At 30.4% G+C, this 144,179-nt stretch overlaps 10 protein-coding genes, 1 long non-coding RNA gene and 1 pseudogene across 18 annotated transcripts in view; 7 read left to right on the top strand and 5 right to left on the bottom strand.

Annotated features, from left to right (window-relative positions):
• The window catches only part of LOC105629167 (Exostosin family protein), a 3,888-nt gene extending 3,132 nt beyond the window's left edge, over positions 1–756 (top strand). Inside the window, exons 6-8 of the mRNA XM_012210702.4 lie at positions 1–5; positions 85–220; positions 299–756. The exon at positions 1–5 is cut by the window's left edge and continues 139 nt beyond it. Coding sequence (XP_012066092.1) covers positions 1–5; positions 85–220; positions 299–528 — 371 coding nt within the window. The 3' untranslated portion in view covers positions 529–756. The remainder of the gene's footprint in view (positions 6–84; positions 221–298) is intronic.
• A 986-nt stretch (positions 757–1,742) lies between these two features.
• On the bottom strand, positions 1,743–5,627 carry LOC105629205 (Pentatricopeptide repeat (PPR-like) superfamily protein). Of its 4 annotated transcripts, none has more exons than XR_016322503.1 (3): positions 3,071–3,211; positions 2,821–2,939; positions 1,743–2,335 (listed from the first exon to the last, which is right to left on the bottom strand). XR_016322503.1 is itself a non-coding variant. In XM_012210749.4 (3 exons), the coding sequence occupies exon 1, from the start codon at positions 5,625–5,627 to the stop codon at positions 3,939–3,941; it is 1,689 nt and encodes a 562-aa protein (XP_012066139.2). In that variant the 3' UTR covers positions 1,743–2,335; positions 2,821–2,939; positions 3,937–3,938. The 4 variants fall into 4 exon arrangements, 2 of the variants coding, with proteins under 2 accessions (XP_012066139.2, XP_020533037.1); XR_005178504.2 differs by having other exon boundaries at positions 2,821–2,931; positions 3,071–3,207; XM_012210749.4 differs by lacking the exon at positions 3,071–3,211 and adding an exon at positions 3,937–5,627.
• Positions 2,074–3,898, top strand: LOC105629168 (thylakoid lumenal protein (Mog1/PsbP/DUF1795-like photosystem II reaction center PsbP family protein)). The gene is made up of 5 exons (XM_012210704.4): positions 2,074–2,353; positions 2,807–2,910; positions 3,089–3,200; positions 3,297–3,524; positions 3,607–3,898. The coding sequence occupies exons 1-5, from the start codon at positions 2,074–2,076 to the stop codon at positions 3,669–3,671; spliced, it is 789 nt and encodes a 262-aa protein (XP_012066094.1). The 3' UTR covers positions 3,672–3,898.
• A 22,628-nt stretch (positions 5,628–28,255) lies between the features above and the next one.
• Positions 28,256–30,574, top strand: SWEET1 (Nodulin MtN3 family protein). Its single transcript, XM_012210706.4, has 6 exons — positions 28,256–28,430; positions 28,530–28,566; positions 28,721–28,816; positions 29,268–29,547; positions 29,879–29,998; positions 30,098–30,574. Exons 1-6 carry the CDS (start codon positions 28,394–28,396, stop codon positions 30,290–30,292), a joined length of 765 nt encoding a protein of 254 aa, XP_012066096.1. The 5' UTR covers positions 28,256–28,393; the 3' UTR covers positions 30,293–30,574.
• Positions 30,575–33,885: 3,311 nt separating this feature from the next.
• LOC149493554 (uncharacterized) lies at positions 33,886–35,856 on the bottom strand. Its single transcript, XR_016322716.1, has 3 exons — positions 35,677–35,856; positions 35,507–35,569; positions 33,886–34,118 (listed from the first exon to the last, which is right to left on the bottom strand). It is a non-coding gene; the product is annotated as an uncharacterized LOC149493554 (long non-coding RNA).
• A 34,614-nt stretch (positions 35,857–70,470) lies between these two features.
• On the top strand, positions 70,471–79,772 carry SEU (SEUSS transcriptional co-regulator). Its single transcript, XM_012210707.4, has 10 exons — positions 70,471–70,948; positions 71,505–72,921; positions 73,004–73,123; positions 73,436–73,484; positions 73,625–73,839; positions 73,928–73,996; positions 74,724–74,821; positions 75,627–75,720; positions 76,586–76,655; positions 78,590–79,772. Exons 2-10 carry the CDS (start codon positions 71,854–71,856, stop codon positions 79,552–79,554), a joined length of 2,748 nt encoding a protein of 915 aa, XP_012066097.1. The 5' UTR covers positions 70,471–70,948; positions 71,505–71,853; the 3' UTR covers positions 79,555–79,772.
• Positions 79,773–80,466: 694 nt separating this feature from the next.
• On the bottom strand, positions 80,467–81,940 carry LOC105629171 (uncharacterized). The gene is made up of 2 exons (XM_012210708.4): positions 81,611–81,940; positions 80,467–80,890 (listed from the first exon to the last, which is right to left on the bottom strand). The coding sequence occupies exons 1-2, from the start codon at positions 81,825–81,827 to the stop codon at positions 80,571–80,573; spliced, it is 537 nt and encodes a 178-aa protein (XP_012066098.1). The 5' UTR covers positions 81,828–81,940; the 3' UTR covers positions 80,467–80,570.
• Positions 81,941–87,360: 5,420 nt separating this feature from the next.
• Positions 87,361–90,586, top strand: LOC105629174 (mitogen-activated protein kinase kinase kinase 3). Its single transcript, XM_012210712.4, has 9 exons — positions 87,361–88,386; positions 88,563–88,814; positions 88,978–89,065; positions 89,158–89,220; positions 89,412–89,572; positions 89,673–89,748; positions 89,829–89,885; positions 89,987–90,097; positions 90,183–90,586. The coding sequence occupies exons 1-9, from the start codon at positions 87,947–87,949 to the stop codon at positions 90,366–90,368; spliced, it is 1,434 nt and encodes a 477-aa protein (XP_012066102.1). The 5' UTR covers positions 87,361–87,946; the 3' UTR covers positions 90,369–90,586.
• On the bottom strand, positions 89,530–93,359 carry LOC105629172 (sequence-specific DNA binding transcription factor). 3 transcript variants are annotated; one of them, XM_012210710.4, is made up of 6 exons: positions 93,114–93,357; positions 92,905–93,034; positions 92,597–92,797; positions 92,135–92,302; positions 91,043–91,492; positions 89,530–90,306 (listed from the first exon to the last, which is right to left on the bottom strand). In XM_012210710.4, exons 1-5 carry the CDS (start codon positions 93,245–93,247, stop codon positions 91,055–91,057), a joined length of 1,071 nt encoding a protein of 356 aa, XP_012066100.1. In that variant the 5' UTR covers positions 93,248–93,357; the 3' UTR covers positions 89,530–90,306; positions 91,043–91,054. The 3 variants fall into 3 exon arrangements, with proteins under 3 accessions (XP_012066100.1, XP_012066099.1, XP_037496050.1); XM_012210709.4 differs by lacking the exon at positions 89,530–90,306 and having other exon boundaries at positions 90,887–91,492; XM_037640122.2 differs by lacking the exons at positions 89,530–90,306; positions 92,597–92,797 and having other exon boundaries at positions 90,887–91,492; positions 93,114–93,359.
• Positions 93,360–93,804: 445 nt separating this feature from the next.
• Positions 93,805–101,043, top strand: LOC105629175 (Polynucleotidyl transferase, ribonuclease H-like superfamily protein). Its single transcript, XM_012210713.4, has 14 exons — positions 93,805–94,016; positions 94,232–94,288; positions 94,363–94,428; positions 95,050–95,183; positions 95,268–95,380; positions 96,604–96,732; positions 96,840–96,910; positions 97,236–97,295; positions 97,939–97,994; positions 98,381–98,441; positions 98,583–98,850; positions 99,302–99,483; positions 99,565–99,860; positions 100,708–101,043. Exons 1-14 carry the CDS (start codon positions 93,906–93,908, stop codon positions 100,829–100,831), a joined length of 1,728 nt encoding a protein of 575 aa, XP_012066103.1. The 5' UTR covers positions 93,805–93,905; the 3' UTR covers positions 100,832–101,043.
• Positions 101,044–102,216: 1,173 nt separating this feature from the next.
• SCL1 (SCARECROW-like 1) lies at positions 102,217–106,283 on the bottom strand. Of its 3 annotated transcripts, XM_012210714.4 has the most exons (4): positions 105,986–106,283; positions 105,607–105,663; positions 104,351–104,402; positions 102,217–104,243 (listed from the first exon to the last, which is right to left on the bottom strand). In XM_012210714.4, the coding sequence occupies exon 4, from the start codon at positions 104,183–104,185 to the stop codon at positions 102,425–102,427; it is 1,761 nt and encodes a 586-aa protein (XP_012066104.1). In that variant the 5' UTR covers positions 104,186–104,243; positions 104,351–104,402; positions 105,607–105,663; positions 105,986–106,283; the 3' UTR covers positions 102,217–102,424. The 3 variants fall into 3 exon arrangements, with proteins under 3 accessions (XP_012066104.1, XP_012066106.1, XP_089582170.1); XM_012210716.4 differs by lacking the exon at positions 105,607–105,663; XM_089726044.1 differs by lacking the exon at positions 105,986–106,283 and having other exon boundaries at positions 105,607–105,967.
• A 21,936-nt stretch (positions 106,284–128,219) lies between these two features.
• LOC149493553 (putative indole-3-pyruvate monooxygenase YUCCA11) lies at positions 128,220–130,116 on the top strand (annotated as a pseudogene).
• Positions 130,117–144,179: the final 14,063 nt, after the last annotated feature.

Here is a 144,179-nt window from a genome sequence, read left to right as displayed (position 1 = left end):
TTGTGGTATATATCTCTATCTGTGTTGCATTCACACACACAAATAAAAGGCTAGTTGAAATGATGTTATATTTTTATTGAACAGGAGTGTGTTCCAGTTATATTATCAGATGAAGCAGAGTTTCCGTTCCAAAATGTGATTGACTACACCCAGTTTTCAATCAAATGGCCATCTACTCGAATAGGTTCTGAACTTTTGTACTACCTAGAATCAATACCAGGTAAATGTCTATGGACTACTTTTATCAATAGCCGAACTGCCTTTCATCATGCAATTGAACTTTGGTCTTGTGTTTCAGATAAAGATATAGAAAGAATGATAGTCAGTGGGAGACAAATTAGGTGTTTATGGGTATACGCCCCAGAATCTGAACTTTGTTCTGCAACACAAGGAATAATGTGGGAGCTTCAGCGAAAAGTAAGGCTATTCCACCAATCAGCTGAGACATTCTGGTTGCACAATCGAACTATTGTGAACAGAAACTTGGTCGAATTCTCTAGTTGGAAGCCTCCCGTGCCTTTACCATAGTTGTCCTTCAAAGACTTCTGCTTACATCTTACCTGTATATCTGGGTATACACTTCCAATTCTTTAATTTTGCTTGTAATCTTTCTATATATTTTGACTATTGCCACTGATTCACAGGTTCTAAAACACTTTCTGCTTACCTTTTTAGGCAATTAAATGTGTGTATAGGCACCCAGTCAGTGTACGCTAGAGAAATTGTTAATGATCATACCAACGAAGTTTTGCTGAATTACATATTTGCTGATTCAGTTTCATGAGCCACTTTTATTGGCTTTGTTGGTTTTAACACTATTTCTCCTGTATGTCGGTCGGCTTATGTGGTATTCGGCCCAATGGGCTATACATGCACAGATAACCAGAAACTTTCTTGAAAATCTCAAAGATAACTAGATAATTGATTAGTATTAATTTTTTAGATTGATTGACTTAAGTTCAAATAAACCAAATAATTCATTTTATGAGTTTTAACTTTTTTATCCAATTATTCACATCTACCCTCTCAATAATTGCTATGAAACTTGTATTTCAAAATTGAATGGATTTTCATGAAATAAGTTCTCAACGGAATGCTTCAGTGGTGAAGGATTGAGATTTTGGCCTCTGGTGGTGATGGATTGAATATATATATATATATATATATATATATATATGTTTTTTTTTTTTTTCTCTCGAAGTTGTTCCTTTGCAACCTTTTCTATGGCCCTTGAAATAAATCTGGATCTGGTTAATGAACCATTCTTAAGGGAATGACCGAAGTTATTTATTTCCCATTATTTTCAGACAGGCCAAAATTCTTAAATCACTCTTATCTCAAAGTTCTTTTTGGCTAGAAAAAAGCTGGTTCCAACTTGTTCGATAAGAAAAAGCTCCTTCAAGTTCATTTGATGAGGAAAAAAACTTCACCATTCGAATTCTTTAGATAAGTTTAACAAGCAAGAGTTCTTCCAAAAAAAAAAAAAAAAAAAAAAGGCTTCATCATTCAAACTCGTTCCATAAGTTCAACAAGGGCTCGAATTTTAGGATAATGCTTGCGAGCTAGCTTGGTTGATAAGCCACAATATTTTTATAATTTTTACTATAAACTGAGTTCAACGAAACTCACTCAGGCTTTGAAACTCTGAATTGAACTCCACCTCGAATGTATGGTTAACGAGACAAGGATCCAGCTCGGTATTCGCTAGGCTCGGGTCCGTTTCCTCCGTTTGAGGCTATAAATTTACTCGGTGCTTTAGATCATTTAAAAGGTGTATCTTGGCATAAAAAACCAAGCCACGTGTAAGGCTACAATTGCAGATTTTTTTAAATAGATTCTAAACTACGCACTGCTATTGTACCACGCCAACAAAATACCAATGCTCAGTCTCTATTAATTTCTAGACAATTCTTTTAGCACCAATTTGTAGCTAGCTCAATTCAATCTTGGCTTTCTAAGAACAAAAAATAAAACGAAAACAAGAATAGCAACTCCATTTTCCTACTCTTTGATCTGGTGGGGATAAAGCGGATACTGATACTCATTTCTCTACCACTGTTTTAAGTGGAGAAGATGGGAACTACCTTATTCCCTATTTGTAGTTTTCCTTGGAGATGTAATCACCAACAAATAGTACCTTCAAGAACCAAAGCAACTGCAGAGCCAAGAGATGGCGGATTTTTTGATGGAGAAAATGAGAAATTGTCTGGCTTTTCCAAGAGGTCAGTTCTGGTTTCTGGGCTTTCTTTGCTTTCTTCTTCAGTTTTGGGATTTCCAAGAGATGGATTAGCAGTTGTGAAACAAGGCCTTTTAGCAGGGAGAATCCCTGGTTTATCTGAACCAGATGAACAAGGTTAGTTTTCATACTTCTATACCTTTATTTGCAATTTTACTATTCTTTTCCCCTGTAATAAAATCGAAGTGCAATTGAAAATACCGTTAAAATATTTTTGTTTTTTTCAAGGGTGTGTTATTGATTGACAGGAAACATAGCTATGATTCTTACTATTCAATAATTCCATTTAATACTCATAAGGCCTAATTGTATGATAATAATTTTATAAGGTGTTTACAACAAAGAATATTTAGTGCATCCAGTGCTTATGCACTTCCTTGTTCAAATTCATGTGGGATCCGTCTTTCATAATTTCTTGTAGATCCCATATAAACATGAGTCCATGGTGCACTATATTCATCTGCGTTGGATGCACTCAATAATCATCGTTTCAAGCAGGCCTCATGGATAGACTGCTAATTGATTATAAAGTGAATAGTTAACTTCATTATCCAAAATATGCTCAGACAGGCTGGAGAACATACCGTAGGCCGGATGATAAATCTGGAGGCCATGGTGTTGGATGGAGTCCAATTATCCCTTACTCCTTTTCAGTGCCTCAAGATTGGGAAGAGGTAATAATCATCTATTCATCTCTGCACAACTGAAAACCGTGTTAAATTATTTAACTTAATTCAAGCTGTTAAAGACTTGAGAGGTTCTCATTTTGTTTCCTCCCAAACCAATTTGGTAATTCAATCAGTAATGGTATTATTGCATATATTGTTATTCTACCATTTGTCCTTATAACAGGTTCCAGTATCCATCGCTGATCTTGGTGGTACAGAGATTGACTTGAGATTTGCCAGCTCCAAGGAGGGACGTCTGTCCGTCATTGTGGCACCTGTTCTTAGATTTGCAGACAGTGAGTTTATTTCCTTTATAGCATTCTCCTATTAGACCAAAACTCAGTAACCTCACTAATCCATATTCATTTGCGGCCGTGTTATAATTCATATAGATCTGGGAGATAATGCAACAATTGAGCGTATTGGACCTCCAGAGAAAGTAATCAGTGCATTTGGACCGGAAGTAATTGGAGACAATGTAGAAGGAAAGGTTATAAGCATGAATGTAGCAGAACATTCTGGAAGAATGTATTACCAGTATGAGCTAGAGCCACCTCATGCACTGATCACTGCAACTGCTGCTGGAAATCGCTTCTACTTGTTCAGTGTAATGGGGAGCGGTAAGGAGATAGAAAAGAACTCTTCTATGAACTTCTAGCATACAATAAGAAGCACTAATTATAGTTCCTATGATTATTGTAGGTCTTCAATGGAAGAGGCACTACAAAGATTTGAAAAGAATAGCAGAATCTTTTCGTGTTGTCTAGTCAAGTTCTTTTGTCAATTGTGAGATAGGCAAAGTAGTTCGCTTTTTTCGTTCTTCCTCCCTGATAATGTAAATTTTTTGCAAGAACAACGCACAGGTAGGAGGAAGCATTTGCAGAAAAATTAGTTCCCATTTAATATCTCTGTTCATTTACAAGAAAATTTGAGAAATGTTCTGTAGATATTAACAATATATATATATATATATATATATAGCCTATTCAAGTTATATACTAAAATATACTTAACCAACATTTTGAACTTTACCTCTAAAGATATTGGTCTCCATTGACAAGCATAACTGAACTGCGTCCAGGAGTCTTTAGAAATCCTTTGTTCTCCATAACCACTCTCATCCTTTCAGCCTTCTCCCAACTATCAGAAGCAGCATATATATTTGAGAGGAGCACATAATGTGGATCATTGTCAGAATCAATGGTGCAATCTTGTCTAGTCACATCATCTATCACCTTTTGCACCATATCCATATCCATATGAACTCGACAAGCACCAAGCAAAGCACCCCAAACTGCATCATTCGGTATCATTGGCATTCTCTTAATCAAAGTATAGGCATCTTGTAGTCTTCCTGCACGCCCAAGAAGATCAACCATGCAGCCATAATGCTTAATTTTTGCTACTAACCCACGCTCTTCTATTTTAGGGAAAATATCTAAACCTTCATCGACAAAACCCCCATGCGCACAAGCTGAAAGAACAGATAGAAATGTTATCTCATCAGGTTTCTCATTTGACTCTTCCATCCTCCTGAAAAATTCAAGAGCTTCTTTGCACTGCCCATGAATGGCAAAACCTGATATCATAGCATTCCAACAGGCATTGTTTTTTATGGTCATTCCTTCAAAGATTAATCTTGCATTAGCTAAATCACCACATTTTGCATACATGTCAACTAATGCATTCATAACAAACTGATTCAGCTTTATCCGTTTATCATACACCATTTGGTGAACATCTTTACCAACATCCAGTAGACCTAGCTGAGCACAAGCAGATAATACACTCACAATTGTTATTTCATCAGGTTCAAAGCCATCAGCTTGCATTTTTCCAAATGCTTCCATGGCTTCCTCACAAAATCCATTTTGTGCATAGCCACAAATCAAAGAGTTCCAATTTACCAAATTCCTATCCGGAATTTTATCAAAAATAGTTTTAGCTTCCTTTACATTACCTATCTTGCAATACCCAGAAATCACTGATGACCATACAAAGAAATTCCTCTCTGGCATTTTTTCAAAAAGTATTCTTGCATCTATCATTTGTCCTTTGCTTGCATAGCCATCAACCATTACAGTCCATGTCACCACATTCTTCAACTGAGATGGTACCTGGTCAAAAAAGCACCTAGCAGTAACCAAATCTCCAGTCCTAGCGAACCCATCAATTATCTCAATCCAAGTCACTGCCGTTTTTGTAGACATTTTCTCAAACAAAACTGACGCAGATTTCATATCTCCATTCCTAACATATCCACCAATCATTGCATTCCACGTTACAGCATTTCTATCAGGCATAAAATCAAACACTTTACGTGAATTATATAGATCCCTGCATTTCGCATACATGTCAATCAATGAAGTTCCAATTAGCAGATCAAAATCCACCCCATTTTTTATGGCCTCACCATGTAAACATTTCCCATATTTTACAACAGAGGTAGAAGCGCAGGCCTTGAGAATCAAAGGGACTAACCCCAATATGTAAGTTCCTTTGTATCGAATTTGCTTATATATAACAAAGGCTTCCTTATGTGATCCTTGAGATAAGTGTTTCCTTATAAGGCAAGACCAAGTGTGCTGGTTTTTATGGTTTTGATGGGTATTACGTTGGTTCTGTTGTTGAGGATAGTGTAGGCTTTTGTTAGTTTCATTTCTCATAATCTCGCTTGTTTTGCAGCCCGTAATTTGGAGGGAATTTGGTGACTTGTGGGACATGTCTCACGAAAACTACCTACTTTTAAATAATCGTTTTGGTACTTATTAAGAAGACGAGTTCTATAAGTAATCATTTGAAGCAATAAAGATGGTGTCGTGGTTTGCGGTGAGATTGTGAGGTTGGGTTTTGATCTCTCTTGTGTTTGTCCAAAATATCCTTTTGGATTTTTATGATATACACGGGGCATTAAGTTAGGACTCTCAAGTGTTTGAGGAAACGCCGAGAGAGTTCCGGTTTTATGGAATTAATAATTGGATTGTGTGTCAAATCACCGATTCACGAGGTTGAATGTGCAATTGGGTTTGTTTGATTAAATGCCCCGGACAACATTGTTATAACGTGTGGCCCATCTTTCGTAATTTCAAATGTTCTGCACTTGATAACTTTCATATACTTTCATACTCAAATGTTTTGAGTATGAGATGCATCTTTCTACGTGCACTTCCGAGACTCTAAGAGAGGGTGTGTTTGGTTAGCGTTTGATAATTATTAACTCTTGAGATGGAGAGGTCAGATTGCACCTGAATGGCTTCTTTTTATACATTTATTTGTCTACAAATATACAAACTTTATTTGCATTTTGTTGATGCTTGATAAGTCATGGAAATAAAGGTATTGGAAGGGTCTGAATCGGTTAATCTGCGATGCAGTAGTTGTTTCGATATGATTTGATATAAAAATTGAAAGATCTAAAAATTGGATCGAACTAGAAAAATCAAAAATGGCAAAATCGATATGGACTGGGTTGAGTGTTGCACGGTGCTGTTTTTACCACAAAAAAAAAAAAAAAAAAAAAAAACTACAACCCCAAAAGGAGGTTGTTGCACAAAATTTATATTACTGCATAAATAATAACATCACCACGTTTATAATTGATGTCCGACAAGTTTCACCAGGCGTTGTTGTCGTAGATACTGAAGGATGGGCTGAATTTGTTGTAGCTTTGTTTAGGAAGATCTTTGTGGAGAGCAGTGTTTTGAAATGGTGAAGATAGAGGTTTACTAAACTGGAAAATTTAACCGGATTCAATATAGTTCAACCGGTTTTATATATAATATTTTAAAATATATTTATTAAATAAATTGAAAGTATAGGATAAAAAAACTTTGATATCAAATAAAAAAAAAACATTCTCAAATTTGGCTTTTATAAAAATAATAAAAAAGTTAGTAAATAATTTTAAACAAAAATAATAAAATATGACTAAATTTAATTTAATAAAAAAGCAATTAATATAATATTATTTTTCACATTTGCTTTTTTTTTTTTCAGAATTAAAAAAATAAATTATTATGTGTGTTAGTCATTGATTCGTCGGCTGGGGCCACCGGTCAATTGTTGACATCCTCAACCCATGATAGCAAGAGCCCCGCCCTGAGGAAACCTAAAAGTGGGCTAAGTTCCTCGAGAGTCAATATTTAAACATCATAGATAACAAAATGTGATCATGCAAAGCATTTACTATCAGGCCACCACACCAAGTGGTATTTCGCTTTAAAGTTGAAAATTTTAATTATTTTGATTAATATAATACAAATTTGGTTTTAGAAATAAAGATGTCCTAAAACTAAGAAAATCAATGAGCCCAATTGCTAATAGGTCCAATTTTTTTAAAAAGACACAATTTGAGAAAAAATCCAAATTTTGAATCGATCCAGTTCAACAGTTTTTGGTCGATTTACATTTGATTTTTATCGGTTTATGCCGGTTTTTAAAGCTATCTATTTTTCTATATAATTCAGATTGGACCTTTATCTGATCCCGATTAAACAGGTCGAATCGGCCAATCCATTTCGATTTTTTTTTTCAAAGCAATGGTCAAAAGTTTTGAGTTTTTGTTCATGATATTTGATCGCTGGATAGGGTGGCCGGTGCCCGGTGATAGAGATTGGACAAAGGAATGGAGATGTATTTGTTAAAATCAATGATTTTTTCCACGTTGAAGCGTGTGGACAGAGGTGTAGCCAGAAAATTGATCAAGGGGCCCAAATTAAAAAATATTATTAAAGCAAATAAAACACGTGTAAAACTCTCTTGAAAAATTTTAAGTTTTTTTTATTGCTAATACAATAATAAAAGTTAAAGATCCTTAATTATAAAAAAAATTCCAATTTACATAAAACTTGTCATTTTATACACGAAAAACATTCACATTGGCTTTACAATCTGTTCTGTTGCTGAGAATATTTTGAAGGGTAAAGAGAAAAGACTCTAAAATTTTTAATATATTTTTATCCACTATGTCCCTAAACTTTCATTTGTCAATTTTAAATCCTTCAATTTTAATTTGGAAAATAGTTAGCCTTTTCTTAACAGACTTAACAGCATTAACGAAAAAAAAAAAAAAAAAGAGGTCCAAATATGAGCTAACACGTGAAATTTTTTTAAAGAAATGGAAAACTTAATTTTGACATGTAGAATAATAAATAAATAAATAAATAAATAATTAGATGCAAATTATACAAGAAATTTTATATTGCAAAAGTTTAATTAATAAATTTTATACTTCTTCATTCTTAATTTTTTAAAAAGAAACAAAGATGAGTGAACAATTGAAGTATTTAATAATTTATCACAAAAATAGCTATTTAGTTGGCTATTTATTGTATCTTTGTTTCTTTAAAAAAAAAATTAGAAATGCTGGAATCTAAAATTTATTAAATAAATTTTTGCAACACGTTTCTACATAATTTTGTACTTATTTATTCTTATCTTTCCTTTTTTTTTTATTTTATATGTAAAAATTCGAATTTTTACTTTTTAAAAAAATACAATTTCACATGTTAGCTTATAATGGGTCGATTTTTTTTCCTTTAACTATCATTAAGTCCCTGTTAAAAAGATTAACTTTTTACCAAAATTAAAGTTAAAAGAGTTATTTCAGAAAAAAAAAAAGGTTAAAAGACTTAAAATTGATTAATAAAAATTTAAAGGCACAATAAGCAAAACTCTACAAGTTCAAGGGCCAATTTATATATTTTGCCAAAAAAATTAGATATTTATTTTTTTTTTTAGCTTCAAGGAGGCCCATTGCACCCCTTGGCCCTAAGCTACATCCGTCCCTGCGTGTGGGAGAAGGGTCGCACCGCCGTGGAAGGAGGCGTTAATTTTGTGTGGCTGGGAATGAAGCCGATGGCGCTGATGATTTTCAAGCAGTGTTTGCTGGGAAATGTTCAAGTCAGAAGGTCCAAATTTGTTTTGGTTTTTGTAGCCTTTGTTTGTATCATCATGCTATAAAAGTAGGGCTACGTGCCTTTCACTCGACCCCTTGGCCTCTCTCTTTTGTATAATTAACATAAATAATCCATAATCCATTTATTTGCACAAATTTTTTTTATTTAATGGTCTGATTATTATTATTATTATTATATAAAATTTATTATTATTATTATTATTAATACTTGATGATGAATGTAAAATATTTTTTTTTCTATAAAATTTTTTCTTGACTATTTTTCAATTTTTTACAAATTAAAATAAAAAATCTTATTAAATCAAATTGATCCAATTCATTTGTGATTCAGTCGTCATATATCGGTCCTATGTTCGGTCCGATTTAAAAACATTAGCTAAACACAATAGCTATTAACCGCTATTTAATTATCCACGAGTCCACAACATCTATCGATAATTTGAAATCGGTGAACTAAACAGGCCTTCAGACTTCATAATGCCGTGATAGACATGTTTGCAAAATGTGGATGCGTAAAAAGTGCAAAAACAGTTTTCAATCGAATGACCAGGAGATGATAATTTAATGGACAATCATAACTCTGGATTCAAAGATCATCCACTTGGAGCCAAACGCTGTCGCTTGGGCCATGTTTCTAGACAGTGACCGAGCTAGGAATCAAAATTAGGTGGCGAAAAGAAATTTCAAAAGTTCAGCGGAGGCGAAATTGAAAAAAAATGCTATTTTAGGGGTAAAAATAAGAAAAGTTTAATATTTTACGGGTGTTTCTTTTTTAAAAAATTTTTGTTGGGGGGCCGGAGTCCACCTCTAGACTCCCCTAGCTCCGTCAGTGTTATTAGGTTCTCGAAAGATTCATGGGAATACTAAGCTGTTATATTTGGTAATCGAACAATTACGGATCAGAGGCCTTCAAAACCTGTCTATCCAATCCAATATTCATCTCAAATATGAACGCATCAAGCTTTTGCATGGCAATGAGACTGCAGGGAATAAAAACTTTGTTTGGTCCAGAAAACAAGCGTTGTTTTCGTTTCTTTCTCTTTATTTTTTGTTGCTACCCGTTCTATTTCTGCAGTTAGCATTATAAACAAAGGGTCAAAAGACAGAGCTTTGTCTTCTCTAACTTCCTCAACGTTTTTTCTGTTACATGAATGCTTGAGCACAATAATATAGATAGATACATACATTCAGTCATTTTCACATTTTGAAGTTCTGCTCTTACGGCAATGACTTGCAATTATGACAGTATTCTTTTTCTTTTTGTTTTTTATGCAGGGGGATCATAACATATATACGCAGCTAATATATACTTGGTATACGTGGACGAAAAGGATGATATAGCACGACTGATCAAAATCTTTCAGCATCAGATCTTCTGAAGGAAAGTGATGGCCTAGTAAGCATTTTATTGCTGTCCAATCCTACTCAGTAATACAGGAAAAACATGGTTTAGGTGAAATTTGCAAATGGCAAATAATCTGTTGCCAGGTTTTCATTTCAACTAACATAAACAGAAGCATATAAACTTTTTCACAAAGTGGATTCCTTGGTCTATAGTTCTTGGTAGTTTTTTTTGACTTTCCTTCTATGTTTTGGGTTCTGTGTCTGATAGGAAGCATTATAATCAACACATAATTGGAATTTTTCATTACTAATAATAAAGATAGAAGTAAACTGTGCCATTATTGTTGAAAATGTTGTTTTGTGGTTGATGGATAAGATGCTTAACTAATCAACAATGGTGTCCACATGAATTAATGGGTTCTGGTAATAATCCGAATCATCCTGTTTGTATGGGAAGAAAATAACTGAAATTAATAACTAGATTAGAAAGGAAATGCATAAACAATAACATGTTTTCTTTTCATTTGTAGCTTTTTGCTCTATGGTCACCAAAGTGAAAATTAGATGCTCAAAATATGATGGGTTTGGGTCAAGCTGATAGTTCATTGCCAGTAGTGCTTTCTGCTTCTGCAAAATATAAACATCGGTCTGCGCATGGGTTTATTCAACCATGATATTATTATTTGTTTAATTACAAAAGTTCACTTGAGATTAATTTGCCTTGATATAGACTTTGGTTCCTATTCTTCTGAGATTAGCACTTTTAGTCCTTCTAAAATATATTATTACCATCAAGAATTTATAGGAGCAAAGTGCAATAGATTTTAACATGAAAAGATTAAAGTGCAATCTAATTAAAAAGTTTACGGACCAAACTTGGACAACAATTATTTAAGAATTAAATTGTCGGATTATGAACAAATTTGAAGGACTAAAATTATAAATTCTGGAACAATAAGGACCAAAGTGCATTTTTGGGATGAAACCTTTTGTTCATATGAGAGTTTATGATAGAGGAGATAGATACTAGCAAGAAAAAGAGTATTCAACCATTAGGCTATACATTAGCCCAACAGCTTCAACTATTGATCTCTGGTTTGTGATGTTTAAGGCAATGTTTTTTACTTTTGACTGCTTTTAGATGAAGGGAAATTTCGACAGGCATGCAACCATATAAACGACTAGAACCACTAGATACTACTGAACAGAAAGAAGAAAGCACTTAGAAGAATACGGTATTTTTGGTCTCAAAACCTTTTCGTGAGGTCAACCAGTACAAGATTACAAGCTGCACATTTGGTATGCAATTGCCAAAGAATAATGGAAGAGGTGTTGTGAGATTACAGCAAGTACTTTCTAAGCATTTGCAAATTGGAATATAGTGATAGATGTTACAATATGATTTGTTTGCTATTACTTTTACGTAGTGGAAGTACGTGTAATTGTCCAATTGAGGTCCCAATTTATTAGCTAAATACAGTGAAAAGATTCTTAATGCTTTTACATGTCTTTTGATGATTTTTCATCCCTAGTTCTTTTGTTTTTCTCTTGGAGATTAAATCAATCAATTAATCATACTTGAACAATCCATTATGAAACTTAATTCCTCTTTATCTCTGATAAAAGATTTTCCTTTGTTGCGAATCTCTTAAATTCTTAATTCCGACATAAATAATTTCTTTATCTAGGAAGTAATTTAAGAGTTTATTTGACATTGAGTTGAAACAGTTTTTTATTTTTTGATATTAATCACATATCCATAATCCACTTAGTTAATACTAAATCGTACTCGCGCCGGATAAAGTTAAAATGTTTTCTTAGAAAAACACTAGCCTTGTAGACGTCATTTAATTCTTGAAACTTTTATGACTAGAACATATGAAATTTACGGTATTAAAAAAACTTCTAATTCTAATCAAATATTGTCAATGTAATATTTTTCTCTACAATATCTTAAGGAACAAGTACCAAACAAACTTTCACTGTATTGTGTGAAAATCGACTGTTGATATATCGAAGCTGCAGATTTTCTACAGGTCAATGACAATGACAAAGACACAGTAGTTAACTACTTGTAATGATATGATATGATGCTTGCTCGGTTACTTGTATCTGATTCTCATTATCTAACTTCTGTTCAAATAAAAAAATGTTTATATTATTAATTAAATTTTGTTACGGAATTTCTTACTGACAATGAGATTAGAAGAAGTCAGAAAGGTACCCAATGTCGGTCCTGTAGAAAAGCATAAATTCTAATACAGGTTGAAACCTTTTCTTTCTTTTTTTTACAGGTCGCTATCTGCAACATTATTGGGGCATGAAGGTGGGATTTTGAAGATCCAACAAGAGCATTTCTTTTGGAACTAAAAACAGTGAATGAGTACTTGTTATGGAAAGAAAGGTTTAACACTCAAAAAAAGAGTTGGTTTTCTTGCATAAATTCTTGAACTTGACATGTGATTAGAAATCATACCAGCATGCCTCACTTTCGGTGACAAAGAAATGTGGAACAAAAAGGAAAAGAGAAGTTCTATTGTAGTTGAAGGTTGGCAAGTTTGTCTCAAAGTTTTTTAGCTTTTCTGTTATCAATTTATATTCTTTGCCAAACTGGAATAGTTGTGTTATCTAGAATTCACATGTGTTGTTCCAAGAAAAAATAATAATAATAATAATGATTCAATACGTGTAATGTGCAAAAGATTTTGTTCATCGAGCATGTATAATACAATTCACTAACGATATTAAGTATTATAAATATGCATATAGATCAGAACCAAATCAGAAGAATTGTTTATATATTTTTAAATAATAAAACTAAAATAAAAAAATGATATTAAATCTTTCCACTTGAAGATGATGTTCGTCTTGACAAATGATGTAAACATTCACAATAGCAATTAGTCTTTTAATTGATTTGAAAAAAAAAATAATTTCTCTGCATCTTCTATATCTAGATTGTTTTCTAAAAATTTATAGGATATGCCGTATACAAAAGAGTTCGTGTCACTATATATTAATAATATTAATGGAAGAACATGCTTCATTTATTGAAAATTCACGTATTCAAATTAAGATATGATTTTGTAAATCAAAAAACGAAATATCATTTATCATTATTTAATAACGAAAAACACCAATTATAGAAACAAAATAACAATAAAAATAAATAAATCTTTTGTAAGAAAAAAAAAAGGTCAGTATTACAAGAATCAATTTTGGTTGTCACATTCTTATTAATATAAGTAGAATCAGACAATAGCGAGAGTAATATGCAAATTGTAGGTTTCTTCTTATTTAAGCATTTTAAATTGATTCTATAGATTTTTAATGATGCTTATCTGCTTGAGAATTATTTTTTGAACGGACCACCAAAATTACGTAGAAGAATTGGAAGAATTTAGCAAATTTAGATTTAAAAAAAAAAAAAAAAAGAAATTGAAATTACATGTCATTTAGATACTAAAATCCCTAAATAGTGTCAATTAACCGTCCATACAATTTAAATTAAACTCATGTCATTTTAATATTTGCAATGTAATCTCGTAATACCAATAAATTTCTAATTCCATAAAAATTGAAATTCAAATCGCAATTTTCAAATTTCACCTTATACTTACAATTTTATCTTACAATGCCAATTCTAATTACCACATACAGACATTAATGTAATTGCACATCCTACTGGGATGCTACAACCCCTATATAGTACCAAATTGATTATATTATATGTTAGAAATTAGAATTGTTATGTTTTATTCTTTGTCTCTGCGTCATATATTGTTTGTAATATAAATACTGAAGATACTATTGTATATATGAGCATTACACAAATAATAAAATTACCCTTTTTAAGTTTTTGCTCTCGATTGCTCTGATATCTCTAGCATTTCCATCTTCATGGTGTCAGAGCTGTACAATTACAATTCTTTTTTTGTTTTCTATTAATCCCACCATTGAATCTTCATTTTTCTAACTTAATTCCCTTTTTGAGACTTCCGCATCGATTAAATACTCAATCTACAAAGGACATATAAGGGCGGCGAACTAGCTAGCTCATTGATTAATACTAATCTTTTAGCATTAGTTAATCTAAGCTCAAATAAGCATATATCATCTATTTTCACATCATGAGATCTTATCTCTACCCTTTTCATTTCTAATATTTCTTTATGAATGATACTAGTTTTCGTTCACGGACTAAAGCGATGAGAATTATTTTAGGAACTAAGTCCAAATTAGAGTTTATAGATGCGAAAATTAAAGTACTTGAAAACATTTAGATAAAATTTGAACAATGACAATTTTATGGTAACTTGGTGGATCTTGAATACAACTTCTAAAGATTTGGTAAAAGCATTTCTGTATACTACTGCTGCACATTAATTATACCAAATCATGTTGTTTCTACTGCAATTTCATCACATAATTCCAATGAACTTTTAATTCCAAAAAAAAAAAAAAAATTGAAATTTAGACCTTAATTTTAATTCAAATTTTACCTTCTACTTGCAATTTTATCTACCTTTCAATTACCTTCCAGCATTTTTCCCTCCAAAATTGTTTGAGGGTGATAAAGTACTTTAACCACGACACTAAGTGGTTTTGGTGGTAATGATTCAAATCATTATTGATCCAAATGGCATCACCTTTTAAATAATTAAAATAATACGTTGCAAATTAATTGTTTTAGTAGTTGTCAAATGTTTTAATAGCATGTAACTGTTAACTGTTTGAGTAGCTTTTCATGAAACATTAAAAGCTAAACGTTATATAAGTTAATTTTTTTACAAAACGTTACTCTAACTTCTAAATGCTATTACCGAACAACTTTTTAAGTAGCGTTTAGTATTTTGACTGGAGTCGTTGCCCAATACAATCAATAGGTTGAATCAAGTAACTGAAAATTAAAAAGGAAATTTCCTGCAAATAATAGTGCATGGAGTGGCACGTTGATGTGCTAAAATCTGAGTCTGCAACAACTGTTGGTGAGAGCAAGGAACTAATACAATTGTCGCCAACTTATAGCGGTTTTCAGCAAATGTTGTATAGATTATAATATTGCTCGATCTTGTCATGTGCAATGGAGTTCTAATTTGTAACTGAAAAGTTAGACATTTGTCATTTATACGAAATATATAACTTACATATGAGTACCCGAAAAGTCAGTCTATTCAATGATTCTTTAATTTTATAGGATCTGGACACATTCATAATTTGTATTATTTTCAATTAAAATTATGTCCAGAGTATATGTATGTTACGATGGTCAAGAGCTTCAACCTATTCGTCATCTTTATCTGTAAATGAGCTTTCTATTTCTAGGGTTTTTTCCAATTCAATTAGTGATTAGGTGAGAGGGAGAGGATAAAAGAGTACTTAAATATTTAAATCTTTCACGTTCTCTGTTTTTTCAATCAACGTGACACTCGACATCGCATGCTGACTGATGCCGAGTCAGCAACACGCAAATTAGAATGTGAGATCGAGTCATCCTATAGTGAATTTTAACAGTTCACATATACGGATTTCATATACAATATTTGCAACTAATTATAATTGTTATCAATTCAAAGAAAAACATAGTTATTATGCTTTTTTTTCTTCAAAAAATTCTTTCCTATAATAAAGATATTCTCATCCAAGCACTTGACTTTATAATATGTTGCTTGCCAAAAATAATATATTAATTAGAGGCATAATTACTTGATGATTGGAAGGGCCATTGTTTTCAAAAATAAAATATAAAGGACGATACATTCTACCATAACATAGAATTAAAAATTCTACATAGTCACATGAAACATATCTAACTACTATTTTTTTTTTTTTTTTAAATGTAATTACAACTATTAAATGACTTTTCTTCTGTTTTGATATATATTGGAAATCTTGAACTTTAATCTTTATTCCACCTAAATTAAATATCTTATTGTGTAGTTTAAGCCAGCTTTCATTTGATTTGTAATTTGTAAGTCAAAACTTTAAAGAGGATATATGAAACCAAAAGAAATTCTTATAATCCTAACCATAATTCCCCTTCTAGATTGATCAAACAGTAATATTCTTTTACAAACCAATAATTATTTTTATTTTTACAAACCAAAAACATAATCCTTTTGTTTGAAAAGCAAGCTTATATCTCTTATCAAAATGTGGACAATTTGCACACCGTTACATTTGAATCCTTCGACTGGGCATTCAATGTGATAGAAACTGTTGGATAATAGAAATTTCCTTTATATATTTTTACAGAAACTGTTGGATTTGTGTATCACATGAGCTTTAAATTCGAAGAAGAAAAACAATCACAATATGCCATATTTGTGTGTGTAATCTAACCTAATCTATTAGTTAGAATATGTCTCTATATACAAAAAACAATCACTTTCCAAACAGGAGTAAAAGCATATTTGGCTACGTGTTTGAAACTTTCATATCCATGCAAAGGTAACCTATTTCATAGGGAACCAATTAAACCTTGGCTAAGAACAAATAACTTGTTAATTAAAATAATCAAAGAAGAAGAGTAAACCTCATAAGTTCTAGATGGTTGAAAATTTTATTTGTCTAAATTCGGTCTATGAAAAGTAATTTGTTCAATTGAAACGGAATAGAAAGGAAATCAAATTAATTATATTTTATATATTTTTAAAATATAGATATGCTTTTTTTAATAGATAAAAAATATATCTCATCAAGTTAAAATAATAAATCTCTATAGAAATAAATTAGAAATCGTACTCTAGTTTTTCACACATATACAATAATTATATATTAGGTGGACAATGTTAATATCTCTGTAAAATAGATTTAGCTATTTATAGATTAACAACATTATCGGCAAACGTTATTAGACCCTAATTATCAAAATGTTGCCTAATTATCAAACCGAATCGATCATATTGAAGAACCAAGTAAATTTAATCGAAAAGCCAATTTAATAAAAGAAAAATAAACTGGAAATAATTTTAAAAAAATTATATTTTCATTAATTCGATTATAAATCAAATCTAGATAAGTCTATTAGTTTATTATATTCCACTAGAGAATGCAAGAACAAGAATCATATTAGATAGTGTTTGGTCGTATCCTCTCTATTGACCCTATAAATGCTTTAGCACTTTATATATGTGTGGCTTGGCCTTGCTGTTAGATACCCATATGATATGACACACAATCCCTTTTCTTCAGGGCAATTCACATTCATCTCCATTTCTCAATTATCCATTTCATGCAAATTAATTACAGTACGTCCCTACCTAGTCTAAATCTGGCCCCCATGAAATGGATGTTTTAAATGGATGTTTCTATTGTTGTTGTGATTTTACGTATCTTAAGTGAAATAAATGACAAAAATTTAAAATTATTTTTTACGTTTCATCCAAATTTAGTTTTTGAGAGAAAATTAGAATTAAATCATTCTAATTAAGCATATGACACCTAATAAACCAAAATTCAACCTAATCAAACATAAATAATTAAGCCAACTTAGAGTTGAAAGTTCCAAATATGGCATGCAATCATGCATGGAATTTCTACTTGAAAGGAACTATAGTTATAGTAGCTTAATTTACATATAGTAGCTTAATTAATAGAAGTTAAAAAATGAATTCCAAAGTAGTAATAATAATAAAATAACTTAAAATCTTATAAATAAGTAACTATTGAAGCTTAATTTTACTATATAAATTTTTTCTTTTATACTACAGGTATTTCCATCCCACTGAACTAAAACTAAATCATTCTCGCACCTAGTCGGCCCATTAAGAAATAAATGATAAAAGGAGAAGAATGTCGAATCACTCATCATTATAAAATTTGATATCATATCAAAATTCATACTCCTGTAAATACATGGATTTATAAATCATCATTAAAAGAAAAGGTGAAGTAGGTAGTGCTATTAATTGAAGTATATCTGTTTTGATAGTGTTGAAGACACTTGTTTTGTGGCTGAAATTCCTGCTAATTTTAACTGGGATCCAACAGTACTTCTATTAATAGTGGCCACTCGAAATTAATATAAACAACTAAACATTCTAAAATAGTGCTATAATTAATACTATATATATATAAACCCCACATGATTCACATGATCTTCAACATTTCACTTAAACCCAATTTGTCAAATGAACCATTCTTGATTATAAATTGAAACAAAACAATAGTGTTAGCTAGTTATAGCTAGCTAGATTACTTAGTAAAATTTAAAATTTTTTCTGTGTAAATTAGTGTAATTTTTTTTTTTAATTTTGCCCTTTTAATTCAAAAAAATTATTTTTGATTCCTATATATAACTTTCAGTCCTAGCTCTATTACCGAATATATTATTATTGATTGGTTAAAATTGAACGTTTGAGTATCGTTGTGGTTTGATACAAGTCAAAAGATGTGTCAGAAAACTTCTAGTTGGTCGAATTTTGTAGTTTAGTACAAAAAATATTATGGAGGACCATGCCTAATTGACATTCACACATATTACATCACGTATATATCTGCTGGATAACAGTACATTTTTTGTGGTTTCTGTTGAAACCAAATTTCAAGCATCACTTCACTTGGCAGAAAACTTCCTACTTATATATTGCATATATTGCATGAAAAAATTGTAGCTTTTACAACGAGAGAAACGACAATGAAAAGTTTTCCTGTCATTTCACAGACTATTGTGGAAAAGATTCCTTCAGATTTTAAACAACAGAAAAGATAAATGTGTTCATGGGGAAGCCAGCTGACATCATAACGTGGTACAAACAATTGACTTGCACTTTAATTGGATGGAAGTGTTTTTTCGAAGAACGAAAACAATTGTAGGAAATATTTAGGGAAATGTATTTTTATTTATTTAGGAAAAGGAGAGGAAAATATTCAAGAAAATTTTCTTATATTTCCCTTATTCTTTACTTTGATTCACATGTTTTAAATTTTTCTAATTTGAAAAGAAAGTGAGAATTTTATTCATTTTTATTAAATTACCTAAATGCCTTAATTAATTGAAATTTTAACCCTTTTTTAAATATTTTATTATTTAAGTGAGGACATAATAGTGAATTTCAATAATAATATTTTCTTTGTTCTAAAATTTTTTACTTTACAAACGAAAAAAAATAACTTTATTTTCTTTCTTTCATTATATCCAAACACAATATTGTAAAATAACTATGGAAAGAAAGTTAACATTTTATTATTATTTTTCTTCCTCCAAGATTTTTTTTTTTTTTTCCTTTCCTTTCCAAACAAATGCTTAGTGTCACAGGAGCGTACAATAATTAGAGTTGTAAAATTCGTAGACTCATGGGACAATTGATTTTATGTGTATAACATAAAGCATAGGCACTCTTGAATCACCAATAAGGTAAAACTCAAATTGTAGAACAAATAGATAGATGCATTAGAATTCAATTTTGGCATATTCGAAACTCGGTACGGAGGATCTACAAGGCACGACTAAATCACCAACTTAACAGCTTCACTCAAAATCCCTAGTATCCGCCAAAAGGAGAGAGACAAATGCATAAAAATTTCAAAAACTTTTAATTAAACGCAATTATTACAAGTAGCCTTTTTCAAGAGTAATGATCCGTTTGATTTAGTTCTTCAGAACAGCTAATAGCTATAGCAATTGTTAATAGCTGATAGCAACAATTAGTAGATTGATAGTGGCGTTTGATAAAATTTTGATAGCAATTGTTGTTAAAATATAAATGATCATTGAGAATATACTTGTTTTTTTATATATTATGGTGAATAATATATATTTTTAAAAAAATGTTTAAGACAAATTTTTATTTTTATCTTAATATGTTATAAAAAAATACTTATTAAATTTTTTTTATGTAATATTTAATAGAAATTTTTTTTTTAAATGACTATAATAAAATTAATGATTAAAAAATACTAATTTTTAAAATATAATTTTATTATTAACTATTTTTACAAGGTTAATAGAGTTCAAATATAATATACATACAAATCAACTACAAAATGGAATTGATGAAATTAATAACTGCTTGGGATTTTCATCAGCTATGCTTATTAAAATTTTTACCAAATGCCATACAAAGTAGCTCTTAGATATGAGTCAGTTATCAATTATATGAATCAATTAAACCAAACATCCTCTAAGCCAAAACACTGACTAGAAATAAGAATCATACTAAATAAGAAAATATAGGATCTTTCAAATAAATAAACTTTCTAATTAAAAGAATTTCTAAAATCTTCCTAATTAATAAAAATCCTATACAATAAATAGTCTACTGTCCTTATATGAAAACTCTATATAAGGAAATTACACAAAATAATATTATAAGCTCTTAGCTATTTTTTAAATGTTAAAATAAGTAACATATAGTGAAACACTCTTTCGATATCTAAAAGATACTATAAATATTATATTACCGAATAATCTAATTAATAACGGAAGTGTTTAACTAACACAACCCATTACAGGGTATAAGTAAACTTAAATTTCTCTTCCAAGAATTTTAGCTTCCTCACAGAATGCATTTGACGTGGGAGTTGTTAAATTATTTGCATCCTCTTATTAATTTCACTAGTAAAAAAAAATAAAAATACATTGAACATAATTTTTTAAAAAAAAAAGAATATATATATATATATATATATATATGCATGCAAGATGTAACATATACAAGGTGCATTGCATCGTCCTTTTACACTTACACCTCAGTCTATTTATATTCTAAAATTGTCATGTAAACGTAAGAGAAGAGTGCATTGTATATACCAGAAATATGAATTTAATAGTACAGGTATGGCAGGTATTTGGTATTACTTATTAGTACACGTGTCCAAAGCAAAACAACTAAATATCTGTAAAAGTTAATAAAGCAAAACAACCAAAATATTTGTAAAAGGTTAATAAAGGTTTACATTTTTCCTGCTTAATCCATAGGAGACTTTACAAGTTCATGTGATGTCTCATTCATGTTTGGTACATTAGAAGCCTCTAAGTACTGAACTTGAAATTGAAATTCTTAAACTATATTTTAATTTAAGAACAAAGAAAAATTGATGAGATATAGTAAATTTAAATAAAATAAAAGAATCTCTTTTTCTTGGATTTTCAGGGAATGTTTTCAAGAATTGTTTGATCTTTTGATGGCTTTATGCTTCCGTGTTCTTCTATTATTCCTAACAAAACATTTCTCATTCTTCTTTTTTTTTTTTTTTGTCTTCTTGTGCTAATCCTATTAATAATTGTTTCTTACCCCCTCCTTTTGCCTAATTTTCTCAATTATTGTTGCTTAATTCTCTCAAATTTTTTTAATTTATTGCAATAATACCTCCATTTATGACATAATCGAAATCTCTTAAAGATGCTAATGTTTTTCTTTTAATTATTATTAAAAAAAATAGAATGTAAAGATGAGAGTTAATCATACACATTTAATCTATTAGGTTCATAAAAAAATTTTAAAAACCAAATAAATCATATATTTTTTAATACTTGAATTGAATTAAATTAACCAAACTGAAATAGAATAATTAGATTCATTTGGTTCGGTTCATTTTTGCATTTTTTTATTGTACTTTTAATATTTGGCCCCAAGTATAATAACATAACATTTAGAATTTACTTGAATTTTGTAAAATTACAAGTCTTACGTATATAAAAAAAAAATCTACTAGTGAATTAAAAATTAATCATATAATATGTGTTTCGTTATTTTGATACCATTTATATTTTTACTGTTCATATATAAATTGTAAGAAACTAAATTGACTCGATGCTTATATACATAATTCTTATATACTTTAGTTGGGCATAAAGCCAATATGTCAAACATCTCCAGCTAGCTTGAGCATCCAATATGGTACTCGATTGTCTCTATTGTTTTATTTTGATAATGCACAGTCTCTCTCCGTGTTTGCATAGTGAGTATTTCGTCTATTGTTTTATATAAATTGTCTATTTTATATCTCTTGGAGATATATTTATAACCTTTTTTTTTTTTTTTTTAAACAGTGGAAGTCTTCAGTGCTATTATTTGTTTTTGATTTGTATTTCTTGCAGTCCACTCGATATCATTAAAACACGTTAGCTCTTTTTAACTCCTTCATAACATCATAAAGCAATAATTTTACTCTTTGGAGTAAGTCAGAACATAATTGGCATTTTGAATCCTCAATTTTTTTTTTTTAACCTTGCAGTCAATACAATATTTACATGTCGATTTACCTATTTAAATCCGTTTACCTAATTTATGCATACCGAAACTAAATTTTCTTAACGAATGAAACTAATTTATATATATATATATATATAAGTTGCTTAGCATTGAATGTGGCGGCATCTTAGCAGCCGGCACAAATTGCATAACTTCACCCGCAGAGACACTGAGAAAGTGGCTGGAAAAATGCCCCACTGCCAGGCTGAAGCTTGGAATAAACATATACAAATATCTATATCATGAAACCTGAATATGCAAAAAATTGATATTATCTCCATCCACTATATATATATATATATATACCTAACTGAATCTTTATTTTTAATGTAATTTTAAATACATTTTATATTATTATCAATAATATTTAAAAATAATTTATCAATTCAATCTTGAATTTGAGATCACTTGATTGAGTTTTTATTAAGGTTTTTTCGTCTTACCTTGATCACTGATGTGGTGAAGCAAAGGATTAAAAGTCAAAAATTTAATTGGACTACAACGGGGTTGAATTGTAACTTAATTACATATATACCAAATATTATATAAAAAATTAAAATTAGTAAGCTTTACTAAAATTTATATGTGTGAATAAAATTGGTCTGAAATTAACATAATTTATTAAAATAAACTTATTTGTATATTATAATTATAATTTTTATTGACTCGCAAATTTCTAATTGGTTATTTTTGTCAAATTCAGTCGGATTAATGATTGAACCAGCTAGGTAAACTAAATCTCAATAGGTTTGAATTAAAACAAATTTTAGAGTTCAATTAGTCCATCTTTACTATCAATTCTCAAATTTATCGGTCGAATTAATCAGGCCAAGCCAAGTTTTAAAATACTGATTTTACTTTATCATCGATAAAGATTTTTAATAATAATTGAATCAAGTCAAAGTAAACTTGATCTAGTGTTTTCAATATTTGTTCCAATTGAAATGAAATATGAAAACTATAAAACTTAAAAGATATCAAATAAATTAAACTCAAAATTTGTAACTAAATTTCGATACATGCACATTTTCTTTCTTCTATTGTGAACTGTGTACTATTTTTGCTTGGTAAGGTTAAGTTTAAACTTGCAGTTATAATGTTTCTAAAAGAGGTAAAAGTAGATTAAACTTTTGGAAATTAGGTCTTAATTATGGTCTATTGAGCACTCAAAGCTTAATAAGGTCAGCAACCACTTGTAGTTAGTATAACAGAATATCATAATAAAATCAACAAAAATGGTATGAATAGAAAAGACTTAAATCGCTTAAACAAGACCTAAAGTGTTCGATTCTAATGAAAAAGAAAATTTCTGATTAAAAGCACTTTCTCTTTATAAATTTGATGCGATCCGAGTGAAATTAAACTCAGCCTAATAGGCCAAGAACAACTAAAAAAAATCAAATTATTTAAGAAAAATATTATGAAAAATATATCTTTAAGAAAAGTATAATTATAGTATATGTCTATTTTCTTTATTTAAAGAAAATTTCTTTTTAGATATTTTTTATATATTAAAAATGCAATTTAAGTTACGCTAATTGGAAAGTGCGGGAAGTGTGCCAAAACGAAAAGATTGGTTTGCCTTTGGACTAGTTCTGCTATAACCATTGTCTAGCATGAGAAAATAGAAAAGTGTCAGGTAATATTTTGATTAGCATTTAATACTCTCTAAATTCAAAACAAGTAGTGGAGCAGTTGCATTTAGCTTTAAATTTGAAGTTTTAGGCTCTATTTATTACATATGAGTAAGGAAATTATTAAAATAGGCAGAAATTTTTTCCTTAACGTGAGAACCAATTAAATTCAGCTAGATTATTAAAATTTAAGGCCAAAAGTTTCAATATTTTAGAGCTTATTTTAAAGAAAGTATTCGCTATTTAAATTCAAGTACACTAAAATGGAATATTTGAATTTTTTGGATGTTTCAAGGAAGACCACTTGTCTGCCTTCTTTTAAAGTTTGGGGGCAACAAATACAATTAACGCTTTTATTGAGGCTCCCTTCCATTTTAGCTGGCTTCACAACTAACTATTATCAAGGGCATTTTAGATAAAATGCTAAATCACTTAAAAAGCCTGAATTTTCATGTTTTTGGCAAATTTAGCTATTAAAAGTATTGGTCAAATTTTGAAAAGTTCAAGCTCTTTTTATTAATTATTGCAAAAGAAAGAAAACAACGAGTTTTTATTTATGAAATAAATTTATTACATGGTTATTAATTATTGAATATAAAAAATGAAAAGTTTTATAATTTGGATTATTAGGTGGTTGGGCTGTTATGTATTTATATAAATAGATAAATAGATATAGATATAGATAATTTAATTTAAATTATTTTATCAAGTAATTGCAGTTCAAAAATTGAATGGGTCCACCCATTGTACACAAAATCAAAGGTCAACTTAATATCTCTTTCAAAAGCTAGAATTTAAAAGTTCTCTTTTCTTCTTCCATGCACAGCCACCGATGAGCTCTTATCGGTGGTCACCTCTTTCTTTTTTTTGTTCCCTTTTTTGCAAATAATTCTCAGATCTGTTTACATATCTGGGTTATTGTCGCCTAAATATTGGGATTGATTGTTATTCATGTTTTGAAATTTTGTTCTCATATCTAGTTCTGAGTTATTGTTATCACCATTATTGTAATTTTATCTAGCATCTTTTATTATTTGGATAGTTATGCAGAAAGAAGTACGTATCTATCTCCACTAGAAGGAAGAAATTTGAAGATAATCATATCATACTTGTAGAAAGACCATGGAGTCGAACAATGGCCATGAATAGCCACCAAGTAGAGCAAGCGATCGCTTATAGCACAAATATTATACTCTGTCAACTCAATCAGATACTTCAAATCAAAATTGTGTTTTTTTATTCTTTGTAAAGTGATTTATTATTAGACTTTCTATATAAAAATATAGAAACATATTCATCCGTATCTCATATCTATATACAGTTTCCAATTAATGAAATTTCTAGTATGATTTTCTAAAAACAAAAAAAATGAAAGGGTCCATTACATAAAATGGAATTTTAATTCTCCCTTCCATCGTTGATTAACATAAGTATGAAAATACAAATAATAAAAGAATATATAAAAAAATATAAATTCCAGTTGAAATAGGCAAAAAATATTTTTTTTTTCAAAAAACCATATATGTCCCTATATTTTTTACAGAATATTAAACAATGTCTTTGTCATTTTGGTTTTTCGGTCTCTTCGTGATTTCTCGTTACAGTATTTCTCTTATTTCTATAACCAAACAAAGTACTGAAATCAAAATTTCTATTGGACTTCATCCCATTTCATGTTTCGTTCCCTGTTTGATTCTATTATATGTACTAAAAATAGCCTGCATTGATTAAATTAGCAGTAAATTTTCTTTTTAATACTCCCTCCATTTTTTTATTCAAAAAAAAAAAAAAAAAAAAGAAAAAAACTCAAAGATTAAGAAAGTCGGTTGATCCAATTTCTTTCCCCTAATTTTGTTATTTTGTAATTTAATTATCCTCTATTCTTTTTAAATCTTATTATGTATATGAGTACTGCATTTACTAAATTTATCATATAAATTTTTTTTTTATATATTCGACATTTTTTAAATAGTGATAAAAATTAATATCTTGACAAAAAAAAAACACCTATGATTAAAGATTTATGAAGTTTTTTTCTTTTTTCATTCAGATAATTTTATGATTTGAGTAATTATTTGAACTTATAATATCAATATTTATGTTGATTTTTTTAATTTAGTTAAGAAGGCGAGTTTATTGTTTTTATTTTATTAGTATAGAATTTTTTTTATCATTTTTATAAATTAATAGAAAAAGTTGAATGAGTACTTTCTGTTATCGTAGTCAAAGAATAAGAAAAACGGTAAATGATAGATATTATTTTTTTTCATCATATTAATTTATTTATATTTTTTAATCAAATTTAATTTGTAATATTTATTAATATTAATCCGCATAATGCGTAGAAATACGACTAGTTAGACTAATAGTTAGAGTGTGAGAAAGTAAGTAGATCTAGTTAGGCCCCACATGCTGATCATTCCCTTAAAACAATTGCAGTGGGAAAATGAGATGATTAGAAATCAGAAATTTCTCTTTAAACAAACTTTCACTGTATTCTCACCAATACAAACGTCAGTTTCAAAAGTGTGATCAGTTTTCACATTGCGTTTAGGATTTCATGTTTCTTTCCTTTTCTTTTGGGAAAGTTACAGCTCGTCCCTATGTTTTGCTTCTATTACACTGTAAAGTCATTTTATCTAATTTTTATTTTTTATTTTTTTGTTAAGTCGAGAAAAAAATATAGAGATCAAAAGAGAAATATTAAAATATTATATCAAAAAAATTACAGTACAGTCCTTATAATTTGAAAAATACTCCGTCTCTGTATTTTTAAAAATAAAAGGGGTATTTTCGTCATCTTATAGTCTGACGGAAGTAAACTATAAAGATATTTTAGTCTATTTCCTAAAAGACAGAGATAGACTAGTCATATTTTGTAAACCACAAATATCTTACTGTAATTTTTACTTATTAAAGATGGAATTAAATCACTTAGTCCTTGTTTGGATTCACAGTAACAACTAAGCATTAATTCTAAAATTAGATGGGATTAGCTATATGATTGTTTTCTTTTCACTCCGCTCCGTTTATAACTAACCACCTATTGCTTAGTTTGATGAAATATAAAATCCATGAATTTCGCATTTCATCATTTTGTTAGAAAATATAATACATGAAATTGAACGATATTTTTTAAAAATAAAATTAAAAGGTTTAAATTTCAATATTAATAAAAATGATGGAATTGAAAAAGTCTCCTTCTATGAAAGAAGATTTCTCTCTTCTAAAATGATAGACCAATTGAAACTATGATAGAATGTATTAGTTTCATTATGACTTAATTTTTTCAAAAGCAAATAAAGGAATCTAAAACATCCACATGTTGTTTAAATTTCATCGCTTGTAACAAAAGAACGTGATGGTTACATACAAAATTTGTTTCGTCACAATTTTTGATTACTAATTTGTCGAAATATTGTGGTTGCATTTATCATTTTAATTTTGATTTTTTCGACTTCTTTTTGTAGGTAAGTACAGATGGAAACGAATCAATCAGTCATACCTGTAATTGAGTCTTTTTTAGTATCAATTTCATCAATAAAAATGATCTTTTCACTTTATTTCAAAACTACTTTTGAACCAATGGATTTTATTTTCAATCAAATGATAAAATGTGAAATTCTGTAAATTTCACGGTCATAAATGGAGGACTTCACATTTCATGAATATTGAGAAATCTACAGATTTTGCTTTCTATCATTTCAAATCACAATGCATCAACATCCTCAACAAAATTAACATTATTTATTATTACTATTGTTATTATTACTAGACACTAATTTGAAGGTAAAAAAAAAAAAAACATATTTTTCTTATCCAGATCAAATAAATTTCAAGGCTAGGAGTATATAGGTTTCTTTTTATTGGAGGAACTTAGATATTTAGATAAAATCTTTAACTGTTGATATCTCTAAGGTTTGAATCATTAATTTTAGAGGTAAAATTTATTTGAATTACAGTTTACTCCTTATCAATCACATGTAGATGTATAAGTTTCCTTATTTACGCTTTCTTAGTAATGATATAGATAAAATTTTAGGGTATGGATAAATATTTAATTCAAACATGTTATTACACCTTATTTCCTAAGCACTGCCCTTTCATGTCAGTTGGTACACAGTTCAAACACAGTAACCAAATTGATGAATTACCAAGCAGATAAGAACGAACTGAAAACCCCAAAAATTACTGCAAGGCGGTTATACGAATCAACCTTCCTCCTCTATATAAATCCCATTGCCTCTCATTTCCATTCACTCCTCACACACACTTACCCATCACTATTGCTTCTCTTGCTCTGAAATTCTCTGATTCTAATCCATTAATACTAGTTCTTTCAAAGATTTCTTCTTTTTTCTCTTTGCTTTTTTAATCAAGTTTTAATCTTCACGAAAATGGTGAATGTTCTGCACTTCTTGTTTGGGGTTTTTGGTGGGTTTTCTTGAATTTTCCTCTTCTTGTTGTTGATTTTCCATTTCTTGGTTCCATTCTAATGGCTTCTCTGTCGTTTTGTTCTTTTTTTTTTTGCAGGAAATGCTACTGCTTTATTCCTCTTTTTGTCTCCAACGTAATTATATATCTCTCTCCCCTGCTCTGTTTCTTGTTCTTGTTCTTCTATTCTTGATTATCTTGTTCTTAAATTTCTTGATTTTATTTATTCTTGAAAATGCTTATTTCTATTTAAATTATTGGCTAAATTATGGATTACAATTTGTTGATAGGATTACTTTCAAGAGAATAATAAAGAGTAAATCAACAGAGCAATTTTCAGGCGTCCCATATGTGATGACTTTGCTCAACTGTCTCCTTTCTGCCTGGTATACATCTTGTTGCTTCAACCACTTTTTTTACTATTTCTAAGTTTTATACTTTTTCTTTCAAGCTTGCTCTTTTTTAGTTTTTTACTTTCCTTCAAAAAGTTTGCTCTTAAAGCTTTTCTTGATTGTCTTTTCACTTTGTTGATGATTTTTATCCTGTAAAGGTAATCAATTGCAACTATGGCCTCTTTTTATCTCGTGTTATTGGGGCAATTTTTAGCTTCTTTTTGCTAATTTTTTCCCATCAATTTTAATTTCACTCACATGCAATTTCTTGGTTCAATTCCTGAACATTTTATTATTTTTTACCCACATTTCTTTTTGTATCCTGTTCTGTTCTTGGGATCATTGTATTCAGTCTAATCATGAGTAATTTCTACTCAGTTTCAATTAGACCCACATGTTTTATGTTTTTGAGTAACTACTGATTTGAAAATTTTCTTCTGTATAGGTATGGCCTGCCATTTGTCTCCAAGAACAATATTTTGGTGTCAACAATTAACGGGACAGGATCTGTAATTGAAAGCATATACGTGTTAGTTTTCATTTTATATGCAACAAGGAAGGAGAAGGGTAAAATCTTAGGCCTCCTTACACTTGTGCTCACCATTTTTGCTACTGTGGCCTTCGTGTCTCTGTTTGCCCTCCACGGAAGCACCAGAAAGCTCTTCTGTGGCTTGGCTGCTACTGTCTTCTCTATCATCATGTATGCCTCACCTCTGTCCATCATTGTAAGTCAAAATTCCTAAACTGTTCCCTTAATTTTTCTGTTCTTTTATTACAAATTCTACTATTTACCCCTTTTAAAGAAATAATGAAAATTAATTTCTATTTCTAATCATGATTGAATAAAAATTTAAAATTGATGAAATTAAAGGGCATATTATTCTTGTGCTTGTCACTTAGAAGATATTTCTTATGGATTAGGAGATATAAAATAGGTAAATTAATGGATAAAAAGTACCATACGTTAATTGTTAATTCTGTTATTATTTGATAATGATAACAAAGAATTAAGATATTTATGAGATTTTTTAAAATTCTTTTATAATATCTGTGCAGAGGTTGGTGATTAAAACTAAGAGTGTAGAGTTTATGCCATTCTTCTTGTCACTATTTGTGTTCCTATGCGGCACTTCCTGGTTCGTCTATGGTCTACTCGGCCATGATCCTTTTGTTGCTGTAAGTTTCTCTTAAATTTCACTTATTACCCATTAATTTTTGCAGCATTAATTATCCATTTCATGCAAAAAAGTTGACAATAATTTCAATAAATTTCAGGTCCCAAATGGGTTCGGATGTGGTCTAGGTACAGTTCAGCTAATCTTATACTTCATCTACAGAAATGGCAAAGGAGTGGACGATAGTGATGATGTCAAAAAACCCACATCACAGTCTGTTGAAATGGGTGTAGGAAAGCCTCAGCTAGAGAAGAACCAAGTTATGGTCAATGGGTCACATGACGAGCAAGTTTGAAGCCAAAAGAGAATTTGTTTTGACAATTTTTAAGTTTTCTTAGTTACGTGCTGTGGCTTTGCTTTTAATTTTGGGTTTTTTTGCCTTCAATGAAAGGGCCAATTTAGGTGATGTGAGTATGCTTTGTATACAAACAAAAATGCAACTATAGGGTATGTGTATTGGCTCTTGTGATGTGGTTTTGAGACCATCTCTTTGTCACTTTCTAAGTTCCATAAATGTGATATACAAAATATGGTCCTTAAATTGGCATGAATGACAAGTGGTCCTTTTCCTTTAAAATGTGTCATTTGATGGTCAAAATTAGTGGAAACTCACCCTATTTTTTACCCATTTGTCTTCTTTATGGAATCAAAATTTTCAAAGACTATTTTTGGCCCAAAAGGAAAGATTCAAAGAAGATTTTTGGCCCAGAAAGAAAAGTTCAAAGAAGATATCATTAAAAATCTATAGTATTTACCTTCTATATTATACCATATGGTATCTGGTAATCTTGTCTTGTAAAATAAAGCTGTTATAAGAGTCGCATTCATAATATTGTTTAATTTCCAATTAATGTGAGGTTTAGATAACTAGTTTATCTGTTAATCTAATACTTTTCCATGTGTTAACAATTAAAATCCAAGGAATTATTTAACCATCCCAGTTTTAGATTAACATAATTAAGGGAAAAAAAAAATTAAATAAGAGTATGTTTGATATTGTAATTGAATTTTCTTTTCTCCAAAAAGGTTTTTTTTTTTTTAATTCATTAGAGCTCTTATGGGCCGAAATAGGGGTAACGCACTTATTGGCTCACCAATTTGGTAAAATTGTAGTCGAGAGGACTTGAACTCAATACCTTCTATTCTTCACATAAGTTAGAAAACCAACAAGACCATCACCTGATTGCTAGAATGCTTGAGCTTTTACGTTTATTATATGTTATATTCACTTTAAAATAAAATTGAATAATTTTTAATCAATATTCTCAACAATATATTATTTTTTCCAATAGGAATAGCAAATCCATAGTAAATAAAAATTAGAAATTAGACAATATAAGATCTTGTAAGCACAATTACACACCAAGACTGTAATCTTATACTACAAGGTTAAGGCTTTTAGTATAGAAACTAAGGGAAGAAAGGTGTAGAAAACTTGGAATCAAATTTGATGATGAAAACATATATCTTTTCAGTTTTGTTCATTCAAAGAATGCAAATTTGATGATGAAAACGTTATATTTTAAATTTTTTAATTACCAGTTTTATTCACTTGAAGAATCTTACATTGCAAATAAGGCCTAAGCCTACTTAATGGGCCTGAAATGGGCTAAGCCACAATTCGAGGGCCTAACTGATCTGGCTTTTCTGGACTTTTAAAAGAACGATTAGGTTGGCCCAATACATCCTATGCATCCAGCGCCAACCGTGATGCGGTCTAATTAAGTTTTCAGCCGGTTCTGATAGGCATTAAACCGGACAATTTGCCTGTCGCATTTCCCAATAAACTGGTTCCAACTGAGTTTTAAACCTCCAGTTTACCTCCAGTTCCAACGGATATTATAATAGAGTAACTAAGAACTTGAACTAGTTTGATTTTGAAACTGGAGGCTTATTTTTCCTCCTCCATCACATCAATTTCCTCTTAGATCTTAACCGACCGATGTATAGTGTAGAGGTAAAAATTTAGTTGGTCCATTTCAAATTAAATCATACAAACCGAATATATAGAAGTAATGTAAACCAAATAAATGTTGAATGGTGTACAAAATCAAACCAAATCAATTGGGTTTGCTTTTAATTACTTTTGGGCAGATATGAGCTTATAATCTTATTACAAAAATTAAAGAGAGAAGGATGATATTGATGTGTGCAATTATAGTATTATCATGAGCATAACATAATACAGTTGCGTACTTGTATGACATGAGTAGATAAGTATTTTCCTAACAAGCATAAGATTAGCAGCATTATTAGTCTTTTATTTCGTATGCCTCAAAAATGAAAACATGAACAATCAATAAGACTAATTGCAAATTAGAAATCTACAAGCTGGGGACGGATTTAAATGTAACAAAAGGGGAAAATATTTATAATTGTTAAGTTTACTAATTTCATAAGCTTATTATATATATATATATATATATTAGGATTGAATTAAATCAAAAATCAAAATTGTTAAGTTTTAAAAATAAATGGGCTTAAGCTGAACCAAGCCTAAACAAATAAAAAAAGAAAAAATTGTATAAAACTCAAACGAATTGAATAACCAATTCAACTGCCGATTATGGACATGTTTCAGTTTATCACAAAAAAAAAAAAAAAAAAAAGAAAAAAAAAAAGAAAAAAAGAATCTTCACTCACTGTGAATTGTTAGTTCTTGTTCAATTTTTAAAATCGATGATCTAAAATCAATTTTAATTTATAAAAATGTTTGATTATATTTCAAACTAACCGTTAGCATGCCTAATTTAAGTTAGTTGTTGCTCCCTTGATATGTTTTGCGGCTCAAAGCCTTCAAGCTCCACCACAACAATGTATGGACGGTTGGCATTAAGGTTAGACTTAAAAAGTCACTGTTGTTGTTTCCTTTTCATTCCTTCACTCTAAAAGCCATGTTCAACAATATTAAATATTGCAGTAGCTATCAAATGTTGCCATAGCTGTCAACTATAACCGCTAGCTATTTTTTTAGCTATCAGCTGTTTTATATGTAGAGAAACTAATTTCTGTATGAATTCTCTCCCAAAGCTTGCTAGGAATTTTCCTTTGGGCAATCATGTTCTTTGGAATCCTCCCCCACAATGTCTTCTTGGATAACTATGAATAATTAGAGCTTGTTGGGCCAGTGTTGGGGCAAACAGCTTGCATATTAACAATACAAATTGGGCCAAGGCCTAAATTTGGGTCAAACTATGTATAATAACAGAATGGACCAAAGAATTGCTAACCATATAAATTGAGCCAAGGCCTAAATTTGGGCCCACGCGAACAGCAATCTAGAGAGAATAAACAGAGAGAAGAGATTGCTTGGACTTGTCCAGTAAACTGAGGGACACAAAGTGATAGATAACTGAAGAGGAGAGAGCAAAAAGCTGCATTTTTTAGTTCAAACTGTCAAATTAATTTGTCTGTATTTGATAGTTATATGACAGAGAAGAAGAAGGTATGACCAAGGAATTAATGTGGCAGGCCTTGGATTACCATTTTTGTACATTTGGCATGCATTTGTCTCTGTTGTAACCGTTCTGTCTCTTCAATTATAAGTCTTCTTCAATTATCACTTTGTTTTCAAATCAAAGCCTGGGTTGATTATTTTTGAAATGTAATTAAACAGTCTCTCTTGTGTAGCAATATCATAAATAGTAAATGAAATATTCTCTCTTTTCACTATGTATAAGTACCAATAAAAAATTGGATGAAAATACCGTAAGCTAGAATTTTTTTTTTTTTATTTTTTATAAAAACGAACTTGTCCAAAATTGAAATAAGTGAAATTACTTTTTTATATATTTTGACATATTTTAATATAATGATAGATAAACTCGTTCTTAAATGAGATCAAATTAATTTATAGTAACAAAACCCTAAAAACTCAATCTCCTCATGTATTGAAAACACAAACTTTTATTGATTAGTATTATAAAGGGTTAGATGAACATGTGTTCAAGTTAAATTGAAGCACAAACAGTTCATCAAGAGACTGATACAAGGCTGATTAAGTAAAGGCAGCTAGAAGATCAACAATGGAGTTTTCAATTCTTCTTGTTGCATTCTTCATCAACATCGTCCAAAGCAAATTCCCATTCGGGATTCACAGCAATTGTCACAGGCATCAATCCCTGAAATCATTACTAGTTATTTTAAAGATGCAGTATAAATATTAAAACTACCAATTAATTACTTAAAAAGTTCAGGGATTTGCTACATATGAGCAATTGCTTCAATGGCCATGGGCATTACCAATATAATAAATGTGCTTGTACTTTTCTTGTTAATTAATACTAAAAATCTGTGAGTTAAGATACATACAGATTATGTTTTAATGGCATTGTTATTGAAATTATGATAAAGATTAAAGTATTATTAAGTAAATACGACAAGAAAACCGTTACATGTTATTTCGGATTTTGCTTACACCAAATATCTTCCGATTACGACAAAAGATAATGATTATCAAAAGTCACAATAATTTAATTCCGATATAATACGACAAAAGAACTCGTTACACGAAATATTTATAAATCCAATACAATACGACAAAAGAACTCCTTAAGATGAATTTTTAAGAAGCTTGTTAATTAGTTAAGACAATGTTAGATTTGTAATCAAGTTTAAATCTAGGGTGAAGAAGAATGATAATATCTTTTTCATATGATTTCTTATCTATAGATTAGAATACAATTAAAATGACGAAAATCATATTTAAAATTCATTTGAGTAAATAAAGGAAATTACAATTTTAAGTTAAAGGAGAGTAGAATTTGTAAAAAGATAATAGAAAATTAAATTAGAATCAAATAACAAGAAAAATATTATTCATTTTTAGCATTTGTTCATGATAATATTATTTGATTTTCACATAAAAAAATAATATATAATATGATTTGACTCCAACACCATGGGAAAATTCGATATATATGGTGTTGAATATTTTAAGATTGTAAACAATTATTCGAGTTATATTAGATATAGCTACAAACAACTACTAGTTGAAAGAAAAAATAATATTTCTTTTGAAAAATAAGGACTAAAGAATTAGAGGACACACAGTTTTAATTTAAGATTATATTGAGAAAGAAAAAATTAGAAAATAAAATTATTAAATGATCTATGCACAGAAAAAATAATACTAATATGTGCATGATAGGTAACATTACAGTTGAATTAACAAATTTTTTTTTTAAAAAAAAAAGGAAAAATGAAAAGAAAAGTTATTTTTTAATTAATTTTTTAATGGAAATTAAGTGTGAAATGTAGTGAAAAATTTTAAATGAGAAATGACTTTTTTTTTTTTTTTTGGCCTATAATTTAACGATACATGCAGTGATTCCAAATCTCTGATCAAACTAAAGAAATTTAATTTAAAAATATATACATTTGGAATTATAAAATTTATAAAAACAAGAAATACCTTGTGATTAATTCAATAATCTCAAACTAAAGAATATTAATTAAATCAACAAATAATTAGCATAAAAAATGTTAATTGATCCAACGTATACATTACCTCCAGAAAGATCTTCAATGCTTCCTCTTCGCTATGCTCCGCAAGGATTTTCAGAGCTGCCTCCTGCATGTAATTAACCGGACAAAATTAATATTAATGTTAATTAAAAATTAATTAATTCCATAGATATGGCAATTTTTATATATATTATCATATACAACAAAACACACCCTGGCTGCATTCATGTCATGGTCAAACAGAGTTTTTGGCTCAGACTCAATGGACAGTTGCCTCTCAAGTGAAGGTTCAGGTACAGGATGCGACTCCATCAGTGATCTTCTTCTCCTTGTCCTTGTCCTTCTCCTACTCCTACTTCTTCTTCTCCTTCTTCTTCTTCTCCCAAACTTAGAGCAGAGGAGAAATATATAGAAAGGACTGTGTGTTTAAATTTGAATGGGAAATTGATAATAAGAAAAGGTTAATAAGAAGAAGGAAAGAAAGATCCCAAATGAGTTGTTAGGCTAAGAAATAGAAGAAAACGTGGCAGCCATGGCAGGGGATAGCACAAGAAAATGAACACATATGGCATATACCAGAAAAAGGCTCTCTAAAAGCCTAACCGACGACGTCAATGGATGGAAAGAACGACCTAGTAAAAGCCAAAATGCTTTTTCAAGTCCATGATTCTCTCTCTCTCAGTCTCTTTTGTGCTGCTGGTCTTAATATCATATAGTAACAAAAACCCTATTTCGTAATTATTCCTTCTGGAGAAAGAAAGAAAGAAAACCCTAGCTATGGCTCTCTTATACTCTCATCTTCGACGGAAACGATGATGGAACCTTTTTTTTTTATTATTTTATTTTCTTTTAATTAATTGATTGATTATACGGTGCGCACATGCATTGCGTCATTTTACCATTTTTTCATCAATAATGTAATAATATTAATTTTTATAAAAAAATATCTATCAAAATTTAAAAACCATGACCTTTTTCTTTTGGCTATTTCAATTGGGTAACTATTACTTTGTCTTTTATATTAATAGTTAATGACTTGCAGCTTTTCATTTAGTGTTATACCTAAAATAAAGAATTGCAATCAGGCGTTATTAAGAGAGAAATTATAAATTAACTCATATTTATATATATTATTTTTTATTCATAATTTTAAGCGAATCTTACCTAAATTTAGTATATAATTTAATATTTTGATTTGCACCGAATGTATCTAATTGAAAAATACTTACTTTCCTTTTTTTATTTGTCTCAAATTATAGCTTATTTACGATTTTAATGAGGCAGTTAATATTTATATTTCTCATTTTCAATGTTATATTTTTTCAAAATAACTATTTTATTTTTATTAATTACTTTTTATTTTCAGTGCTATTATTTATTGATAATCACTTTGAAAATGAGAGTATTTATGAAGTTCAACCATTTACAATACATATTAATCAAACCTAGATAATTAATTAATTTTGGTTAATGCAAAAAGTCAATAATAGATTAATAAATATATTTTATATTAAAGTAAAGGTATAACAGGAAAAAATAAATACAAATTTACATTTCTAACTAAAATAATTAATTTTTCTTAACTCTTGTAAAATAGAAAGTATGTCTATCAATTAGAGATGGAGAGAGTAATAAAGAGTGACTATACGTGGTCTAATTGTTTATCTCACGTCTTATAGAAGATATGGAGAGAAATTACTCAATGTAATTTAGAGAAATTACCTTTTTTTTTTTTTTAAGTCAATCAATTATCGACTTGAATGTATTTTCATGTGTACCCGAGGAATAGAAATATACTCGGTATAATCTAATATTTTTCGTTGTACTACCAGAAAAAAGTAATTTTCCTACCTAATAATAATACAATATTTAACGTTGACGGTTGATTTATAATTAAAGAAATTAATTACTAAACTCTGTGAGATCTCACATATAACTATAATACTTACCTACACCTAATATATATGTTCACCTATATATAAAATCAATGAAATAAAAGTATTTGGGCATACAAAGGTGTTAATATTTTTTCACTGAAAATAAAAAAAGGAAAATAATAATAATATTTTATTTAATTGGCAAATAATCATTGGCTTGGTGTACAGAAAGACTGATAAGCAAGAATTTTCCTTCACATAAATGTAGAATTTGACCATTCTTAACTTAGATGAATTATTTTACTTATTAATTAAAAAGCAAAGCTTTACTAATGAATGGTTAACATCTATAAGAGAAAAAAAAAAAAAAAGGCTTTCTCACGTACTCAGTAAGAAAAATAAATATTATATTGTTTTTTATTTATTTCTCCAATTCTAAAAAAAAAAATTATAAAATTCATTTGATCCAAATAAGTCCGCCACAAACAGAAAAAAAAAAAAAAAAAAAAAAAAAAAAAAAAAAAAAAAGGTATTTGGAATTGTAATAGGCTGTGAAACATTAAAGCACAAGTGAAATACAAACTTTGTAGTATGAATGCAAATCCAATAGATTGGCCTTTTGGATTTAGCTTCTGATATATATAAAGTTCTTTGCTTTTCAGTGTCCTCTGTCATAAGAGTGGACTTTAGCCTGCCATAAAAAGGCCAGCTTTGTTACTTTGATCCAGCCCCAGACAGAATGGTCAGAGTACCACACAAACTTTTCTCTTCCTTTTTCTTTTTCTTTTCTTTTCTTTTTCGTTTAATTAGAAAATGATTGATCAAGATCGACATTATATAAAAGACATCAACAAAAAAACATTACTACATAAAAAATAAACATTAAATTATTATTTTTATTTATTTATAATGAAAAGAAATACGTCTAAATTTAATAAATCTAAAATTATAAATAAATCACATAAATTTATGATCATGATTTGTTAGTTTTTCTATTAAAAATTTCTTTAGTATTTCTCAGATAATATTGCTTTATTTGACACTAATTTGGTTGTGGAAATATCAAAAGTGATTGAAAAAAATAATATTAGATATTTTTTCATTATAAAAATTATACATTCTCAGGAAGAATCTAATTCCCGAATCAATTTATAGTTTCCGATGAGTAAAAATTCAATTTTTATAGAAAATAAAATATAATAATATGATAGTAATACATCCTTAATTATTTTATTTGCTTTAAAAATTGTTATTTTCACTCAAATCTAATAATTCAATATTTTTAGAATTAATTTTATGAAATATATATTTTTTTTGTAAAAAAATAATTTTTCATATAAATATTGAATTTAATAACTAAAACTCTTAAATTATTTTTCGGGCAAGTGCAAACACACCATATTCCAAAACACAATATAAAATAAAATTAATTTTATAAACAAAGCTTGAGAAGTATGACTTCAACTAAATAATAAATCTCAACAATAATAATAATTAAGTATGAAAGGGATTAATAATGTTTATCACAATTTTTAAAAAATTAAAAGTTGCTAAACATTTGCAGCGCCTGTCAATGAATACAATACTTTGGTCACGTGCTGCAAAGTACTCGAGGACATTTATTTCTTTTTAATTTTATTCCATTTTATGAAAAAGATATATAAATATGTAATTTTTTTGAAGGGAATATATAAATAAATATATAATCAAAAAAATCCAGAAGTTCCTTAATTATGAGAAATAAATATTTTTCTTTGAGGATTTCCTATTATTTGTGGTTTTGGATGTTCGCTGCTTTAAAGAGATAATATCAATATATGTGATTATATTTCTATTCATAAAAATTATTGCCTTTCAAGTTAATTCAAAGAAAATGATTTTGCATATATCTTAGTTTGGGGCTCACTTTTTATCGGCAGTAGCCATTACCTTCTACTAATTCTTTTACTTCTAATTATGCATTCATTTTTAATAAACTCAGATTTATATTTTCTAAATATTATTATTATTATTATCATTGATAATTTGTATCCATATTTAGAGTTTTTATCCATTCTTTATGAGGGTTTGGCAATTTCTTTTATGAGGGGTTTAAAATATCTAATTATGAATGGCACTGATTATAATTTTTGTATGAGATTCGTAAAGGATACTATTATTATACTTTTTAATCAAGAATATAGATATATTTCCTTCAGCTAATTAATCACTTGTCTGATACTATTTTTTAAAAACTACTTTCAAAAATACCCTTTTTATATATGATAATTATAAAATTCTCTTCCTTATGAATCTTAATTTCGATTTATTCACACACATTTCATCAAAATTATTCATATTTTTGAATGCAATAGGCTAGGTGTTGAGTACTTATGGTTATTCAGAGTTTATTCTTATGAGGTTATGTGAGAGTTTTCAAGTATAGAAAGGTAAAGGAAAGTTACTGTTGCTTAGGAAAAAGAGTTGGATGTTTGAGAATTGAGAGAGGGAAGGATTCATTGGAGGTAATTTAAGGGGTTGGAATCAAATCAATGTTATAAGAATCGGATCAGTAGTTGTAAAGGTTTACTGAACTAGAGACTGTTCCATTAAATTTTTATATATAATATTTTTTAAATGTATATTTTAAATAATAATTAAAAATATTAAATTTATAAATATTAAATAATTTAAAAAATAAAATGATTAAATTTAATATTAATTAAAAAATCAATTAATTACTAAATATATTATTATTGACCATCAATCAACAATTTAAATATAAGATTTTTTTTGTTGTTGATTTTAAATCATTATATATTAAAGCATAATATAAAATTAAAAAAATAAAATTATTTAATTAAGTTATTTTCATATTTTGCAAAAAATTATAGATATGATAACTTTAATTAAGAAAAATCATTTTTATCAAATGAAAAATAGTTGGAAAACATTATAAAGAAAAATTGTGAAAAATAATTTTAAACTATTTGTTAGACTATTTTAATAATCTATGTGGCCCATATAATTAAAGGATTGGTTCTAATTAAGGTGGCCCAAGATGATGGTTATTGAGTTTAATGGGATGAGGACCAGTTAGGGTTTTAATATCCTTCCTCTACCTTATAAAAGATAAAGGAAATCAACAACGTAAGTTAAGAGATTGTGACGGCTACAAGGTTATTTGAGAGAACATAGAAAAAAAAACTCACATTGCTGTTGATAATTCTCTAACAAAAGGCCAGAGAGAATTTACGGACAAAAGGCCAGAGTGAAGAAATGTAGATCTACTGTTATAGTGAAAATCGAATTGCCGCAATGAGGTAATCAATAGTTATGGATCAAAGTACGCTTCCGTTAACAGTCTTTCTATTAAATAATTTCTGGACAAAATGATCTAGGTAGCATTAAAGTTTTTACACCATTTTCTAAATCTTAGTTAAAATAAAAATTGGAGAACTGTTTTCAGTTTCTCCGAATAGAAAATAAATTTGAAAACATATTTTTTAGTGTTTTTAGAAAACTTTTCAAAAAAAAAATTACCCCGATATTTTTTTTAAAAATAACCCTTTTAAAGCACAACCATGGATTATGTCAGATGTGTTTTAATAAATAGAAATTGTAAAAGGTAATGTGGCTAAATATTATTTATAGATGTTAGATTTTAAAAATGGTTCTGCAGTGCACGAAGAAGAAATCAGTTTCAATACAAAAAAAAAAAAAAAGAGCACAAATAAAGGAGAATGCATAAAGGAAAAATAAGAAAAAAAATGAAGAAATAGGAAAAAAAAAGAACAAAAAGCTGAGTCACCTGTCTACCAGGACCTTTAAAATAGAAAGCGTGATAGACAACAACTCTTTTTCTTTTTGATACATCAAACTCACATACTAAACATACAATAGCATTGGAGAAGGTTTTTTTTTTAACTTTCAATTTTTAGACGTCGCAAATAAATTAACGCAATCAACGGGAGATGCTCTAAGTATCTTATTTTGCAATCCCTCAAATTGCGGGAGTGAGAAGAGTTAAATTTTTTTTTTTGAAAATCCCCAAATTAATTGAATATGTTTGAAATTTTAGTTTAAGAAAACTAAATTAATATATATATAACAACTTTAGTTAAAAGTAATTTCAAGATGCCGATGAAATACGATCAGTTGATCTTCCTATCTCTCCAAAAAAATTTAGGGAGTTCGAATTTTCTTCACCACAAAAAGTTTATTACCAATTTGGTGAATGTCAAAGAATGATTGTTCCATATTGCATAGCCCACAATATTATTTCAGTTTATTATACAATTTCGATTCATTGGGCTCTCATGTATCAAATGAATTTATCTATGTCCCAAATATGAAAGAATAAAAGATGACGAATTTTCTGAAAATATTGTCTCTATCTTTTTTAAAAAAATAAAAACAAAAGCGTAACTAGGAAGTTACGTTGCCAATAGCAAATGGAGAAGAAAGGACAACCACTTGTACAAAATGTACACTCAATTTGTTACTTATATTAATAAAATATACACTCTATATGATAAATTATTTTTTATATTTTTTTATTCTTTTTTTTTTTACCGGCGGTGACTATTTTAAAAAAAAGTATTACCACTTGCACGGGACAAAAAATACTGTAATTTAAATAGATTTAACACAGTTACAGTATTCAAATACAAATTAAAGCCCAATAAGTACAATCCAACCCATACCATGCAGTATACAATTACAAAGTTTTTTTTTTATTATTTTTTATTCTTATTCCAATTGAAATATGAACTCTCAGTGAAGTAGCATCAGAGAATATTATATAAATATAAATATTGTATGAGAAGTTATTTGACTTTTAGCTATGGGTTTCTTTCTCATATAGAGAAAGGTTTGTGTTCAGAGGAAGGCGTTCTATTTCTAGCATATTGTTGTAGAGTTTTGCTCAACAGAACATAAAGAGGAAATACTATCTTCTCTTGTTATAACGGCTTTTTGCCATTTTTGTTCATAAATAAATAAATAATTCCACGTGTCACCCGCGTGGATATAACTATAGTTATTGTTATAATAAATAATCGTAATATTTTTCTTTTTTTATTTTTATCTTACAAGTAATAGTTTACTTATATTTAAGTATAAAACTAATATAATTTATAATTGTCTCTCCTCAATAATTTATAAGTGTAGTTTTATTGAAAATATTAAAAAATAATATTCAATTTGCCATTTAACTTCAAGTAATATATAATTTGCCATAAAATTAATGCAATTACCACCCTAATTTTTCATAAAAGGATCAAAAGTTCAATTTATATCAAAATTAAATAAAACAACATTTTTAATATTTTTAACTAATATAAGTTATGGAGTTAAAAAAGAAAAACTAATATAAGTTATTAGTTAAAATATTAAATATTTTTTAAATAATTTGTTTTAAATGAAATAGTTTTTGTTAATTTATTATTAAAAAGATTTTATTTTATCTATTTGTTGGTATTTTTGTCCATTTGGTGCAAAATTAAGGTGATAATTATAGACCTCATGCATAAAATTAATTTTATCCCGTAATTTTAGGTTGTTATTCATGTATTACTTTAAAATTATTGTTGAATTTTAGAGTGTTATTTCTGTGGCACCCTGAAGTCTTCAAGAAACTCATCATGCTCTCGAAATTGCAATTTTTGTTAGAAATAAGCACTTTTAAGGTCATCTGATTGCTCTCTATAACTTATTATTAAAAAAAAATGCACTTATCAACAAAATTATTATTACAACTTTATAGGCGTGATAGGTTTCTCAAAAATTTGAAGATGTCACACGGATAAAATACTAAAATTCTAATCAATTTTATGTATTAGATTGGTAATTATATAAAAAAAATTAATTTTTAAGCAAATTGAATATTTCATTCAAATTTATTGGGACAAATTAAATATTATTTCAAAAGTGAATTACATAAATATTTAACCTTCCATCTAGTAAGTAATTTTAATTCGAAACTAATTATAATAGAAATAATTCGAAACTAATTTCAATTAAAATAGTTCAAAATATTAATTTTTAATTCAAAACTAATTTTACTTTCAATTTATAAACGAGTTGTATAATTCTAAAATTTCAATTATTAACTGTCTAAATCTCTCTTTATATATACATATTTCTATTTCTATATTTTTGTTTAACCTATACATTTTTTAAAGTTCTAATTTTATGGTATTTACATCTAATTTTTCAATCATCTAATTTGAAGTGAAATTGGTTATTTATATTTATCTATGTTGTTATATAATTATAGAGTATTTCATAATCTCATTTTTAATATTTTATATGATTTTTTTGAATACATAATAAATTTAGAATTATATTTTAGTCAAAAAAATATTTACAATTATACATATAGTCTTAAAAGATAAATAAAAGTTATTCTAAAAAAAATAAAAGAAAAATTAATAACATAAAAATTATTTTTAAAAAAAAGAAAAGAAAAATTAATAACATAAAAAATTAAAATTATTTTGTTTAGAAAAAGAAAAGAAAAGAAAAGAATAGAAGGGGCTAAGCTGGTAATACAGATTGATATGTTGAGAGGTGTCAATTAAATAGAATTGTATATTTATACAGAATTTTTTAATTTCTGCACACTAGTAAAATTGTTGGACATAACAGAAGTTCAATTTTTTTTTTAAAAAAAATAAATTAAAGTAGTATTAATACTTAACAGTAATTTATATAATACTTCATCCATTCTATTTTATTTGCATGATTTGACAAAATACATATATTAAAAATTTAGTTAACAAAAATTATTTTGTCATTTTTTACCCATGACTCATTAAAATATTAATAAAAGTCTGTCATTAATGAACAATTATAAAAGTTATTATGGAAAAAATAATTATTTACGTATCTAAATTTCGAAACCTTACAAATATTTTGGGATATTCAAAAAATGAAAAATAAATAAACAAAATGAGATGAAGGGAGTATATTATTTTCCTACAATTTTTCCTCACTTTTCTTAAACAAATTAAAACTTATATGATAACTACTTTTTTTTTTCCATGCATCAATTAGAAACAGAAAAAAAATCAGTATCACAAAATTTTAATTTACCATTATAAAATAGATATTTAACTATTCTACAACAAACAAACTCAATGAGATCAAGCTATTTTATTATTCCTTTTTAGGACAAAGTTACTTTCTTGATATTGAGGAATTAAATGAACTTTATTCCTCTTGATAACCAAATCAAGTATACTAATCTGGATTTAGCTCTCTCAGCCAAACAAATGAAGCCAAGGTTTTTATTTATTTATTTATTTATTTTGTTTAATTAAACAAAGTTTTAAGACAATTTAGTTTTATAAATTACATTAATTTAAAAATAAAAATTATATTGAAATATAATTATAATAGTATTATTAATATATTAAGGACAGTGCAATTTAAGATGGTAGATTGGGATATACTGAATCGGACCTCAAAAAATATTACATAATAAGAGAGAGGGAAGAGAGAGAATCTTCTTTTAAACCACTTAAGGGTCAGGGTCCAACTGTCATGCTGCGCTGATATACATATTGCCTTTAAACGGCCGTTATACTCTCGTACCGCTTTTCTCCTATTTTAATAACGGACTAACGGTGTTCTTTCCGTCAAATTCCACGCAAATCGTGACCCACTAGATTATCACCACATCATCATCTCCGGTCGCGCATCACTTTAGAAATTACAGACATACATCACACATAACATCATGTATTTATGTATGTATAGGCTCTATATATGCATGGGATGATGATAAAGTGACATGTTGGTCTTTTCTTTAGTGTTTTTATCCTGCGAAAAACCTAACTTAACCCTTAAACTCTTTTTTTAAAAAATCCCCTTTAAACTTCATTTTTCAATTTTACAAATTTTTAAATTTCACTTTTTCTGTATTTATAATTCTTAAAATCGATTCACGTTTTAGTGTATGAGATAGGGATATTATTAATAAATAAATAAATTCAGCGATCACAAAGTCAAAATATCAAATTCAGAAAACGATAAAATCATTTTCAAAGTTTTTTAAATTACATATTCTACCTTTTTTTATCCCCAAATTAGGGATTCTTTGGGAGTCTTCCTCCACTTGTCATTCAGTAACATGGGAATAGACATGGTCATCGATTCAATTTGCATTGGAATCGAACTGTACTGTAGATAAATTAAAATCGAACTAAAATCATCGATTTAAAATTTTAAACTGGAACCGACAGTTTAAGGATTGGTTAAAGTTCATATAAATATTAATTTCAAACCTGAACTGGCGGTTTCGATTTAGTTTGAATCGAAAATTTTTATTTTTAAAATTATAATCACTTAACCTATTTTATAAGATTTAGTATATAATTATATTGTTTAATACGAATGGGAGTTTAACATTCTTTCCTTTTAAATATTTTACTTAATACAAAATTACATTGTTTGAAGCATTTTAAAATTTTTCTAATAATTTATTTAATTAATAACAGTTAGACAAAATAAAATGATAATTTATTTGGTTATTTTGTAAAATTAAATAATTTTATTGCTTATAGAGTATAAACATTCTAAAAGTTATTTAAAATAAATTTCTCAATATTGTTTTTTAAATTCACATTAATTTTTTTCAAAAGAAAGACGCTTTAGAATCAATTTTTTAGTTTTATAGAAAAAACTAATTACACATATCGTCGAGAACCGTGATTGAAACCGTCGATTCATCGGAACTACGCCGAAACTGGTGGTTCAAAGGCCAATTTAGCTTCAATATTTGAAAAATCTTGAACCGGCCATACCTAAGTGGGAAGCCCTTTAGAATTACAAATCTATCTTCAGTTATTCCCATTATACCCCTTTTATATATAAATAGAGTAAATATTTTATTGATTGCAAGTTGATTAGCCTAATACATAAAAATTACTCCTAAATTTTAAAGTTTAATCCTTATGAGATTTAAAAATTTTAATGGTGCGATTATGCTCTCTGAAATTATATTTTTTGAATACTTTGAATGAATTCAATTTTTTTTTTAAAATATATTCAATTTAGCTAATAGAGTTCGGCTTAAACCAAACTAATAGAATGTCTAACCCTAGTACATATACATGTACATTATATCGTATATACAAATGAAACTTTACCTTTAGTAATTTTATAAAAAAGTTTAGTAAAATGTTTAATTTATTAGAGATTTCAATTTTGTGAAATTATATCCATTAAATATTTTAAGATTTAAATTTACACATTAAAAAATAAAAATAATTGTTTTTGAGTAACTTAATAAGAATTCAATTGTATATGTAAGTAATGGACAATTTCATCAATTCAATATGTGTAGTAAAAAACACATACTCTATATTAAAAGAAAAATGCTCTTATTATATATTTTATAATATTTATATAATTCATTTTATTTTATTATGAAAGAATAATGAAAGAAAAAAAATAATTTATACTAAAATATAGCTTAATGCTGAGTGTATATATATGACCTTATAGTTTAGTTTACATTTCGTCCCATGCTAAAAATAAAAGAAAGCAATGGTAATGACGTGGCATGGCAAGGCATGCGACCCTATGCCCTTTATTACAGTGTGCTTTTTGACCCACCAATCAGGACCTGCACTTTCCTACCGCGACTCGGGTGTCGGAGTATTTTGGTAATTTTGTGGAATTTCTCCCACATGTCAAACTTTGGTTGGTGGATTGGTTGATTTCATTATCTATATATTCTGCTTGTAGAAAAATTTCTATAATTCTATAAATAGGAAGAGCTTTGTAACATGCAGGTGGTGTTACGTAAGGGGATACCATTTGCAATATCTTAACCTTATCAAGATATTATTCACTTTATATACATATTGTTCACTTCAGACGGATTGAGTTGTCTGGACTAAATTAATGAGCTCATTTATATTAAAATAATGAAAAATAAATTTTTATTAAATCCAAAATAATTCTGACTGTTTGTTGAAAAAAAAAAAAAGATAAAGGGAGAATAATATTAAGGAGTATAGAAATTTTATTTGCATTTATTTAATATAGAATTTATGTGAGGATGTTGGACATGGACAGTCATAAATAGCTCAAACTAATTCAACATAGAAGTTTGAAGGGAAAAGTATAATTATACTCCTATATAAAAAAATAATTTTACTCTTATTTTTAAAAAAATAAACAGACACATCCTCGTATCTTGAGTCTATTGCATTACTGAGAATGGAGTTTTTTCGCCAAAATACCATATTCCTTTTCCTCTTTCTGTTCCAGAGCACTCCATAAAAATCAAATCAATTAGCTAGCTCTTATCCATGGAAGAAATATCAATAGGCTAGCTAATATCCATGGATCCAAACATGTTCTCTCTGGATCTTCTTCTTCATCATCTTCCTCATTTTCCTTTTCATGCTTGTTATTTTGGCAAAAAAGGACTCTGGCTTGCTGAGAAGTTCCAACCATTGACGGTGATTATTTATTGCTTCGAATTAAGCTGAAAGCCAGATGTTAAATCTTACATGTTTGACAGATATTTTGCCTCCACTTAAATTGACTTTACTTGCTTAGCGAGAAAATTACAAAACATACTTTTTCATTTTGCAGAAAATTTAGTCATTAAAGAAAATCAATCAAAAAGGAAAATTGCATATTCTGTGAATTCATAGGTTGAATTTTGCAATAAATGATGTTTCCAAATTATTGCGTAAAATATTCATCTTATTTTGTTTTTTTAACCTTTGTTTGAAGTTTTAAGATTGGTTTCCAGTTAATTAGTTTGTAGTCTCATTTGATTTTTTTTTAGGTATCTAATCTTCTTAAGCCACTGAAAGAAGGGAATCTGATTGTTTCGGTATTTGGAAGTTGAACAATGAAATGGGTAACCTGCAAATGATCTCCTATCCTGGGCAGAGGTAATGCTCTGGGACCTTCGCCTCAGATTCAATTCTTTGGATTGTAACAATTAATTTCAATTTATATTCATTTCCCTTAGTGGGTTCTATTGCTTCTAACGAGCTTTGTAATGAACTGTACTGTCCCTGATGATGGGTTGTAAATTATTGTAACTACTGTCGATAATTCTAATCTTATCTGATAGTGATAGAATAAAAAAGAAAAAGAAAAATATTGGGATTTGTATGCATCTAGTGTCTAAAATCGTGGATATTAGACAAAAGAGCATTATAGTGTAATGAATTAAAAATACGAGGGTATAACAATTTATTTTTAAAAAGATAAGGATAAAATATTTAAAAAAAAACAAAATATAAGGATATGTTTATAATTTTTTCTAGTTCAAAAAGTTAAATATTTTGGTTTCATTTGAAAGAAAATATCACAAGATCGATTCAATTTAGGGATTTGAAGTCAAAACCGTCTAAATTAAACCAAATTAAACATATATGTATATTTTTTTTTCTTTTATACGCATTAAATGAACTAGATTATTTTTTAGTAAGTTATTAAATAATTTGATTTCTCACTCTCAAAATTTTATATATATCTCATACACATGAACAAGTCAAAAATATTTTTATTTATAAAGGATCTTTTAATATGAAATTATTTTTTGTTATTTCCTTTGGATACAATTATTATTTTTCAAATCCTTCTCAAATCATCACTTTAGTCAAATTAAATCAACTGCAGTGATAAATCTACTTAGTTTAATTTATATAAATCCTCCAATCAGAAAACTATCAACAAACCTATCAATAAGGATGTTCTATTTTCCATTTTTTTTTTATGAAATAGTGATAAAATATTAATAAGGTATGTAGATTAGATGATCCGGAATGGTTTAGATCATTCTGATTTTGGCTAATCATTAAAAAATAAATAAAAATAGAAAAAAGTGTGGGGCCAAGTTAAGATTTTTCAGTGAAACATTCTGTATTGCAGTTGTGAAGGTTCACTTTCACAAATTTGGCCCAGAGAATAATGCTTTTAATTCTCAAAAATAAAACCTTAATTGTAATTATGACAAGGGAGAGGGACAATACAGTACTATTTTGCACTTTGTGTTTAGGTTTAACATATCAATTATTGCTTTATAAATTAACTTTTTCTTTAGTTTATGATAAAAGTATTCATTACCTAACTCTCTTAAAGTATATTGTACTTTTTTCTATTCAAGGTTAATTCCACTAATTATCTACAGGAAATTAAAAAGGTCAAAGATAAAAAGTATGTACCCGATTGGTTTACCTGTTTATATCAGCGGATAGCTGATAGCTGGTGCCGATGACTGATAACTGATAGTGATTAGCAAGTGAACGTTGGTATTAGGTAAGATTTTAGTAGAGGTTATTATTAAATTGTAAAATGATTATTAAAATTATTTTTTTATACATTATGATTTATAATATATATATATATATATATATACTTTTTATTTTTAAAGTAAATATATACTTTTTTATTGTAATATATTATATAAATAAAAATATTAATTAATTTTTAAATAATATTTCATGTTTACGAAAAAGACAATAAGTAATCAAGAATAAAATCACATATCAAGAGGCCAGCATAACCGTACAATACTCGAGCTAAATTATTAGTGCCTACATTGGCCTGTCTCCGACTCCAAAGAACTAAAACATTGCTTCTACGATGAAGAACAATTTTACAATCATCAACAATTTTACCAAAGTCAGAATTATCTAATTGAGATAAATATAATACCTAAACTAACACATGAGAATCTAGAAAAGACACATCCAGAGCCTTGCATATTTGTTTTAGCACATAACAAAGTAGCTCTTAAAGCATTTCTTTCAGATGCAAAATATAACCTTTATACTATGTTTTGAAACCAATGAATTAGAATTGTGGAATTGATTTATGAATGAATTTTTCATATTTGATATGCCATATACAATTAAAAGTATGTGTCATGATTCAAAATCATGGGCCGGACCGGCACTAGGATCCAGATAAATATAAAGCTCCCGAGATCCGTACTAAGCCTGAGCCACATAAATTCGACTATTAGAATATGAATTTCAAACAATTAGCCTAGATTATCATAAATAATAAATCTCATAATTATATTATATTTTGGCCCAAATCTAGCATCTTAAACATTTTATAGTTCAAGCCCAATTATAATACAAAAACATTCATAATATGGGCTAACTGGTTCATGCATTCACTTAAATGAATAACTGAACATCCACCTAAGTTAATCGGTTACAATCCTAAAACTGTGGAGTTCACTAACAGATAAATATAAATAAGTTTTAATACATATAGCCATATAATTTAAATAACTGTGACTCTAGACGTTACTTTTCTAGCTCTGTGGTAAAGGAGAAAGAGCTTTAACCAGGACAAAGAAGTATCTACTTCCTAGAAAAGTTGAACAAAAGAAATGTGAGTTTAATAATAAATAGTAATTATTGTATAACACAAGCATTCACACCAAATGCTTCCTAAAGGACTAAAATGAACATACAGTCGGTCAAGTATATAGCACAACATCAGCATCCACAAGTAATTACACCTTCAGGTAATCAAACAAGTGGAAATTGGTCAGTGGCGTCATCAAAATCCCTAGTGACCCGTCCTCACTGATGGCCATGCTCTCATGACGTGTGCAACAGGGAGCCGATCCCTATACATGGCCGACCGGTCTAATCCTCACTTGATCAGCCCTCTCAATTTTTTTATACTCTCTTTTCTTTCCATACCAACAGGAAGCCACCATGTGGTTTTCCATATAATCCATATCATCAGATGCACACGGGGACGCCAATCTCCCTATACATGGCCGACTGTATCGAAGACTGCCCTCACAAACCCATGGTGACCCATTTCATCCCAATTTCACGCAAACAAGGCAAATATATGTCTCAACATAAGTAATCAAACAATGCAATTAAATGCAAGCATATTAAATAATTAAACACTATCATGCAAGAGCGCAAATAGACATTCATATACCAATTCAAATAAATATAAGCGTATTAAATAATAATATAATATAATAATTGATACTTGAAAATTAAATAAATAAATAAATAAAAAGCTCTGTATAGTAATGATTTTATGTATGATGCAAATGATAATGCACTATTTATTATTTCTCATAATGATTGGAAAGGATAGAATTCTTCTTGGTTCAAACTTGGGGAAGCCGAGAAGAGACCTAGACAATCTAAAGAATGATAACAGAAATAAGAGAAAAGCTTCTATTAGAATTTAGAATTAAATTACTTAACTTAAGCCACTTGCTAAACTTAAAACTATGGAGATTCTGTCGGAAATTTGGCGAAGTCTCCTCTAAAAACTGGACTTAACTGCCTGTTAACTGTTCATAAATCACACACAATATATAAAGCCCATCCGTCAGGCAAATCCTTATCAAATCCATCCGCCATTGACAACATTTATCAAAATCTCATCCTCAATATTCAGTCACATAATTTAATTTTATTATATCAATATCCAAACATAATCACATCCCAAACTTCAAATATATGTATGTATACACATATATGCACTTAATAATTCTAAAATTTTAGACCAATTAATTAATCACAATCGACTACCATAAATAACGTAAACTAATCAAATTTAATTTATTTATAAAAGATTAAAAATTTTCTATTTATATATAAAGCTATTCAAACAATCTAATTTCCTGTCATTTAATTATATCTACTTCTATAACGATCTAATCCAACATAAAGGCTAAAATATTTTAAATGACTTGTATTCTTAATTTTCAGAATTAAGTGTATTTATCTATTGAGGTTCCTTAACAAGAATCATATTCAATTAACTACCTATTCGAAATTAACTTAATCAATTAAAAATCTTAAATTTGAAATTTATACCCAAAATAAAGAACTAGGTCCTAGAGCGTAACAATCGAAAATCAGACTACGATTCCACGATCCGCACGAGGAAAAGATGATTTTGCCTCTTAGGGCCTCGCCAAAGACTCGTCGGCCGGTCGCCGGACCGCCGCCATTGCTACAATCTATGGTGGCTAGAAAATTGTGGCTGCTCGAAATCGAGCGCTCTTTACACCATCTAGGTCGGATTTCAATCTAGAGTTCGTTTTTGGCGTTGGTTGAGCGAGATCGACCCTCTAACTGACCGAAACGGGCTCAACTTGCTTGTTGCGTCGACTGAAAACGAACGGAGTGAGAAGGAGGCTACGTCGTCGACAAGGGAAATGCTGGAGCTGTTTAGCTATCTCGAGGTCGCTAGAGACGTCGAAGGCGCTGCTACGTCGATCGACAGAGAGAGATCGCAGCTCGCCGGTTTGCTGCACCCATCGAAAATGAAAATAGAGAGAGAAAGAAGCTGCAGAGCGATGGTGGCGCGATGACGAGGAGAAGATGGATTCGATCGGCTCAGGTGGCCAAAAACAAGAGAGAAGGAGAGAGAGGTGAGCAGCATTGGAGAAGAAGAAGAAGAAGAAGAAGAGAAAAGGAAAAGAAAAGGTAGGGTTTCTTGAGCTTTCTAGGCCAATTCTGGTTCGATTTGAACTGGTTTGGCTCAATTCAATGATTTGACTATGTTTTTGCTTGGTTTGCAAGATTTCTACTTGGTTTACGGGTTTGGGTTGCAAAAATAAAAATATTTTCTGCTAAATTTCATTGGTTAGAATTTATGATTAAATTTTTAAATGAATAATTTTTGAAAAAAACTTCCGGATCGTTTCAGTATGAGATTCAATTTAATTTATAAAATTATATTTAGAATAAATTTATAAATAAAAATTTAGAAAAAATTACAGTACGATCCATGTGATTTGCGAAATAAAAAAGTTCGTCCCTGCCTTTTAGGAAATAGACTAAAATATCTTTATAGTTTACTTTCGTCAGACTATAAGGTCAATTCATCTAAGTTTTGCATATTTTCTGTTAAGTACCTTATGAAATGACAAAAATACCCCTTTTATTTTTAAAAAATACAAGGACGGACTAGTTGTATTTTTCAAATCATAGGACCTGCACTGTAATTTTTTTGGTGTAGTGTTTTAGTATCTCTCCTTTGTCCTTTGTGTTTTCTTGTTGACTTAATGGAAAAGATTCAAAAATTAGACAAAATGACCTAATAGTGTAACAAAAGCAAAATATAAAGATATTAGTATATTTAAAAAAAAAAAAAAAAGGGACGGACTTATGGTATTTCGCAAACCACAGGAATTGTACTGTAATTTTTTCAAAAATTTATGTTTTTATTTGCTAGAATACCTTGGCATAATAATTTAATAATAAAAAAAAAGTAATTTTGTTAAAAAAAATTTGAGGCAGCTAATTTTATAAAATTTATTTGAAAATTTCACATATTTGATTAATTGAGTATATCCATAAACTAAAACCATAGAATTAAAATTTGTATTTTTTTTATTCCATTCAAAATAATGTGGATTTATGAATGAATTCCATAAAAGTTTATTGAATTTATTTATTCCAAACATAATGTAATGAATTACTAAATACATAATAAAAATACTTTTAAAAAAAATAAGAAAAACGATTATTCTGTTTAGATAAAATTATGGAGTATTAATTAATTTTTTCAATTTGAACTTTATATCTACTAAATATAGTAATTATTGTCTACAATTTCTTAAAATTTATTTTATTATTTAACTTCCTTGTTGAAAAAATTTATTTTATTAGCTTCTTCTTCTCTCTTAATTTTAGAGACAAATTCACACAGTGAAAATTATGGAGAAAGTAATTTAGTCAAATTAAAAAAATATTTTGTTATAAGTTGAGTAATGAAATTGCTTTCTTAATTATTGTATAAAAATTTAAAACGACTAATAAAAGTTAATGGAAGTAATATTATTTAACTGATAATCTTGTAATTAAAAGTATGTCAAAAGAAAATCAAATCATGATAATAAAAATTTTATATTTATTTTTTTTATAAAAGAAATTTTATATTTATTGAGTGGTGTTTAATAATATCAACTACCAACATTTTACTCCCACGCTCTAATATGATGTGGATCTTACGACTTTATATCAACACAACAACAATTACAATAACTATTTAGTCTTAAAATACGTGGGCTACAACTTTATATCAATCCAACATAAAAAATGAAAATACAAAACCAACATAAAAAATAAAAGGAAGCGTCAAATTTTTATTTATTTATTTATATAGGAAGTTTATGGACCAGAATAACATTATGAGCTACACATTAAAGGCAGACCCTCCCTTTTAAATAACATTCAGCAAATTAGTTATCATTTTTACGGAGAATACTTGAGAAATTAAAACCTCCTACTCTCTATATCTTTTATAGAGAAAAGAAGACCGACCAGATTACATCTGATTAGCATTGCTCTTTTATAATTCTCTTGTCTATTTATCTATCAATTTATATAACATAAAATTAGCAAATTAGAAACAAAATAGGTAAAATATAATTTAAGGGCTTAAATGTACTTTTTTCAAATATTGAATGTGAAACAGATGGTGTCTCTATTTACGTGGGCCTTATGGATTTATTAATTCATTAAATCAACAGATGTGTGTTTATTTATTTCATGATCCTTAGTTAGCTTATGATAGCTATGGAGTAACTTATTTTAGGAGTTGTGGTAGTTAGTTTTGTTTTCTAATTCCAGCTCTACCAACAAATGAAAAAACGGCAGTTTTATCGAATGCACTAACGACATGTATGGTATGTTGTAGTTAATCATGGAATGAAATGAGAAAAAAATAAACGTATTGTTCGTTACATCAAACACATGTGATACTAATGATATAAAGTCAATCCAATTCAAGGCTATTTAACATTACTGCTTACCACTACAATCAACATCACCGTTTCACCATCACCACCATCGATTTACTACCACTAACATCAGCGCCCACCACGCCGCCGCCGCCGCCACCATCATTATTCCACCAACACTACCACTACCACTCTAGTACCGCCATCACTCCTCCAGCACTACCTGCACTACTCTACAACCAACACCAACACCAACACCACCACCACCAATTCAACCTCTCCACCACCACCTCCTCAATCATTCATTCAAAAATGATTAGTAAAATTTGTAACTCAAATTTTACAATGAATATAATAAGTGAATCGATTTTTAAGTAATTTGTAATTTAAAGTATTTATTATTTATAAATCATTCAAAATTCAAAATCTAACCCTTGAACTTTTAGTAATAACAAAAATCATCCCAATTTTTCATGATGTGAACAATTGTTCATGGAAAGATCATGTGTCAAATTTTTGTATTTTAACAAATTGAAAACACATGAGATAATGAAGGACATTGAAAAAAAAAAATGTGAAATCACTCTTTCACATATACTCTCTATTAAAATTCAGTGTGAATTCTCGTTTCAAATCTTCCAATTGCAAGTTAACAAAAGGAATAAACTGTAGACTTGGCTTTATGAGTTGCAACAAAACATTATCGACAAGCAATTTTTTTGTTAATAATGTAATAATTCTGTTGTTGTTCAACTCATTCAAGGTACAGTAGCATCCAATGGAGGTGTGCAACAACTCACATTTTTGTTTAGAGATGATATTGATAAAAAAAAAAAAAAAGTTAATTTTCCATGGAAAAACTCACATTTTTCGTATAGGATAATAAAAGAAACTTTTTGCAGTTTTTCCTTCTTGAAATTTGATACACTTTACACTAGCAGCAGAAAAGTCTAAAATACCAAATATTAATGGAGGAATTTATCTTTAGATTTGTTAGGTAACCTAAATTTGATACTGTAAGTCTCTTTAGAGTCTAAGCTTGGTATTGTTGTCAAATGAATTAAGACTTTATGAGATAAACCAATCTAGGTGCTTATTGTCTTGCATGAGCATCTTACCATTATTCTCGTTTCCATATTTGGGATGATATCCCTCCTTGGGATGATATCCCTCCGTGTTATGTTTATTGGATTATTTTTCCTCCACGCGATGAATTTGGATTATTTAAAAAAAATGGAGAAACAAGCTACACTGTCAGGTTTCATTAGCAAAAAAAATTTACTTTAATGATTCATCTTGTATTTCAGAACTGCCAGTGTAAAAAAAATAATAAACGCATATAGAAGCTCCTCTACAACGAGGAACAACTCCATGGAATGAGAGAAAGAACAATAACACAAAAAAAAAAAAAAAAATCCCACAAACATTTAAAATATATCAATTATTACAAATATAAGAGAGTAAATCCAATTTTTATTCCAAACAATTTCAAATCTTGAAATAATTGAAAAAATTAAATAAAATAATGAAAAATAATGAAAAGAAAACATTACCAACCAAATAAGATGGTCGGTGGTGGCTCAAAATACAAAATCTAAATGAACATTGAATGAGAGAAAGATAACTGAGTTTCTTTTTACTTTCACAGACAGACACTAACTAAAATCCGTTGGAGTAAAAAACACATTAATGCCAAACAAATACTTAATACAAAACCAATTATTTCTTATTTTAATTATCCAGTATCCGAAGCTCACTGGCCCAACTACTCAAAACTTCCTCCTAAGCATTTAAAGGGACTTCATACCCATGACTCAAACTCGAGACATCTGATTAAAGGAGAATGAATTACTATTATACCACCTCACCCCTAAGAGTCGAAACTAGTTATTTTATTAACAATAATCGCAATTAAGTTCCTGAAGTTTGACTAAAATTATTAACTAGTCCATGTTATTTGGTAAAATCATCAATTATTATTTAGGTTTAGCCCGTTAAATTAAAATTATTCCGTGAAAAACGAAAATACAATTATTTTTACAAAATTATACACATTTCCCTCGTCTTCTTCTTACTCTTCCTTTTCTTCTTTTTGGTAAAAGTCCAAAATGTCCATTCCCATCGTTATCTGCCTTCTCTTTTCTGTCACTGTTTCTGCCATTAAAGACAGAAAAATAAATTAAAAATTATTTGAATAAAAAGCAAAAAAACTTATTAGGCAAAAATTCATAAGATCAATTTACTAAACAAAACCCTTATAACAAATTTCAAAAGAAACAAAAGCCCAAATAGATCTCTTGACAGAAAATTATTAAAATCTAGTAACTTTTAACAGCATATTTTTTTTTCGATGGAAGTACCTTTTAATTTAATAAGTTTAAATTTCATAAGAATTCGGTAATTTCACCAAACTGTACAGACAAATTAATAATTTCAGTCAAACCTCAAAAATATAATAATAATTTAGCTATTTATGATTTTATATGGTCTATTTTCAAACGTTAAAAAAAAAAATCAAATAAAGCAACCCTAATAGACTCATTCCCCATGTAATCCTACTTTGATTAAGTTTTACTCAAAGGCTCAAAGCCTATTCCACTTTCACGTGCGCTAAAATTCTATAGTAGACTTGATCAAGTCTTGATTTGATATTTGGAATAAACGAAAATTTGGCTCCTCAACTTGTTTAGCGGAATCAAAAAGGTTAAATTTGACTTTTTTTTATGTTAATTTATTTTCTAAATTTATTTAAAATTGCTTTCATTTATTATTTTTCTTTTCTTTTTTATTTTAAATTAGTGACGTACTTACAATTAAAACGGGTTGTTTACGCTGAATAATTGACATGTGCAAAGGGCTTTTCTTTCATTAGTTGAATTTCAAACTGTACAGGTAATCATATACAGAACAACGTGGTTGGCTATTCAAAATTCTTCTTAATCTTTCTTACCTGATCTGATTATTTAGATTAACTGATTTTACCAACTCCGGAAGAAGGATTAATATTTACAAAATAGATATTCTGCATGTTGCACACTTGTCTGAAGAAGAAAAAAAAAACAACTCTCCATATATAAATTAGAGATAAGATAATCTCATACAAGATACAGATAAATCAACTCCACACAATATATACAGACTAAAAGTGAAAAACAAAAACAAAGCAAAAGGTAAAACACAAGCAATAAGGAAAAACAAGACTAGACTCTTAAATCTAAAGTTTTTTTAAAAAAAAAATAAAGAAAACTAAGAAATTTAAAGAAAAGATGAAAATAAAAAATGAGAAAAAAATATTAAAAAAGAAAAATGAGGGGAGGAGATCCATGGCTAATAGCCAGACATCTTCTAACCATATCTAATATAGATGAGTTTAGATAATTAGAATTTTTTTTTTTTAGAGAAAAAAGAGAGAAGAGAATGGTAGTGATGCGTTACCTTGCATCCTTTTTAATCTTTAGTAAAATGATATAAAAATCAATAAAAATTATTTATGGAGTATTATTTGCAAAATTAACTTTTTGATTTATTCACTTTTAACTAAAATAAAAAATGGTTGAATATATAATTTAACCCTTGAAATTTAAGAAAAAAATATTTTATGGAACCCTCAACTTTAAAATCGACCTTTGAGCATCCGAATTTCTCTTTTTACAATAATCTTACACCTCATCCCACTAGAAACAACAAATTTTTAAGATTTTTGACTTTTATTTGTAAAATGTTGAATTGATGTATAGTCAGTAAAACTTTTTAAAAAAGATTTTTTATATTTTTTTAACGATCCAATAAGTGTTTAATCAATCTAATTTTATAAACTGAGGTATTCAATTGGTCAATTAAAATGTTTAATATGTGCTATTTTATAAGTTAAAATGTTCAATAGGTCAAAATAAAAGTTAAAGGTACCACAAGGTTTTTTGTGAAAAATATAAGAATCAATTTATGTATTGAGCCATAAAAAAATAGACAACTAGATGTTATGTTTCAATTGATTCATGCAGTTTGATAGATGATATCTAATAGTTAGGCAGTAGGTATATGGTAAAAAGAAAAAAAAAAAATCTATACCCAAAGTATAAGTTTATAAATAAGTGAACATTGAAGTATAAGTTTAACCACAGCTATTTTTGTAAAATGTTTTGCAAGGTGAGGTTTATAAAAGGGGCAATATAGTTATTTCACTTATGGAGCTGGGGTATGATGAGGACGTGTGGGATACATTCACCATCATTGGAAATGATTTCAATTGATAGGTCATAGAAAGCCCTCAAAGGGTTTGCTTGTGTTTGTCTGTCATTATTTGGCAAAGTGGTAATTTCAGAAGGGATAAATCTTTTTGAGTGATGTATGTGTATCCATAACGGGCGGTGGGATTAGCATATCCCTTCCCCGTAGCGTTTGCTTGTTTCTGTCATTTACTGTGGTGGGGTTTTCTTTTTGTTTATGTACTTGCAACCTTCGTTCTTTTAGTCTGTTGTGCCGCGTGGCTCCTACTTGTTGGTCATTTTATGGTAAATAAATCATCAACTTTGATCCCATTTCTGTTAAGAAGTTCCCTTTTAAAAAAAAAATTATATGAGACCCTTTAATTAAAAGTTGAATTATTTGATTTGATATTAATCGAGTTTAATACTTTTCAAAAAAAATAATAATAATAATAACATTATACCATCGTATTTGGTTGCAAAACAATAATAGATTTCATAGTAGTGTGGGCATTTTAGGTATTATCATTGTTTAGTTTTGTATATTAAATTTGTTTTTTTGAAAACACGTATATTTAAAATTAGACATGCCCGATTCAGTGAACCGCCGATTCGAGATGTTTAAAATTTTGAACCGGAACCGACCATTGAACCTTCGATTTCGGTTCCGACACGGTTTCGGCGAACCGACGGTTCAAATTACCGTTTCGATTTGGTTTCGGTATTTCGCAAATTTTTTAAAAAAATAAATAAAATTTTGATTCTAAATTCATAAATAAATAATGATTTTAAAATGTTTAAATTTATTAACTAAATAAATTATTATAAAATTTTAAAATAAAAACTTCTATTAACTAACTTAGAAGTATTGTTACATTAAATTTACAAATTTTGCTAATTCATTAATATAGAAAACTATAAATGGAATATAAAATTAATGAAATGAGTTGGAAATTATTATTTTCAAATACTAAGAAAATTATTAAAAAAAACAAATGAAGTAAATTTATGAATGGAAAATTTGAAATTAGAGAAAGAAATTGGAATTGGATGTAAGAAAATAAAAATAAACAATAGATAATTCCAATATTAAGGAAAATAAAGCAATAGAAAAAATAATGAACTATGGAAATTTGAGAGAATTTTGATCGAGAATAAGAGAAGAGTAAGAATATAATTGGTTGTGAAATAAAAAATCACCAACTCATCAAATTTATACATATTTCTCATTTATTAGTTTCCCAAATTGCCCCTTATAACAGAAAAATAACAGCTATATTTTTTGATAATTTAGTAAATTACAGTAAATAAATAAATAAATGATTAAAAAATAAATAAAATTTATTTACCAAAAAATAAATAAAAAACACATATCATATCAAAAACTATCCGTTACACTCTTTTTTTGTACACTTGAAAGTTTTTTTTTTATATATATAAATGAATTATTCATGTACCATTTTTTGTCCAAATTAAGTCAAATCATGTGTATTTTTTTCACCACTTTTTATAACTTATGTACCATTGTACTTCTTTTCACCATAAATCAAATCAAGTGATATAAATTTTTTTATAAAAATTTTAAGCTATAATTTTTTGTGCATCCGGTTTGAACCGGACCGGAACTACCGGTTCCGATTCATATTTTAACATTCACATGAACCTTAACCGGCTCTTGAACCGCCGGTTCCGGTTCAAAATTATGAACCATTGATTTCTGTCTGGTTTCAGTTCCTCTACAGTACGGTGTGGTTCTGATTCGGTTCCGGTTAGAACCGAACCGGTGGCCATACCTATTTAAAATAGGCTAAATCACCAAAAAAAAAAATCCCTAAATTTTGATGTTTTTGGCAAATTTAGCGAGTACACTTAATTTTATCAATCAAATTTATTTTTTCCCGTCATTGTGGTCTTCGTCCAGAGCATGTTAGTTTGTTGCTTATTTAGCCATTAGTTGGCTCCACAACACGCCAGCTTACATTTAAGTAGTCGTTTTTTGGCCGTTCATTCTTACTTTTTTAGAATCTCTAAGTTGACGGATTGTGTTATTTGTTTAAAAGAATCTGATATAACTTTTCAACTAATAAGCAATTTGCACCATTAGCAACCCTAAGAAGTATTCTCTGAATCAGATTCTTGAAAAATAATCCATCTAATCTTAGAAGAATGAAAGCTAATTTTGCTAAATTATAGAATCGTTTTTAATTTGATGATGGAAAAAAGAAGGAGATACTTGTTAATATATATGGGTGAAATATATAAATCAACACCCGTACTTAATAATAATAATAATAATAATAATAATAATAATAATAATAATAATAATAATAATAATAATAATAATAATAATAATAATAATAATAATAATACGTATTATTTTGATTTTATTCATTAAACGTTTCTAACTTATTCCATCTTATTGAATATTTCAACTTATAAAATTATGAACTAATAAATCATATTAAAAATGTAATTAATAATTGTGATTTCATAAGTTGAAGTGTTCAGTAACTGTAATTTTATAATCAAAATATTCATTATATTAAATTAAAAATTGAGTATGTAGTTAAAAATTAATTAAGTGTTCAAGAAATTAATTGTTGAGTATATGAACACAAAAAAAAAAGTATGTGAATAAAATTTCAGATTTAGATTAATTATATAATCCATTTTAAGTATATAAATTTATACTTTGTATTAAAAATTAGTTTGGATAAAAGATTCAAATTTTCACAAAAAGTTATTTATAAAAAAATATATTAATAATGTAAATTTAAGATGACATGCAAAAATTTAAAAAAAAAAGTCAATAAATGGGAAAGTTGTAAATTACTAATTTATGATCTCATGTTGTTATAATCTAGTGATGGATAAATAACATACTAAGAAGGAAAAACAATAGAAAAGGACAATTCCAATCAGTGACACTATCGTATGCACAAATCCACTATGCATCTTTTGTTGTCGAGAGGCTAAAGAGGGTTAAAAATAGTTAAGTGGGCCCTAAGACCCTTCAACGGCCATGATTGAGACCCTCAAACGAACAATAACTCTATACAAGATATTTATTGATCCGATGCAAAACTAAAGCTCTCCATAGAGGGTAAAGTGTGCATTTGGACGGTTCGGTTCTGAACTGCAAATCGAATAACCAAAATTTATTATTTTTACTAACGATCCAAACCATTTGAAAATAAAAATAGAGTCGAACTGAATTGTAAGTTTCGGTTCAGTCCAGTTTAGTTAACTGGACATCCAAAATATTTGCAAATTTCAATTTACAAGTTGCAGCAATTGCAATTCGAAGAAACTTGAATCAAAAATCGAAGAAGGCTCTAAATTAATAATAATAATAAACTTAACTCAGTTTCACTTATTGATTTCTTATCTTGCAATCAATCAATTGAAGCCTCAAAGTCTCTTAACGAAAGTAAGATTATTATTATTATTTTTAAATATTGAAGGATTTAAACTTGAATCTATTGTCAAGTTGTATATACACGCCACTAGAATATGATTTGTGTGCCGAAAGCAAGATTATTGATATGTGATTAAAGTGAATTTAAGTATTAGCTAAATGGATTTAGAATGACATGCATATCAAATGTAAATAAAAGAGTTTGAATATCAAGTTTTTGGGGATAACGAAATTCATTTAAAAAAAATGAAGTATGATATTTTAATTGGAGAATTAATTTGGATAATAATATTTAATCCATTTCTATAATTCTTTTATTAAGGTAAAAGGAAAACACTTATTGACATTACATATATTTCTTTAATTGAAAAATCCATTAAATCATCACCAAAATGGAAACATAAGAAAAACTTAATGGAATTAGGAAATTGAATTTTTTTTTTTTTTTGTTTTCCTAAGATTTTCATTAGTTTTGTTTTATATTAAATGGATTTGGAAATTGATATTTAATGAGTATAGTACTTAGAAATAAAAACGAGATAGGTTTGTTCGAATATCTGATTTGTCCTAATCTATTTAAAGACGGATATGAGTACTAATTAAACGGATTAGGATAATAGTTAAATGAATTTGAATTGGATATATGTATTAAAATTATCAACAAAATCTATGGATATTTCAAAAGGACTTTTAAACAATTTTGAGATGTCTATGTATTTTAAAATTTTAAACAAATTTAAGTACGAGCATTTTAAAATTACCGGGTATTCGCTATATGTTTTCATTGCTGATCAGCTCGCCTCAATTTTCAAACCTGTTTGGTTGAGAAATTTTCTATGTATTGAGTGTTGAGAAATTTTAAATATTTATTGTAATTGTTTGGTTGTTAATGTTTGTGAATGAATTATAATTTATAATTTTTTCATACACATATATATAGACACATCCATTGGCTTAAAATATACCAATCGAAATTCCAAATTGAATTTCAATTTGAAATGGAATTCTGGAATATTGAATTTAAAATGGAATGTAAGTTTTAAAATATTGGAAATAGAAACAAGATAGAAAATTCCTTTCAACTTTTAATTGTTTTATTTTTTAGAATTTTTAATTATATATATAATAATAAAAATTAAACTTGAGTAAAATATTTTTTAAAATTTAATATTTAAAGAAATTCATATTTCATTCTAAAACTATGTAATTTAATGAAATGTTCTAATTAATAATTAATATAGGCTTGAAAATCTAAAAGTCAAAATAAAAGTCAGAATTTGTATTTTTTTTAGAACAAATTCTGAGTATCCTCATATTTATTGGTTATTAGATTTTAAATTTTGTTTAGTCTCTTTTGAGGTTTTTTTTTTTTTTTTTTTTGTTTCTTTTATGATGATTTTAATTATGTTATTTTGTTATTTGGATGTCAATGTAAAATTAGCTACGTGTTTTGGAATTGAAAAGTAATTACAGATTACCATCAAATTTAGTTGTGTATACTGTTGACGACACAAACTTTGTAATTTGTCAACATGATCGGATCTTGCAAATTAAGCTATTACGATTAACTAATATTTTAAATGTCAATCAAGTGTGGTCTGATTAGTCTTCTCGTTTATGTTAGGAATGAGGTCTGAAGTTTGAATCTTTTCGACTACAAATATTTTTATCAATTTGGTGAATTAAGTGGAGAGTTACCTCTAAATTTTTTTAAAAAAAAAGTCTTAAAGTTATTTAAAAACTAGGCGATTTTTTGAGCTCCGTATGTTTGTATAGTATTTCATGATTAAATATTATCATGTGGAATTAAAAATTTCTATTCAAATAAAAGTAAAACACGATTTTTAAAATAACATGTGAAGAAAAATAAAAAGGCAAAAAAAGTTTATTCAGATTAAGATGGCTATGTCATCATTTTATTAGATTAACTCATATGCAAAATTAGTTGTAAATATTTATTTTTGATCAATTTTTGTCTTTGCTAATCCAAAATCCATATAACTAATACTTTTTTTCATATGAAATATTAATATAGAACAAACTTAATGTTAAAATTTTATCTCAAAATTAATTTGGCACATGCAAAAATTGAGGTTAATTGCAAATTTTTCTTTTTGGTCAATTTTTGACTTTGCTTATCCAAAATCAATATAGCTAATATATTTTTTCACTTGCAATTAATATAGAACAAACTTAATATTAAAATTTTATCTCAATCAATTTTCTATAATTGTATCCATAGATTCTTAACTTAACAATATTGAACTAATTGAGAATATAAAATTATAAAAGAACTTCAAGAGCCATTGTTTCAAAGTCATAAATTTGAGAGTAATTTTGAAAGAGTTATTACGTGAAGATCCATAAAAGCCATAAATTAGAAAGAGGTAGGCAAAATTCTCTCCAAAACTTTCAGCATCCATGATTCTCCTTTATATATATATATATATATATAGAGAGAGAGAGAGAGAGAGAGAGAGAGAGAGAGAGAGAGAGAGAGAGAGAGAGAGAGAGAGAGAGAGAGAGATGTAGCAACTGTGTATTTCATGTCTAATTTTATCAAACATAATTTCACTTTTCTCTTGAAAAACAAATGAAGCTTGTAAATTTACTCAAAAACCTCACTTATCCCAAGTAAAATACAAATTTAATAAGTTACACCACAGGGACACCTGGCAAGCAACTGTGTATTTCATGTCTAATTTTATCAAACATAATTTCACTTTTCTCTTGAAAAACAAATGAAGCTTGTAAATTTACTCAAAAACCTCACTTATCCCAAGTAAAATACAAATTTAATAAGTTACACCACAGGGACACCTGGCAATAATCAAACCGGAGAGTATATCATAATATGATCTAAGCAAGTAAACACAAACCATCCAATACTAAACCCAACCGAACAATCCAGTAAATACCAATCAATCCAATGCGATTTTATTAGCTCAAGGAGCTACATACCCAAGCTAGCTCGAGGAACTTAAATCATAGATCCGTCAAATAAGTGAATCATTCCGTCCAAATTCATCCCATTTCTCCGTTTAAATTCAAAATAAAGTGGAATAAGGGGAGAGAGGAGGTAAGATAATACCAATCTTACCCTTAATGAGACCCAACCAAACCAACCATATAAAGGGTTCAGTCCCAAATTGCACACATAATCCCCAAAAACAACTAAATGAAACCCTAATGTCAACCTCAAGTGCCGCTGAGAGCTCGTGGGAAGGAAGATATGCAAAGCAGTTGATTGTTACCAAGCAACCCCTACAATGGAGTCTATCGAGTCAGAAGTCGAAGTTTCCCTCTTTTTCCACCTCGATGCTTGGCTAGGACCAGGATGTTTTGGATTTTGAGAAGTAATTTGAGAGAGGTTCTTGAGATGAAGTTTGAGAGGTGAAATCTCAAGTTTGTACACTGAACTAAGAAGGAGTGCTTTGAAGGTGGAGGGATTAGATGCTTCTGTCGCTGAAGATGTTTTTAGGGATTTGTATGTATATATATTTATGGTTTTTATTTTTGTGATCATTTTATTTTCAAGATGGGTTAGGAGTTATTAAAATTTGTAAACTTTGGTGCAAAATGGCAAAAATGATGTTCTATGAGTATTTTAACTCTATAAATTTAGGCATGTCATAGTAGTTAGCTCGAAATAGCGGACTTAAGTATTAATTAGAGTATAAATTAGAGACCGAAAAGTATTTTACTCTATAATAATATTAGTAAAATGTACGTTTAACTCCTAAGCTTTCAAAAAAGATTTTTTATGATCCCTTTAAACTTTGAAAAGTACCTTATGACTTCTTTACTTTTGATCTTGTGGCCCATCCAAATTTTATTTTTTAATAATCTTACATATTGTAAATTGAAAAAAGCATCGTTATCAAGTACATAAAAAAAATAAACTTAGTGAATCACATGATCATTTTTAAAGATTAGGGATCTATAATTTTTTTTTTTTTAAGTTCAAAAGTTAAATTATGTATTGGCTCGATACATAAATTTATCTATGTACTTTTCACAAAAAAATTTTATAGTATTTTCAATTCTTATTTTGACTTATTAACTACTTCAATGTTTAAAATTGGACATGTTATATGTTTTTGTTTAACTTATTAAATATTTTAATTTGTGCAATTAGATTAATTAAACATATATTGGATAACTAAACATATAAAAATTATTAGTTCAAAAAGTTGCATTGACCATATACCAAATTATATTTTGGGTATAAAAGTAAAAAAAAAACTTGGAAATTATTATTTTTAGTGCAAAGAGGCTTAAGATTAAAATAAAGTGAAGTTTATGGTCTCACAAAATCAATTTTAAAATTTAAGGTGTAATAATTTTTTTTTCAAAGTTTAGGCGGTTAAATTATATATTCCACCGTTAAATATTTGAGTGATAAAATTTAAGACCCATTTTTAAATATGAATGATTTTGAGAAATTTATAAACTTAATTTAAAAATATTCAAAATTCTTTAATAATAAAATAAAAAATCTAATTAATTTATATAATATATAAAAGCAAAGCAGTTTGCAGTATATGTATGTTAAGTGTAAGCCTCTGATATTACAAATGTGAGAAGGAATGATAAGGACTAATAAATTTGATTAATTATTAAAAATTTAAAAAATAAAAATAGGAACAGCAAGGACCAAAATTTAATTATCACAAGTTTTTTACAAAATCAATCAAATTAGATCTTTACATTTTCTAGAGTAGGGACCAACAGTAATATATACTTACAGTATTTTTCATTTGTTATATTTTAATAATTTTTCAACTCTCTTTTTATACCGAAATGTACAGATATAATAATTTTTAAAAAGTAGGGCATTTATACACTTAGGATATACTATACTAAATAAGTAATATCTTAATATTTCAAATAAATAAACAATCATTTATAATAAATTATAAATATAAAATAAAAAAATTAATTTCTTATTTCAATGACACAAAAATAAATAAAAAAACACTTCATTTTTTATTGATAAAAGAAAATCTTGATTCATTAGCCTGATGTATTAGGTTACACGACACGGGACACGAGATGCAGGAATATATAAGATACGATAATTTTTAAAAAGGGTAGGACGTCCACATGCTTAGGACACAGTATACTAAATAAGTAATGCATTAATATTTCGAATAAATAAATAATCATTTATAATAAATCATAAACAAAAAATAAAAAAAATAAATTTCTTATTTCAATAACAGAAAATAAATTTTTAAAAAAACACTTCATTTTTATTGGTAATAAAAAAAACCTTGGTTGATTAGCTTGATGTATTGAGTAGTCTCATATACTAAGAGTTAAGTTGCACGGATCCAGAACACGAGATAAAGAATGTATGAGGTATGACATTAATATTTCAAATAAATAAACCAATAATTTAATAATAAATCATAAACATAAAATAAAAAAAACACTAAATTTCTTATTTCAATGACATAAAAACAAATTAAAAAAAACACTTTATTTTTATTGGTAATAAAAAAAATATTGGTTAATTAGCTAGGTGTATGGAGTAGTCTCATATACCAGGAGTAAAGTTGCATGGACACGGGACACCAGATACGAGAATATATGAGATACAATAATTTTTAACAAAGGTATGACATCTATACACTTAGGACATACTATACTAAATAAGTAATACATTAATATTTCAAATAAATAAACAATCATTTATAATAAATTATAAATATAAAATAAAAAATACTTAATTTCCTATTTCAATTACACAAAAATAAATTAAAAACAAAGCACTGCATTTTTATTGGTAAGAAAAAGAAACCTTGGTTGATTAGCTTAGCGTATGGAATAGTCTCATATACTCAGAATTAGATTGCATGGATAAGGTATACGAGATATGGAAATGGAAATAGGATACGATAATTGTTTTAAAAAAATAGGACATCCACATGCTTAGGATACACTACACTAAATAAATAATACATTAATATTTCAATTAAATAAACAATCATTTATAATAAATCATAAACATAAAATAAAAAATACTTAATTTATTATTTCAATATAATTAATTAAATTATTGAAATTATTATCACTATCGAAAAATACATCAATAGTGTGTATGCATTTTTTAATGTAGGTCATATCATGTATGACTTTTACTATTGCAAACTTTATGAAAGGTTTCGCAGCATATTTAAGAAGACATATCTTAGCATTATAATTTTTTAGCGTATCTCAACGAGATACAATTTATCATTTTATTATATAATTTTATTATTTTTGAATGATGTTATAAAAAATTATTTCGTCCTTTAAATTGCTATGCGCATTGCGCGAGTTCTAACACTATAATAATTTAAAATCATAAACATTTTTAGAAGAAAATAACAAACACTTACATTCTACATTATCTAATAAAATTTTGATTCTAAAGAATTAGTATTATTTTATTTTTTAAGAATCGTTATAATTAAATTTCACATTTTTTATATAGATATATTTGAAAATAATTATAGAAACTTAATAATTGAATAATAAAAAAGTTGAGGCTTAACTATTTATTTATCTATTTAATATATCTGTTATATAAAAGTTGAACCTTCTTGTGAAAGACGCATTTGCCCAATGGATTGAGAAGATTAATGTAAGCTTGATGTTTCAATTAGTTATTTTTTAATGAAAATAAATATTAAATAAAAATAAAATGAGAAAAATTCAAAGATTATTCAATTTAAAAAAGGAAAATAGGACTATATTTAAAACAAGTGAAAAAAAAAATAGAGAGTAAATCTGTTTTTCTAGAACACGAGGGGTCATAAAAATACTTGCAAACTTTTTTCAATATAAATTTAAATCAATTGAGGAGTCTTTTTTATTTTTTTTAAAGTTAAAATAATTAATTATATTTCATGATAGTAGGAGAATTAAAAAAGAAAAACATTAAATTATTCTCTTTAAAAATATAATTTCTTAATAATTATCTTGACTGTTTCCGAATTACAATACAAAGTCAAAATTAAAAATTATTTTGTGAAATTCTGTATTTTAGTAAAAATTTTTATGGCAATTTCATTTTTTTTAATTTGATCTATTAAATATTTCAACTTAGAAAATAAAAAAATTGAAGTAATTCAACTTATTAAATACTTCAACTTGTAGAATTATTCCATTACACACTCTTACATAATTAGATCGATTAAACAATTACAAGACCACGTATCAAGTGAATATTTTGCACATAAATATAAAAAACATTCAAAAATTGTTATTGCTATTATTGAGAGAGATACAATATTACTAAAATTCGCAAGTTCAAAGAGCGTAATAAGTCTCTCGTAAAGTTTGGAGTACTACAAGATTTTTTTTCTGTAAAATATATAAGTGAATTTATACATTTGATTGAAAATATTTTACTAAAAATATATTACTCTTGTCATTCCAAAAAATAAATCATTTAGAATTATTATCTTGTCCCAAATATAAGACATTTTAAGTATTTTATAAAATATTAAATAATCTTTTTTCAATTTTACCATTATTTATATTAACTGAAATAACCATCTTTACATGTTACTCTTAATCTTAAAGATAAAAAGAATTTATTTGAATTATTTTTGAGTTTTGTTATAATTTTACAAAATTAATTACTTTTTAAATCCCGTAAAAAAAAATAATTTAGGACCACGGAGTACATGTCATATGTGGATGAATGATATGGGATGCATAATGCATACATGTGATATACATAGCCACATGGACATACATAGCATAGAAGAAGAAGAGAGGAGGAGGAGATGAATAGCATTTGACTTCATTTTCTTAGAGAGAGAATGGAAGAGAAAATAAAAAGAAGAGAGAATGAAGGAGGAGAAAATTCAATCGAATCGAATACAATTTTGACGTCCGCAAGGACACAAACACTCTCTCTCTTCCTTTCTCTCTCTAAACATTCTCTCTCTGGATACAGCAGAGAACAGGGCACACAACCCATATACTGATAGAGAGAGAAACAACAAGCAACAAAAAAAAAAAAAAAAAAAAAGAAGCGAACTTAAAAACAGAAGGTAGATTTTTGACGAACTCAGCAAACAAAAACCCTAGAGTGCAAGAGACCCTTTGGACTATTGAACTCCTTCTTCGTCTCTATTCAATAAAAGACTGTTTTCTTTTCTTTTTTTTTTTTTTGTGGTTGATGATTATTGAGAATTTTTGGGATTTTGGTGTATGCTTGATTAGAGAAATCTTTGTTGCTCACTGTTGTCCCTCTCACTACCGTTAATTTCTACTGCAGGTGAGTTCTGTATTTTTTAGCTTGTTTCGGCTCAGACTTTTGCTTTTTTTTTATTTTTATTTTTTTTTAATACCCATTATTTCTTTTGGCTTATTGGTGGCTTTGGATCTTTGATTCAGTTTATTAGGGCTCGATCGAGGTGGTGGTTTTAACGGTCATTTTTAGCATTCTTTTTTGCATTTTTTTTTGTTGCAGTAACTGTGTTCCATTTCATAAAAGTTTCAATTTTGCAGTCATTTTGAAGCTTTTCTTTTGGGTTGGGTGATTTCAATTTGAGTTATTTGACTATGGTAAACATTTTCTTGATGGGTTTTGTTTAATTTTGATGCAACTTTTTTGTGGTATCGTGAGTTTTGAGAATATGGGTTTGTTGTAGGATTTGATTGAGGTTAAACTTTCTTTTTGTGATTTTTCATATGGGTTTTAGTTAACAGTGCAATAATACTGAGCTGTTCTTAAACTACTGTCTTTAGTGGTGAATGTTTTATTTCTTAATTCTTAGCTTTATATGGTTTTTTTTTTTTGAAATGGATCTAAAACCGCTTTTCTGATACAGGGATTCATGCAAAGACCATTGAAGGATTGCTGGTCGTGTGAAGATAGCGCGACTCTAGAATGTTCAAAATCAAGGCATGTTCCTTGGCTTTTGTTTACTTTGGTCTATGGCTTGTGTTTGGTAAAACGCAACACCATCTACTCAGGCACAAAACCTATTCATTCCTTTCGCTGCACAATAAGGACTTTGAAGTCTGCAGTCTTGGATGTGGAGTTGAAATGCTAAGTAGGTCCAGCTGTATGCCTGCTTTATTCTGATTGGTTATGTAATTGTAGGCTTATTTAATTCATGTTATTTTAGATCATTGTAATACTTAAAAGAGTGTTTATAGATTGTGATTCTTGATAAAATGGTACCCTCGGGGCCGCCTACTCCAATTGGTGGTGCCCAATCTGTTTCTCCTTCACTTTTGAGATCAAATTCGGGGATGCTGGGAGCTCAAGGAGGTTCTCTGTCTTCTCAAACTGCATTCCCTTCATTAGTTTCCCCACGTACTCAGTTTAATAATATGAATATGCTCGGAAATGTACCCAATGTCTCCTCCTTCCTCAATCAGTCTTTTGGAAATGGGGGTCCAAATCCAGGGCTTTCTGGTCCAGGGAGTAGCCAGCGTGGAGCTATTGATAGCGGGGCTGAAACAGATCCACTTTCAGATGTTGGTAGTGGAATGGGTTTCAATGCTCCTCCATCTTCATTTGTGCCTTCTAATATGGTGAATCCTGGTCCATCTGGTCAAGTTCAGGGACAGCAATTTTCAAACCCTTCTGGCAACCAGTTGTTGCCAGATCAACAGCAATCCCAACAACTTGAAGCACAGAGTTTCCAGCATGGTCAGCAACAAATGCAACAGTTCTCTGCCCCTCATAATACACAGCAGGTGCAGCAGCAGCATCAATTTCCACAAATTCGAGGAGGAATAGGTGGCGTTGGGCCTGTCAAGTTGGAGCCTCAGGTAGCAAATGATCAACATGGAGGACAACAGCAGCAGGCACAGCAGCTGCAGTCATTGAGAGGTCTTGGTCCTGTCAAATTGGAACCACAACAAATGCAGTCTATTAGAAATTTAGCGCCGGTAAAGTTGGAACCTCAACATTCAGATCAGTCATTGTTTCTACATCAGCAGCAGCAACAGCAACAACAGCAACAGCAACAGCAACAACAGCAGTTCCTTCACATGTCAAGGCAGACTTCACAAGCTGCTGCTGCACAATTGAATCTTTTCAATCAGCAAAGATTACTGCAGATACATCAGCAACAGCAACTTCTGAAAGCAATGCCACAGCAACGGCCACAGTTACCACAGCAATTTCAGCAGCAGAATTTGCCTCTAAGATCTCCTGTGAAACCAGTGTATGAACCTGGGATGTGTGCTCGTCGGCTCACACATTACATGTATCAGCAACAGCACAGACCAGAAGTGAGATTTCCTGTTGGTGAATAATGTTTTGACTTTTGCTGTTAACATTTCTGGTTTGTAATAATGCTCAATTGTCATGTAGGACAACAATATTGAATTCTGGAGAAAATTTGTGGCTGAATATTTTGCCCCGCATGCAAAAAAGAGGTGGTGTGTTTCTATGTATGGAAGTGGCCGACAAACAACTGGAGTTTTCCCTCAGGTCAGCTGCTTGATAAAACTTAGCAACATTGAACAATTGCCGACACACCTCTAAATCACGCTAAACTATTTCTATGTTGGTGTGCATGTTTTAAATGGACAAATCAGGTCGATTGTTACACAGTTCTTTGCATATTTTATTTATATGATCTTCCTAAGTTTTAGTTGTAATGCTTTCTAAAATCCATGAGAAGTGAAAAGAATGCTCTCAGGAAGTGAATACATTTTTTTTCGTAAACTACGTGTTTAACTTTCTTCTAGTACCAATTATTGATGTAAATTGATCCCAACATCTTACTTGCAACTGTTACAGGACGTATGGCACTGCGAGATTTGCAATCACAAGCCAGGCCGTGGCTTTGGTATGATGTTTGATCTTTTACTGCTTTAGTTTTAGTTCTTCGATGAGACTATCTTGGTGCTAGTTTGAATTGGTGTGTCCATAGTTTTAGTGCTTTCCTCTGCATTATATTGTATCTGATTTTGATATCCCGTTGGTCAGAGGCTACTGTTGAGGTTCTTCCCCGGCTTTTCAAAATCAAATATGAAAGTGGTACTTTGGAAGAGCTTCTTTATGTGGATATGCCACGTGAATATCAGAACTCGTCTGGTCAAATTGTCTTGGATTATGCAAAAGCAATACAGGAAAGTGTTTTTGAGCAACTTCGTGTTGTTCGTGATGGGCAACTGCGGATAGTCTTCTCTCCAGACTTGAAGGTACACATTAAAGGGGTGCATTTTTTCTTTGAATAATTTCTAGATTCCTGAGGTAGAGTAAATTTGCTCTTTCATTGTTTTTCTCCAGATATGCTCTTGGGAGTTTTGTGCTCGGCGTCATGAAGAACTTATTCCTCGAAGATTGTTAATACCACAGGTTGGCAGCCAACTGTATTGCTTAATAATAAAAAATACTTTGTTACTGTTAATTCTTGAACAAAACATGTTTAAGAATATGTTTGTAATTGAACCTTTATCATCTGAAACTTAGAAGGCTGAGCTTGACTTTCTGGTATTAGGTTTATTGCCAGTTTCTAGTGAAACAGATGATGGATTAAATGGTAAATGGACTTGCATAGAAACATTCATGCTTACCAATGTTATTTCAATGCACTCTTGTTGCTGGATTATGATCCTGTATAGTTGAACCAGACTCAATTTTGATTCACCTGGTGATTAAAGATTTGTATCTCTAACCATTGAATGATCATGTGTTTTACTTGCATATGCACAACTGAGCAAGAAATTTGCCTAAGAACATTTTATATTTTGATAAAAGAATTTAATTGTTCTTCTTTATGCAGTTTTGGATTTTATACATGATGAAATGGGTTATACTTTACTAATATTCTAGTAGTATTAGCAATTCGCTTTAGAATTATATGATCTTCCGGTTCTCCCTGGACCTTTTTTTTAATGGATTTTGAGGGAATCTAGTTTGTGGCCCTGTTATTTTAATGGAAAAGGCAAATGCCTCCAGTTCACCATCGAACAAACATTTGGGAGCATTAAGTGGAAGCTTTTTGCCGTGGCATTGTATCCAAAAGAGAAAATATGTTGTGCTGACAAGGATTATGCATGAACTATGGTTTTTAATTTTGCAGGTCAGTCAGCTTGGTGCTGCCGCTCAAAAGTACCAGACTGCTACTCAAAATTCATCATCTAATTTGTCTGTTCCAGAGTTGCAAACTAATTGTAATATGTAAGTTGTTTATCAATGCATTTCATATCAAACAAATTTTGGGTGGCCTTTGATTGTAATTAATTCCTTCTTTCCCCATTTAGTTGGATAGTTGAGTGCTTGATGAGTTCCTTGATGTACTGAACTGGTAACCTCTTTGGTGTAGGTTTTATTGTGTTAAATGATCAGTCAATCTAGCTGTCAAGAACAAATTCATAAAGTTGTTGCAAGCTTGCAAGTTGCACTTATTCATCCTTAAATAAGAAATTATTATTAATATTATTATTATGACTTCTAATAAAGGTGCATAACTTGCATGGTTTGTCTTTGTTTTGCTGAAAGCAGTCAAATTACGCTTTCGAACATGTCGCAATTAGGATTATTAACTAATCTTGGTCTTCAGAATGTCACTGAGCATGTACAATATAAGAGATCTGGGAGTTGCACTCTTATATTGTTCACTTAAAGCAGGTCTGTTGATTTGAGTTATCTAAAGACAAGAGTACTGGGTAATTTTACTGTTGCAATTAGAGTTTTCCTTCTCTTCCTAATTTTTTTTTGAATTTACGTAGATTTTTGTCATGCAAGGATGTATGTTACATTTTGATTAAATTGAGAAAATTATCCTTTATCCCTAGGCAGGCTTTACCATTGGCCCCATACTTGTTGCCAAATGTCTGTAGAAGTGCATACTTTTGTAATCTTGTTTATCTTTATCTATGAACTGTTAGAAAGCTCAGATTCAATGAACAAATTAATATTTTTGGACAATAATGTCTTATGCTTGCTTTTTTCTATCAATTATTTATGAGCTATCCTTCTCTAGGTTTGTTGCATCAGCTCGGCAACTTGCAAAAGCTTTGGAGGTTCCGCTGGTAAATGATTTGGGATATACAAAGAGATATGTGAGGTGCCTGCAGGTGATGGCCTAAAACCTTTTATGGTCAATGTGACTATATGAATGTCATGTTGATTAACGTGTTAAAAGGTTACAATTAGTGAGTATTCATGTATCTTAGTAAGTGGGTGTGTATTGGAGGTTAATGTACATTTTGGATTATAAAAAATGTCCCTTGGTTTGAGATGCTATTCTATTTGATGGACTTGGGTATATTTAAACTCATTCTACTTTCATGACAAAAGCTTCATTATTACAATAGATCCCCTTTGTGATTATGTGAGAGCCATGTTGCATGGAAACTGAAACGAAGAAATGTGGAAATGATATAGGGAAATGACATTTAAAATATAATTTTACACAGGAAACAGTGTTTTATATATGGGGAAATGGATATGGAGAAACGTTTCCGGAATGTGGCCCATGGCTAGAAGTTTCTGTGCATCATCATTGTGTGAGAGTGTTCTGTTAGCATCTGATCTTTACATTTTCTCCTATAGTTCCTTTCATTGAAATATTATTTTTCTTTCGTATCAGACTTGAAGAGAATTTTGAATTCTGAATTTGTTTGTTTGTGGACTCTCTACATGGCGTATTACCAACACGAGTACAATTGGCAGTGTTTCTTCCCACTATGCTATGATTACATACATTTTCAAATATTTTAGGTTGATTTGTGCATGTGGTATCCATTAAATTATTCTTTTCATATTATAAAAATGATATTGATAAGATTTAAGGGACTAAAGCAATGATGTATTGGGATAATTTTATAGGGTTTTCTGTGCATTTGGTATATTGCTTAATTTCCATTATCTTGATTGATTGCTGCATGTTTTTTTTTTTTTTTTTTTTTTTTGACAAAGCTGTGTTCAATATCGTTGCAGATATCTGAAGTGGTTAACAGTATGAAAGATTTAATTGATTACAGTCGAGAAACAGGGACTGGACCTATGGGTAAGTTTGATGAGTTTTCCAGTGATTATGACATTTTCTTCTATGATAACACTTTGTGCTTGTATCGATAATTTGTCATACACATTACAAGTGTGCTGAGGGTGTCTTAGTGCTGCTAAGTTAGTCTTACATTATTTAGTAGGTTGTTTTAGTTTACCCTCTGCACAGATGGATAAAACAGGTAGTTGCTATTTTTTTATTGCTATAAATTCAATAGACAGTATCATATTGCCTATCCATACTGCAGATCTCTATCTCATTAAACAATAGCTGTCTTTTAACTTTTTTTGAAGGGATTGTGTTATTCAAGTATAAATCTTATATTTCCGTAGTGATACTTGAGTAAATATAAAGCTTTCAGCCCAAAGTGTGTTCTATGGTAATAACTAAGAAATATTTCGGGGGAATCCTTACACTTTTCCCATCTGCCTTGAGTAGATTCTTGAGGCAATGGTGGTTCTAGTATTTAGTTCCTGCATCGTCATGATGCAGCAGTATGATTGTGCTGTATGTCTATCATTAATTTTTCCTGTGCTGTATGCCATTGCAATGTGGGCTAACCTTCAATTTGACCTCGAACTTTTCAAATAGTTGTAAATTCACTCTAAATCGATGCTTGTACCTTAGGAACCTTGAACTTATCAACTAGTTGCAATTACACCCTAATTTGAATTAATATCCAACTCATTATTTTTGCATTTTAAAATTGGTTCAATTTTAAATCAAATACTCAATCTTGATTTTATTTATTTATTATATGAATACTTGGGTTTGATTTTATATTTATTGTTTAAATACTTGGCTATGGAGTTCATTCTTTTACATTATTTTAATCAAAATTCCAACCTTAGTTTACTTTTAGGATGCAATTGCAACAAATTGACAAGTTTAGGGTGTTGTAATTCACTTTTAGGGTGCAATTGCATCCTAAGAGCAAATTAGAGTGTGATCACAATTAGGATGATAAGTTCAGGGTGCTCAGGGTACAAAGGTTGATTTAGAGTGAATTGCAATTATTCCAAAAGTTTAGGGTGAAATTGAAGGTTTGGCCTTGCAATTTGTATGTTGGAGATCGGTTTTTCTGGAAATGTCTCTTGTGCAAGGGGCATGACAACAAATATATGCATGACGAGGTAGTCTCACTGTTACTAGTAAGATGAAGAGGCACATGGCATACTGATAGAAGGCATTAAATGCTTGTGTTGAATGCTTGAAGACCTAAGAAAATGATAATTAATCTGTGAGTAGAATTGGAAAACTGAAATAATTTAGTTGCTTCTGGTGCTTGTGAATCTAGCATGTAGAATTATAAGACCAATTATGTTTGATGTCGAGGACTATTCGAATTGATATGATTTATGTCAGGCAGTTTGATAACTGGGAAGCCAAATATGTGCAAATGCGTTTTCTAGAGTCCCGTTCAGGGTGTGGAGCTATAATAATAATGATGATGGATTCAAGGGTGTTAGGGGCCCAGTATATATTTGTACTTGTATTTTATCTAAAATTTGTAAGGGCTTTACTGTCCAACTACCAATATAGTTTCACCTCTGATCCCTTGGATGTCTTGACCCTTTAGGAGAAGCAAAGAATGTGTTGTTGACTGGGTTGTGATCTTGGGCAACTGGGATTATGTATGCAAAGCCAGGTGTTGGGGGTGTTCCCTGTATCTGCATGTCTGCCCTTTTCCTTCTATCTATTTACTATTTTACCTTGTACTTATATTTTCCATCAGTGTAGTATGTTCTTTGTTGTGATTGCATGTGAAACTGCTATTCACCTCATAAGCATTGGTATGTTTATTTACATGAATATTGTTATCACATTAGGATGTAATTGGACAGGTTCTGTCTTCAGATTCTTAGTTTTCATGTCAATATCAGAACATAATATTGCTTTCAATGGATGCTATCTCATCTAATTATTTTTGGCAGAGAGTTTGGCAAAGTTCCCTCGGAGGACTAGCACTTCATCTGGGTTTCATAGTCAAGCTCAACAACCTGAAGAACAGCTACAACAGCAACAGCAACAGCAACAAGCAATGCCCCAGAACTCAAACAGTGATCAAAGCTCTGTCCAGGCCGGTGGAATCCAAATTGCTGCTAGCAATGCAATGTCTAGTGTAAATAACTCCCTCAGCACAGCACCTGCATCTAGTTCTGCAAGTGCTATTGTTGGGCTTCTCCACCAGAATTCTATGAATTCAAGACATCAAAATTCTATGAATAACGCTAGCAGTCCCTATGGAGGAAATTCTGTTCAGATTCCATCACCTGGTTCCTCCAGCACGATGCCTCAGGCACAACCTAATCCTTCTCCTTTCCAATCACCGACACCCTCGTCTAATAATCCTACACAAACATCTCATGGTGCCTTAACAGCTGCAAATCACATTAACTCTACAAACTCACCAGCAAATATTCCCTTACAACAGCCTGCTCTTTCTGGCGATGCTGACCACAGTGATTCTCAAAGTTCCGTTCAAAAAATACTCCATGAAATGATGATGTCCAACCAACTTAATGGCACTGGTGGTATGGTTAGTGTTGGTTCTTTGGGGAGTGATATGAAAAATGTTAATGGGATTTTGCCAACAAGTAACAACACAGTTCTCAATGGGGGAAATGGCCTGGTGGGAAATGGGATGGTCAATAATTCTGGGATGGGGGGTGGTGGATTTGGCAACATGGGCAGTGGACTTGGGCAAGCTGCCATGGTCAATGGAATTAGAGCTGCAATGGGTAATAACTCTGTGATAAATGGACGTGTGAGTATGCCATCGATGGTTCGAGACCAAAGCATGAATCATCAACAGGATTTGGGCAACCACCTGCTTAGTGGGCTGGGAGCAGTTAATGGATTTAATAATCTGCCATTTGATTGGAAACCATCCCCTTGAAGGTTCTATCAATGATACTGATGTCTCAGTCCTTGATTGTAGCTGCTTGTGCAGCATGAGTGTGGGCAGAATTTCGTGCAGCCCTGTGAAGATGATGACATTACACGAAGGAATAGTTTGAGGGCTAACTTCCCACTTTGTACTAATTTCAGGAAAAAGTAAAACATATAGCATAGTGTTCTATCAATGAAATGTTAAATCTTCTTCGAGTTGCTTCATTTTCTTCTAATTGTTTTCTTGATTTATGATTCAATACAGCCTCTTTTCTCACTAACAGTCTAGAAATGAGATTCAGGGACGAATGGTTGTCTACTTGAAAGCTCTTATCCTGTACTTCCTGCCTTTACCAGAGTCATAAAAATAGCGTATGTATTTGCTCTCTCTCTCCTCTCTCTCTCTCTCTCAGCGCGTATATTCAACAGAAACATTTGCATTGAAATAGCTAGAACTATATTAATTCCTAGTTTTGTACTATGTTGTTAGTAAGATCCCCAGTTTCATTGTTGAACTATAGTTTCCTGTCTTGTTCAGTGACTGGAAAAACATGCTCTCCCCTTCTCTTTGGTCAACTTGCCAGACCTTGCCTACCGGTAACTAATAATTTAATTAAAGTGTCATTTGCCATGAATAGGGGCAGGTGCACATCAACTGAGGAACATGGTCTAACCTAAATGAGCTGTGATGTTATGATCTGCAGGTAAAATAATGAATCTTCAATGTCCAGTAGTATATATTTATAATAAGGACAGGGAAGAGATTTATTATTCATGTGCTCAATGCCTTGTTTCGAAATTTTTCATTATTATTATAGATGAAAACTTTCATTTCACTTACGAATTTATTGTTATGGAATTCAAAATTACTTAGTTTCTAAACAAGGGGTACCGTAGATTAATGGATATTTGTGCAGAATTTGGAAAGGTGAATCCATGGTTGCATTTTTACATTAAATACAAGAAACATATTTTAAATCATAAGGTGGTAGAGCTTTGTAGTTGTCTAAATTGTGTCAACTTTCAAGCATCAATGTATTTCTCTATAGTGCTAGACAAGGTTGTCTTGGGCACTGCTCCAATGACACTTTCTTTCTTCTCTCCTTTCTTGAAAAACAGCACAGTTGGTATGCTTCTTATTCCATATTTGTTGGCAATATTTGGGCACTCATCGGTGTTTACCTTGAAACATGAAATCTTTCCGGCATATTCTTTTGCCAATTCATCGATCACCGGTGCTATCATCCGACATGGTCCGCACCATGGTGCCCAAAACTCCACCAGAGCTGGGTTTTCACTGGAAATGACAAGATTATCCCAGCTTGAATCTGTAACCGCTTGAACTGCAGATTTCAAGCCCTTTGTGTAAATCAGATCAAGTTTTTCAGCATTTATTAATTTGATAAGTGGCTAAGATGAACAGAATTGAGGAAAAGAAAATGTTCATAACAGAATTCAATATTCAAAATCAAGTAAAATCCCATCTAGGCTTATCAAAAGTTGAACCATAAACTATTTTATATAACTTATTTATTTGATGGAATAAACAATTAGTGTCCATTTTCTTCCTTTTCAAGACCACCATTAAAAAAAAAAAAAAAAGCATTTATGAGGAGACATCCATGAACCCGAAATGAAATTAGTAAGATACTCATGCGTAAATTTAAAAAAAAAAATGGTTTGGTTAGACAACAAGAATGATATTTATATTATATTTAAAAGCGACATATTACATTTTATGAAAAAAAAGAAAGATTAATTCATTTTTTCTTTTATCATTTGAAGAAAAATTCATATATTGCCCCTTTTTCTACTGTTGGACTCAATCTTGTGATAATAATATTAAATTCTTTTTTTTTTTTTTTTTTAAGTGAAAAAATTGAACCAAATGAAAGTCAATAGTTTGAAGAACTACAATATGATGAATGTGGAGGAAGCTAATTATCATATACTTAAACAAAAATAAAAACAAGTGATTAATTAAAATGCTGCTGTATATTATCAAACACGTATCTAACAAATTGAAAAAAAAAAAAAATGGTGCACAGAACTTATTAGCAAACCTTCATTTAAAGCTTCACGAGCCTTGCAAACAAAACGAGCTTTTTGGCTTCTGGGTTTGAGCCTGAGAGAAGAAGAAGATAAGGATAAAAGATCTTTATTTGCTATATTAAATATTCCTTTACAAGAAGTCGGCAAATGAATCTTCAATGGCTGTGAACATTGCACTACACCACCTCTACCACTAGTGCATACTTGAAAACAATTCTTCATAGCCATCTCTCTTTCTCTCTCTCTCTCTCTCTCTCTCTCTCTCTCTCTCTTTTACACTCTCTACTTCTAATGGATTATGCTAAGAAAAGATGATGAGAAAGAAGATGTGGTCTTGGTCTTTTGGATTTATTTCTTTATTTATATTTAAATTATTTATTTTTCCTCTAATTGTCATGATTTATATCCAAGGGACCGAACTAATTTCTGAAAATTCAATATATATTCTCTTTTATTTCTATATTATTTAAATTTTAGTTTTGTAATTCTAATATTTAACATTCTATTACATCCTTTTGAATTTCTTATCTCTAATATTTATATTTGAAATATTTAGAAGAGGATATTCTAATAAATTTGTGAGGTAACAGAGGGGCTTGTAGTTCATGTGGATGACATTTCATTAAGCAGAAATTGGAAAAAGAAAAAGAAAATAAAAAAAATAATAAAAAAACAAAAATCTAAATGATTCAATCCAAAGGTGTAAGCTTTTGTAGAAGTTTAAAGTTTGAATGTTTTAGTGAGTCCTTATTGGTTGAGCATAGACTTCTCATCCTGTTGGGAGCTTTGGATCATTCTTTTGTTGTTCTTGTAGTCATTGGTTTAGATAGTGACCTTTTAGCAAATTTCTAAAAAACATATTAAAGGTTTTTGTTTTTATTGTTCAATTTCAAATTTCGATCCAAACATCAAATTGTTATTTCTTTTTTCACTGTCTATAATATGTAAAAGTATTCTCGAATTAATTTTTATATATTGTTCAACTAAAAATAAAATTTTTACTGAGTTAAAAAATACATTTAATATTTAATCTATGGACCTAAAAAGATTAACAAAATGAAATGTGAAATATCATACGTATTCGAATTAATAGTCATACGATACAAAAATGTGTATTTTTAGATTCGGTTTGAACCAGCAATTAGAGTTAATTGCCCTCTTAAGTTATTATTCTTCTCACTAACCACATTTAAAATTTTCCATCTCAATATAGTTTTAGAAGTGGATATATTCTTGCAAAATTGTGAGGTGTAAAAGGTATTGGAGTTGATGTGGAGGACAATTTGTGAAAGTGATCTATCAACTAGAAAATCATTAGGGTTTGAAGGTGCATGATATTGGTGTGTGTACTCCTCAATCCTCAGCCATTGGTGGGAAGCTTACAATTAGGAATTAAGATCGTCACTGTTGGCTGTGTTTTACCCGAATGAATGTTGGAAACTGATCACTTAGGCATGTAACGGAATCTAAACGTAGTATAATCAAAAGCATTTTTAATGTAAATTCATATTAAAAATGGATTTGATTGCATTATATTTCATTACAGCTTATCAATTTATTAACTTAGTAAGAGAATCGGAGAAGCTTGATGATTTAAGATGTTGAATTATTATCGATGAATCCGACTCCAGAACTATGCAAATAGAACCTATTTCAATAGCCATTTCGATAATACTAATGCAGATAAAGATGCATTAGTATTAACTTTGTAAAGCCTTTTGGGAAGGGAGATCACAAATGACAAATAAAATAAATATTAAAAAAAAAATACTTAGCGAAGATATTAAATTAATTTTGTATTAAGAAACTTAAATATTAATTCTAAATATTAAATTAAAGTGATCACAAACGACAAAAAATTACTTTTGCATCATTTTTTTTTTTGCGAAGAAAATACTTAGTGAAAATATTAAAATATATAAATTAATTTTCTAAAATGACAAATGAAAACCTTAAACAACACTTAGTATTGCGGACTAAGGAAATAGAAATTACTATCTGTTCCACTTTAATAGCAATAAATAAGCATTTTATTTTGTTCTATTTAGAGTGCTCATTTATAATTCTGAGAGTATATTAATAAATTATTTTCTAAATTTATCCATATTTATTAAGTGTAATTTTTCTAATTTTGAAAGTATATTATTGTTTGAAATCCTTTTTTTTAAATAATAGAAAAAATATTAGCAATTTTTAAAAGTCATTGACACTAAAAAATAAAACAAAATACAGGAACTACAAATAAGAGCATGTATAAAATATATGCATTTATTGATAATAATCGTTAACTCACTTGAAAACACCAATTGACAATTTTTATAAGAAAATAAAAAAGATAAATTTATCAAGGATCACCCATAAAAAAAAAAACATAAGTGAGCAAAAGAAAATATTACAATAGAAATAATATATATTAATTAAAAAATAGGAAAGCAAACATGATCACAATTTGATTTTAAATTGAAATTGAATCGAAAGAAAATTAATTAAAATTGGAACCAAATTATGGTGAATGATTCTCATTTTTGAAATGTAATTAAAATCGTGTGCCTATGGTATGAATCCGGTTCCTATTTTTTTCAGGTTAGATCCACTGAATTTTGTTTTCCGACTATTTTGCTATGAAATCATAAATAAAAATGGAAAAAGAGTAAGTGAAAGACTATGAGTAAAACTCCCAATTCATTTTCTGTTTTATTATAATCATTCAAATAAATATTAAGATTTTTTTATTAAATTTACTTTGTTCTACACGAAAAACATCAAGATAAAACTTTTTTAACACTTATGAATAGAATTTTTTTAAAACAGTAGATTTACGAAACATGTACTATAAACTTTATTTGTTCAACATAAGAATGCATGAACTTTATATGCAATAATACAGTAATAATGGTCAGTTTTAAAATATCCAAATTAGTATATATCTATTAATTCAAAGTCACCAGTCAAAATAAAAAGGGACTAACTCATGTATCATTTTCTTCTATTTCATATTTAATTAATTTTTTAATAAATTATATTGCCTAATTGCAATCATAGTTTTAATAAATGTCTATACAAGAATTCTCCCATTATAATTGCAATGAAAAATCAAGGGCTAAATTGACCCAAAATGTTAAACCTAATCTTTTTAATTATTTTAAACAAATTCGAAAGTTAAATTGACCGAAAATGTTAAATTTGATCTTTTTGATTCAGCTAAATAAGTTCACAGGTCAAATCAATTAGTTATTGCTTTTCATGCTGCAAAAGTTAAAAAAAAAAAAATTAAAATTAGGAAAAAAACTTTTGGAAAAAAATTTTGTTAGTATCAATTTCAATTTGACATTGAATTAATGATTTCAAAGCTGCTATAAGAACTGCCTAAAAACCATTCGATTTTAGTTTCATTTTTTAAGAAACTGAAATTGACAGTTATGAAATTGAAAGGGTGATTTAAAAATCATGATGATACCTAGGGTTTTGTTTCTACTTTTTAAGTATGAAAAGAAAAAGAGAGTATTGGACGTATAAGGTTTTATTTTTAGGCATAAAAAATTATATTTTTGATCATATCGCTTTATCAAAGAGTCATCCTTTATTTGGATGAGTGTATTTTTTGAAAGATAATAATTATAAAAAATATCTAGAAAAATGTATTTTATCATTTTTGGAAAAGAGCAGAAAAATTTTGGAAGAATTAATATTTTAGTTACTTTCCATCCGGAACCATATATTTTGAATTTCTCCAACTTAGGAGAATATGAAGGAAAATAGATTTCACTTAAAATTTTATCTTTTTCTTAAATACCCCATAATTTAAGTAAGGAGATAATTTTCAATTTTCAATAATAACATTTTTTTTCTACAATTTTACCTTTTTCATTCGGAAAACAAAATTATTTTCTTTCCTCCGATATATCCAAACACATTATTTTCTTCCCTACAATATGTTCCTTCCTCTCCTTTCTAAACAAAGGGTCAAAGAAGCACACTTAATTTCAAACAACAAGAAAATTAACATGCAATGAACCAAAAACAAAATCCAAAACCCATAAATATATAACCAGTACATAAGAACTGACCATTTGCAGTTATTACAGAAACAGAAGGAAAACCAGCCATTGGTTTTGTTTCAAAAACAAAAACCAGAAAAAGCAAGTTGTGTCTTTAATCCCTCTGTCTCTTAATTATTGGACACATTTATACACAGACCCTACCATGTGGAAGTGAGAATTCCATTATTTATTATAATTAAATTACTAATTAATTATCTCACTCAACAAAAAATATGTGAACATGTAAGCCTTTTGGATGTAGAATTTGTGTTCTATAAATTTAAAAAATATTTTTATTTACTAAATTATTATATGTAATATAAATGAATCTGAAATATAAAATAAAATTTATTTATCCCATAAATCTGAACTTGAAACTGTCTATAAATTAAATATTTTACGTCCATCTCATAAAAATTAAATATTTTTTTTTTCATTTGCCCCAAGTTATAGCCTATTCATAATTCTTTTTTTATTTCAAAGTTTTATTAAAAATGAATACTAATATATAACTATATTAAGGAAAAATGTAGGTAACATCGATTGTTTAAACTATATTAATTAATTTTTTTAATTTATGTAAAAATAGAAATAAGACTTATATCTTTATAAACAGAGGGAATAATATGTTATTAGAGTAATTAATACCATAGCCCTCTCCTTTTATTATTAAATTCGAGAACTCTCACTTTCGACATATATGAAAAGACCAATCAGAGACGTACAACTGTTGGCATTTAATAAAATTTTTTCCAATAATAAATTAACATGAAATATGTGTACATTGTTTTAAAAAAATATAATATAATAAAGATTTATTGTACCATAAAAAATAAAAATCTAAAAACATTTTGATAAATGATATATTTTTATAAGTAAGGATTATAATACCATTAATACTTAATTTGCTTTTGAGTTAGCTAATTAAAGAAGGTTCGTTTATGGTTATAAAGATAGCTTTCATTATCTTTTCCATATATGGAACCCAGCTTGACGTACGAAGCAAATTCTTGGCCATAGCAGTAACTAGACAAGACATGATTAGCCATTGAAGAGGAGGGTGTCTTTATTGCAAATTGCTTCACTGATAAAGACAACTCAACAAATGGCCCTCAAATATCTAATTATGCATTATTATTATTATTATTATTATTATTATTATTGCATTGATGATAAAATTGGGATTTTTATATCAATAATCCAATAATATATTGAATATTTATTATATAACAAAAGAGCCATCAAAATCTGCTAGTAGACCTTCTATTCCCAATTCCAATAGCAATGGATGTGGGATTTTATGAGATGAGAATGAGATCATTAGTTATTAGCTGTAACCCAAGAAGCAACATGTCTTTGAAAGACTCTTCATCAACACCAAACATGAACTTTACTTCCAAAAATTTTCATTGTGAAGAATTACATTTTTATCATTCAGAGGGTAAAAATTTATGTTTTTCTTCCAAAAATTTAATAGAACTGTTTATACATTTGGTTGAACTTTTGAAAGTGGAGTACATGTATATTTATAAATTGTTATTTGATTCTAATCTAGAGAACAACACAACAAGACATGTGGTAAGTGCATATTCAACTTGACAATTGATCCAGGTTCGATTTTCCTCTTCTCTGGTACTCAAAAAATCTAGGAAACATAGAAATTGTAGCAACAATTATGGCATTATAAATCTTAATAGTCTCAAGTATCAAACTGACCTTTCATTGCCTGCATCATTATATACACATAGTTAGAAACTTGGAATATCTATTACAAGGATGGATATGAAAATCTCAACCCAATCAGCCTTGTTTTTTGAAACTATTTACCTATGCTGCACGGAAACAGAAACAAGGAAATGCGAGAACGCAGAAATGATACGGAAAAACGGTACTCTATAGAGAGAAATAGATACGCGGAAACGTTCTTAAACGCCAAAACGCCCATGGCTTCCGTGCAGCATAGCTATTTACAGTCTGCAATTACATAGCAGAAAAGCTTCAATCATATATTTCAGATACCCTGTTTCTATCCAGCCGCCTGGCCCACCCACTACCCAATCTGTCACTTAACATCAGTTATTACTATTTGTTTCCTTTGCTTCTTTGTATGTACAACTTTCTTTCTAACCACACAGAAACAACTTTGCTGCTTGCTAGTCTTTCTTTTACTCTCTGTAACGCGCACGCACACGCACACGCAAAATCATAAATGCAAACATTTTATAATATAGGTTTTGGAGCGAGTAGTTATATATAGAATTCTCTATTTTGCTTCCGTTGAATCTTTCTAATCTTGTTTGTATCACAATGCCATCCTGGTGGACAAGAAACTCTCGAAGAGTCACTCAACTAGAAACAAAAAACATGGACAAGAACAAGAAGGAAAAGTTTAGAGAGAAGCCAAAGAATTTTGATGAATCAATCTTTTCTACTCACAATTCTTCAAGGAATAACAGTCTTGAATTGAAAGATTCGTCCATTTCGATTAGTAGGCCTTCGGTGTTTTCTGGCTTTGATTCAGATATTGGAAATGAAATTGCAAAAATGAAAGCTTACCCTTTACCTAAACCTTCATGTTCACCTGAGCCATCCATAATCTTTGACAAGAAAGTAGCCAGTCTTGCCTCTGATGCAGCTTCGCATTCAAGCACTAGTTCCTCTTTATCTTTTTCTTCTTCTAGTTCTTCTAATGATCACGAAGGTGTTTATTCTGCTGTTACTGATCATGGAGATTTTGGTTCTTTCAGGTCAGTTTCTTTACTAATTCACCTCCCCTGTTTTTTCATAATATGAAATTTTAATTTTTATAGTTACATGATGAGTCCTATTTTGCTTTTCCAATTTTGGGTCATTCTCGTTTTGTTGAATCAGTAAAATGCTATGTATTATAAATTATTAATCACATTAAATATGGTGTTTGCAGGGCAGTTGAAGAAACCAATCAGAATTTATGGTCAAGAAGTTCATTTAATGAATCAAGAACTCCAAATATGAAGGCATCACCTTCTATGGAGTACTTATCCGAAAAGCAAGAAAATTGGAGGCATCCATGTCATCCTTTGCCTCTTCCTCCTGGTTCTCCTGTTAAATCTTCCTGTAATCTTCAGTCAACTTGGAAGAAGGGAAAGCTTTTAGGAAGAGGGACTTTTGGCCATGTTTATGCTGGATTCAACAGGTAAACTCAAAAGAATCCATAAAAAGATCACAATTTAAGGCTGCGTTTGGTTGACTGTAGAATTGAGAACAGAACACAAGGAATTCAAAATTCAGATGGGCAAATATCTCTTCTCTTTTTGGAATTTCAATGTCCATTTATAGTGTCTTCTTTCTGTCTATAGTGAAAATGGGCAAATGTGTGCAATTAAGGAAGTAAGAGTAATTTCTGATGATCACAACTCAACTGAATGTCTTAAGCAACTGAACCAGGTTTCCTTCTTTCTATCAGTGGATTTTCTAAGCCCTGACAAAACCAACTGACTTCCTAATTTCATTTTTCTTTCTGTCATTTGTGTGAACAGGAGATTGCATTGCTTAGTGAACTGTCACATCCTAACATTGTTCAATATTATGGAAGCAAAATGGTAAGAGCTCTCATGGATGTTCCGTAATGTAAAGTACTGAACTTTAGAGTATATGGCTCTGATACCATTTTATTGCAAAATTGAAAAAATAAATAATTTGAGGAAAAGAGAATGATTTATAGTACCTAACTGCCGATAAATAGGTACTAAAAATTACTCAGAGAAATGAAATAACATTAACTGTCATGCAGGTAGATGATAAACTTTCAGTTTATTTGGAGTATGTTTCTGGTGGTTCAATCCAAAAATTACTCGATCAATACGGTCCATTTGCGGAACCTGTAATTCGAAGCTACACGAAGCAGATCCTTTGTGGACTAGCTTATTTACATAAAAGGAATACAGTACATAGGTAATTAACTGGTGTAGCAGTTTTAATTGTTCATCAGGAATTTAAACAATCTTACTCTACATACCTGAACTGACGAAAAGTGTTGCTTTAAAAATGGCAGGGATATTAAAGGTGCAAACATATTAGTAGATCCTAATGGTGAAATTAAGCTTGTTGATTTTGGCATGGCCAAACATGTGAGTTGCTTGTAATATTCCTACGATCAATTTCTTTTAACTTTTCCAAGACATTTCTGATCTCATATTTCAAAACCCAGACTTCAGGTTCTTCCATACTCTCTTTTAGAGGAAGTCCTTACTGGATGGCACCAGAGGTATCAAGTTTTTGTTTCTTCTTCCTTTTTCTTTTTCTTTTTCTTTTTTTGTGGGTTTTTATTCAGAACCAGAGTAATTAACCCTTAACATTTCCCGATAGGTTATAACGAACCCCACTAGTAGCTATAGTCTTGCGGTTGATATATGGAGCTTAGGGTGCACAGTTTTAGAGATGGCAACATCGAAACCTCCATGGAGCCAATATGAAGGGGTATATATATATATATATAGTATTTTGCATAGAAGTCCATAGTAGAAATTTTAGTTCCTGTCTGATACCCTTGTGTTTGAAGCAGGTGGCTGCAATATTTACGATTGCAAATAGTAAGGAACACCATGAAATTCCCAATTACTTACCAGAAGATGCTAAGAGTTTTGTAAAGCTTTGCCTGCAAAGAGATCCGTCTAAACGACCTGCAGCTGCACAATTGCTCCATCATCCCTTCATCCAGTATCAAGATAAGACGAGTTCTTCCAAATAAGAAAGAGATCACATGATCAAGCAAAATATTATAGCTAAACATAAGAGTTCCCAAATAAAATCAGAAGAAATCTGATAAATTTTGACATTGATAAAATATTGTGAATAATGAAAAAAATTTGTATATGAACGAGTTTATACAAGATATCTGTACAAAGTAATAGTAAAATAAAAAAGCAAAGTAATAGTAAAATAAAAAAGGTAGATCACTTAATGTAAGTACTAAATTTTCATACCCTTAAAACCTGATGACGAGACTCATTAATTATATTAGGTTTTGATTCAGAAGTTTGCGATCTCTACCAAAGGCTAACACTTAATGAAGAATGGAGTAACCAAAATGGGTTTTGACCAATTGGCAACAGGTAGCTCTGCTTCTTTATCAATTAGAATTCAGTTCCCTTGGAGAGTACTATGCAATAAAACGATATTAAGAAGTAATATGTTGCAAACTTCATGTTTATTATTTGGATAAAAAGAAAAAACTGTATCAGCAAAGTCAATTGAATAAATAAAAGGTAAACATAAAAGAACTCAGATATGCCTTCTTTGAACTGAACTATATCACAACACGTTTTGTTGGCAATTTCTATAAGCTCTAATTGAAGCCTAGCATAAAACATGGAGCAAAAATGTATACAACAATGCGAATCTACACAAAATGTTTCAACAAACCTCAGTCTCACGTCAAAATGAGTAATCTTTTAAATCTGCTTTAGAGTCATCTAGGTCCACATCAGCTAAGCACTCTTCTGCTGTAAGAGGTGGGAGTTGCCTGGTCTTGCGCTTCAAATTATGTTTGTGCCATTGACTCTTAAAATGATCCCTATACTGCTTGGCATCACCAACAAATGCAGTGCAAGTGTTGCACTTATGTTGCTTTACCTCGTCCTCAGTATTCTTTTCCTTAGAGATAGTCTGCTTTTGCATTTTATCACTCAGTTGGATCACAGAATCTGTAGACTCTTTCGGTAGGCTTGACGGCATTTCTTCAAGGTCATCATAATCATCTACATGGGTTTCCCCTTCAAAATGCACAGACATAGCAAGAATTTCCAACCTGCCCTGCAGATTCCTCACCATGACATCACACTCCCGAAAAAAACATGGATCTAATTCGCATATCTGCACAATTATCAAATGTAAGTGGAACCTCAAAAGAAGAGCGGACTCATGGTCAAACACACATCTAAGATGATATTAACCACCATCAGACTATGTAAAAAAGGGCATTCGATGGGAGTGGAACCCATTTAATGGAAAAGAAAAACACAGAATGCGACAAGGAATGGCAGTTCAGATTTTCTTAGTAACTATGGCATCCGAATTTGTCATATATCTTGCAACTTAAATCGCATTGCAACAACAAAGCATAACAACTATATGAACTTGTCGCAGTAATTGTGTATGAATGAAGAAAAAATTATGTAAGAAATCATGCTTCAAAGAAACAATCACAGGTGTCGAGCGCTGCGAACAATTTTTACACATCTTCATGATTTTATTATGTCTACACCTACTTAGCTAGATAATAAGAATATAACAATTAAATACATAGATATTCTTATGAGTGTGAGAATTTATACAATCTTTTGATCCAAAGGTACAGAATTGATCTCAGTCACCGTAGACTGAATGAGTGATACTCTTAATTCAACTTTAATCCCCTTAGCTACAACCAGTAGAAAACAATTTAAGAAGCTAAAAAAACACGTGATAAGTGAAAATAAAACTCATGAGGGATTACCAAGGAAGACAGGAACTTACAATAGAAAGCTGACTTCCAGATTCATCTTTTGACACAATGGTAGCATTCCATGTACTCAGCTTTTCCAGAAGAGTAGACAAATTTGGTTCAGCAATATTAAGTCGCAGTCGCATTGGAGACCGCTTTAGTGGGAAGTGTTTTTGAAGCTCACGAATAACTTCTAGTGCCTACACCAGATACAAATTTAATTGAGTTTTAACCTTCACCATTATATATAAGAACAGGATCAGAATTTGCAACAAAATTAAACTTCACCCATAGATAGATAACATGGCATAAAAAAATAACTAATAATAAAAGCAAAATAATACATTGATTAACGAATCAGGAAACAGAAGTAAACTGATAATCCACTAGAACTAGAAGTTTTGGCATTGTGGAGTTTCATTTGAATAACAGAAGATACTTACAGAACAAATATTAGTTAATCAAATCAAAATTTCTTGGGTTTAGTGATAGACCTGCTTCTTGGAACTGCTATGTGGGTCAACAGCAAAGTGAATTTCATGCATAAGACGCTCAATCATACTAATAGTGTAAGGTCTTTGAGTTTCAGGATTTATTGTTTTCTGCATAACAATTGTTGCTATATCCCTAAACTGACTTGATAACTGAGATTCCCTCTCCTTCCCAGCAACTTGAAGTTCCCCTTTGTCCAATATCTAATCATCATCACCACCATATGATTAACAAAAACAATTTCAATAAAAAAAAAAAAAGAAGAAAAGAAATAATCTCAATAAGCTAATAAAACGGTTTAATTGATTACCTCAAGACATATTTTGGTCTGGTCATCAGTGCCAAAGGCTTTCATTAAATCCTTAGACTTTGCAAGAACTCCTTTAGAAACATTTGAATAAACAGTATGCGACTGTAACACTTCATCTAAATCTTTTTCTCTGTTTCCGTACAAAATTGGCAAGGTTAAAACCCTAACTTTTAAGAATTGGTAAAGTAAAGGGTTATTAATGTACTTACACGCCAGACCGCCATGAAAGGACCTTGTTCTTGTAACAAGCAATCTCGAAGCGAATACCATGTTTCTTTAATCGAACAACCGCCACGTTGGTTAGCCTCTTTTGCCCTATCGGCTGCATCAACACCTTCGACATCTCTATTCGCTGTTTGTCTTCTCTTTCTTGATTCGTGGATTCTCTAGTACTATCTTCTCTTCTTTTTAACTTCACTGAGCAATCTAGGGCTAAACCGTGAATGGGGTTTTCTTCTTTCTAAACGGTTATATTTCAACCCTTCCCTTGATTGGAACTACAATCGTGAGGGTTGAGCATTCGGTCTAACCGAATCGAATTGGTTCGTTTCCGTCTGACCGAGATCAAATCTGAACCACAGAGCGTGAAAGTCGGTTCAGTATCGAATTGAACCATAGCGATTTGAATTTGGTTCAGTTATTCAGAAACATTTTTTGGTCTTAGATATAAAGTCGGTTCAGAATTTTTTGTTATTACTATTTAAACCGAACTCTTAAAATTCTGATCGAACCAAACCGAAGTTCGGTTATTCGGTCCGATCGAATAATGCTCAACCCTTCGTGGATTTCAATAGCGTCAGGGGTGGGTTATACCTGGTAGGCTTAGTCCATTTACAAACCCAAAATGACCAAAGCCCAGTCCAATTACATAAATTTCAAGGCATCAATTCAATTCAAGGGTTAATTTTTCGTTTCTGCACTACGGTGTTGTAGTACTTTTTGTTCTCTCTCTGAACAGCAGGAAGGAAGAAGAGAGAACAGAAAAAAAAAAAAAAAAGGAAATGCCTTCTTCAAAAGATGAGAGCGAAGAACCTATATCTCCCAACGAAGAGAAATCGATTGATGATAGTAACAACAATAGCAGCAATTTCTATGATATCTATGGACCGCAAGTACTGTCCTCTCTCTTTTTTTCCTGGTCTTTAAACATGTGTTTTTCAATTTTATTTGTTGTTAATTATTTGTGATTAGCATACAAGAGAAATGGGCTTGCTTGATAATGTTAAATTTTAATCAAGGGCTGAAAAATGTGCGGCCTATATATGATTTTACTTATTATACCGTGACTTATGTTGGTTTTGTGTGAATTGAAAATGTTTCTATATAGGCAAAAGCAGAACTTGTTTTCAAGATGCCAGAAGCTAACTCAACTTTGAATATGGAAGTAAGTTCCTTTGGTTTTGTCTATTTCTTTAAAAATGTTGAAAAATTACGACTGGAGTTTTTATTCTGAAACAGGACGTTCAAGGACTTGTAACCTGGGTTCTCGCTGAAGGATTCATGCCAACATGGGTTTTTATTAAGGTAAAAAAAAAAAAAAAAAAAAAAAAAAAAAAAAAAAAAAAAAAAAAAAAAAAAAACTAACTTTCCTCCCTTGTTTTTTATTTTAGCCTTGAATTTGGATTTTGTGCTTTTTAAGTATGCATGTCTGTGATCATGTGTTTTTTTTATGAGAAGTAATTTATCCTGAAAGATTTAGAAGTACATCAGAGGACCCTAGATGGGGTAGAATTTTCAGATTAGTTAGCACATTGATAATTTGGTTCTCTGAGTGGAAATTGAAAAGAAATGACAACTCATCTCGATTGACTTACTTTTATAAATGTGGCGTTCGCAATCCTCTTGTATCCTAGAGCATGTCCATTTTTCAGCAACTGAATAATACTTGACAGCTATACTTTTAATGTTTCCCAGTTCCTAAGAATACTTTTTAACGTATTCCAATTCCTAAGAGCACTTTTTAGCTAACATTCTTGTATTTTGTATAAAAAATATAATCTGGTTTTGAGTCTTCTTTGGATACTGTTTGCACCTTCTTGTGCTCACATTCAACAAATGGTGCTTATAGGAGCGCCATACGATAAATTTGCACCCCTGATAAATTTTACGTTCTGAATAATGACATGACCTTATTGGTTTTTGCAGAATAAGCCTTTGATTCCAAAAGTGGCTATGCTTTTCATACCTGGCCTGGATGCGGCATTATACTTATCAAAGTCTAAGTTACTTTGTAGTTTTAAAGAATGTTGTGGCAATCCAAGGGCACTTTTAGCTCTTAGGTTAGAAATGCTTCAGTTTTCTTTTCTATTGTTTCATAGATCATAATAGCATTCTTAAACATGCAACTTTCTGGCTTTTGGTAGCTGTATGTCAGATGAAATGCAGACAATTGATGCACTTCTAACTTGCAAGACAAAAAGAAAGAGAGATGCAGTTGATTCAGTTTCAAGGAAATCTACCCAGACATCTGAACAAGGTTTTCATTTGTTCCCCAAAACTTCATTCAGTTAACTTATTACTCCATCCGTCCCATTTTGTTTGCTTGTTATTTCTTTTTTGGATGTCTCAAAATGTTTGCAAAGTTTCTAAATTTAGATATGTAAATAATTATTTTTCCTAAATTTCAATAACCTTTATGATTGTTCATTAAATGAAGGACTTTTATTAACATCTTAATGAGTTAAGGGTAAAAAAGGTCAAATAACTTTTGTTGACTAAATTTCAATGTGTGTGATTTGTCAAACCATGCAAATAAAATGGAACAGAGGGAGTATATTGAGTTAATTGAATTGCTTGCATAGGATGGAATTAGGTGTTCTATATATGTTTCAATGATTTTTTTTTTTTACTAACTAGTGTGAGTAGAAAAGAAAGTCATCAAAGCCATCTTTCTTCGTACTTTCTATGAATTTTGTATCTGGGTCTTTCAGCAATTTATACAAGACAAAAAAAATTGTAAATTGTCAGTACGCTTGTTTTTTTTTTTTTTTTTTTTTCATGCTATTCACCCAATTTTGGCTAGAATTCCTCACTTATAGTTTTAGGGCTCTGTTTTTTGTGTGAATTTATATTGAAATTTCTGCAAGCACTCATGAACCAGACTCTTGATTTTAGAGTAGCAATTACAGTAATTAGTTCACTGATCGAAATCCATTCCTTCCAAACAAAAAAAACAAAAAAACTAACATACTGGCGGAACCTCTTCCAGAAGATCAGTTTGACATCTTCAGTTCTATTATTTTAGAGTACCAATGGTATGAGTGGAATCCCATTTGATTTGTGCAGACATCTACTTCTATTGTTTATTTATTCATTTCCTTATTTTTATTTTTTTTGTGTTTTCACATGTAAATCTCCCCAGTGCAGCATTTCACAACTTCTATAAAAGCAAAAACATTTGCTTGACCACCTTGTTTGGCATGATTTTTTCCTTAATTGTTTTGTAGTATTTCTCATTTGAATGTTGATGTTTATTGACATTTTTTAAGTGATTTATATTCTGTAAACTCTTAATCAACTCCTGTAACAAGGATGATTAAATAGGCTTTACATCAAACAAAACAAAGTGATTTAATCGATGGTGGATCTAATGATTGTCCTTTATGGTTAGAATGTGAATGTCACATGACCATGAAACAATAAAATAAGGATGTAGTACAAACTCGCCTTTGAAGTTGACAAGTTAACAACACTATGCAGAAGGAAGAAATTCTGGTATGAGGGACTTACCATCAGCAGAACTCATGAAAGATCTACCTTTCCCGCTGACATACTACACACTTGCAGCTAAACAAATGGAAGAAAATGGGTATTGTATCAATCAACCAGGTAATGTGTTTGCTATTTGTCTTGATTTATCCTTTGCTTATAACATTATTTACTTGTTTGTTCATTCATTGAAGCAGTTCTATAACATGATTACTGATTTCATGCAGGTTTTCTGTCTACCAATCCTGCACCTCCAGGTTCTGCTCCTTATGATATGCTGGCACTTGATTGTGAAATGGTATGATGTTAGTTTTGATTGAAAATTGGGAAATATTTTGAAGTATCGGGATAGGCACTGTGAATCTGCATCAAGTATAAACTTGTATGGTTGTTATAGTTGGGAAGAATAAGCATAAAGAAAATATCTTTTTGTTATCCCTTATGCTTAATCCAATTGCATATTAACTTGAAGAGCTGCTAGGTATCCTCCAAATTGGAAGTATGTACTGTCTGTTAAGAGTTATTCTCTGCATGGATCGTTAAGATTATATACCTTTCGTGTATAGCAGATAGTTTGATATTGCTTTCTCTCTGACTTGATTTATTTGCTCTTATTTTGATAGTGTATCACAAATGAGGGCTTTGAGCTGACAAGAGTGACCTTGGTGGATGTTAAAGGACAGGTATGCTGAAAAATGCATTTTTCATTTCGTGTTGGTAGGGAACTTGCACTAAATCTTGTAATGGAATGCCCTAATAGTGTGCCATTTTTATAAATTATCTAACATAGGTAACTTAATCTGCATGAAATTCCTTAATGACTCTGCTAAGCATTTGTTGCATTAAGATGTTCAATCACCAGAATTTATTTCTAAATTCTGATTGGATTATTGATTTACCACAAGGCCATTTTGAATATGAAGGTTTGCTGTATTCAAAGGTAAAATAAGGGGGGCCCGAATGCTATTTTTTGTTCTGGGAACAAGAAAGGGTTTCCTGAGTTACCATTGCATCTTAATTTTCTGTAATTCTGTTTCTGTGTCGTGTGATTGGTGCACAAGATATTTGTATTCTGCTCAGTATTTGTATGCCCTTCCTGATTATATTTATCAGCATTTATATTTTGTATCATGTGTTTCTTGTATTTGGATTTGACAAATGAAGTTTTATTGAGACTTGGTTCTATTGGAATTCATTTATTCTGAAATTTTTGGAGCTTTTAACATGTGTAGTATTTTCACTGAGTTCCTAATTTGCTGCTGGATTCTTGACATCAATTTTATTTGGTTCCACATAATTGTCTAATGCTGATTCTCCATTTTGCAGGTGGTATTAGATAAATTGGTTAAACCATTAAATGATATTGTCGACTATAACACGCGGTAGGTCAATGCTTGTCCAAACCCTATTAAAGTGTCGTTTCCTTGATCCACATCATAGTGATAGTAACCACAATAGGAGGCAAAAGAAAGAATCATGGTGTGAAGGAAGAGAGTGGACATGTCTCTTGTTAGTGATTCATGGAAAAAACTGAATGATGATTTTACTTGACTTTAATCAAATGTAAACATTTTATGTGACGTTTATCTTCAGTTTTAACATTTTTGGCATTCTTGCTTCATCTTGTTTATTGTGATGCAAATTATGGCTTGATTCAGTATATTTAGATATCTAAAGAACATTGACTAATCTCTTCTCTCTCCTTCCTTCTCAGCCTGTTTAAAAATGGCTTTTTTCTTAAATCATTAACAATAAATTGATTTTTCAGGTTTAGTGGAATCACACGTGAGATGCTGACTGGGGTAACGACAAGTCTTAAAGATGTTCAGGTTTGACAGTAACCCTGCAGTAACAATTTTTTGTATGATGCTGTCTTACTGTTCAATTTCTTTTGTATGATGCTGTCTTACTGTTCAATTTCTTTCTTAAGATAGTATTTTCTTGCATTTACAGTTGCTCCCTCTATTCAGGAAGAGTTCTTAAAGCTGGTTTACAAAGAGACTATCCTGATTGGCCATTCATTGGAGAATGATTTGATAGCACTAAAGATCTCTCATGAATTGGTGATTGATACTGCATTGTTATACAAGCATCCCCGAGGTGGATCTTACAAAACTGCTCTCAGAATTCTTGCTAAGAAATTTCTTTCTAGAGAGATACAGCAGTCAGGGGCTGGACATGACAGTATTGAAGATGCAAGAGCAGCTTTGGAACTGGCATTGTTAAAGATTAAAAATGGCAAGCGAATCGATTTCATTAAAGCTTTTCTTTTTTTTTTTTTTTTTTTTTTTTTTGTTTTTTGGGAAGGGTGCAAAAAAGTACCATGTAGTTTCACACTTGCTCATTTCAGCGTCCGTGAATTGTTTTTTGACAAAAAGGATCTGTGTTTTATTCTGTTAACAATTAATGGTCTGATGCCTTAATACCATTAATTTTATGCCCATGTGGCATTGCATAATTAAGGTCTAACACGTCCACACCACATTGCACTGGACCCTTAATTGTTAACAGATGAAACACAAATCCTCTTTTGTCAAAAAAAAAAAAAAAAATCCGGACTCTAATGTGAAAAGGTGTAAAACAACAGTAATATTTTGTACTTTTTCCTTTTGTTTTCTGCTTCTCTATGTTTTTCCAATGTTACTATGTATTTCATAACCCATATATATGTCCTTGGCTCTTCTGTCAGGACCTGATTTTGGTTCCCCTGCATCATTTTTAAGGAGGAAGCTCCTCACTGTTTTGAGTGAGAGTGGTAAAATATCCTCTGTCATTGATGATATTTCCGTGGTGAAGCGTTATGCTTCTGAATCATCCCATGCATTTCCTGTGTCTTCCGATGATGAAGCACTTTCAAAGGCGATGAAGGAGGTGCAGAATTGGCTATAAATAATTAGGTTTCCCCTTCTTTTATTGCTGGCAGGATACCAATTTGAATTTTGGTTGTTGTAGGTGAAGAATGATAGGGTGCACTTCATCTGGACCCAGTTTTCAGAGTTGAACTCCTATTTCAAGAAGCAAGTGGAGGATGAGGAGAAGCTAAATGCAAAACTTGCAGAGATGATATCATTGCTTACATGCAAAAAGAAGTCTGCGAAGAAGAATGGCATCAAATGCTGTATGACATCTGATCTAAAGGAAATTTTGACTAACATGGATAACAGGGTCCGTTGCTTATACTCTGCCTTGCCAACTAATACAATGCTTATAATTTGCACCGGACATGGAGATACTGCAATTGTTAGAAGGTGTGTATTTGCTATGATTCTTAGAATGTCTTTCATTTACTTGCCTTGCTTCTTTGCCTCCTTTCATATTGTAGTAACTTAGGCTATGTTTGGTAAAACATAATGTAATGTAATGTAATTAAAGGCATTTTTAGTGTAATATCTGTATTGTAAATACTTTTGATTATATTACATTACATTTTATGGCTTTCGAAACATAGCCATAGAGTTTTAGAGTTTGAAAGCTTGTAACTGAAATGCAGCCAAGAAGTTAGAACTTTTAGATGGTAACTTTGCTCAATTTTAACTGATGCATACTAGGGTTTTTATCTTATGTTTAAAAAAGATTTGCAGCATAATAGACAAGGAACAACAAATTTGTTCAGCATTACATTATGTGTTTCATTTGTAAGGAAAGCATTAGATGATATTTAGAAGACATTTGATTTGTCAATTGTTACCACTGTTGTGGTTCCAGCAATAGGTGATGGGAAATGAATGGTGATCTTATGTTTAAAGCACAAGATTGGTTTCCCACTCAATGATATCCTTTAGGGTATTCATATTTTCCTGAAATTACTTCAATATTTTGAAGTGCCCACTTTCAGTTGGTTGGCTGGTCTTTCACCAAAAGTTTAGATCAACCTACTTTTGAAGTTTTTGTAATGTTTAACTAGGTATTTTTGAAAAGTTAGATGCTTAATGCTTGAAATTTCATCACAACTTGAAATCAACGTGAATCATATAGACCGAATTGGAACATGCCAATTTGGTACTATTCTACTTCTAGGTGAAACCTTGAATGTTGAATGAAATCTTAATTAATATTTTTGTTACTGTCACTCCATGTCTTCGAACCTGGAAAAAGATTGAGGAAATTGCTCGCGGAGAAGAAAGAAACCACACAATGCCGTGAGAAGATTGTAAAAGTCTTGGAAGAGCTTCAAGCCCAAGCTGAAGTAGCTTTGTGTTTTGTAGGTTTGAAGAACTGAATATGCTACATATGTTTGTTATTCTCCTTTACTTTCTGATCCCACAATCATTACAAATGATTTTTAGCACCAAGTTTAACTGTTTTGGTGTAAAACAGTTTCGCATTGTACGAGTTAATGTAAATTAATGTAAGAATGTCTGAAGTAAGTTATTAAGCATGTTAGTTGATTATTAGAGGAAATGAAAGCTCTATGGGGTTTCTGATTTGCAATGATGTTTTCACACTTTCCAAAATGTTCTCCCAAAGGGGAGAAAATGTGCTAATTTATGGGCTAGGCTCTGGCTTGCGTGACCATTTTTGGTCTGAATTTTCTTTATAAATTATTGTCTACGGCTTAATTTATACAGATGACCTTTTACTTACTGCCCTGCCTTCCTGGATAGTAGGCATGGCCAATTCATTGAACTGCGGATTTCGGTTCACGGAACCGACAGTTCAAAATTTTTAAAAGGTTAAATCTGAACCGGCCCTTGAACTGCCGGTTTTGGTCCGGTTCCAGTTCCGGCAGGTTCTGGTGCAGTTCCGATGAACCGACGGTTCTGATCACGGTTTTCTGCGATATTTTTTTTTTTTTTTAAATTGATTCTAACGTTATATTTTTCTTTCGAAAATATTAATAAGAGTTTAAAAAATATTGTTAAATTTTATTTTAAATAAATTTTAGAATGCTCATACTTATATAAGGATTAAATTAATTAATTTTACAAAATAATCAAATAAGTTATCACTTTATTTTATTTAAATGTTATTAATTAAATAAATTATTAGAAAATTTTGAAGAATGCTTCAAAAGAATGTGATTTTCAACTTAGTAAACAATTTAAAAGGGTAAAAAAAAAAAGTTAGAAACAATATAAGTTTAAACTAAATATTTTTATTTTTACCATTTTATTTTTTAGATTTTTAGCTTTTAAAGTAAAGTGTATTTAAAAAAAATTAAGTAAAATATATCATGTAGTTAAATATTATTTAGATTTTTAGAGACGTATAAAATAGGCTAAATGATTATTATTTTCAAAATAAAAATATAAAATTTCTGGTTCAAATCAGACCGGAACCGCCGGTTAACTGTCGGTTCAGGGCTGGTTTAAGTTCAAATTTTAACATTCACATGAACCTTTTTCGGCCTTTGAACCGCTGATTCCGGTTTGATTCTAGTTCATCTACAATACAATTCGATTTCGATTCAAAATGAACCAGTGGGCATGTGAACCAGTGGCCATGCCCACTGGACAGAGGATGCACGTACAAGGAAATTTGAAGCTGGGAAAACTGAAATCAAGTACAATGCAAATTCCAAAACATAAGCAGTTTAGACTCTAGCCGACTATCAACAAAGTGATGATCAGAAAATTAAAGATAAAACAAAAATGGAGTGAAAAGTAGCAAGAAAAAAATAAAGAAAATCTGATAATGATAAATAAATTAGCAACCCTCCTACTTTACTCTAGCACGACATTAGGAAGTCCTTATTTTTGTCTAATAAGAATATAAGATCATATATTAACATGCATCTTGATCTCACAAAAATATAATACAGGACTAAAGAAAAGTAAGATGTGCCGATGCTGTAGTAACCAAATGGTGCTGGTCACCTCCATGCCGAAGCAACTATCAAGCTTTTTTCTTCCCACCCAAAAAGCAGCGTACCCATTTCCTCCTTCAACGTGTATCTATCGCAGTACTGCTTTATGAGTTTTCGAATCATATCCACTATGTTAGGACCCATTGGACATGAAGTGAAGCCAGCCATCTTCATTCTTGCTCGCCATTTACCTGCAACTTCATAACGTTCGATCCTTTCATCTCCTTCACACGCTATTATGTTTACTATGTCACGCGCCAGGCACTGCCTTTCGACATTCACCCTGTCTTGACTTTCTCTTGGCAAAGTTGCATCAAGGGACTCAAACACAGCAGAATAGTAATTATAGGCTTCAACAAACCTTGGCAAAAAGGGAGCGGTATTGGTGTTCACATCTTGTTCAACTACGGTTACAAGCTTTGGATTTAGGCTCTTAACCATTCGGAGAAGCTGGTCTCGCTCGTTTACTGTTGATACACTCTCATCAGGCATGTGATGGAGTTGGAAAGCAAAATTAACTACAAGTGCTTCTCCAGGTAAACATTCCAGCATTGATGGACTAACAAGTGAAGTCTTGGAGGCAACAGCATGGAATTCAAATGGCACCTTAAGTGCTTCTGCTAGCTTCTCAAGCCTTTGCCCAATTATCTTCAGGCCACCAGTAGGACGTTGAACTGACTCAGGATCATCAACCCCAGTTAATCTCAAATATGGTAGCTTACCTGACTGATTGGCAAGTGTTTGTATCAGTGTTATGTATTGACTCCCTTGGTTTATGTCAAAATCTACTATATGAACTCTCTTTTCACCTTTAAATGCCTCTATCATCGCCCCATTTGCTGCCATAAATCCGAATTTAAAACAAGGGCAAACCTCGAAGAGAATTTGCATTGCAGCAAGCCTATCTGAAGAAGGGGGTTCCTTGCATTTCAGAGCTTTGTAGAGAAATTTTCCAGAAGAAGCCATGCGAGCTGCAAGACCTTCCACCATGTAGGCTGCAATCCTTTGAGGAGGGTCTCCTTGAATGGAAACCATCTGACGAAGATCATTTATTAATGCATCAGCTACCTCAATATTTCCTTCTGCAAGTGCATTAGCACAATCAAGAAGCAAACGCTTGGGAGTCCGAGGCAATAATTGTGACACTTCTTTGTTACAGCTAATGCTACTTAAGTTTGAATCTGAAGATGATGACTCCTTTGGTGAGTCATGAAGCATCATATTCTGGATTGATTCAGACCACTCACCATCAATTTCCATGCTCTGACTATTTCCAAATAATTCATCCTCATCATCATCTTCATTATCATCTAGTAGCGCTCTCTCAAGCTCCTGAAGCTTTAACCTCACCTCATCTGCATCAAAGTCCACTGCATCTGGGCTTTGAACTTCCAAATAATCTAATTCTGAATTGAATTGATAGGTACCACGGTGTCTCATTGACAGAAAAGTGTTGTAGGCATCTTGAGTGGTCATTGAGGATCCTGAACCAGTTCTCAACTGGTAAGAAGATACATCTTGCAGGTGAAATGAATTCCCAGAAACGCTAGAACTAGATGGGTGTATTAGTTCTTCTGTTGGGGAGTCAATGAAGTACTTCTCATAACTCTCACAAGAGTCAGAATTAGTAATATACATGTTCTTCCGCTTATCAGATCCAAACATTTGGCTGGACAGGCCAGAATTCTCATTGCTTCTGCTGAGTGAGTAGAGTTTATGATTTCGGTATGCTGTGGCAGAAAGCTCTGCAGGTCTAACTAATGACATGATTTCTCTTAATTAATTCAGTGTTGAAGATTGATTGTTGTATCATATATTGTAAGGCCTGCATAAACCATATAGATTCAGAAAACTTTTCTAAAATTTCTCAAAAATGGAAACCACTGAACAGCATAAGCTGTTGCATTTTTTATGACATGAGAAAAGGAGTACCCGGACATTGGTCACTCGGAGTTGAAATCCTTCTGCAGTTTTTTTTGGATACCTGTATTTATCCACAGGAGATGGCAAAAAATAATAGTTCAGTGCAGCAGCAAAAGTACAAACAACCGCATAAACATACCAATACAAGTGTGTGCACATATGCATGAAAACTTATGAATGTTCTATGACAGAGAGAGATATAACTGAAATATAGACAAAATGGAGAATATGAAGAGGGTTTTCTGCACTGAAATAAGGGATCGCTTTATATGCACATATCTGGAACTATGGAAAGATGTCAGAAGGGAAGAACACAATTTAAGATCTCTCTCTTGTTCTTCTCTTTTTTTTGGCGAATTAGGCTCTGATTTAAGGTTTTGCAACATCATTGCTTTGGAGATGATTCTAGTACCACTGAACTAAAGCTCATTGGTAAAATTTTAAAGCTCTTTGTTGAGCCAACATTTGGGTTCTTGATTCAAGTATACTTATATGGGAAAGATTTGAAATTTCACTGCTTTAGTCAACCAACTGAGATTTCTGAAATTCAGGTACTTTGATCAAGACCTATTGTCCTGAAAATTGCATTATTTCTTCAAATTGATTGACCAAAAATTCCTTACAGGCAAGACTTCATTTCAAGCCAAAGAGACACACAATTGGACTGCGTGTCAGATAATGATCACAATCACAGAATTCTAAATTTTGTTTTGAGCAGATACCAATTTTGTAACTCAATAAGACAGAAGCATGGACTCGTTTGTCATTGGCAAAATCTTAGTTCATGGTAAAATCACAGTAGTTTCTTATATTATAAACAAAAAAAAAAAAAAAAGCATGAAACTATTTCTGCTCCTTTATCAAGTTATGGCGAATGAAATTCAGCGAACACATCCTCAAAAGAAACAGTATTTGAACAAGTGAAAAGGTCTCCATCAAATTAACACCATAGGTGTCATACAAAATTAGCAGCTGGGAGATATATCTAATATTAAGAGAGAGATTCAATAAAGATCTTGCCTTTCCAGCAAGAAGAGACTGCAATTTTCAACGAAAATTGAAATCAGAAAATTAACTGTTAAGCAAACACTTGCAGATCAAAAACCAATCTTTTTGAGGTTACAACAAACAAAGTTATCTCCTAAAACAGAGAGATCCATAAAAAATCCATTGAGAAACAAGGGAACACCCAACTATTGAAAATTATTAAAAATGGAAGGGTTTTTTTTTTTCTCTTCTTTAAAGAAAGAAAAAAACATATGCACCTGATGTGGGAGAAAGACCTCAAGAGGAATCAATAAAAGTCATATCAACAGCTAATCCTGCAATTCAGTAGATAACCAGATAGGCAAATAAACCTCAAAACTATGTTTGAAGGAAAGAAGAAAACCTATGCTTTAAGCCTTTGACTATTAAAAAAAAAAAAAAAGATACTTAAAAGGAAGCCAAAAGTAAACAAGCCTCTTATATTTTCTTGACAATAGAAAAATCCTTGGATTGTGAGGTTAGGTAGGTTGAGGAGCAACAAATCATATAAATAATCAAAACAAAGGAGAAAAACACAAAACTAACTTAAAAAGAAAGAAAATAAATAACCCAGATAAGAAAATTAAAGTTAAACAAAGAATTAAAGAAAAGATTTACCTAGTTGGTGACAAGATTGTAGCTAAGAATCTGAATAAGTGAAAATTCCAATAGGGCCAATATCTTATTTAGACCAAACGAGAAGAAAATCTGATCTTCTGGAATTTGAGAAAAATTAATGGAAAAGTAGTGAGAAACTGACCCAACATTTTCTTTCAAAGAGAAACTTCTTCTTTTGGCTTCACAAAAACACAATTCTTTAATTCTTTTTTTTTTATTTTATTTTTAGTGCTCTTCCTTTCTTTCTTTATTTCAATTCAACCTCTGTGCACTTTCCTTCTACTTTGTCCTTGGGTTTAACAACTATTTTCTGTTTTGGTGCATGTGTACAGTGTATACCAATACCAACCAATGTCTGACTAAGTTGTTACATACTCATTCATCATCGTCATCCCCATCCTTTTTGGACCATGGTAAGGTCTAAATGCACCACACAATCACTCAATCTTGACCGTTCAATTTGAGTACCGTACATTTATTGGCATTATTGACTTGCTTATTAGTTAATTATTGACTTTCCTCTCACTAATTACATTTACAATGATAGAGATTCATTTGGATAAATCAGGAGACAAATGGAAGAAGCCGTATCTGTATAATGAGTCATGACTAATGAGATTGACTGAATCTTAAATTTTATATTCTTGATTTTATTTTTCTTTTTTATAAAACATTAATTGGCTCTTGAAATAAATATTTAATATGAGGATTTTTTTCGCTAATAAATTTTTCTATTTCCTTTCAAAGATTAAATAAATAAATAAAACTTTCCATCCGAGTAACAACGTTAAAACTATATTCTGTAATAATTTTTTAAATAGCTTTTAGCTTTTTGAAAATGTTATTTTTACAGTGTTTGAATTAGTTTTTAAACGTTAAAATAACATTTTATAAAACACAAATTCCTATAATATTTAACTTCTAACGTTTTATGAAAAGATATTCAAACGGCTATTAATTATTAAAACCGCTAATAACTATTAAGATAACTAATTTTGCGAATAGAGCCTAAATATAAATTTCGAATATCATATTTCAACTCATTTCTTCTTAGTTTTCTCATATACTTCTAGGTAGGTAAATCTATAAAAAATTAAAAGACAAATTTAGTTCTATAACCCTAGATGGTCAATGACGAAATTAGGAGCGGTATGATCCTAGTTGCCAGCTTCAAAATTTTAGTTTGATTTAATTCCTTGATTTGTTTAAAAAATTTTCTTTAATCCTTTAATTTTAGAATATAACTTCGTCGCAGAATATAAATTATGCAAATACTTAAAAACTATCTTATAATCTATTAACATTCATATTTTTAACAATTAAATGTTGAAATTAAACTTCAATTTTTAATAACTAAGACTAATTGAAATTGTTACAAATTTCAAAAGCAATTAAAATAGTGATCAATGGAGTTATCCAAAAGCAATCCACGACAAAGGATGAAGGTGAAAACACTAAAAATGAGTTCTTATGGTGGAGTGAAATACAAAAAATGAGACAAATTGGATACATAGAAATACAAAAAGTTGGTGACGTGGCTTATGATTATGATGCCATATCACCATCATTCAGCAATTGGAAACTTACATGATTAGGTAAAAAAAGTTGTTGCTTCTGCTTTTGCTCATAGCTTATATATATATTTTTTTAACTAAAATCTTTAATTAAATTTAAAAGGGAAAATTATTATTATTGGTTTTTTTTTTTTCTTGCCGTGTAACCTAATTTTCAAAGGCGTGTTCGTGTACGTGGGAATGACCAATAAAACCCTGACAAAGAGAGAGCGTGTGAGAATAGTCAAAGTGAAGAAAGTCCTAATTGCTAAGAAATTAGTGGCCTTCTCTATTTTATTGAATTGGTAAAATGTCAAATTTAACCCTTTCGGTATCGCTACAAATGTGAAACGAATCAAACATGTCATCCATTGTGTAGGATAAGCATTAGTAGAGCTCGACATTGAAAAATTATGCAAAAACATCATTATAGATTATAATAATAATAAAATATGATTTATTATTTGGTTGATGTATTATAAGGTTCATCTTTTCCAATAATTAAGCTTTAATTTCAAATTAGTTGAGATTGACTTTATATGTTTCTGATATCTACTTTGATCAAATTAATATCAATGCAAAACAAAGGAGAAATTGGAAAAAAAAAGCTGAAATACTTTTTGTATATATAAAAATCAATTTATTAATCATTATATATATTCTTAAAAAAACATTAAATTAGAAATTTTATTAAGAAAAAGTTGTATACAGATCTAGTGTATATAAATATAGGATACAAATCGATATGTTTCTATATTTTATTTTATAATAAGTTTAATAATAAACCACTTATACAAATAATAAAAAACACAATTTTGATTTGAAATATTTTATCGAGTTGTCAGAGCATAATATTTATGTCATAGGCGATCACTTACTCCACTTGGTGGTTATTCATGGCCATTATTTGACTTCATAGTCCTTCTATCAGTCCGATATAATTACCTTCAAATTTTTTCTTCTTTCTATTAGAGAGGAGACATGCACTTTTTTCTGCATAACTATCCAAATAACAAAAGACGCTAGATTAAATCACAATAATGGTGATAACAATAACTCATAATTTGATTTGAGAACAAAATCTCAATACATGAGCAACAATAAAATCTAATATTTGCGCAATCATAACTTATATCTATATAATCTGAGGATTATTTGAAAAGAAAAATAAACAAAATAGAGAAATGGATTATCACCGGTGGCAGCCAAAAAAGAAGAAAAGAGAGCTTTTAAATTATGAGTTTTAGATTTTGAAAGAAAGATTTAATCATGATTATATTTTAAAATTCATATATTGAGCAACTATAATTATTATAATTTTAAATTTAGTAACTAATAAGCTCGTTCTTATATAAAATAAATTTAAAATAACCAAATCCTTTATTATTATTATTAGTAGTATTAAAAAATATTAGTATTATTATTAGTCTTTGTCACTCTTCTCTCCCTTATCCAAAACAATGTTTATCATTTGGAGTGACTCTTGTCTAGCTAATGACAAACAATTCACTACAATGTAGAAATTTGTTATCTTAAATAATTAATTATTGCTATCAATTAATAAAAAATTATTTGATTAGGAATATTGGCAATAGAAAACGTTGAAATCTACATATGGACAGGATAATACACAACTTGCTTGCTTGCCTGTTTTAGTCCAGTGAACTTTTTTTTTTTTTTTTTCAATCCCAATTATTTAAATATGGTCTTTTTACATAATTTTTCAATTTTGTCTATTCCTAATGTTGGATCATTTGATTATTCGCCTCAATTTTTTAAACCCATTTTATATTCGCTAGAGGTTTTCAACTGATGACTTTATCAAACATTAAAGAGGAATTAATTGGATTCATGACTTTTTAATTTATATTATAATCAAATAGCCTAATTGTTATATCAAAAGTAAACTCACCCTTTTATTAATGTTTGTTGGGTCAAGGGTAATTTACCGTAAAATTTAATGATTATACAAACGGAATAAATTTAATATTTTTGTATGTGCTGAAGTTATTTTATGTAGAATTTTCAATGTTCTCAATATTTTTTTTATTGAATACCATGAAGATTACTGAATATATTTTTAGTGGTTAATATTTCTTTAAGTTTTAGAATATTTTATAGGATAGAGAGAAAATTCCTTTGCAAGCATAAAATTCATTTTATCTCTCTTAAAATTATTTTGAAATATTTTTGATAAAAATATTAAGAGGAATAGCCCAAATTATTGCTTTTTACGTTTACCCACATGAAAAAGATTTTTGGAGTAAAAAATGTTGGTGGTTATTAATTGAGTTTCTGCAAAAGTTGTTCTGTTTCTGACACAACTGTCTGATTTTATTTTAACGTAACACAACTTTCTAAAACAGCTTCTCCATCTTCAAAGCTTTACATGTGCATGTGCAATAAGTACTCTGAGAGTCATTTTAAATACATCCCATGCATTGTCTCTTTAAACTCACATGTCAGAAATATTCATTGATTTATAGAGTAAATCCCAACATCATTTATAACAGGATTATCATCCCTTTTGTATAAAAACGCTTTCCTCTTTCACAAATATCCTTGGCAAGAGCAAGAGTCCTCCGAGATCTAAATCATTCAAAGCTCTCTCTTTGACCCCCTTTGTTTCTTTTCTTCTCTGTTCTTCAAGAAATGTTTTTAAAAGAAAAGAAATTTTGTAACAACTCTTTTGAAGAATAGTTCTTAACTTACTTTCTGTTTTCAAATATGTTTTCTGGTATTCCTGTGCTTATAGTTGCATTTTTATCTATCTATATAGATTTGTGTAATCTGTTGTAGACTAGAGATCTTTTAAAGAAAAACATTTGTATATAGCTTAGGTTGATAAGTTATGTTGTAAAAGGTTATCAACCGACATTTTTCTTGTGTGAGATTCTAATATCTTGATCTAAGTTGTTCTTTGTAAAACAGAAGGGTAGAGGTTAACTAGAACCTTTTCAATCGAGTGGTTTTAAGGTTAGATTTAGATATTAAATCTATTTCCTTTGTAATGCAGTTTGTCTCTTACCCGAGATAACATAGTGGAAAATCTCAAGATAAATCTTAGAGAGAGTAGGCGAGTTAGTGCCGAATCACTATAAATTCATGTGTTATTATTCTTTTACTTTTTGAAGTGTTGCTGGATTATATTCTAATTACACATCTGTTAATATTTTAAAAATGCAAAGTTGTTGATGATTTTCTGTTTCTAATCGTGCAAAAGCTTTATCTTTGTAGATCATTAGAACTCTGGATTTCTATGCTGTGATTTCTCCAAGTTCTAATTTGTCCTTTCACATTTAATAGAAATCAGAATTTGAGTTATAATCAATTTTCTAACCTTTCATAAGCTTTGTGAGGAAATTCTAAACTTGATAACTGTCTTTCATAAACGCTTTCTAATTACGTTTCTTTAGAATTTTGATATGTGTTTTAAAAGCTAAATTTTTAGAAAATCCAATTCACCCCCTCTTGAGTTGGGACATGCAAAACAGGACCCACAATCTGGTATCAAAGCTTCGACTTTTGACTTACCAAAGCTTAACAGTTTAAGAGAAAAGATCCCATGGCTGCTCCATTGCCTTTTACATCCTTGGAAGGTCAATCTATTTCTAGACTACCTCCGTCCAATGGATTTAACTACTCTTATTGAAAAACCAAAATGAAAAACTTCATTAAATTAGTTGATATAATTTGCTAGAGAAATATTATTATTAGTTCTTGGATTCCTATGAAAACTGTTGAAAATAGAAGAGTTCCCAAATCAAAATAATAGTATAATGATGCAGATTGGAATGATATTTTTATAAATGTAAAAGCCGTTAATATTCTTCATTGTGCATTAGATCTAGCAGAGTATAACAAAGTTTCTGGATGTAAGTCAGCAACAGAAGTTCAGAAAAAACTCAGAGTTATCTATAAGGAAACAGATCAAGTTAATGAATCCAGAATTAATATCTTTTGGAGAGAATATGAAACGTTTAATATGAAAGAGGAAGAGACTATTGTTGAACTAAATTCCAGATTCACAAATATAGTTAATCCTTTGAGAACTCTCGAAAAGGAAATTTCTAAAAATAAGCTTGTTAAGAAAAATCCTTAGGATTCTACCCAAAATGTGGGATTCTATTGGAACTATCATGAATTACAATGAGACTCCAATAACTTATAATTATTTGATGGGAGCTCTTATTTCAAAAGGGATGAAATCCTCTTTGGTTGTAGAAGATAAGAAAAAGAAAGGTTGGCTTTGAATATTGTTTCTAGTGAAGATAGTTATTATGATCTTAATAGTGATGACCTAGCTCTTGTTATTAGAAAATTCAAAAAGTTCTATAAGAAAGGTGGAAAGCCATAGAAAAAGTTCAGCGAAATGAACTTTTCACATAAAAATAGCAATTTGCCTAAAAAAGAACATTCTGAAGTGATTTGTTATAAGTACAACAAACTCGGTTGTATCAAGCTAAACTGTCCTAAGCTGAAAAAGAAGTCAAAGAAAGAATGCATTTGATTATTATTATGAGTACTATCTCTCTCTTTTTTTTTTTTTTTTTTTTTTTTTTTTTTTTTTGTTTATAGGCCAATTTTGCATATATTTACATTTTTCTTTTAATGATAGAAGACATTTGATTCATCAGATTCATTTCCAACATTTAAACTATAGGTGTTTGATAAAAGTTTTAATCAGCAGTTAATAACTGATAAAAGCTTCAATCAACTTTTAATTTCATCAATCACGTTTTAGATAATTTTTGTATTAGCTGGTAGGTGATTTATATCTATATTATATTTAGATTTTAATTACTATTAAAATTATACGATACGATATGTAAACAAATTATATCTTAACAACTGTTACTAAAATTTCACCAAACACCAACATATATTAGTTATCGCTATCATACACTAACCACCAATTATCAGCGAACGTTGTATGAACAATTAAACTAAAGGACCTCTATAAGTTATTAATACCAGCAATGCCAATTTTTGAGATTCAAAAAATGAAAAAAACTATCAACAAAGTATAAGAATAAATGTTTTTTCAGAATTATTAAGGAGTATGATATTAAATTAATTAAACTATACTTGGTGGGTAGAATAATATTAAATTAATTAATTAATTAATTAATTATTTTAATATGGTATTTGTATGGAGGAACACCTGGTTCCCATGTTCATCTCCAAGAAGCTGCTATCAAATTTGAATCGCATATCAGACCAACTACTTCACCGAACGTTGAATAATTTAATTCCTTTTCCTATGTTTTCATTTTTAAATATGCTAATGAGATTGAATTGCTAAAATAGGTACATGTTGCTATTGTTGCTATAGTAATTTCGAACTCCTGGACATTCATGGATGATAGGTGTGGTTAAGACAAGTTGTCGTGTATTCGTTAGTAGGTGAAACGTGGTTACCTCTACAGCACAATTACAAACATTAAACAACATACCGGTTGTAGACCTGCAACGTCGAAATGATAGTGGTTTAGAAAGACTTGTCGTCTACAAGGAAACGACAAATCTACAGAGAAACAAACCACACTTGTTGATAAACGACGTAGAAATTTGCAAGTGTGTGAAAGGAATCTAAAATGCATATAAAGTAATAATTAGGCATTGAAAAATTCTTGTCATGGATGGGTAACTTCTAAGTTTTTTATTATTCAGTCCTTATTATCATGCTTTGCTTTGGTTTCTTTCCCTTATCCTATCCAAAGCATGATATTTTTGGTTTCTAGTGCAGAACAGGCCATAAATAAATTATTTATTAATAAAGAATAAATAAATACTCATTTAGTTGTATTTTGGCAAGTTGGCATGTTCTTCTTTAATTCCTTTTTTCAAACCAGACTACGACTATCAAGCTTATTCTTTTATATATATTTTTTAATTTAGGTTTTGACACTGAATTTTGCAACTATTTGCTTTCTAGTTCAGGTTTTGAGTTTCTTTTTAATTTTTAAAAATATAATTAATATAAAGATTGTAAAAATATAAACACTTAAAATTGAGAGTATTTTCTGAGCTCAATTTATATGCATTGAGAATAAATTTTCTTATCGAATTATATTAAATACATAACCGTCGGAAATTTTATTTTTATTATTCTTGGAGTGCTCCTCAAGTAATTAAATCCTCCTAGTTGATAAAAAAAAAAAAAGAAAACTATTATTAAAATATATTCATACATATTAAAAAATACACATGAATTATATCAGATCGAATAATAGAAAACTTTCTATGTATAAAAATAAATTAATAATGGATATATATCTTCTCTAGTTTGAACAAATCAAATTATTTATATCTGAAGAAAAATTCATTACGCTAGTTATAAACAAGTATTTTCCTGCTAAAGATTTATCTTATTAATGAGATGGAAAGTAAATGTATTTTTCAACCCCTTTCTTTCTTTCAGAAAATGGAATTCGAAATTTCATTAAAAGAAAAACCGTAATATTGATTTGAAATATTTGATTAAGTTCAATATTATATATTATGGTTAGTGATAAGTTTATTGTGCCATGGGAGATAAGAAAATAAAATTGTTTACAAGACTTTAATAGCCAATTCTTTTCCTTTTTGAATATTGGGAAGAAGATTCGAATTTAAATCTATTGTCAAATTGTATATACACTTATCATTAAATTTTAAATTTTAAATTTTAAATATTGGGGTAAATGTCTTTTCTATATTTGTGGTGAAGGTATGATAAATGAATATTTAATAACATTATTTTGTTTTGTTTGATAGTAGAGGCAAGTAATGTTAAATATCAATCTTACGAAAATACCCTTTTCGTTGAAGATTTATAAATATAGTTATGAACAATTTTGAAAATTAAATTTTTTAACCATGATTATACCCCAGTTCGCAGATCTATTTTACTTTATTCTCTAAACCTATCAAATAACCTCCATTCAAATAATGTACTAAAGAGGAGATATGCAGTTTTTTTCTGTACAATTGCTTGCCTAAATAACAAAATAACAAACAAAAAATACCATAGTGGTAATGACAATAACCCAAAAACTATTAAAATGATTAGATTTGAAAAAAGAAATTCCAAAATATATGTACCAATAATCTCAATATACTAGGAATGATAATTCAGATTTTATCAAAAGACATAAATCTATGAATTATTTAAAAGAAATACAAAAAGAAAAAAGGAAAGATTTGAGAGAGAGAGAGATTGCTTTTTTAAATTACACGTGAAAGTTTGGTGTTTTCCAACCAACTCAAATATCAGTTTACTTAGAAGGCAGATGCAGGATAAAAGATTAAAAAGTTGAAAACTCTTGTCCATTTTTGTTTTCTTTAACGGGTTAGGTCAATGAGTTCTTGAACCAGTCAAGTATGTTGCTAAATTAGGTTATTATCACGATGATAACTTTGTACCCTTTTCTTTCCACCAGAAAGTGCCCTAATACTGACCCGGTCAGGAAAATGGTTCCCTCCTTCCTAAAACTTTCATTTTGCATGAATCATAAAAATACAAATTTAGTTAATTTTATATCATTGGAATTTTCTTTTTTGGTTACTTAGGCTCCCTTCTTCTCATAATCTTCCATACAGTTTTCATTTTAGTTAACAATTTCTGCTTTTAGTACATTAAAAAAATTTTATTAAAAGTAAAAAGAGGTATGAGAAAAATAATTGCAATGTTTCAGTTTCTTTGTCCCATTTTTGGAGTCAACATCGCAGGTATCTTTTTTCACAAAACAGAGGCGACCACAGAGATGAAGAAATGGTAATGTTTCAGATCTTACCTAACACACATAGAATAAAAATAGCATATATAATTTATTTAAGATTATTTATTCATTTTTTCTACTGCTCTTGCCTGGTTTAGACTTGCTTCTTGTTCTACTCTACCTAATATAATTAAAACTCTCCAGTTTTACATCATTTTAGTTAATTTAATATCTTATCAACTGCTCTGTGGATAAAGTCTATTTAATCACTCGGGAGGAAGGTTCTTGATAGATCAATTCGGTGAAAATTTAGATTAATGGACTAATAGCTTTAAATATCAAATGTTTACAAAACTAAAAAGAAAATCTCTAGTCAAAATTATTTTTTTTTAATTCAATATCAAGTTAAGACAGAGACGTGAAATAAGTCGGAGTATCAGTGCATTTTTGCTATGAAAAAAAATTGAACAAAGATAAAGAGTAATAAATTTTTAGAATCACAGTTAATTATTACTTTAGTATATAAGATCATACACCAGATATAAACAACTAATTTCTTTTTTTTTTATTATTTATTTAATATCTTGAATGCATCAGATTGTAATTAGATGGGATAGGATTCTAAAAACAACAAAGAAAAGAAAAAAAAAAACTTCCTACACGAGAACATAATTGTGGGACAAAATATCCAAAGGCTGGACACAATCTATTTGAGTTTTGGATTCACCAAGTAAATAGGACAAAATCGGGGCCCATAAAGCCCAACCAACCTAAGGACATATGGTGAAATGATTGTAAATAAATACAAATGTAAAAGCCCATGTCTACATATTTTGATCTAAGTGCAAGGAAAATTATTAGGACTAAAATTTCAACATCACCAAATTAAATTAAAAATTTTTTTTTGGTAAAAAATGGAGAATATAGCTCTAAGTAAACATTGATAATCTAGTATAAGAAACACCTATACGATTATGCAAAAATCATTCTGCCATTCTAAGGGCAGTTGTATGAGAAGATATTATAAAAGTAAAAAGTGATTCTTTTTTTAATTTTTGCCAGAGATAATATAATACTTATTCTATCTTATTTTATTTGCTTGTTATTCCTTTTTTGTCAATTCACTTTTAATTGACAAATAAGATTATAAGGTTTTTTTGTCAATTCACTTTTAATTGAATGTCCCAAAATGTTTACAACGTTTCTAAATTTAAGCATGTAATTATTTCCGTTGAATGAAAAGTTTTTAGTATCTTAATGAGTTATTAAGGGTAAAAAATGGTAAATTAATTTTTATTGAAGAAATTTTTAATATGCATGTTTTGTCAAATCATGCAAATAAAATGACAGAATGTTTGCAATATTTCTAAATTTAAGCATGTAAACGATTATTTTCATTGAATGAAAAGCTTTTAGTATTTTAATGAGTTATCAAGGGTAAAAAATGGTAAAAATTTTTATTGACTAAATTTTTAATATATGTATTTTGTCAAATCATGTAAACAAAATGACACGGAGAGAGAGTATGACTTTTACAATGTTTTGATTTTTAAGACTTACGTTTATAAATATAGTTTATAATTATGAGCTCCCTTAAAGAACAAGCTATGATGGAGAGGGTAATTGAACTTAGACCTAAAGCATCATTTTTGTCAATTCACTAAGAGATCATTTGCAAAAAATAAGGCTTTTGACTTTAAATCTATCAATCATAATAATTATCAAAATTATGTAAAAAATTTTAAAACTACTAATCATAATAATTCATGTATTTTTTTTAATATTTAGCAACAAAAAATTTTGTTCTAAATCCTGAAGCTATAATATAAATTTACATTTCTTCCTTTTCTTCTCTTAGTGTTTCTTCTTCTTATTTTTCTTCTCCTTTTTTTTTCATATCCCTTTCTCTTTACTAAATTGTTTCATCCTTTAATTAGTAAAATATTAATATTTCATTAAGGAAATGTTTTTTTTTTAAAAATGTAATTCATTAATACTAATATCAAGAGTTACAAATAACCATATAGATCAGACATAAAACTATATTATCAGTAGTTATTAGAGTTTGCTAATATTTTAACGAAGCAAAAGAATTCATATTTTTTTAAATAATGAAATTAAAATAAAAAATATAACATTTGATTTTTCTGCTTAAAAGTGAGCTTGATAAAATATATAAAATTTTATAGTAGCAACTAGTCTGTCATCAGAATTCATCACTTCTATTGAATCGCTCTCTTAAGAAGGCATATTTCCAAGAAAATAAGATAATTATATTTGCTATATAAAATAGATTACATTACATTAATACCCTTAATTTAAATTTTTTTTATTTGCTTAATCTACAAAGAAGCATAAATAAACACTAATTGAATGCATTTTTTATAATAACTAATTAATATGAAACATAAATGAATCATATATATATATATGAATGATGTCCTTGCGGATGCAATCTACCTTTCCCAAATCACTTTTTGTGACATTTTGACAAACAAATGCCCTAAAGCATTTTCACTGAATATTTCAAAGTACGTTTTAACTGTATTTAAAAGTGAATTGTATTCATGTCACGACCCGTTTCCATGGGCCGGACCGGCACTAGGGCCCAGGTAAGCTTAAGGCTCCCGAGGCCCGTAGTAAGCCTGAAACACTAAAATTTGCTATCTCAATATAAATTTCAAATATTCAGCCCATATTACTAAAAAAAAACAAACCTCAAGATTTTATTACATCTCGGCCCAAATTTATCTTTTACAAAATTCCACAGTTCAGGCCCAATTTACAATACATCACGTTTCTAATATGGGCTCACAAAATCATCTCGTCTATGATAATACACGACTAAATGTAAGTAAATTCTACAACTGCAGAGTCACTAATTGTTTGATATACATAGCCTTTTATACATACAGTTACATAGTAAAATAATTATGGAACTAGGGAAAATTTCTTTAGTGCCCTGCGTCAAAGAAACGTAACCTAACTCGAATTAAAGAGAAACTTACTTCTTGAAAAATTAAACAAGACATGTGAATTTTCTAAGGAGTAATAATTATTGCACAACACACACAGTCACACAAATGTGTAAACATATCAATCTAGTCATCCGACTAGTTTTATGCTCACGCAGCCAGTCACACAATGGCACATCACCAGCACTCACAATCATTAACATCTTCATATAATCACATCACGTGGAAATTAGTCAGTGGAGTCACCGAACCCCCGATGAGCCGTCCTCCCACATGGCTCATCCTCTCACATGTGCACCAGGGAGCCGATCCCCCATACTGGCCGACCGGTCTAATCCTCACTTGACCAGCCCTCTCATTGTTTTTCTATCCTCTCTTTTCTTTTTCATACCAACAGGAGGCAACCCGGTGGTCTCCATCCAATCTAGATCATCAAGCGCTCACAACAGGAGGCCACCCTGCGGGCTGCGATCAAATCTAGACTGTCCGGTGCGCAACGACGAGAAGCCAACCCGTGGTTAACGGTAACGGTAACGGTAGGTGCACACGGGGGCGCCGATCTCCCATTTACCCGGCTAACGGTAATCATATTGGATCCATATAACGGTAACGGTCTCACAAACCCATGGTGACCCACTTCATCCCAATTCCACACAAACAAAACACAGCAATATCACAACACAATTAATCAAGTATTGCAATTAAATGCAAGCATATTAATCAATTAAACATCGTAATGCAATGCAAATAACTACATAAATAAATAGTATTAACAATAAACAACAATAATAAACTAAATAACAATAATAACAATATTAATGGAAATAAATAAATAAATATGTAAATCATTAAATGAGTAATAAAGATAATAAATAATCAGAGAACTATATTTATTATGTATCGAATTATAGAATTTATCTAAATAAGCTTATTTATTATGTTCTATTGAAATTTCGGCAGTACCTCCCCTAAAAATTGGACTATCTATCTGCTCAAATATCACAATATTATATATATTTATCAATCAATACACACAGCCCATCCGTCGGGCAATCAATCAATTTAATTCCCATCCTCCTTCAATAGCAACGTCAATGTACTATACTAGGCTACAACTTACCAAAAAAATAAATAAATAAATAAATAAATAAATAAATTGAAATAACTGCTGCCAAATCCAAAAGTCTAGGCTTTATGATTAAATTTTCATATTTTACAAACTAGCTAACTCACTACGCTACAAGAACTTAATTTATGACTTCAAATACCCATCCCAAACATTATAATTCAAAGAACCAACTAATTAATTGCTGCTAGCTCAAGGAATTCAAAATTTTCTATTTAATACCCAAAATATATCCACCATTCTTTAATCATTACTAAAATTCTAGATTAGGCATTACGTACCAATGTTTCCATTAAATTGCAATTTAGTAATCTCATCTTTTAAGTAATCCAATACACAACTTAAACATATATACCAACCCCAACAAGTATAAGAACATCAAGGAAAATATGTATCCGTTTCATGTTAACCTGTTAAAAGAACACAACATATTCAAGATAGCTGCTGCCCGCCAAAAAGATGTATGTTCCTTAACTCCTAAACTTATATATATATATATATATATATATATAACACATATGCATAAGTTCAACTCATTCCCATCACAAATTAAAATCCCAATCACATAATCCATATCAAAAAGAGTTTAAGGCAAAGAGACTAAAATGGCTACTGCCATTCCAAAATTCTCAACTTCTTCCACCTAAACCTGCAGTAAATTTATTGGTTGATTTATATGCATGTTAAATTGCGATTCACAATCAAAAAATTTTTTTTTTTTTTTTTTTTTTAAGAGTAACGCTTAAAGTTCCTTTCAATACTAACAGTAACTACCTAAGGGTTAATTCCTAACATTCCAATAATACTACAAATCATAATCTCAAATGAAAAACTCAAGAAATAAACTCAAAAGGATTGAATCAGGGCTTACCATCGACTGAAAGAAGCTGGAGTCTACCCATCTTGCAATGGAGTCGTCGGAAAATCGGGTTGAAGATGCGACACGATTTCCTGATCAAACGAAGTCGTGGGTTCCCTGCAATAGTTGTGTTCACCAGAGACGAAAGGAAAGAGATAGAGAGAGAGAGAGAGAGACCGGAGCTGCTGCAACGAGGAGGCGACGAAAAGGAAGCGGTAGCCGAGGCGCTGGTCTCCTGCCGTTGCTGCGTTCGCCGTAACGAAAAGGGAAAGAGAGGAGAGGAGGCTGGTGCTGCAGTGAGGCGGCAGCATGGCAAGGATGCGCGGCGAGGAGGCGCTGGTTCTTGTGGTCGGAAAACCAGAGAGGAGAAGCAGCGAGGTCGCGCCAAAGAAGAAGAAGAGAAAGAAAAAAAAAGAAAGAAGAAAGGCGGTTTCTAGCAAATTCTAGGCCATTCCGGTTCGATTCAAACCGGTTTGGTCTGTTTTAGTGATTTAGTCTCATTTCGTTTGATTTTCAAGTTTTTCACTCGGTTTTTGGATTATTCGTGTGGTCCTCGACAAATTAAACTGATTTTCAGGCCTGGTTCAGTTTATTTTAACTGTTTAGTTCGGTTCCATAATATTTTCTCTATTTTCTTGATAATAATAATAAACATATTAATAGTAACAATATTTGGTTTTTAGGATAATTAATTTATATATATTCATAATAGGTTAAGTTTTGAGGTTTCGTATTATTTCTCAAAAATTTTAACTGTTTACGAAATCAAAATTTCTTTTCGACATTTTATTTGGGCTTGGGCCCAGCTCGTGAAACTTTTGGGCTCAAATTAGAATTTTTATTCTAATTGTAGCCCACACGATCAAAATTTCTGATTTTTGATTTAATAAAAATTCAAAGGTTTCGAAAATAAAAATTCGGGGTGTTTCAATCTCCCCCCCTTAAGACAATTCGTCCTCGAATTGGAATCTAGTAGGAGAAAGTAAGAATAGACACATAGGGAATTTCAAAGTCATAAGAAATTACTTCCAATACCAAGGACACAGCTCAAGAGTGAAGAATATGAACCGAGGAAAGAAAAGGGTCAGGTATTCTAATTGTAATTCGATCGCCAACCATCCTATTTAGTGTCACCTGGCTGAAGTTTATGAGAACCTTAAGCTTATTACCTAAGTTTCCAATTACTATCTTCAGACAGCTACTGAAATCTTGAGAAAGTCTTTCTTTGAATAAAATTTTTATCACGACATAATTTAATTTAAAATCAAAATGGGGCGTCGAATTTAAATATCAAGTAAATAAAAGATAAAAATATAATAATAAAAAGGTTTATATTTTTGAATAAACTCTAAAGAAATTCAGTAGTTGAGCTAAATATTTGATCAGATATTCCTAGTTACCTTAAGATTACTTCCTATGTGTATAAATCTGTTCCACCAATGACAATCCTCTTATACTCTACACACTCATACTTCCCGATAGGAATAGAGATCACATGAAAGGTAGTGTACTGGGTGATCAGGCCAATCCACTATCGTCCAGGTACTACTCTATTCCCTCACCTAAAGTTTGCTACCAACTCTGGCCCTTATAGGTATTGCGATGGGTTCATCCTATTGTCCACTACTTTCACTCTAATCCTCAATTACTTCTTTCTATGGACCATTGGTTTACACAGCAGGTATGGATCTTTCCTTCATAGGGTTCAGTGCGTCCACCCTCCCTAAGAAGGAAATTCCCAAGCTTCTTTCCTTATGTTGGTTACGGCCGATCCCAACATAAAGAAATTTCCTATACTCCGCAGTTGTGTCCTAGAACCCTAACCTAAGCTCTGATACCAACTTTGTCACGACCCGTTTCCATGGGCCGGACCGGCACTAGGGCCCAGGTAAGCTTAAGGCTCCCGAGGCCCGTAGTAAGCCTGAAACACTAAAATTTGCTATCTCAATATAAATTTCAAATATTCAGCCCATATTACTAAAAAAAAACAAACCTCAAGATTTTATTACATCTCGGCCCAAATTTATCTTTTACAAAATTCCACAGTTCAGGCCCAATTTACAATACATCACGTTTCTAATATGGGCTCACAAAATCATCTCGTCTATGATAATACACGACTAAATGTAAGTAAATTCTACAACTGCAGAGTCACTAATTGTTTGATATACATAGCCTTTTATACATACAGTTACATAGTAAAATAATTATGGAACTAGGGAAAATTTCTTTAGTGCCCTGCGTCAAAGAAACGTAACCTAACTCGAATTAAAGAGAAACTTACTTCTTGAAAAATTAAACAAGACATGTGAATTTTCTAAGGAGTAATAATTATTGCACAACACACACAGTCACACAAATGTGTAAACATATCAATCTAGTCATCCGACTAGTTTTATGCTCACGCAGCCAGTCACACAATGGCACATCACCAGCACTCACAATCATTAACATCTTCATATAATCACATCACGTGGAAATTAGTCAGTGGAGTCACCGAACCCCCGATGAGCCGTCCTCCCACATGGCTCATCCTCTCACATGTGCACCAGGGAGCCGATCCCCCATACTGGCCGACCGGTCTAATCCTCACTTGACCAGCCCTCTCATTGTTTTTCTATCCTCTCTTTTCTTTTTCATACCAACAGGAGGCAACCCGGTGGTCTCCATCCAATCTAGATCATCAAGCGCTCACAACAGGAGGCCACCCTGCGGGCTGCGATCAAATCTAGACTGTCCGGTGCGCAACGACGAGAAGCCAACCCGTGGTTAACGGTAACGGTAACGGTAGGTGCACACGGGGGCGCCGATCTCCCATTTACCCGGCTAACGGTAATCATATTGGATCCATATAACGGTAACGGTCTCACAAACCCATGGTGACCCACTTCATCCCAATTCCACACAAACAAAACACAGCAATATCACAACACAATTAATCAAGTATTGCAATTAAATGCAAGCATATTAATCAATTAAACATCGTAATGCAATGCAAATAACTACATAAATAAATAGTATTAACAATAAACAACAATAATAAACTAAATAACAATAATAACAATATTAATGGAAATAAATAAATAAATATGTAAATCATTAAATGAGTAATAAAGATAATAAATAATCAGAGAACTATATTTATTATGTATCGAATTATAGAATTTATCTAAATAAGCTTATTTATTATGTTCTATTGAAATTTCGGCAGTACCTCCCCTAAAAATTGGACTATCTACCTGCTCAAATATCACAATATTATATATATTTATCAATCAATACACACAGCCCATCCGTCGGGCAATCAATCAATTTAATTCCCATCCTCCTTCAATAGCAACGTCAATGTACTATACTAGGCTACAACTTACCAAAAAAATAAATAAATAAATAAATAAATAAATAAATTGAAATAACTGCTGCCAAATCCAAAAGTCTAGGCTTTATGATTAAATTTTCATATTTTACAAACTAGCTAACTCACTACGCTACAAGAACTTAATTTATGACTTCAAATACCCATCCCAAACATTATAATTCAAAGAACCAACTAATTAATTGCTGCTAGCTCAAGGAATTCAAAATTTTCTATTTAATACCCAAAATATATCCACCATTCTTTAATCATTACTAAAATTCTAGATTAGGCATTACGTACCAATGTTTCCATTAAATTGCAATTTAGTAATCTCATCTTTTAAGTAATCCAATACACAACTTAAACATATATACCAACCCCAACAAGTATAAGAACATCAAGGAAAATATGTATCCGTTTCATGTTAACCTGTTAAAAGAACACAACATATTCAAGATAGCTGCTGCCCGCCAAAAAGATGTATGTTCCTTAACTCCTAAACTTATATATATATATATATATATATATATAACACATATGCATAAGTTCAACTCATTCCCATCACAAATTAAAATCCCAATCACATAATCCATATCAAAAAGAGTTTAAGGCAAAGAGACTAAAATGGCTACTGCCATTCCAAAATTCTCAACTTCTTCCACCTAAACCTGCAGTAAATTTATTGGTTGATTTATATGCATGTTAAATTGCGATTCACAATCAAAAAAAAATTTTTTTTTTTTTTTTTTTTTTAAGAGTAACGCTTAAAGTTCCTTTCAATACTAATAGTAGCTACCTAAGGGTTAATTCCTAACATTCCAATAATACTACAAATCATAATCTCAAATGAAAAACTCAAGAAATAAACTCAAAAGGATTGAATCAGGGCTTACCATCGACTGAAAGAAGCTGGAGTCTACCCATCTTGCAATGGAGTCGTCGGAAAATCGGGTTGAAGATGCGACACGATTTCCTGATCAAACGAAGTCGTGGGTTCCCTGCAATAGTTGTGTTCACCAGAGACGAAAGGAAAGAGATAGAGAGAGAGAGAGAGAGACCGGAGCTGCTGCAACGAGGAGGCGACGAAAAGGAAGCGGTAGCCGAGGCGCTGGTCTCCTGCCGTTGCTGCGTTCGCCGTAACGAAAAGGGAAAGAGAGGAGAGGAGGCTGGTGCTGCAGTGAGGCGGCAGCATGGCAAGGATGCGCGGCGAGGAGGCGCTGGTTCTTGTGGTCGGAAAACCAGAGAGGAGAAGCAGCGAGGTCGCGCCAAAGAAGAAGAAGAGAAAGAAAAAAAAAGAAAGAAGAAAGGCGGTTTCTAGCAAATTCTAGGCCATTCCGGTTCGATTCAAACCGGTTTGGTCTGTTTTAGTGATTTAGTCTCATTTCGTTTGATTTTCAAGTTTTTCACTCGGTTTTTGGATTATTCGTGTGGTCCTCGACAAATTAAACTGATTTTCAGGCCTGGTTCAGTTTATTTTAACTGTTTAGTTCGGTTCCATAATATTTTCTCTATTTTCTTGATAATAATAATAAACATATTAATAGTAACAATATTTGGTTTTTAGGATAATTAATTTATATATATTCATAATAGGTTAAGTTTTGAGGTTTCGTATTATTTCTCAAAAATTTTAACTGTTTACGAAATCAAAATTTCTTTTCGACATTTTATTTGGGCTTGGGCCCAGCTCGTGAAACTTTTGGGCTCAAATTAGAATTTTTATTCTAATTGTAGCCCACACGATCAAAATTTCTGATTTTTGATTTAATAAAAATTCAAAGGTTTCGAAAATAAAAATTCGGGATGTTTCAATTCACTAATTAAATTGTGTTCTAAAAATTCAAAATTGATCTAATTACAAATTAGAAAATGTACAATACATGCAGAATTGGGAAATTTAAACAAATGTAATAAATAGGGATTGGAATATGAGGAACCCAAAGAGAATAGCCAAAATTATGTTTTCCAATGCAATCTCAAACATATAATTAAGGGATTGGAATACAATTTAAAAGAGCCTAAGAGAGCAACCAAATTTATGTTTGGTAATGCATCCTTCTATAAATAACGGATTAGAATATAAGGGAGTCAAAGAGAGTGGTCAAATTTATATTTGGCAGTGCAATCTTAATATATAGATTTAGGGATTATATTTGGCAATTGCAAATTTTATATTAGATTCTGACAATTTAGATTGTCATAATAAATAGGTAAAATATTAAGGAGTGTTTGGTTTATTTTCCATGCATTCCTTAAATGATGGATTATATATGACAATTTTTTTAATAATTATTGGTATTTTGATGATAATCATTTCTATAAAGCTCGATTATTATGTATTAAATTAAATAACTTTTTAGGATTGATTACAATTACAATATTATTCTGGAAAAGGTTAGTAGGTAATCTTGTTCTGTAATCTATGTTGTTGTTCCGAAGAGATTAGAGCATCTTCAATGCTAATGTATATTTCTCTTATCTAATTGCCAAGTCAGAAAAATGAAAAGATTTTTTAGAAAATATTCTTCAATGGAAATGTTCATTTGCTATGTCAAGCTGAGGTGACTAAAAAAATAAATAAATAGACATTAGACAATGTGAGCATTTATTGCTATATAGTAATTGACTCTATATTAAACTGTGGACTCATAAAAGAAATGAAAAAACAGACGATGAAAAAGATTTGAAGTACTGAAGAAGATATTTAGAATTTAATATCTATAAATAAATATTAAGCCACGTCATCATTCACACTTTCTGTCAGTCGCAATGCACGTTAGCATTGGAAATGCTCTTATCCCATGTTATCTTATATGGCCTACAACATTTATCTTGTCGGTTAAGCATCCAATGGATGAAAATATATTTATTTCAGAATTTATGAAAATATTTTCGGTCAGTAGAGTCAATATCAATATTAGGTTCTTCTAGCTGATTGAATCCGAAAGAATATCCGGCCTTTACTAATTGTTATACTTTATTTTAATTGGAAAAGAGAATAATAAATGGAAATTATTTTTAAAATTAATTAGAATGAATTATATTGTATTTTAGCAATCTTTTTTAGTATCCATACGTATGACACTGCTTTTTACATTTGTAATTTTTATATCAGATAAATAATGTTTTATGAGAAAAAGAACAAGAATGTTTTATAATTCTTTCAGCATTTATATTATTAGTTTTTAATTTCAATTTTTATATTTCAAGGATTGATTTTATCAAACACTATTAATTTGTGTTTATATTGTTATTACTACTATTTACAATGTTATTTGGATTGATTTAGATCAAATTAATGAGGATTGAATTACAAAAACAGATATTTTATTTTTTAAAAAAATTTATTCATATTTGTGAATTGAAAAATAGCTTTTCAGTTTTCTACAATTTAACTGAGATTTGGGAAATGTTTTTAAGTTATTTTTCACAATTTTCTTTTATAACAAAAGTTATGTTTTTCAACTGTTTCCATTTAAAAAAAAAATGACATTTTATAACTAAAATTATAATATTCATAATTTTTTCTATGTAAAATTTTTATTGAAAAAATAAAAATATTTAAATAACTTAATTAAATATTTTCAATTTTTCAATTTCATATTATGCTTTAATATGTAGTTAACTTTATTATTACAAAAATATATTTGTAATTATGTCCTTTATTTTCAAAAAATCTTACAAAATGATAAAACTTGATATTAATATAAATAATCAATAATAAAAAATCTAAATTTATTTTATAATATTTTTTAATTATGAAATTTATGAATAATGTTTTCGAAGTTTTTAAATTAAAACATAATATTGTTATAAAATGAATATTTTTCCATTTTTTTATTTTTTAAGAAAATTATTTTCTTACAAAAGGAAAATAAAAAACAGAAAACAAAACTAAAAATATATTCTGTTTAATTTACTTTATATTTTGTTCTAAGAATAGAAATTAAAAGTACTTTCATCAAAATATGTGCCAAATGATTTATCAATATAATTTTTATAATTATCCACACATAATGTGGGAGTTGAGAAGTTAATTAATATTTTTTGAGATTTTTTTTTTTGATATATAGGAGGCTCAATAGATCGGAATAATATTGTGGGCTATACAGCAAGGGATAACCCTTCCCCTTTGATTTCGTGGTAGAGAAAAACTCAAACTCGAGATCTCTCGCTCTCTACATCTTTTAGGAGAGGTAGAAAATACCAATCAGATCACATCTAATTGACATATTTTTTTAGATTTTACTTAAATTGTTTCCAATCATTTATATATGTAGTTCATTTAACGTTGCAAATAAAGAAAATTCAAAATGATAATATAATTCAAGAAAAATAAATATTCAAACAACAAACATACTCACTCACCCACGAAGTGATGAAGGACTAGTTATTTAATAAATCAAAAGCCCTCAAATTTAAATTATAGGAAAGACCTACTATATGGGTTCGATAACAAATTTAATGACCCCAATTGGTATATTCATGAACCAATTGAAACTCCTACATAAATATTTTATTCATTACTAATTGGATGCAAAATTTTCCCCTATACAATGGGTACATGGAGCAAGTAATTAAGTGCATTAATTAACCAAAAAAAAACCTTTCTGCCCTCACAAGCCATCCACTCTATAACTAAAAAAACTTGAAGCAAGCAATGGAACGAGTAGTGTTGATTGTAGGAGCTGGTCCTGCAGGCCTAGCAACTTCTGTATGCTTAAATTATCTCAAAATCTCCAATGTTGTCCTTGAAAGAGAGGATTGTTACGCCTCTTTATGGAAAAAAAGGGCATAAGATCGTTTAAAATTACATTTAGCAAAACAATTTTGTGAGCTACCCCATTTTCCCTATCCATCTGATGCACCTGTTTTCATCCCTAAAAATGTATTTATTAACCACTTAGATGATTATGTATTACATTTTAATATTAAAATCCACTGCCAACGCTCTGTGGAGTCAGCTTTTTATGATAATGGTACAAAAAAAAAATGGAATGTTGAGGTTAAAAATAAAGGTTTGAATGCATCAGAGGTTTATATAGCGAAGTTCTTAGCTGTTGCTACTGGTGAAAATAGCCAGGGTTTGGTGCCTGAGATTTCTGGGCTTGATAGCTTTGAGGGAACTTATATGCACTCAAACAAATATATGAACGGAAAATAATTTAGTGGAAAAGATGTTTTGGTTGTTGGGTGTGGAAATTCTGGCATGGAAATTGCTTATGATTTGTTTAACCATGGTGCTAATACTTCCATCGTTGCTCGTAGCCCGGTAAAAATCTCTCTCTCTCTATTTTTCTCAATAATGTTTGTTAAAACTGAGTTTTTTAACATTTCATTACATGATCAGGAACATATTGTTACGAAGGAAATCGGTGTTCCTTGCCATGAGACTATTAAAGTATTTTCCATGTACTATAGTAGACTACATTATTGTAATGCTTTGCTAGTTCAAGTTTGGAGATGTTTCCAAATATGGGATCGGAAGGCCAAAAGAAGCTCCATTTTATCGTAAAGCAGTAACTGGTAGATCTCCCACCATTGATGTTGGTGCTATGGAGAAGATTAAATCTGGAGATATTCAGGTATTCTTTGCATGCGTTTACTAATAGATGAGAAATTCTTGAATGGGCATTTTTCATTATCAATTTTCATATAATGGTTATTGCAGGTGTTGCCACCAATAAGAAAAATAAATAGAAAGGAAATAAGCTTTGAAAATGGAGAGTCTAACCAATATGATGCTATTATATTTGCTACTGGCTACAGAGGCACTGTGAGGAACTGGCTCAAGGTATATAATTTATATATTCTATTTATTTTTCCTGATAAAATTTTTTTTTCCTATGTTTGGAGAAAATGTTAAATTTTACAAGTTGAGTTATAGTTCGAATAATTATTTTATTATTTATAGACGTGTTCGGTAAAAATTAGCTACTTTGATACCCGTTAGCTGTTTTGGGGTCTATTCCGCAAAATTAGCTCTTAGATGTTTTAATAGTATTTAGTTGTTAGCTGTTTAAATAATTTTTTATAAAACCCTAAAAACTAGTTAAACTCTTTGTTATCGAACATTATAAAAACTAGCGTTTAGCATTTGATCAGCTACTTAAAAAGTTATTGCCGAACACGATTTTAGCAGCGTTTAATTGTTTTAGTAATTTAATAGCTATTATTGAATAACTTTTCATACAAAGCTAAAAGCTAAATTTTATAGTTGTTAATTTTTTTATAAAATATTACTTTAATTTCTAATAGCATTTAGCGTCTTGATCGGTCAAAATGCTAAAAATTAATTAAAAATTATTGCCAAATACATGGATAAACTGAAACAATTAATGAGGTGTGATTTATTTGAGTAATTGCAGGGAGGAAAGGAGGTTTTTAAAGAAAAAGGAATGCCAACACAAAGTTTCCCAAATCATTGGAAAGGAATAAATGGAATTTACTATGCTGGATTTTCAAGCATGGGATTAATGGGAATTTCAAGTGATGCTCAAAACATTGCCAGAGATATCAGCCTTTTTTTAATTAAAGATGCAAAGGAAATTCATTAGTTAACTAAGTTTTAGTTGCTCTCCTCTACCAATAGTGTTTCCCATGTTTATATTTTCTTTGTAGAACTTCCCCATTTATTATAATTTTTATTAATATTTATATATGTGTTTTATTTCTCTTTTTATAAATGACATGGGTAGAGAGATAAATAGCTTTTTTTATAGGATATAAATACATATATAGTTTTATAATTTCTAACTCTCACATATTAAATAATAATTCACTACAAAAAAAACGCTCAATTGCGACCGATTTTTGCGACCGACATATAAGGGTCGCAATTTTGCGACCGATTTGCGACTTCTAGTACATCGGTCGCTAATATTGGCGCTGAAAAATTCCCGCGAGAATGGTTAGTGATTTGCGACCTCCTTACTACGGATTTGCGACCTATTTTGCGACCGATTTGCGACTACGTTTTATCGGTCGCAAAATTTCGCGCTTAAAAAATGCGGCAAAGTTCTGAGACCGATTTGAGACTGAATTGCGACTGATTTTTTTGCGACCGATATGTTTTGTCGCAAATCGGTCGCAAAACTTGTGCCTAGTCAAACGACGTCGGCTCATTAAAAATTGCGACCGAGTTTATGGAAATTGCGACCGATAAGTCGGTCGCAAAAATTAGGGCTTTAAACAAGCCGCGCCCTCTCTTTTTTCTTTCTTCTTCTTTCTCTCTTCTCCTTCTCCTCTCCTCTCCTCCGTCCGCAGCGCCACACAGCCCCTTCCTCACACCGTTCCAGCTCGCCTGACGCCGCCAGTCCCGCCCCCTTTGCTCTCCGCCAGCCACACAGGTTAGTTTTATTTTGCGATTAATTTGTCAAAATTTTTTTTTTCGAATTTATTTGTTTTTCGAATTTATTTATTTTTATTATATTAAGTTATATATGGTTGATTTTGTATATTGTTGTTAGAATTTTGTATATGGTTGCGATTAATTTATTTTGTATATGGTTAATTTATTTTATTATTATTATAATTATTAGCTAGTATTATTGCTGTTGTTATTATTATTATTATTATTATTATTATTATTATTATTATTATTGTGATTGTTATTATTATTATTATTATTATTATTATTATTATTGTTATTATTATAATTATTACTGCTGTTCTTATTATTATTATTATTATTATTATTGTTATTATTATAATTATTATATACTGCTGTTCTTATTATTATTATTATTATTATTATTATTATTATTATTATTATTATTATTATTGTTATTATTAAAATTATTACTACTGTTCTTATTATTATTATTATTATTATTATTAGTATTAGTATTATTAGTATTATTGTTGTTGTTATTAATATTATTATTAATGTTATTATTATTATTATTGTGATTGTAATTATTATTATTATTATTATTATTATTATTAGTATTATTGTAGCTTCATATAATAATTCAGATATTAAATTCATGATATCACAAATTTTTTTTTATCAAAATTCAGATATTAAATTATTACATCCGGTTTATATAGGATAAACAATTATTTAATTTATCAGATTTTGGTGGTAATCATCTTATTTGCTAAACCCATTTATTAGTCACTGGTTTAATTTTGTTAAAGTATTTAAAGATAAATGACCTATTTGATTCTTTAAAAAAAAAAAGATTTATTTGATGTCACAATTTAAAAAAAAAAATGATTATTTTCAAAAAAACGTAATCAGAAGTGTATTGCTATGGATAGAAAAAAATAATAATATAAAAAAATCGATTATATAGAAGACAAACCAAATCCAACTAAAACAACAATTTTTTTTTTTTCAAAATTGTGCTGAGCCTTAATTAACAGCTTATTTGAAATAAATAAAATCTATAGTTTGTCTATATTTATGATTTCCTTACAAGGAGCCTTATGCCATGTTCAGGCACTAACAACATCTTATACAGAGGGGAATGACGATACTTTGGTTTGCAATAGAATATAATGAGAATATATTTATACACTTCGTTCAAGTTTCAAAGTCTGCTTTGACAGAATATAATATAGATTTTTGAAGAATAATTGGAATTTATATAAACTATTTTTTGTGTGTTTAGGTTATTACATGTTCTTAATTATTGGCAACTCTTTCTTGATAAGTTTTGGCTGTGTTTTTCTTTAATTTATATTATTGTCATTATTACTCTTAAGTATGTTTTTGACTTAAATGAATGATGAGTTTGGATTGGAGGCCTAGTAGTGGCCATATTGCCTTTGGAGAATGTTGGTATGATATAGAAGTGTTTATTGATTTGTTTTTGTATTTGAGTTGAGATTTGATTGTGTTGTGTCGAAATGCTGCCGAATTTTTTTCCGGAAAATTCAATAATTGGAATAGTACACTGACCTTTATTATAGTAGTCTTTGTATTCAATAAATGAACTTAGTGATTTTACATTTATATATAGTTACCCTTATTATAGAAATAACCTTAGTTAGTTATAAGTGTTGCAAATTGAACTTTACATTAGGTGCATGTTTTAAGGATGATTTAGACTAATGCAATTACATGACATGACCCCCTTTATAAACACATTGTTAATTAGGTAAAAAAAATGCAAAATAATCGAGATTGGATGTACTGGAGGTTCGAGGTCAATGGGATATTAAGACAAGAGTTCCTGCAAGGATTGGAGGCGTTTATACAGTTTGCAGTTGGTAATCCCAGTTTTATGGATGGTAATAAGTTGAGGTGTCCATGTAATCACAAGAAGTGTCGAAATCGAGCCTTCTTAGACATCGATACAGTGAAACTTCATTTGTGCAAACATGGGTTCGTGGAAAATTATTATGAATGGATACATCATGGTGAAGCTCGAGTTGTCAGTGGGTCAGGCCACTCCATTCCGGTAAGTTTAGAAGTTCAGCCTTATCAATTTCTGTATGGTAATCAATGCAATGATATGGTAATCGATGCGAGTAGAGTACAATGTGATTGGGATAATATGGAGGAATCGCCAAATGTAGCAGCACAACAATTGTTTGACATGCTAAGTGCAGCTAACAGTGAATTGTGGCCTGGATGCGAGAATCATTCAGTTCTGTCTGTTGTTGCACGATTACTACACATGAAAGCGGAGCACCATTTTTCAGAAAGGTGTTACGATGATTTTGTGCAGTTAGCAAAAGAAATGTTGCCTGAAGGCCATTCCATGGTTGATAATTTTTATCGCACAAAAAAATTAGTTCGGGGGTTGGGACTACCGGTAGAAAAGATTGATTGCTGTCGTAATAATTGTATGATATTCTGGGGTGATGACTCGGAATTCAGAGAATGCAAGTTTTGTAATCTTCCAAGATATCAACGGCGGGGTCAAGGGACTGGTAGAGAGCAAAAAGAGAAGGCTTTCAATAAGATGTATTATTTCCCTCTTATTCCTCGCCTTCAAAGGTTATATGCATCTAAGGCGACAGCTCAACACATGACATGGCATGCTTTGCATGAATATGATGATGGTATAATGACTCATCCGTCAGACTCTGAAGCGTGGAAACATTTTGATAACATTCATCCTGTGTTTGCTGCTGAAATGAGAAATATCAGATTGGGACTTTGTACTGATGGGTTTCAGCCGTTTGGCCAATCAGGACAACAATATTCATCATGGCCTGTCATTGTGACACCATATAATCTACCACCGTCAATGTGTATGAAAGATGAATATATGTTTTTGTGTGTTATTGTTCCTGGTCCTACTAATCCAAAACATAAAATTGATGTGTTTCTGCAGCCTTTGATTGCCGAACTTAATTATTTATGGGAATATGGGGTTGAAACATTTGATATTTCGACCAATCAGAATTTCATAATGCGAGCTGCTTTGCTTTGGACCATCAGTGATTTTCCAGCATTTGGAATGTTATCTGGGTGGAGTACCGCTGGCAAATTGGCTTGTCCTCATTGCATGGAAAACACTAATGCATTTACACTAAAGAATGGAGGTAAACAATGTTGGTTTGATTGTCATCGCAAATTCTTACCAGAATCTCACCCTTGGAGGAGAAATCGACAATGTTTTAGAAAGAACACGACTATTGTTGAACCCCCTCCACCTGTGAAGTCTGGAGCAGAAATATTACAAGAAATTGAAGATTTGGGGCTTATGAAAGTTACTGAGTTCGGTGCAGATGAGGTAAATAAAATAATTGGCAGGAATAGCGGGTGGAAAAAGCGAAGCATCTTCTGGGATTTGCCATACTGGAGTTCACTTCTTATTCGTCATAACCTTGATGTCATGCACATAGAAAAAAATGTGTTTGAAAATCTGTTCAACACTGTCATGAACATTGAAGGGAAAACCAAGGATAATGCAAAAGCGAGAGCAGACATGAAGGAAATTTGTCGTCGACCAGAACTCGAGCAAACTGTACTTACTGGTAAGTTTCCGAAGGCATGTTATTGTTTAGATAAACCCCAAAGGCAATTATTGTGCGAATGGTTACGATCATTAAGGTTTCCAGATGGCTACTGTTCAAATATGGGTAGATGTGTGGACATGAGGAAGTACAGATTGTTTGGCATGAAAAGCCATGACTGCCATGTTTTCATGCAAAGATTGATTCCTGTGGCATTCCGGGAATTATTACCAGGAAAAATTTGGGAAGCAATGACAGAATTGAGTCTCTTTTTCAAGGAATTGACGATGACTGTTATTCGATGCGATGATATGGACCAATTAGCGCGAGAAATCCCAATTGTGATGTGCAAGTTGGAGCGAATTTTTCCACCCGGCTTCTTTGATTCTATGGAACATCTGCCGGTTCATTTGCCCTATGAATGTCGTTTAGCAGGACCGGTACAATATCGATGGATGTATCCATTTGAGAGGTGATTCACTAACATCTCATTCTAATGATTACATCATTTATTTGAACTTATACTTACATATTGGCATTGTACAATCACAGACACCTGCAGAAAATTAAAAAGAATGTGCGCAATAAGGCAAAGGTCGAGGGATCCATTTGCAATGCATATTTGGTTGAAGAAGCTTCCACATTCTGTTCGCACTACTTTGACCAACATGTTTTCACCAAGCATCGGAGAGTGCCACGTAACGATGATGGAGGAGATCGCGTTCAATCTGAGTTTGAAGGAAATCTAAAAATTTTCACCTACCCTGGGCGTACGATTGGTAAATCAAAAAAAAGACGATTGACTGATGCAGAGATACAAGCGGCTCAAACCTATATTTTATTGAATTGCGAAGAGATCACACCATATGTACAGTAAGTATAAATAATGTAAACATTCTAGACTTGACGTGGGCCGTTGTTAAAGCATACTTATGCTAATATGGTTCGTTCATAAATAGGGAATATATCAATCTTCTGCGGCTTCAAAATCTCAATTTGACTGATACTGCAGTTGATGCAAAGCTGGACACGGAATTTGCAGAGTGGTTCAAATATTATGTAAGTTACTTTCAATGTACACAACACGGAATGTACATTTATTAAATCTGACTCATGTCATTACTATTTCCCATAGGCTCGAAGCTCGGGAAGCGATATTCGTAACAGATTTATTACGGATCTGGCAAAGGGGCCATTACCGGTTGCTAATGCCTACTCTGGCTACTTTGTAAACGGTTACAAGTTTCACACTGAGGGCTATGGGAGAAGCAGAAAGACAATGAACAGCGGTGTGTGCATAAAGGGATCAAACTACAGTGACGTGTCAAACGATTTTTATGGGAAATTGGTTGAGGTTTTGGAGTTAGAATATCCAGGCCTACCAATGAAGTGCACAATCTTATTCAAATGTGAATGGTTTGATCCTACGCCAAACATTGGCACGAAGGTTCATCCTAAGTATAATCTGGTTGATATTAATCAAAGAAGAAGATATACAAAGTATGAACCTTTTGTTTTGGCAATGCAAGCTGCACAAGTGTACTATGTCCCATATCCATCGTTTAAACGAGATAGATGCGATTGGATGGCAGTGTGTAAAATCAAGGCTAGATCAGTTGTTCATGCACTTGAAATGAAACAATCTTCTTCACTCGCAGTATCGGAGGCATTTCAAGAAGTTAGGGTTGAAACGCAACCGATGCAAGTTGTTGAAGATTTAACAGATAGGTTGGATGATGAAAGCCGATCTTATGTTGAAATAGGAGCATCAGATGATGAAGAGGAAGAAGATCAAATCATCATGGGTACCTCAGAAGACGAATATGAAGAAGAGGAAGATGATGAAGAGGAGGAAGCAGATGATATTGAAGACACTTAAAACTTAGAGCAATTTTACTGTTACAAATTGATAAATGTATATGCAATTAATATTATTAATGAAGAATTTCAATGGTATTCACTTTGTTTGCTCGTATTTACCACATGTTCTACAATTCATATAATTGTATAAATTCATTTTATCTAGGTTCTGATATCTGCAGTACAGATGGCTAGAGGCAGAGCGTTTGATTCTGACGCATCCGGCAGTGGTTCGCGTGGAGGTCGTGGACCTGGACGCAGTGCCCGTGGACGAGTAGGGTCGATCCCTCGTCCTTCGTCAGGTACGTCTGGGGCTTCGTCATCTGCTCAGCGACCAGTACTGCCGCCATCACATCCTTCTTCAGGTACGTCTGGGGCTTCATCCTCTGCTCAGCGTCCAGTACTGCCGCCATCACAGCCTTCTGCTCCTTCCTCTTCTGCTCCTTCCTCTTCTACCCCCGTTTCTGGACCATTACAGACTCCAGCAGCTGCACAGTCACCCACTGTGCAAGGTAATCATAAATGTCATAACTGTCATTTTAATTATATATTAATTATCTAGAAATGTATAACATTTGTCATTTATTTTGCAGCTTCATCAGATCCACGTATCACCCTCAGTTTGGTAGCGGGACAGTAAGTACTTATTCAGATTTTCTGTAGGCATATTTTGTAATTATATTTTGTACTTATTCATATCTGTGATGCTTTCGTGTAATTATATTTCCCTTTTGTTTTTTTTTTTTTCAGCATATATCCATCTTCTCGAGCAGCGAGGCAAATTTTGAAGATAATCAAGCTACAGCTGCATAAAGAAGGATACACATGGGATGCCGTACCACAAGAGGCGAGAGACTTTTATTGGGAGGAGTTCCAGGTACTCTTTGGTTTAAGTTATATCATCATTCAATGTTTACAATTCAAGATAAATCCTTAGTGTTTAAACGCTATATTTCATTTTTTTGCAGAAACATTTCATATGGGACGAGGCCATTACAGCTATGCTGAAAGTAGCCTGGGAGAAGATATGCGCCGATCGATACGCTGACTTCACGTATAGGATGAGAAAAAGCGGTAAGAAGCAGCAGTGCGTGTCTCAGGAGATATGGGAGAGCTGGCAAAAGGCTTAGGAGGATCCTGCATTCAAGAGAAAGCGGGAGATATTTGCACAAAACAGGCGTAGTGAGACTGGCGGTGATGGAGCAGGACCTTCGCGACACACAGGCGGATCTATATCTGCTATAGAGACAGCTCGATTATTAGTAAGTGACCTAGTCCATTTACAATAAACTGATGTTTAATGAAAGGACATTATATATATTAATATATCATGAATAAAAATTTATTACAGGCTAAAGAATTAGGTCGTGAGCCCACACCGATGGAGGTGTTTACATACACTCACACGAAGGACCACGATCGTAATACCTTTGTCGACAGACGTGCGCTGAGCGTCAATGTAAGTAACAATGAATAATATTTACATTTACCCTCTAATCATTGCGAAGATGTACAAAGTTCAATATAATAAAGCTTGCAATTGCATTAATTAATTAATTTTTTATTTTCAGGAGAACTATACTACAGCTCGGGAGCGTATTGTTACTTCTCAGACCGATGAATCCGAAGCTGAGTCAAGAATTGACGAGGTAGCGCTTTATCTCGAGGCTGTAGGGGGCGAGAAGAAGAGGAAGGTATACGGCATCGGGTCTCAGGCATCACAGTTTTACACTGGCTCAGCAGCTCACGCTTCTACAGCCAGCGCAGCACCGCAGCCGGAGCACACTGACTCGCACTGTGATGATGATATACGGGCTCAGCTTGCTGATCAGCAGAGACAGATTGCAGAGCTTAGAGCGCATGTGCTGCGGCTGTCCGGTGAGCACCGTGCTGGTACTTCTTCCTCTGATCATGCGCCTGCTACAGACCGACATGTTTCGACGTCTCAGCAGCAGCCACTATCGGCTCCTGATCCCGATGCTGCAGGCGATACCTTGCTCACCCCTCCTGGCGCTACATCACATCCAGCAGGTACTCCTCCCGGCGATCCGACATCGGATCCTGCAGATGAGCAGCAGCATATATAGATTTGATTTCCGACCTTTTATTTTTTCATTTGTATTTTCATTTTTTAATTTGTTCAGAACAATAAAAATTACATTTTTATACTGTTCTTGAATTGAGTGTGTATATATGCATTTATGTCAACTTTCACAGGTGTAGAAAAATTTTGGTTTCAAAATAATATTTAATTTTTTTTATTCCCTTTTTCATTTTTGCGACCGATTTGCGACCGATTCACGACCAAAAAAAACTTTTTGGATTTATAAATTGCGACCGATTTGCGACCGATTTTAAACATTTGCGACCGATATTCTGCGACCAAATTTGCGACTGAATTTCCAATTAAATCACGACCAAAATTTGCGACCGATTATTCAATTTTGCGACCGACTTATCGGTCTCTAATTTGCGACCGATTTTCTCATCGGTCGCAATTTAGATTTGCGACCAGTTATTTTGCGACCGACTTTTGTCGGTCGCAAATCGGTCGCAGAGTACAAATAGCGACCGATTTTTGCCATTTTGCGACCGATTGGTCGGTCGCAAAATGGCGTTTTTTTTGTAGTGATTAACAATCCACATTTCATAAAATATAATATTTAATAATAGAAAACTATCACAATAATCATTCAAATCATTGTATTTTTCAATGATTCATAATTAAAAAAATAACTATAATAAAACTATAATTTAAATCCATTTGCAATTTTTTTTTTTTTTTTTGACAATCATTTGCAATTAAATCTGAATCACCATAATAAGTAACTTAAATAATAAAGAATTATGTATCCAAATTAAATAAATGAATAATAAACATTCAAAATACTTGATAAATCATTGTTATTATTTACATGAAAATTAATCAATTTTGGAGTCATAAGTAGGTATCTATTGATTGGAATCTTAACAACGCCTTCTTCTTTAGAACTTAGATTATTATGAAAATCTCAATTGTTTACAAAAATTTTTCCCCATATTAATATATATCTATAACATTATAAAAGTGAGAATGGGTGGAAAAATATTAAAATTATCAAAAAAAACTCTTACTAAATGAAACATCTTGTAATTTTATTTTCAAAATTTTTGAATTTTAATTAAATCAAAAATTTGGATTTTTGACTGCGTGGACTGCAAATACCAAACAATTTTAATCTGAGTTCAACTTCACAAGTTGGGCTCATGCTCAAAGTATATTATCGAAACTCCTAATTGAGAACATTCTAAACTTCTTAGGAATTAATACTGGAGGTTAAATATTAAATCAATTAATAATAATAATAATAATAATAAATAAATAAATAAATAAATAAAAATATATCTACTACTTAGATTGATTATCCTAAACTCAAACATAATTATTGTATTATATTATAAAACAATTATGTTGAATAAATTGAAGAAATATTCTAGAACTTGATTAAATCAATTAAAATAACTCAAACCACTTGAAAACCAAAATTAATCAGATGAAACCCGAAAAATAAACAAAACCAGCTGAAAATCATAAGAATCTATAAGTTTTTATTCATCAAATCAGAAATTGATTCTATGGGAAACCAATTGGACCAAATCACTCAACCACTCACCCTCTCTTCCTCCTTCCCCGATCGTCGAACCTCCTCCCTCTCCCTTTCTTCCGTTCTCCGGCCATCGGCCACCAAATCCAGCAAGGGAATACTCTAAATCCATCTATTCGTTGCAAGGATCGAGAATATGACCATTGGTTGTGCTATCATTGCACCGTTGGTGAGGAATCGAGGCTCAAAGTTTCGGTTACCATGGTAACTCGATTTTCCAGTGATATTCACCGATTCAGGCATCTCCACAAGACGAGGTGGGTCTCAATCGTCTCTGCACCACTTGCTTGATGTTTTCCTCCTTCAATTCTGGCGATGGAGCTTGGATGGGGAAATAACCATAAACGACGGTGGTGCAGCGGCTATCGAGGCTATTTCCGACCAAATGATTCATCGGCGCTTTGAAGTGATGCCGAAATCGAGCTCACCATCAAATTTTGAGCCGAGTGTTGTAAGCCTCGTGAAATTCCGGCGAGGAACCATTTTAATTTGGTGAGCTCTAGATCTTGATATCATGCTTTCTCGCTATATTTAATTACAGTTATTAAGTTAGTTTAGTTAAACTTTATTTTTAGTTGATTCCGTTAATATAGATTGACTCAAATAATGCAAATTGGAATTTAAATGAGTACAATTAATTATTAAAAAAAAAAGGAAGAAGTACTTGTTATGTTACACTATTATTGAGAAAAAATTTTTTGAGAAATTGATCAAGTAGAAGAAATTAAGTGATTATTGATTGTGAAAGCTTACCTAGTATGTTTATCTGACTTTAGTTAATTTAATTGTGACATCCTACCGAGTCGAGTCAGTTCATAGAGTCGAGTTGAGTCAGGCCGAACCAAACCCGGTTGGGGTAGAATGGGTTTATAAGTGGATTTACTTGCACTAGAATATTAAGTTGAGGTATTAAAAGGTAACATGTAGAAAATGTAGGTCTTATTTGGTAATTGCACCATACAATTAAAGAGATGGTTGGGAAGTATACGAGCCTTCCATTTGACCTTGCGTTCTTCATTTTCTTCACCTTCATCTTCAACGTTTTCTTCATCTTCATCTTCCTCTTTATCTCCTTCATCTTTCTCTTCATCTCTTTCCCTTCTCCATCCATTTTCATGGTAGTTAAGCATTAAGGCAATCTCTAGTTCTCCAAGTAAGTAGAATTTCTTGAAGCTTTATGCTATTCAACCTCTAATTGAGTTATATCGTAGATAAGTGATAAGAATTCTTATTATAGGTGAAGGAAGTTCAAAGGTAGTAGAAAAAGGAAACTAAAGAAGAGCTCAAGCTTTTTGGAGTAAAGGTTTGATATCTCTTTTCATTTACCATTTTTCTTGCATGAGAACTTGTGTGGTGTGTTGATAATGAGACCATATATTGCTTAGTGTTGAGTGAGAGGACTGGAAATGGTGAGAAAACAGGGGAATGTTGAAACAGGTTTTCTAGAAAAAGAACCAGTGACTTCATCTTGATTTTTACCCTAGTAAATGATGGAATTAGGAGGAGTCATAAAATAGTTATTTGTTCCTCTATGTGTTAGCTTTACATGGGTTTTTGAATCACCCAAATCGGAGTTGTATATTGAGAGATATGACCAAAAGAGTGCAGCTCGCGCAGGCTGGAAGCACGTCGCGCGACCGCGTAGACTGGAAACACGTCGCGCGCTCGCGACTTTGGCCTGAAGCTCTCTGCCTCTCATTTTGCACATTACGCGCTCGCGACTTTCAAGTGCGCGCTCGCGATTTGTGCTCGATAACTCACTGACTCTCATTTTGCCCTTTACGCGCTCGCGACTTGCAAGTGCGCGCTCGCGACTTGCATTTCTGCAGCTCGCGCTCGCGACTTTGCAAGGCGCGCTCGCGACTTTGGTTTTCATGCATTTTTGGACTTCTTTTTCAATGCAATTGGATTCCTTTGCTCACCTTGTATGCCTCCCACCATTCTAAAACAAAAATATAATATTAGAACATGGATCAAACAACATGAAAGCATACAATGATGTGAAATTAAGTGAACATTATGATTTATGAAGTTATGAACATGAGTTATGAACTATTAACGTGATGTTATGTTATACTATTGCCATACCAACATTATGCTCCATTGAGGTTCGGTAGAAACCATGTAGATAAGACCATGTCGCGACATAGGATAGCAGATCTGCACCTCATACAGTTTGGTACTCCGGCTAAAGGCCGCTGAGTGGATATGATTATAAAGGCCATAGCAGCCAAGCATACAGTATTCATACAGTTTCATACAGTTTTTCTTATCACTTCGGTTTCGCTATAACCTTATGGAGCTATACAAATATCTTGACTTCACATTGCATGAATCATACAGTATATTAAACAAAAAGAAAGACCATCAAGGTAAAAGAATAGTATCATGATACGTATGCTTATATGTGCCATATGTGTTTACATGCTTATTTCTATACATGTATGTGTTTCATTGTTCTTTTTATGATGAGATATCCACTGAGCTCTTTTGCTCAGCGAGTTACCTGTTTAACTCGCAGGTTTTGAGACTGGTCAGTAGAGAGTCAGCTTACAACTGCTGCAGTTCATCTGTAGAAGACTCAGTCTTCAGGGTAGCTAATCATTTTCTTGTATATCTTTGGTCTACCCTTTTTATGGCATGTACAGGGCACACAGTTGGGCCCATTTCATTTTGTAAACAAACATCATGTCTTGTAAATATTCAATACATTATTAATGTAAATAACATCAGCATGATATTATATTCAATATCCATTATGATTTCAGCATGTCAGGTCAGTTTGTCAACCAGTTTGTAACGTTTCGGCTCGGTTCATTCGGGTTTACGGGTGAACCGGGAAGGGATGTTACATTAATGTTAAGATTATGGATTAAATTACAACTCTATAATTGAGCTATGGTGAATCCAAATTGAATTTGGTATTGTGCAAGAATTATAACGTTGATAAATTGGCGGACGAGAATTATATGGTTGATTCGCCCAAAGGATGAGCTGTCTGAATTGGATGAATAGAAATATTGAATAATTGATAATAATGCTATTGTTCAAGCAGGTAGATAACTCTATTTCAGTGATATGCTGCCGAATTTTGTGTAGCACAAACCTAAATAAAGTTAACCAACCTTATTTTAAGTAATTAGAATTTATGGAAATTGCTTAGCAAAAGACTCATATTGAACTTAGATTAGCATATTATGACAATTATGCATTGAGATAGGTGAGTTAGGTGCAGAAGCAATGATAATGCTTTTGGATTTAAATTGATTGATGATTGCTTGCCTGATGAATGAGCTGTATTGGTTGTTGATACAAATATATGAGTGTTATTGTTTAAATGTGAAAAATTAAAAATATAGGACTAATCCGGTTTTGGGGGAGATGCTTCCGGATTTTTGGTAGAACGTTTATCAAGGACTAAACTAACTACACTAATAATAAAAGCTAATTACCAATACCATCAATATTGCTATTATTATTAAAGAATCTAGTTACTAAGTAAAATGATAGAATTAGAGAGTTACAAAATAGATGAATTAATAAGCTAGCATAAAAGATTTGTTAGACAGTTCTTGAGAAATAAAATAAAAAACTAATATAAAATAGAATATAAAATAGAAACCTAATAGTACAATAATTAAAATATTAACGATTAAGTATTATATTAAAATTATATTTAAAAAAATAAATAAATAATATTAACAATTAATAATAATTAATAATAAGAAAGATTTAAATAGATCACTTAGAACTAAGAAACTAAAATAAGGGACTTATGCTAATAGCAAGTGAACTCCATTAATGATAAAATTTGTTATCTAATTCTTTCCTTAGATACGATTGCGAGTCCTGAGGAACCGAATGTTGGATAGCAGAACGCTTGAAATATGGAGCATAACTTCCAGCTAGATTATAAAGCTATAAGTAGCATTAGATAATTCTCATCATCCACCTACATTTGCATCCATGCATATACGACTAAATGCTAGACATGCATTACTTATTAAATTGTTATTTTGTATTGCATTTTTTGTTGCTATTAGAAATGGTTTGATTAGTTGTGATGTGCTTCATGTATACTTTGTTTGTGTGGAAATAGAATGAAGTGGGTCACTACGGGTTTGTGAGGGTGATCTTCAATATCGTCGACCATGTATAGGGAGATCGGTGCCCCCGTATATGGAAAGCCACAAGGTGGC

This window comes from Jatropha curcas, chromosome 9 (assembly GCF_041381405.1).
Source record: "Jatropha curcas cultivar XTBG-Jc1 chromosome 9, XTBG_Jcur_1.0, whole genome shotgun sequence".
In the NCBI taxonomy this organism is placed as follows: domain Eukaryota; kingdom Viridiplantae; phylum Streptophyta; class Magnoliopsida; order Malpighiales; family Euphorbiaceae; genus Jatropha; species Jatropha curcas.
The sequence above is the reverse complement of the archived record's forward strand: the minus strand, read 5'-3'. Positions and strand labels throughout refer to the sequence as shown.

Coding starts and splice junctions, on each gene's coding strand:
- LOC105629168 (XM_012210704.4), top strand. CDS start 2,074: ATGGGAACTACCTTATTCCCTATTTGTAGTTTTCCTTGGAGATGTAAT. Junction 2,354..2,806: donor ATCTGAACCAGATGAACAAG/GTTAGTTTTCAT, acceptor ATGCTCAGACAG/GCTGGAGAACATACCGTAGG. Junction 3,201..3,296: donor TGTTCTTAGATTTGCAGACA/GTGAGTTTATTT, acceptor TAATTCATATAG/ATCTGGGAGATAATGCAACA.
- LOC105629205 (XM_012210749.4), bottom strand. CDS start 5,627: ATGTCCCACAAGTCACCAAATTCCCTCCAAATTACGGGCTGCAAAACA.
- SWEET1 (XM_012210706.4), top strand. CDS start 28,394: ATGGTGAATGTTCTGCACTTCTTGTTTGGGGTTTTTG. Junction 28,567..28,720: donor TTCCTCTTTTTGTCTCCAAC/GTAATTATATAT, acceptor ATTTGTTGATAG/GATTACTTTCAAGAGAATAA. Junction 29,999..30,097: donor GCCATGATCCTTTTGTTGCT/GTAAGTTTCTCT, acceptor AATAAATTTCAG/GTCCCAAATGGGTTCGGATG.
- SEU (XM_012210707.4), top strand. CDS start 71,854: ATGGTACCCTCGGGGCCGCCTACTCCAATTGGTGGTGCCCAATCTGTT. Junction 72,922..73,003: donor AGCAACAGCACAGACCAGAA/GTGAGATTTCCT, acceptor ATTGTCATGTAG/GACAACAATATTGAATTCTG. Junction 73,124..73,435: donor CAACTGGAGTTTTCCCTCAG/GTCAGCTGCTTG, acceptor CAACTGTTACAG/GACGTATGGCACTGCGAGAT.
- LOC105629171 (XM_012210708.4), bottom strand. CDS start 81,827: ATGGCTATGAAGAATTGTTTTCAAGTATGCACTAGTGGTAGAGGTGGT. Junction 80,891..81,610: donor TCGTGAAGCTTTAAATGAAG/GTTTGCTAATAA, acceptor TGAAATCTGCAG/TTCAAGCGGTTACAGATTCA.
- LOC105629174 (XM_012210712.4), top strand. CDS start 87,947: ATGCCATCCTGGTGGACAAGAAACTCTCGAAGAGTCACTCAACTAGAA. Junction 88,387..88,562: donor GGAGATTTTGGTTCTTTCAG/GTCAGTTTCTTT, acceptor TGGTGTTTGCAG/GGCAGTTGAAGAAACCAATC. Junction 89,221..89,411: donor AATATTATGGAAGCAAAATG/GTAAGAGCTCTC, acceptor ACTGTCATGCAG/GTAGATGATAAACTTTCAGT.
- LOC105629172 (XM_012210710.4), bottom strand. CDS start 93,247: ATGTCGAAGGTGTTGATGCAGCCGATAGGGCAAAAGAGGCTAACCAAC. Junction 93,035..93,113: donor CTTTCATGGCGGTCTGGCGT/GTAAGTACATTA, acceptor GTACGGAAACAG/AGAAAAAGATTTAGATGAAG. Junction 92,798..92,904: donor AGACCAAAATATGTCTTGAG/GTAATCAATTAA, acceptor GATGATGATTAG/ATATTGGACAAAGGGGAACT.
- LOC105629175 (XM_012210713.4), top strand. CDS start 93,906: ATGCCTTCTTCAAAAGATGAGAGCGAAGAACCTATATCTCCCAACGAA. Junction 96,911..97,235: donor TGGCACTTGATTGTGAAATG/GTATGATGTTAG, acceptor TTATTTTGATAG/TGTATCACAAATGAGGGCTT. Junction 99,861..100,707: donor GATACTGCAATTGTTAGAAG/GTGTGTATTTGC, acceptor ACCTGGAAAAAG/ATTGAGGAAATTGCTCGCGG.
- SCL1 (XM_012210714.4), bottom strand. CDS start 104,185: ATGTCATTAGTTAGACCTGCAGAGCTTTCTGCCACAGCATACCGAAAT.